Source organism: Scleropages formosus, chromosome 18, assembly GCF_900964775.1.
Source record: "Scleropages formosus chromosome 18, fSclFor1.1, whole genome shotgun sequence".
In the NCBI taxonomy this organism is placed as follows: domain Eukaryota; kingdom Metazoa; phylum Chordata; class Actinopteri; order Osteoglossiformes; family Osteoglossidae; genus Scleropages; species Scleropages formosus.
The window spans coordinates 13,648,001-13,783,272 of record NC_041823.1 but is presented as its reverse complement, the minus strand read 5'-3'; the positions used below and the strand labels follow the sequence as shown (position 1 = coordinate 13,783,272).

The 135,272-nt window shown below is 41.9% G+C and overlaps 4 protein-coding genes across 10 annotated transcripts in view; all 4 read left to right on the top strand.

Moving 5' to 3' along the window:
- Positions 1-19,179: 19,179 nt before the first annotated feature.
- On the top strand, positions 19,180-29,561 carry meox2a (mesenchyme homeobox 2a). The gene is made up of 3 exons (XM_018740612.2): positions 19,180-20,072; positions 25,275-25,447; positions 28,752-29,561. The coding sequence occupies exons 1-3, from the start codon at positions 19,562-19,564 to the stop codon at positions 28,968-28,970; spliced, it is 903 nt and encodes a 300-aa protein (XP_018596128.2). The 5' UTR covers positions 19,180-19,561; the 3' UTR covers positions 28,971-29,561.
- Positions 29,562-32,067: 2,506 nt separating this feature from the next.
- agmo (alkylglycerol monooxygenase) lies at positions 32,068-66,776 on the top strand. The gene is made up of 13 exons (XM_018740740.2): positions 32,068-32,274; positions 35,411-35,541; positions 36,488-36,639; positions 49,630-49,733; positions 50,172-50,267; positions 51,697-51,763; positions 51,894-51,959; positions 52,491-52,570; positions 55,247-55,381; positions 57,104-57,220; positions 59,186-59,268; positions 59,364-59,469; positions 66,447-66,776. Exons 1-13 carry the CDS (start codon positions 32,152-32,154, stop codon positions 66,525-66,527), a joined length of 1,341 nt encoding a protein of 446 aa, XP_018596256.1. The 5' UTR covers positions 32,068-32,151; the 3' UTR covers positions 66,528-66,776.
- Positions 66,777-71,746: 4,970 nt separating this feature from the next.
- Positions 71,747-130,861, top strand: dgkb (diacylglycerol kinase, beta). Of its 5 annotated transcripts, none has more exons than XM_018740790.2 (25): positions 71,747-72,481; positions 80,715-80,918; positions 83,386-83,462; positions 83,892-83,912; positions 84,002-84,149; positions 84,762-84,905; positions 88,052-88,101; positions 88,704-88,778; positions 88,918-89,037; positions 91,556-91,673; positions 91,942-92,030; positions 92,280-92,396; positions 93,671-93,769; positions 94,022-94,123; positions 96,001-96,074; positions 97,058-97,132; positions 99,340-99,425; positions 100,506-100,595; positions 100,952-101,112; positions 106,296-106,360; positions 118,825-118,915; positions 120,349-120,544; positions 125,478-125,598; positions 126,818-126,878; positions 130,268-130,861. In XM_018740790.2, exons 2-25 carry the CDS (start codon positions 80,849-80,851, stop codon positions 130,373-130,375), a joined length of 2,358 nt encoding a protein of 785 aa, XP_018596306.1. In that variant the 5' UTR covers positions 71,747-72,481; positions 80,715-80,848; the 3' UTR covers positions 130,376-130,861. The 5 variants fall into 5 exon arrangements, with proteins under 5 accessions (XP_018596306.1, XP_018596305.1, XP_018596309.1 ...); XM_018740789.1 differs by lacking the exon at positions 71,747-72,481 and adding an exon at positions 77,623-78,064; XM_018740793.1 differs by lacking the exons at positions 71,747-72,481; positions 100,506-100,595 and adding an exon at positions 77,623-78,064.
- Positions 130,862-132,841: 1,980 nt separating this feature from the next.
- The window catches only part of etv1 (ETS variant transcription factor 1), a 21,754-nt gene continuing 19,323 nt past the window's right edge, over positions 132,842-135,272 (top strand). The window contains exons 1-4 of one of the 3 annotated variants that reach the window (XM_018740741.2): positions 132,842-133,574; positions 134,052-134,193; positions 134,643-134,730; positions 135,042-135,089. In XM_018740741.2, coding sequence (XP_018596257.1) covers positions 133,564-133,574; positions 134,052-134,193; positions 134,643-134,730; positions 135,042-135,089 — 289 coding nt within the window. In that variant the 5' untranslated portion in view covers positions 132,842-133,563. The other 2 variants (XM_018740742.2, XM_018740744.2) reach the window with 2 other exon arrangements.

The window sequence follows — 135,272 nt, the reverse complement described above, 5'->3', positions numbered from 1 at the left end:
CTGACTTGGGGAAAGAAGAAGTGAAAAACATCACAGGTGGAAAACATATCCGATGTGCAACGCACTGAGCTTCATTAACGAAGGTACAGATATGAAAAAAATGGATAGCTATTGCATGGCATGTGGTCGTCTTGCGGCGCAGAGAGCCATTCTAAGAAAACTCCCGCAGCTGCATGGCACATTCGTTGGGAACCAGCCCAATAACACATCTTTGTTTAGAGTCATTCTGCCTTCTGAAGTGGTGGCGCAGCGGATTGACCAGGGCCTGCTCTCTGGTGGCTCTGGGATTCGAGTCTTGCTTGGCGTGCCTTGCAATGGACTGGCGTCCTGTCCGGGGTGTGTCCGCTCCCCCTCCAGCCTTGCGCCCTCTTAGGCTCCGGTTCACCACAACCCCGCCTGGGACAAGCAGTTATAGACGCTCTGTGTGTGTGCCTTGCGAAGCTTAGATGTTCTCCCGTCATTGGTCCATGTATTCCTTATTACGGATCCGAAGGTTGCAGGTTTGAATCCTGCCTACTGCTGTACTGCCTTTGAGAGAGGTACTTACACTAAATTGTTCCAGTAAAAATTACCCAGCTGTGTAACAAGGCAAGTTACTCTAGGTAGCTTCACACTGTAAGTTGCTTTGGAGAAAAGTGTCAGATAAATGTTTAATGGTTTATATAGCTAAGCATTTTTACAGGAGCTACTGAATGAAAGTACCTTAAATGAGGGGTGATACAGTACTAGGAAGGATTTGAACCTGGGATCTCTGAGTCTGGAAGCAGCAGCGTTACTTGTTACGTTACCTGCCGCACCAGGTGTGAAATGAGTAAGTAGCCTGCATGAGAGCAAACATCACCACCAATCAGAATGGATCTGATCAAGATATCAATTCGCTTTGCTGCAGAAAGATAAGAGACTGAAGAAGATAACATTTTTATGAGTGTTTGCCACTGAATATCTACAGGTGAGAAATGTGCCCAGAGAAGATCTTTAATCTCCAAGGACAATTCAAACAGATGGACCTGACAGCTGATGGCTACAAGGAGAACTGATCAGCACGTATAGGAAGAGTACACAGCATATACAGACGATGATCCAGACATGCTGATCTTGTTACTTGTATGATCACATGCTCATTGCACATTACCAGTCAGCTGTCAAGCAGGGGTGGAGAAGGTTGAAGAGCCGCTTACAATCGCTTATTGTTCATTCAAGCCATTTAGTGATTCATGGATAGAGGAGGAGTGTCAATGAATGGCCCGAGTACATGTCAGAAGGCTCTTGGCACAATGATGAAAGATGGACCTGTGATGTGGGCAACAAAAGAGATGTTTTATGCTTCACGCTGAATGATCTGCAGATAAGAACCCAACGTAAGAGGCCGCAGCACAAAAAAAAAGCCTTCTAATGGCGCGAGGATCATTATATGAGATCAGTGCTGGAAAGAGGCAGTAATTATTTTTTGTACAGTCACCTTTGAGCATGCGTTTTCAAAGAAGCCCTTTGGTTTTCGTCCACACATTTCGAATAATTAACAAGGCACGGTTTATAAAGGTGACTGCAGACCAAGTAATGCAGCTATGGTAGCGGAAGAGCTTTTAGGGCTTTTAGGGCAGGGCTTGCTGGAGGAGGAATAACAAGTTTGTGGGCCATCTGAGGGTTCGAAAGTTCTTGAAAGGATTTGCGCCCTATGGACCACTGCCCTTTCCAAATGCTCGGCTGGTTTACCAGCAAGCCACACGCGCGTCCTACGTCCTCTTCCAGCATTCTCAACGAATGGAGCGTGCTTGAAACATTCCCATACTGAACCCCCTTCCCGCTCAGCATGAGTTGTATTGTATGTCATAATAATCCTTTCCATCTTTCCCTCCCTCAAGTGGTTGCTCTTCCTCCGGCTTTTTTTTTTTTTCTGGGAATCAACGGGGAATCGGGCCTGACAGCTTCGCCAGTGCTCAGCGGGGGGGGGCAGGGAGTGGAGGAGTATGACGCCCGCTGTGACAGTTGCTCCAGCCTTCACACGTTGCCTGTGGTTCTGAGAACCGCCTAATGGCAAACTAACACCCTCATGTTTGCCAAGGCCTCTCTCTTTGGGAGTTCTGAAAACACTGGCTGCACCTCGCCAAGGTTCCAGGGTGGGCCCTGTTTGGGGGTAGGAGGTCCAATTATGTTCAGCAATTAGCTGTAATTATGTACAACGCAATGACTTCTTGGCATCGCTAGAGCTCGATTGCTTGCGTTTGGAGTTCCTCAAGCACTTGGACGTGCAATCTGTCAAAGTGTGGGGACTGGAAAGGACACTCAGCTCAAAGCGTGTACGTAAACGAAGGCATGTTGTCGCGCGCGCTTCGGTGCCTCTATTAATCAAACGCACACGTGCCTTCTTTGTACGCGATATGCCGATAATGAAAAAAGGATGTGAAGGACAGCTGCCTTGTGAGGTCTCTACACAGATCACGGTCGGTCACAGGTCGGCCGCACTTTTTTGAACTGCGCTTGTCGACTAGGAGCAGACAGCTTGCCGGACTGACCGTTTGGACCACTTGCTGCGAGAGTCAGGGGTCCACGGTGCTCCGACGTCAAAGTTCTCCATAAAAGGTGGATGGTGGGTTTCGAGCCTTGGATATCGTTCCTTCACCTCGTCTCTTTTTCTGAGATGCGATTTTGGGATAACGTTTCATTTCCCGCCTCTCGAGTCCAGAGACATCCCTCATGCGCAGTCTGACAGAGGGCCAGAGCGGACAGGCTCTGGCAACCCGTTGCAGAGTCCCCTCGCGGTGACCGTGATGCCGATTTTGGCCGACGTCCTCGGACGCGTATTTGCGGCGTCCGTCCCGCGCCTCCCCTCCGGCTCGCCGTCGCACGTCGGGAGTCGCACGGTATATTTTAAAAATCATCCCTTGTTTTGCAACTGCAGTTCTGGCGAGGACCCAGCTTCGCACGTATAGCCGTCCAAGAGCTACAGTTATTTTTGTTGGGGGGAAGCGATTCCATAACAGTAGTGAAGAAACAAAACCTGTTGCTCACTGAGAGAATCAAATGACGCTATAAACGTTGGTTAGCATCTCCGATTCCCATAAAGCTACTGCCAGATGGGCTCGCTGCCCGCCTTGTGAGTCTCGGGCTGAGCGACTCTTTAGTAGCCGAACGCTCTTGCGCTCTGGGAGACGCGGTGATTAAATGAATCCAGCAGAGTTCATAATTGGCATGGAGAGCCATGAGGTGTCCTGTGAGAGCCGCGCTTTTGGTTCAACTTGAGTAACACTCTGGCCTTGGCAGCAGCAATGATTTATGACCAAGGATCCTTCACGTTCCCCGCTTCCTGCGAGCGAAACCTCGATAGACGTCCCTCAGTACCCTTTGTGGCGTTACATGCGGTGTGTGTGTGTGTGTGTGTGTGCGCGCGAGTGAGCGTGTGCTCGCGTGTGCGTGCGGCGTTGCCCTCCCGCTCTCGCCGGCTGTCGAATACACTCTCACAGCGAGAGGGCCCACCTTTATGCATCGGGAGATATTTTTTTTGGAAAGCGCCGCTCGTTTCAGACATTCCAACACCGACGGGAAATCCGATCTCCAGCGGAGGGCCTGACATTAATTTGTTCCTCCATCTATAGTGATGCACATGTGCTCGCAAAAGACACAAAGGCCCCCGCGATGGAAAAAACAGCCTGTCTTCAAGTTACAGCTCCTGTGCATTCCTTCTGCAAACATATTATTTCATATTAGTGCTGAAGAGCAGGGTTTCTACTGCGTGTAAAGAGGTTTTTCTATTGTATTTACACTGTATTAATATCCAAGGTATGGACGGAAGCTTTATCTCTGCAGACACGAGAAAATGCAGTGCTGTTAATATTCCCGGAATGAACACGATGGTACAAGTTGTTATTTCTAAAAGGAGTAATTATAAATTATTTTCAAAAGCCAAATGCCGAAATGCCCCCACTTAACCTTAACATAACTAAATATCTCCATCGTTAGCGTAATCGATCAGAAAAAGCACTTGGCTGAGGTCCCTAAGAGGCACGGTGTAGGGATTATTTTTAGTCATTTGGTGAACGGTGTAGGTATCGCCCGTCTTGGACGTTCGCTGTCAAGATCTTGATGTGGACTTGCTGGTGAGAGACCACATCGTGTACATCGGGGCTTCGGAGCCCTGCTCCCCACCGCTGACTCGGAGGTAGGGATTCCGCTCCAGCGCAGCTCTTGGGCTTTTCACTGGACGTAGTATCTCGTGACTCAAATCGCACAAACCGCACAAACTTGCGACCATTTCCAGGGGTATGAAACCAAACTGAATGTGCCAAAACTGTTACAGATGCATTTGCACGAAGAAAATTTTCCCTTCAGCTTCTCGTGCGCAAAGCTTCAGTTTGTCAAAGCTTTAGGCCTCAAACATGATGAGATGCTCTCTGTAATATTGCATTTGGTGTTTATATTCTTTCTAGGAGTCAAAAATGAAAGCATTTAGAGAAATCCTTACTCTTGAACACTGCACCTGTTCATTCTTAATGTGAATTCGGTCCAGCACATATGGAAAACTGTGATTTATTCATATAGTTCGCAAGGTTTAAATATGACCGTATTCACCATATTCAAGGAAAATCCTATCGAGGCAGAATGAAAACCGCTGTAAACAGCAGACGATTGTGGCCCAGGTCGAAATCCGTGGATGTTTGCTGTGCTCTTGTTTTGAGCCCTGGTGTTAGTGTGCAGTTTTCCTCATCGAAACACTGCAGTCAGCGAGGAGGCTGCAACTCTGGGGCTGCGACTCGACTCTTTGACTGGGAGGAAACTACAATAACCGCTACGGCTGGCTAGCTGGTGGGAAAGAAAATGAGCTTCTTTCGCTGTCATCGTACTGCTGTGTCCTTACTTACATGTATCTGATGCTTTTCTGCAAAGCAATTTAAGCATTGTTCATCTACCTACAGCTATTTACCCATTTACACAGCTGGGTAATTTTACTGGAGCAATTTAGGGTAAGCTCCTTGCTCAAGGGTTCTACAGCTGGAGCTCTGAGGTTTAAACCTGTGACCTTTGGGTCCAGTGGCAGCAACACCGTCCACTACTGTAGCAGCTACCCTTACTTAATTACTTAATTTAGGTCCTCATGGCATCACAGCCGCATTTTTTCATTTAGCTGGCACTTTTCCGTAAAGTGACTTAGGGTTTGTGATCTGCCCATCTATTTAGCTTTGTAATTTTTTTATGGGAGCAATTTAGTTTAAGTACCTCGTTCAAGGATATTACGACAGGAGGTTGATTGGAACCTGCAACATCCGAGTAGCGAGGCAGCCGCTCCAACCGCTGCGCAGCCTGCTGCCCAAGGACACAGGTTGTTTTTCTTTCGCAATGATACCACTCCCTCTTTCGCATGTTGCTTTTTTGGCTACCGCTTCGGGATCTCCCAGCTAAATCGAGCGGTCTGGTTTTGCGAACGCTCTCCAAGACGTCTAACGTCAAACAAAAGATTTTGTTTCGCTTGCGCGCCTTGTACGGCCCGCCAGCGAAAACAGGAGATTCCGCGTCGTCTTGCAGTCCGCCGCGGCCAGAGCCTCGCGATGCCGTGGACGTGCGGCAGACTCACGTCATGCATTGCGCGCCTGGCAGTCCATTCGTCGAAGAGAAAGAGAAAGTTCCCTGAAGAGGGAAGAGACCGCCTCGCTTCCTTGTCACACGGCAACCCTCGTGCGGTGTCTGGAGCACAGCTCTCAAACAAATCACCGGGTAACGCAGGCAGACATCCGGCAGGGCTTTAGCTGTTGGATGCGTGACATACGAACCCGGGCCGGTGAGGATCCGGCCAGCGGGACATCCTACGCGTCACTGGGGCCGCTCCTCACGGAAAGCAGGCGTACGCAGGTTACTCGACAGTGCGCGGAAGAATATTGGGGAACGGTGCTCAGGACAGGGGTCACCGCTCATAGGCGCCAAATGTAAGTGCTGCAGCCGTTAGGGTTTGCGGGTGTTTCGGGCTGCGAGGAAAACCCCAGTGCCGCGGGTGTGCAGGATCGCATCTCGTCGCCGCCGGGCTTTATGCGGGGCAATTACCGGTGACTGGGTATCCCGCAAGCGCCAGTCCCCAGGACCGAAATGAGTTACAGTTTCGGTGAACGCGGCCCCAGCAGCGTGCAGCGCTTAAGAAAACTGTATCGATCTTCAGCGGTCCTCAGCTTCTAATTGGCTGCCGCGGAACGAACCCAGGGCCGATGGGTCTATCAGCTGCGGCAGAAATCCGCTCGCCTCGCCGCAAACCCGCGTAATTTTGGTCGCGTGAGCACTTTTTCATACGGTCGTGCCATAAATGCTAGACCCCTGCTATATCTAAGTCCACATTATATAAATGATTTTGTCAGCAGACTATTGGGTGTAACAGAATACTTTCTAACCAATGTTTATGTCATTTCCTCCTATAAGGACCAATATTACAGTGCTGTGAAGGCAGGGATGCCAGAGTGGAGCTCAAGCAGACTGGGACCAAACGAATCTAATTAAAGACGCAGGAAAGAGGCCCGAGGGCCGGGATCCCGGGAAGCGCGAGAGCGCTTCCCCAAATGCCGCACCGCAAAATATGATGTGGTAACGTCTCAGCGCATAATTCTTCCGGAGGGGGAAAAACATGACCCTCTTTCCCTGCCGATTCCGACAGGCCTTGTCCAGAGCTCTGACATCAGAAGGGCCCAGCAGACGCGGGAGAGGGAGAGGCCGACAGTGATTTATACCCTGCTGCACAGACACAGAAATAAATCCTGCATCTCCCCAGAAGGAAACATAAGCCATTGTGGATGGAATCGGTGGAAGCATGTTCTTTTTTAAATCCCACTTTTACTTCTCCTTAATGCCAGACGTAATGCAGTATCGCTGTTACTCGTTACAGCGCAATACTAATGTTTCTGGCTCCGGATGTAGTTTGAACCATATTTTTTTCAGATTATATAAAGTGCGATACGCCACTGGGAGGATGGCTGGGTTTATATCGCTGGTTTATCGGGGATGAAGCTCTAAGTGTACCGGTTTGTTTTTGGAAAAGAACTGTCCGGGAGCGTCCGGCACTCGAATCTCAACATTCTCCAGCTTCCTTTAACATCCGCCTGTTTTTATCACACGTTCGAATGGGGGACGGCGTTACCAACAGAGCTCTGCCATGCGGGTTTGAAACCGCGGCGAGTGAGAACGCGTGAGCCGGATGGATCTGTTGCCCTGCGAATTCCACCCCTTCCCACGGTGGGCCCACCGCGAACAGAAATCAGTGTTAGAAACACCGTGCACCTACTGCAGGTGTGCTTTTGCGAAACAATTAGCACAACCCGCGCCGTGTGCAGCTGTGGAGCCGAATAATGAACTAGACCCGGGATCCGTGCGGCTCGCCGAAAAGTCGCGACAAAAGCAAACGGCGGAATCGGAGCTGATCTTTGCGTCCCAGCATCTGAGTTAGTCAGACCTGATAAAAGAGCGAAGTTTGCAGCCGCTGCTTAAACGGTGCACTCGGAATGTGTGAAGTGACTGAAAATATGATGGGAAACATGCGGCGATGCTTACAGTAGCTACAGATATGTTCTCTTTGAGTTTTCAAGTGCGTTTCCAAGCGTGACGCACCGGGCATTAGACTCACGCATTCGGAGCGTCTCGCACTCACAACCCCGGCAGAGAAATCTCACACCCGGCACCGAATTCCCAGCGGTAGCGCTCAACAGTCCTAAACGCGCAACATCCCCCCGTCCCCCCCACAGGCAGCGGTGTGCAGACGCGCGTCTCGCACCTGAAATCTGACGCTCCGGCCCGACTCTCTCGCGTTAAGATTCGCAGGGCCCGAGAGCTCCGTGTTTACATGACACCGCTTCTTTCTCGTCCCTCCGTTTGCGCTTTGGTAGGACTTTGCCGAACTGTCGAGCCGCCTAACGTTTCTTCAGTAATTGCGTCGAGCCTTAGGTTTAAATTCGTATTTGGTTTTCATAATGAGGCCTTCTCGGTCCACAGCGAACAGAACCGTTGTACGTGAAGGCTGCGATTAAGTCGAGTTATAATTCTCTTTGCAGGAAGCGGGTTTGTCAAGAAGACTTAACCGCGGGCACGGACGGTCGGCGTCTCCTGTTCTGGCTAGAGCTTCCGGAGCAGCTGCACGTGGGAGGCGACGCGAGAGGGAGTCATACGTCTTCCCAGCACCGTTTCGCCGAGAGCGCGTCCGGCGGGATCGGACTCGGTTCGGGGTTAGGGGGAACCCTCAACCGGCGGGACCCGCCGGCACGGTGTCACAGCGTGGATCGGCGGCACGACCGCGTCTTGGACCGGCCACTTAGCGGGAGCGGAACGGCAGCTGCGGCATCTCATCGGAGCGCTCTCGGCGTCTTTCCGGGCTGTCTCCTTCACGCAAGACGCGTCACGGAAAAAAGCGAAGTCAGCCTAGTTCATCCAGTTCGGCGTCCTTAACGTCCATCCGACTTCGGTTTCTCACCAAACCCTGCACTGTGACTGATGACGGAGAGCCACATTTGTACTGCGGAAACCTAAATATTTAGCTCTTCATCCGCACACTCTGTTGGAGCCAGCAGGAGAGCTATAGCAAAACGGCCTACAGCGCTAATAAGGCGATAACTTATGGTGCTGCGAGTCCTTCTCAGACGCTGATACGTGAAGGTGAAGGAATACGGCGGCTTTTGACACTGTATGCTCATCCCTGAAACTTGTTCAAATGGGGAAAATGTTCTGCACTATAATGCCCCAGATGGTGGGGAAAAAAACAATTCTTGTAAACTCTTTTGAGCCTTTCATGTGGAGGGTTTTCCGTATCCGAGGCCCCCGCGAGAAACGTTGTATGCCGCCCCTGATTTGAACTAGATTTATTGCCTATTTACTTTTAAGCTCCGTTTGTGATTCGGTCCAAATTCTGATATCGTATGAGCGGTGCAGCTCTTACCGCCCCGCTGACCCCACTTGTAAACATGCCGCATAGTTGATAGAAAGCGATCGGCGCTAAGGTTATCGTTCCCTTATTTTGTAATTAGCACGTTTTCAGCTAATCAGCCCCCACAGAAGGTCAATCTAATTCAAGGTAAACATGGAATGGATCTTTGACACAGCTCATTTGCAAAGAAAATGGGCCTTTCTCCTCCGTTTGATCAACAGCCTTATTTACGCCATACGCCGCAGGCGCGCCGGTCCGTCAGGGCCGCACACCGTGTTCTCAACTCATCTCTCGATAACGTTTATTTACGGTGGGAGAAAGGAGACGGTGTCTTCATTACACAACAGCCAAGACTCCCACGTCTGGCTCAGAATGGTGGACAAGAGCGATACGAAAGGCCAAATATTTGGGTATGTTCATTTCTGTGTGAGGAAAAGCTGCTGCTCTCTTTACACGGGGGGAATATTAGCCTTTCTGAAGGGTTGTGCTGTCCGGCTTTTGTTTTTTTCGGGCATAACCCTCACCGATAAAATTTAATTTACGTGTCTTTAATGTCTTCGCTCCCCTGCCGTAAGTTCTGGCTTTGATGCCGTTGATACGACCCGAAATAAACACACATGAACAATTACCGACTTGTCCCGGTGCAAAATAATTGCATTACTCATTACACTTTATTTTGTTGTTTGTTTTTTAAGACGGCGCTTTATTTCAGAACGGCGGAAAGTGCAGACAGACAAAGTTGCTCCGAGTTTACGCTGCTGTGGTTGTGATGCTACTCGACAGCACCGAGTGGCTCAATCCTTTTAGCACTAAGTCTTAAGAACGGAGATGGGTGAGTCTGCTTTTATAATAAGGCTTGTGTGGGACGGAGCGCTTGCGTAAATCTGTATATATCCGTACGCTGTATAGATGCATATATATGAGAACATCATCTGGAAAAAAAATCTCACTCGGCTGAAGGGGAAATCGCCAAGGAGCAGAAAGTCCATCTGAACAAGAGTCCCATGAACAGTGCACTCTGAAAGCATTTTTACTGTAGTAAACTGTCTTGGAATTTCTTGTCTTTAAGAATTGCCTTAAAATTTTGACTAAATTAAACATATGAGAAAAGTGGAGAAGAAAAAAATGCAGCATTGTAATGTTGTAGTATTGTTTTTACATATATTTAAATTCTTTCATTTAGCAGATATTTTTCTCCAGAGCAACAATACATAATGTGCATTATGTCAATGTATTTTTATCACACACACACACACTGGCTGAAGCCACTTGTCCCAAGCGGGGTCGCGGCGAACCGGAGCCTAGTCCGGCAGCACAGGGCGTGGGGCTGGAGGAGACACACCCGGGATGGGACACCAGTCCATCACAAGGCAACCCAAGCAGGACTCGAACCCTAGACCCACCGGAGAGCAGGACCCAGCCAAACCCGCTGCGCCACCGCATCCCCCCCATATATTTTTATATATGCTTTTATTAAAACATTGACTATGTGTGTGTGTGTGTGTCGCTGACGGCATACTGTCACAATGACATTTGCATGCACGTGCAAGGGGACGAGGTACAAATGGTCTGTCCTCTGACTGGTGTCAGTCTAAGCGGGCCAGAACCATTAGGGGTGCGGTGCAGCAGATCTTGGGTCCATTCCACACACGGGGCTTCCTGAGTGAGGCAGCTGAGCTCCCTTCACTACTCTCACAACATCCCTATTGTTTCCTATTGTGTCATTAATACTGTCTCAGTTAGCACAACGCTGCAGGGCCTCTCTCGTGCGTCCCGGGCCTCGAACCTCCTCACCCCTTCCTCTGGCCGCCCGTTTTTCTTCCATTCCGCCCACTTGCAACCTCCCCCCCTTTCTGTCTTTCCCTCCGTTTGGTCACCCGCCCCCCACCACTGGGCCTCAGACAGTCCTTCCGGGTGGTTCCGCGGCGCTGCCACGGCGGCGGGCTCTCGTTCCCGCTGTTTCCAGCAGGCCGTGCAGATGGTGGCCCCGGCAGGAAGTCCCTCCTCCCTCCCTCCTTCCTTAATGAAGCTCCTGGGACCGAGGAGGATCCTGGCACCGATGCTGTCCTTCCCTTCCAAGCCTCCTCCTCTGGATCCCATGGAGGCCAAGCGAACTCCTGCCTCTGTGCAGCTCCCACCCTGCCGAGGAGGCGGCGGCACTCGCCCGTCCTCGAGTTTCCCTTCCCCGTCCCACCTCCGTTCCAGCTCGATCGCGCCGCAGCACAGCCAGTTTACTGTTTCACGTCTCACCGTGGATGCGCCGGTCACGCGTTCCCCACCGCACGTGCGTCTGTCTACACGCGACTATTAAACGAATTAATGTCATTCAAATCGATTAATTTCGCATAATGACAAAGAAGGTGCCGAGTGATGCAGCGCAGCGCTCTCTGTCACGGAAGAAAGTTCCAGAACTATCAATGAAGTGATGAATTGCTGGCGCAGGGAACTGAAAACTTAGCGGCCTTAACGGGGAGATCGATCTCTCTGTAGACAGCAGGCAGCAGATGCTGACCGACCCCTCCAAAGACACGGGACTGCGTACAAACGGTACATGGAGAGGCGCATGTAGCTTCGCTTGACGTTTACTGTGCCTCCCCATGGATCTTTGGGTCACCGTGTTCCGTCCAACGGCTCCTTTCGCGCTCGGCTTAGTCCGTCAACCAACTCGCCGGGCACCAAAAACCGGGAATCGCGAGAGGAATGTCAGTTATGCTAGTCGAAGAACCGAAATGACTGTTGGAGGAACGAGAGGGACCGCTAGCGAGAAAGCCTTAGGAAACTGGTCGATGTGCGTAAGCTGAGATTATTTCTACAGGATAAAGGTTCTAAAAGTGGTTCATTTGAAGTGTTATTATTTTTTGCGGTAAGTTGCCATGGGATTAGTGGTATTAGTCAAGCGAAGCGTGAGCCTCCTGGAATATATTAAAATCTTGTGCGGTGGTTTACTGAGGGCCAAATCACCACCAGTCCTTGTGGTTTCCATCTTGCACACACATTAGTGTTCTGTGTGCACAGGCTGCAGGACGCAAAGTAATACACTTATTAGGCACATCTTACAGACACGAAATGAAATGCTGCGGGTAGTCCGCCGGCAGAGATCGGGATGACAGACAAATAGCCTTACGAGCGCATTCTCTGGTTTGAAACAATTAAAAAATAAAGCGTACTGATATGCGGAATATCAAGGACGGTTTACGCAGAACCACTTTGTTAAACTCGACTAAGCGGAATAACATTTTTCGAAAATGGAAAATATGTCGGTAGACTCTAAGCTGGAAATAAAAGGGTCACGGATGATTGTATCCAAATGCGTTCGTAAAAAAAGTTTTGCGGGTACGGGCAGGGAGATGGGGACACTGCGTGTAATTTGTTCCGTTTTCCCAGTCGACGGGTCTCACGGGTTCCTGGTTCCACCGGATGCTTCAAGGGACACCACTGTGTGGATGATGCACGCACTGAAAATACTGACTGGGCACCGAAGACTGACTGAAGATACGGATGAGTTCATTACTATCAGATCTCTCTCTGTCTGTTAACAGATACTGCAGTGCAGATCGATGGAGAAGACGGGAGATCAAGCAAGGTGGGTCCAAAGGAAATGAGCTTCGAGACCCTTCTGGAATATCGAAAGGGATTCGGGGATTCGTCCGAGGGACGGAAGGAGCTCGTTCGTCCACACTGGAGCCAAAACCGAGAACCTTCACGCCTTTGGTTTTCGACCTCTTGTGTGCGGAACCATCAAGGGTCCAGAGGTGAAGGAGCGTAGTAGAGCGGTTGGGGTGGAGCGAGCGATCTGGTCCTGTAGAGATCGTACAGCAGGGCCCCGATGGTCTCATAGGCTGTAACCAGTCTTGGACTTGATACTAGTGAATACCGAGTGTATACTAGAGTCTTTAGTGATGCAGATGTCTGTGATGTGTATTTAATGCTTTGGGTTAATTCCCGTACGCTGCTCGAGAGGATAACAGCCGTTTCCCTTTCACCTGAACGCTTCTTGTTAAATCCAGAACTTGAGTCACTGCTTCCTTCCTCCTTCTGCACAACTGCATTCTATAGGTAGACTGGAGGTAAGATACAGTCCAGAAACCGACCGTGAGAATTACCACGGTGAGCTCCTTCAGAACAGAAGATGTTTTCCACAAAAACACGTATTAATAAAAACAAATAAAAATTATTTTCCCCGAACAAACATGCGGTCATTTGACATAGGGATATGAAACGCGAGCGAAATGAAATGTTTGTCAGGAGCAGAAGAGACATGATTACAGGTATGTGTGTGTTTGAGCGCGTGGGTTCGAGAACAGGGCCCATCCAGTTTTAGGCACGAAGAACTATTAAAAACCCTGTCAAGTTAGCGCTCGCCCTGTCAGAGCTTGATGGCTTTCTCATTCAGATACTTGCCAGTCTCGATATCCTCCCATTGTCCGGGCCATGCGTCATCAGCTAGTCATCTGGACAGACGGTGGGAGCGGCTGGGGCTTGTTTGGGAGAGGATGGGATTGTTCTGGAACAGGGGAGGGGGGAAATGCTTGGGAACTCCACTTCCCAGCGTGAGAGGAGAATGAGAGGAAAATTGCTCCCAAGAGCTGAGTCAATGACCTCAGCGAGTGAAAAATATGCAGAGGTCAATGGGTTATATTAGGCCACAGTTATTTCGGATGGACCCTCAGAAGCTACGATCCCGGTGTTGAGGTATGATCTTGAGATACATCTACTGTGAAACGTGAGTGTTTCTTGATGGTGAACCACGTAAGCAGGTGTCACTTACTTTTAACAAAAATATATAATATGCATTCTATACACGAAACAGTGTAATACATAACATAATCCTAGCAATTACTATTCGTGAAGTTTTAAAAACGGTGTGTCATCAGCACAAATGTTCCACTTAAAAAAAATCACCGTCGCAGCTTTTATTATTTATTTATTTTCTATGAACATTAAATAATCACGATCACGGATATCATGGTGCTGTGGCGCACAGTGGCCCAGCAAGTAGCGCCGGTGCCTCACGGCTCCTGAACCATGGTTTTGGACGTGGGCTCTAATCCCGTTCATTCTGCGTTGAGTTTGCGTGTTCCCTGTGGTCACATGAGCTTCCTCCCACAGGTCAACCGGTGACTCTAAATGGCCTCTAGATGAGCGTGTGTACATGTGAGTGTGCGTGCAATGCATTGTTCTGCTGCATAAATAAGGGGATTACTGTAGGCTGTTAATTATCCAGCATTTTAAGTCATGTTGAACAAAAGGTGTCAGCTGAACACTAGTGAAGAGTAGTGATGCGCACAGCAGCCAGCAGAGGGCAGTGTGCGCACACTCACCAGCTACCTGGGCCACATGCCCTGCGAGTGGATGTGTGAAGAAAGAGCTGGGACATCAGTTGAGATTTTGTTCCAGGCTGACCTGAGAATCTCATGAATGAGACTTCGAGGAAAATATGTGCCAACAGATCAATATACAGAAAAAAAGAAAAAACAGTCGGTATTCATATAGGCAACATTAAGAACAAAGCAGAGACATTTTCCTTTTTTTTTTGGAAATGACAGACAAGCAGAGTGTTGCTCTTGCTGAAGAGTGAGCAACGCTGTTTAATTATAAAACATGAGTTTTCAACATGCAGATTCTTGGTACTTCAATGAATATGTGCTGCATTGACGGACTGGACAGGCGGTGCGACGGCGTTGATTGCTGTTGCTGAGATTAGTGTAAAAGCGTGGTATTTTTCGGTAGTGGCCTTCTCTTAGGTGCAGCTCAGATGGAATAAGAAGGGTGAGCGGTACTCCGAGCGTAACTGCGCTCAACCGTCTCTAACTTTGCAACGCTCAAGTGAGAAAAAAAAAAATCGGAACACACCAGCGTTGCGAAAAGGAACTGCGAGGTTACGGAGTTTCGTCTGCACCGGACACACACTGCTGTCGGGGCAGATATAGCGCCTTGCTCTGATCAAACCCAGACATTCAGGGCGGTGGAGAAAAAGAAGAAAACACGTAAACCAGAAGTATAGTTTCTAGGGAAACATATTTAATGTAATTGTGCAGACTTTGTACAGCCTGCTTTAGGTCCCTTGGAAGGAGAAGAGAATGAGACGGAGAAGGCTTGTATGGGATTTGAAATTCCCATTGTCTTCATTTTCCATTAGTGCTCCAGCTGTCCTGGCAATGACCGTACGAACGCACTGGCACAGCGGCGATGACCGTACGAACGCACTGGCACGCTGTGACACCACGATCATGACCCTGAAACTGCTATAAAGTGAGCTTCTATGGCTCAGGCCACACGATGCCCCACAGAGCCCACCCAGACACGCATGACAGTCCCCCCGTCTGCGACCGAGAGGACACGATTGAACGTGTCCCACACGGAGACCCTGCTCCAGCCCGGAGACACGAGGGAAATGATGCCCGTTCAGAGCTACGCTTGCAAAAGATGGCACTGTTCATGGTCCACTTGTACGTTTCATGTGCACTTTCAGTGTAAGAGTCAGCAGTATTTTCTTCAAATTATTTATGGCTCTATATTATCTAAAGGTAAATAATTTATGCAATTTTTTTTTTTTGATGTGCTTCATTCAGTATTCAGTGTTTTACACTACAGTAAATAGTTACACATACCTCAACGCGTACGGCAGTCACATGATTTTTCTTATTCTGCAATATTTTCGTTATATTACCATTATGTGTATTTCTGGAAATAATTTAACAGCCATGCTGGCTTCTTTATGAAAATCTTCTTTATGATATTTTTCATATCCTGGCGTTATTCCACATACATTTTACTATATACAAACTTTTTTCAGCAAAAAGGACAAGGAAAGAAAATTAATATTAAGCCTCACAAAAGAAACTGTCAGTTTAAATTTCTCTGAATCACTCAAGTTCTAGGAAAGTTTCTATCTTGGGGATATTTTGTGTTTCGCTGCCAAACAAATCCCACGGCGCTGTGAAATACATAACGGCAGATCGAGTGTAACAACTATCCGAAAGTCAGCTTCCATTTTATCGATAGCGCCCTGTTTCTCATAAATGGCCTTCAGCGTTATTTTTGTTCTGGACAAAATGTATAAAGTCCCAGACGTTTGCAGAAATAATCTGACATTTTCAAATGTATAAGGCATTATGAAGAGCTTTGCGGTATTCCTTGAACGTTTAATTTCCTAAAAATCTGGATGATATCCAGAAATTCGAAATGTTTCCGACACTTAGATTATTTGTGCATATTAGTTACTAATATATCTTTAAACATTTATATAATTCTGTCTTCAAATCATAAACATCTCTTTTTCATAATTAATTATCGTAAAAATACCCAAGAGGTATGGTAAATCATTAAAGTATGCTAAGATAAATAAGTTTATACATATAAAACTAGGGGAAGACTGGTGACTTACTTTGTGGACACTGTGAATAATTTTCAGTCAATATTTAAAAAGCAGAGGTGTGAATATGATTACAGTTTATTATGTCTGCTGTGAGTAACCCTTATATTACGTACAGCTGGAGATTTAAACAGGAAAAATATTACAAACAATGTAGTTTACATGTTTGAAGAAAAAAAAAGAAGTGTATAAAGGAGCACTTTAGATAATAACACCACATTTCCTAGAAAAGAACTGATTTTCTTCATTTACCACAGTAATGTTTTCAGACCATGTTCAGCCTGTATGACCTTAGACCTACACGCAATTTGACTTCGCCTCTTTGATATCGCCAGCGTAAATTTAATTGAAAATAAAATTGCTGTGCAATAATCACTACAGCAAATCAGAACGCATTTATTATCGGATCAAATTGCGTGTTAGTCATCCGACGCGTTAATAACGTTCGGTGTAATATTTAATTTAATCTCTATATAAATGCAAAGCTATCTCGAAAAGCCTTGCGTTGTAGCTGGAAATCGCGTCCTAAAGCAGTAAATCCAGCATGTTTAAAAAGACGCAGCAGCTTGGTGGTCCTCACTTTAAGCTCAGACTATTCCTTTTCGCATGTTTTGTCTCTCATGCTGTTTTTTCCTTTTCTGCTTCTGATCTCAAAAGCTATTCTTTGATGCTCGGTGTAAAAATTCCCCGCAAGAAAACCCACTCGGGCCCATTTACGCTTAATCATGTTTCTCCTCGGCTGTTCTTTACTTAAAAGTTTGAAACGACGGGCGACTGCTGCATTCATTGATAGCGGCATCGTTAAAATGAAGGCAAAGATTCGGTGTTATGACAGTGCTCTGGAGAACCTTGCAAAGCGCAAAACGAATTTTATCGACGTTACTGACATGCTCGAATTATTTTTAAAAGAAGCGACTTCTGAGAAAGAAATAAACTGCGAACGTGTACGTTCGTCACACTCCGGTTACTTGATAAACCTTGGCTGCTGCGTCCTGGAGCCCAGAGCCGGTGCGCCATTTCCGCCCGCCGCCGGCCCACCTCATTGCCTATGGACACGGACGGGTCGGTAGGCGGAGGTCCCGCTCGCCGTCCGATGCCCCGGGGGCCTCTCCTCCGGTCCGTCGTGCCGGAAAGTTCCGTCCCCCACGGACGCGGACAAAACGCACACCCGGCCGCGACCCGGCGAGGCTCTCGTTGGGAAAACACTCACCAGAAAACCAGGAAATCGGGAGGCCGCTTCCCCGCCTTCCGGCGTCCGCGGAACGGGCCGAATCAACGGGTCCGGGCGTTACCGGGGATTAGGGCTCCGGGTTCGGGGCACGCGGGCTCACAAGAGCCGGATTCATGGAGGCGTCCGGAGCCACGGGGCCTCGCCGTGGAGAGATCGCTGAAAGAATGGAACCACATGTGCATTAATAGGGACTGAAGGGCTAAATAAACACATAACTCGACTTTGCTACTAATTGCCATAATTTGTAAGGTAAACAGAGGAGTTTGGGACTCGCCGCACACATGTCTGATGTGGCGCTCTCCGCGCAGGATGTAGCAGGACTGGAAGAGCAATAACACCCAAGTCCACTTCTCATGTATCTGCTAAAGCAATTTCCTTCAAAATGTATTTAATTTCCTTTCTCGGGGTGGCTCCATCCATGTGCTGAAACCTCACAGCGCGCCCGCAGCGCCATAATAAGAGCGAGAGCGGCGGCGATGGGCGGACGAGCGCAGGCCGAGAGCCCCGCGCCGGGCACGTATAATGAGAAAAGAGCGCACGAACGCCCAGTTGCTGTTGTCGCCCACTTTCCGTCATTATCGGAAAGTGGATTTATCGACAGGTCAGAAGTGAGCGCTCACAGATGCGCCGGCGTCATAAAATGACAGCGCAAATATTTCAGAAAACATACAGAAGACGTAAAGAAACAGAATTCGTTTCCGTCGTATCGGACTTAATGATAAGAGACATTTTAAGCGTTGTGTCATGTGAGCATGATTTGTATTTCTTGTTTTGCGGTGAGCCAGAGGTTTTTTAAAATTTATTTTAAGCGCTCCGCTATATAGCTAAATCTAAGGGACAGAATTGTCATAACAAATGCAACAAATATGAGGGGGCTGCAGAAATGCGCGCTTGTTGTTGTTTTATCCGTCACATTTGATTTAGATCACAAAGCGATCCTCGTTTCTGCTCCATATGTTACTTATATGCCCTTTCCAAGGGAGCTTTATATGCGGAAAAAATGGCCAAGCCAGTGACGAACGCTTTTAATATCGCTTGTCAGATCATACATAAACACACGTCTTCATAACATTCCATAATATGTTCTCAAAAACATTTAGTACAATTAAGTAATATGTATATGTGTTTTTTTTTTTTAAATCATAAGCAAGAGGGGAGTATGAGCAGCGTACACTACTAACATTTCAACATTTTCTTTCTTTGCAATAATATTCTTTGGCTGTGTCTGGTGTCACTGAGTGAAATTCAGTGATTTACGAGAAGCGGACGTTCGTCTGCCCTCGACTCGTACAGAAAAAGTTCTTTCGAAAGGCACGCGGCGGGGACGGCAGATGAAGGAAGGGGCCCTAATTGCACGAGGCGAGAAAAGCGACGTAAAACATGGAGACAGAAAGCAAGTGAACTGCACGGGGCTGCAGGGGTCCTTCTCCAAGCCCCGGTACGAGAGCGGCGCTCTGGGGCTCCGCCGCACTCACCTCGGTCCCCCGAACTGACGCAACCGTTTTCTTAGAAAAAGTGCCACCAGAGGTCAGAGATCTCAAGTCCAGAGGACTTGGCATGCCGTCCCTGAGCCACAGCCATTTTTAATAGTCGAGATTTATTGTGCTCCGCTTTTTGGAGGGGCATGTATGCATGTGGTCAGTGAGCAGCGCGGAGTCTGTGACCCAGCCTTCCTCTCACGTTACACCCTATTTATAACATCCCCTCGGCCGGCTCCCCCCTCAGTGCAGTTTCCTTGGAACCACCTTCCCTTCCACTGGCTCCGGTCTCCTCGCCCGTCATCTGAGAAGCTCCTCGGCGGCTTATCTTGGGCTCACTGTTTACCCTGTGCAGCCTGGCAACTGTCCGCATGCCTGGAATTATCTCACGAGCTCCCTTTCAACACGTCACGAGAAGTTTTGCTGTCGTTTAGCCTGCTTCTGCAGGAGAAAAAAAGTGAGAGGAGTCTGGGGGTACAAGGTGAAGCCCGAGAAGGAGCGCTGGAACTCAGTCGCTGCTTTTGTCTGACTTTTCCGTCCTCGCTTCGTACGGCCCGCTTCGGGCGCTCGGTCGGGGAGCCGCTGCCTTGCATGCGATGGATCACACGCTCTTCGGCTGCCTGCGCAGCCCCCACGCCTCCTCGCAGGCCCTGCACCCCGCCTTCGCGCAGTCCCCGCTGGCCCTGCACGGGCGCTCGGACCACGTCTCCTACCCGGAGCTGGCGGGCGCCTCGCCCCCCTGCGTGGGCTACCCGGGTGAGGAGGCGCTGTTCGTCGGAGGGCCCCACCACCGGGCGCATCCCGGGCCGCAGCATCACCCGCAGCCTCAGCCGCAGCCGCACCAGCACCAGCACCAGTCCAGCTGGCACATTCCGCAGATGCCCTCCTCCGCCCCCGCCAACCCCCGGCACAGCCTCTGCCTGCCTCCGCACAGCGCCGCCTCCCCGGACCTGGGCCCCGGCGGCCCCAGCTTGTGCGCCAGCACCCCCAGCCTGGGCGGCGGCGCCCCCACGGGGGCCTCCTGCGTACCCGGGGACTTTGGGCGCCAGACCCTGTCCCCCGCGGAGGCGGAGAAGCGCAACGGCAAGAGGAAGAGCGACAGCTCAGGTAGGACGAGGACGCGGCGCCCTCCGCGCTGCCGCTCCGCGCTCTGTTTGTAAACACAGAGGGCGACCGTGTCCCGCGGTGAACCGCCCGTGAGCTGGTCGCCAGACAACGACTGACTTGTACTCTTCCCCGCAGCTTCACGCAACCGAAGAGCTTTAACATAGACTTCATTTGTGAAATCCCGCAGACGTTTTCTCGTGGAGGAAACACGCAACATTTATACACTTTTCATACAGGTGCAGTTTTCTGGAACATACATTTGGGTTTTGTGTGTGTGTGTGTGTGTGTGTGTGTGTGTGGAGCTTAGTGCTGTCGCCTTGCAGCTCAGGGTTCTTGGTTTGCATCCTGCTCCCGCTGTAGGTACAAACCCACAACTGATGCGGTAAGAATACCCTGCTGTATAAAAGGGTAAATCAGTGTAATTGTTTCACAATTTGAGTCACATTAGACAAAAGCACCAAGTCAATAAAGGTGAACGGTGAAGATTTGTGTCCTGATTTGGATTCTCAGGCCAAAGGCTACTGGTAGCAGCACTAGTAATCGAGCCTGGGCTTCGGACCTCCTGACGCAGTACTGGACGTACGGACTTTTTAGAAAAAGATAAGACACATGATGAAAAACGTGCCGCGAAGGAACTGAAGTGATTGAGAAGAGAAAAAAGAGTCACGTTGTCTTTTTAGTCATTTTACTTGCTTGTTACAACTCGTACGCTAATGGAGTATCCATTGTCCTAAAATTTTGGCTTTTGTCCCTTAACAAAAATCGAGCAAAGAGTAAAACTAAGCGCATCTTAACTAATTAGCATTTATAGATTAGATGTAGAAAAGTTCAAATTTGTGCAACGCAGAGAAAAAAAACATGAGTTGTGTAAGAGTCCGACTTGTGAACGTGAAACTTCAATGGCTACGTATGAAGATTGATGAAAAAGGTGACAATCGGCACAATATTTTGACACGCCGGCGGGCCAGCGGCCGTTTCCTTATTCACAGATCATTGCGGAGCGCTTGTTGATGTTCCCTTCGGCATCGCTTTGTGACCCCCCGCCAGGGTGAAATCCGAATGATCAGTAGAGTCACGCACACCTGGCACCGAGCCGCACGGGCGCTGTATCGCACCAAAACTGTAGGCCATTTTCCACATTTTAGGTGAAAAAACAACAAAGTGATTTTTGAAAATATCTTGCAAGGTTTAAGTATATTGCGACAATTTTTGATTTTGTGTTCCTGCAAAAGTTTTAGCAGCTCGTTGTTCGGCGTCCCCAAGGAGACCCCGAACGGGAGACGGGCTGAAGATGCCGTCACGGTGTGTTGAGAGGGAGCGTGTTTCTCCGCTCAGACCCTGTCCATCTGAATGGCCACTTCCTACGTGACTGTGTTACATACATGTGAAAAGCACTGAACACTGACTGATATTTCCGACTGCAATTAACAGCAACCCTCTGTTTCACTCATGGGCTCTACTTGGCCATTTTATTAGTTTCCTATTGCAATCTGAGGTTTATGTTTCAACTTCTATTTTTCTTAATTCTCATAAATCCTTTTTTTAATCTTTGACAAGAAAGTAATACATTTTTTATTATGTTATTCAGTTATAGGTACTCTTAATTGATTTTTTTGCAGATGTGAACTATTCTTTTAATATTGTATTAGATCATTTTAGCGACATAAAATCAACTCTTGAATTTTGAAAGTATTTAATTTTAGATAATGGACATTATATTCCTATATTTTCAATAAATCTGAATTTTACGTTATGAAATACAGTACACTTACATGCTATGCAATGCTAAAGTACAAAGCTTTGTTACATCACTGAATATAGAACAAAATGTAGACCGAAGTGAAAAAAATGCAATGGTATTTGAATTCTTGGTATAAATGAATTCTTGAAAATGCCAAAAAAACCAACAAAGCTTACAAATTTATATTGCAGCTTCTCAGAAATCATTCAAGTTGTACCTTCCTCAACGAGACAGTAACCAGTTTCCTACAGTGGGAAACTGAAAACTCACACATTCTTTCCATTTGTGCAGGACTTTGAGAAATAGCGAATATGAACATAAATATTTTACTCTCATTTTTTACATTAAATTGCATTCTACCGCTAGTCTTATTTTTTAACTCTGTGTAAATAATTGCACGGCGCACAGCTTTAATGAAAGATCCCTCTGTTATTTGCTCCATTCGGCTATGCCATAACTGCTGAGTTCAGTGTAATACACAGAGAAAAATGTGCACGCCACTTGTTAAAATAGAAAGGAAATTCTTCGAAGTGATGGATTGCACTTTAGCCTGCAATAAAACAGCAATGCTATCAGCACATTTTGATTAGTTTGAATTACCATTTCAGCTCCACTTAATCCTTCCTACAACTTACACGGATTCATTTAAAAAAGGTGCATTTGGCGCATCGCTTAAAAAAAGAGTATCGAAAGCGAGTCAACGCTTAAGGCTGGATATAACTTAAACTACTACTGTCCATACAAGCTATATTGTTGAAGGTATTTTTCGCGTTGCTGCGGACGCAAGGAATGCGTAATATAACACCTGAACTCCTGACTTTTGCTCCCTGGTTATGACTGCAAATGTGCACTCATTATGATTACATTATATTCTCTTCACGCTCTCACTGATCATTCTTAATACTGAATATGGATTCTTTGTGGGTGTAATCAGTTATACAAATATTATGAGAAAATAAGAGTCACTCCTTTTGTTGTCCCTGTACAGTTGAAAACTTAAGTATCATTTCATGTTTTTTTTTTTTAATTATTATTTTGAATGGCTGATTCCTCACTGAAACCAAGAAAGTTCAACTGCGGTATAAAAGAGGACTATTTAAAGATTGAGAAAACCGGTTTATTATTACAGTCTGCAAATAAAGTGTTCAAACCAGGAGAGTGAAAGGTGTCATTAGCTACACCTGGGCCACTTTTCCTGTGGTGGGAAAGGCGTAGACGGCTGATGTCTTTAACAGCCTCTACTTTACGCTTGAATACAGGCAACCCCTTGCATCTAACAAGCTTGATCGATTTTGTAGAGGAACACCGTGAAAAGTATCGAACTCATATCTTCTCAGGCATTCTTTACAATAAACATTACCGGGGCACTTCTCTTGACTGGTATTCTCCAAATTCTTCAGAAGTTCCGTCAAAATCGTGACAGCGCTCCACTCCCATTGGATCCGTTTACGCAAGAATGCTGTCAGGCCTAACGTCTTCCAAATTTAAACCAGATACACTGGCGCATCGCAATTATTTCATCGATAATGAGCATTTCCCTTTCCGCCTAAACTGGACCTTAACCTTAATCATCTCGATTTTCACAAAAGTAAGAGGAGACCTTTTTGACGCAACGTAAGGTTTGGACTGTTCCAGTACTGTTCTCTAGCGGTCCCCTTGAAACGCTGTGAGCCGTTACATAGAATTTCACACTCATTAGAATATATGAATTCTGAAAATTAAACTGGCATGGACGAGAAGCCTTTTCAGCCATTTACTAACTTTATCCACGCAAGTGTTCATGCATGAGACTGAGTGACCTTGTGGAAGTGCACTGTTTTTCCTGCGTTCCTCCCTTTCTGCGGAGGGATGAAAGTCACACCAGAGACCTAATTGCTGTGGTCTCGCGGCTGCATCATAAAACTGTGGACTGTTTTATCTTCCGAGTTGCTTTGGCTTCAAGCACCCGGGTATGTTATTCTTTATTCTTAAACAATGCCAATGTTTACCAGAGAGTAAATACAATTATTGGCTCATTTTAATCATGTCGAAGCTAAGCCAGATTGCACTTGGCTTCCTTTCTTTAAAGTGTAGAAAGACGAAAGAAGGTCAATAACCAAGGGGCACTGGCAATGGGCTGTGAATTAGAAACAGCTTCTCAAAATATACTTCAGAATGATACCTTTATGCGCAACACACGCCGCTTTGTGTTTTTCCCTGATACTCTGGTAAAGCATAATTCTAGTGTGCCAGATCTCTAAGAAGTGTTGTAGTTTGTGCTGGAACACTGATGCCTTGGATCAGTCCTAATTCTGCGCTTTTACGCCGGAGTGTTTCCAGTGCTCAGGAAAACAATTTGATCGAGAACTCAAAAACAAAAAATAAAACTTTTTAAATTGCAGCTTTGCACATATGCATCCATTTTATTTCAGTTTCTATGATATGTCGGTAATACTGGACGGCCAATAACGCAAAGCTATAACTGACTGAACAGCGTATAACTGTTTATAACTGACCGAATATTTATTTTCACTTGCAGAACTTTTGAAAACGTTCAATTTTTCATGGTACTTTGGGAAAATGTGTTTTTTATACATGCAGTGTACCTGCTTTTTCAGCTGTAAACAACATAAAAAACAAAATAACCCTTTTCTACTATAAAACAGACTGTGTCTGTTCCTAACTGGCCAAGAACCGTCATCACAAAGAGGCTAAACTTTGCATTCTGGTTAGAAATGGCAAAGGCATTACTTATGGGGATATAATATATAATATTATATATGATAAATCAATATTATTGTTATTATGTATTATTATAGAACATTATTCTGCATTTGCTATACATTCATAATGCAACTTTTTCTATCAGTTGGGAGGGCGTTAACTTGCTGCTTGGCAAGGCCTACACTTCTCGCTTACTGGAACCAGGGCCAATTCATTTACACATTATTCCAAAAATTAAAGGGTGGGGTATTTGGGGTTGGGGGAGTGAAAAGCAGGCTACTCTATAAAAACCGTGCAGCAGATTGTGAACTGGCAGCTCGGCCTCATAAAAAGGAGACACGCTATAAAATTCCGAGGTAAATAAACAAAGGAAACATATTTTTATACATCCTGCAAAGCTGTTTTCTTCCACATTAAAATTATAAGAGTAGCCGATTCCATTAAGAGAAAGACAAATTAGCTCCGCGTTGGAAAGTGCTGAAGCCAGCCTATTGTGTGAACGCAGCTGCCAGATCCAGGCATAAGAACAGACACTTGCAGGCCCCTTTCAGCCACTTAAAAAGCGCATAAACAATATGAGTATAATAAAAGGTGATTGACAACCCTAATTGTTTTACTTACCTGATTCCTTTCCTGCACTCGTTTTATTTGTGTCTCCGCTGTGCACCTGTTGTTTATCATCCAACTTTTTTCCTGCACTTTTTCCCCCTTCCCGTTTAATTTGCGGTGGCTGGAAAATGTTCTGTTTCTCATTTCAGATTCCCAGGATGGGAATTATAAGTCAGATGTAAGCAGCAAGCCCAGGAAGGAGAGGACTGCGTTCACCAAGGAGCAGATTCGAGAACTCGAGGCCGAGTTTGCGCATCACAACTACCTGACGAGGCTGAGGCGCTACGAAATCGCCGTGAACCTTGACCTCACGGAAAGACAAGTACGCCTCCTACTGTAATTTAGCAAAAATGACTATAAAAGAATTGCTAATATGATTGAGAGCAGCAGAACCACAATAAAGGTAACATCTGGACCGCTGGATGTGCGCTAAGAACACATGCACAGGCAAGACAGAGCGCAGCTGAAACAGAACAGCTTCTACAGTAACACTATAGTAACACACTTTTTTTTTTTTTTTTTCTTCTTCCCAGCAGCACTTTTCAACCATGTGTGTTTGGAGGGGTAATGTCATATTCCAGATGTTCATAATATTCATTGAGTAAGGTAACAGGCAAGTAATGGAGACAGGCACAGGAAGTGCAGTCTAGCAAGCCACTTCCTCCCTTCTCCCCGCATTTAAAAATTAGCTCCTCCGCATGTAGCATATTATATGCTGTCACACGGCGAATGTATCTCAGGACACTACATTTTATGCTGAAACATATGCCTTTAAATTCAGAGCATATTTTACAATGAACATTCTTTTAGTGTTGCTGAAAATCACGTGGGAAAATTACTGTTAAAAAGGCAGTATAGTTACATGTGACGGTTGTTAGGGAAGGAAAAAACGTGTTTTATATGAGTTTTCCAAAGAATTTTCTTTATTTCTATACTCTCAAAAATTGATTCTATGTATCAAATCTAAAGAGATTTAAGAGAAATTTCCATAAGCAGACGTACCTTTCAGATGTATATAAACACTATGTTTACAATTCAAAGTTCACAAAATAAATTAGCTAATTTGAATTGTGAATCAGATGTGGCATGCAATTAATAAGAGCATGATTTATCGAAAGAGATGCTTTGCCAATATATTCAGACTTCGTCAGTTGGGAATGTATTTCAACATTTCCATAAACAAGAGAAATATTAACAGCCTAAACTTATACATTTTTATAGCCAACACGGGTTTTACACAGTAAAATCAAGTTAGATAAACCCTTAGAGATTTTAGATGATTTACATTGTAACTTTTATAGTATCGATTTAATACTCCTGATTTTACGGTACATTGATACTAAGTCGTGAGGGGAGTGCGGTGGCGCAGTGGGTTGGACCACAGTCCTGCTCTCCGGTGGGTCTGGGGTTCGAGTCCCACTTGGGGTGCCTTGTGACGGACTGGCGTCCCGTCCTGGGTGTGTCCCCTTCCCCCTCTGGCCTTACGCCCTGTGTTGCCGGGTAGGCTCCGGTTCCCCGTGACCCCGTAAGGGACAAGCGGTTCTGAAAATGTGTGTGTGTGTGTGATACTAAGTCCCCCAACAGCGCAAGAGAGAAGAGTGCCTCAATCTTCCCTCTCCGTGAAATTCACTAAACTGCGGATCTGCAGCATTTCACCTGGAAGAAATTAAATCCAGTCACGATTCCCTTTATTTCAAGTTCAAAAAAATATTCCTTCCAAATTATAGGAACATCTCCTTAAAACTGTCATTTACAGTAAAGACTAATTTGTGACATGGGAGGACTAATTCCACAAGCCGTAACAACCGAGTCCCTCATGCAGACAAAGCTCAGATCACTAATGGCAAGCTTCCTGGTCACTGGCCACTACCATGGTAACGGGTCCAAAGCACTGAAAGAGTGTGGCATACTTGGCTGAAGTCCTGGCAAGGTTCTGCTCATCTCTCATCTCTAATGTATTTTAAACAAGGAAGAAAAATTACATCTCTGACAGTCTACGATGCTTACGTTCTCAAGGGCCCTTTTGAGAACCTGAACTCCCTGTTTTTCCTTAAGACCTCTACTAACTGACTTTCTGTTAATTACTCTTTTCATACCAACTTGGCTAAATGTACTTCTACTCTGCTTTCTACATTTAATGCGTAAAGCGGCTATGTCTTTTGCAAGTGATATTGTTGAATGTTTATCATTTGTCCAGTACAGTAAGTAAGAAAGGATAGCTCAGTCAAAAACAATAAGTTTCAAATAAAAACAAGCTGTAACAAAGTATAACAATATGTATACAGACCACAAAGACACTAAGCATTTATCCAGTGTTGTAGTAGAACTCCGAAGTTCCTCCTAGTACTTTACATTACACAGGGTCATGACATCTTATTGTATTCTTTACGTCCATGTGCCATGTGCAATACACGTCGCGGTACAGTAATCATTTTCACAGCACAACTCAAAAACTCAGTATCTCCATCCCTTTGCTGAAGCAGAGGCTGCATAACATGGCATAGTTATAAAATAATTTTTTACTCAAACCTTAACCCAAGTGTAGCATCATCCTTTTCTATGAATTTAACCATTATATTGATTGAAGAGTGTAGGTATCAGTGCTTTGGCAAATGGGATCTTGTACCTGTAAGCTTCAGCAAGCATGAAGTCTTTTTTGGTCATGTATTTGCAGTTATTGGTACAGGACGTTGCGACAACAAGTGTAAGAAGACCTGAGCAATAACTCAAAAAAGTTTTTCCATTCAATACAGCATTGTTTTTTTTTTTTGTAACTGATGAAACATCTTGACTTCCAATCCGTCACAGAAGAATCCGATGCAGTCTCCTGTGCAACCAGCGTTGCCAAAACCCAACACAAACGTTTGTGCTGTAAACTGTCTCCCCCTGTCTCCGATCATGTGAGTGCTGGCCTCTGCATGATGACCCCCAAAATAAAACCCAACTGGCAAGCAGTGCCCCCGCTCGGAGCCTGCCTTGCTCCCACGGACAGAGGAGCTGGGCCTGCCGGCCTGGCCGTTTTAGGCAACAGCTTAATCATCACTCTGAGAGACACAAATACTGGCCAACTTGTTGAGTAAGGGAAACCAGAAAGAGATTGATGTCTAGGAGCAGATGTGACCGATGCATCAGCACATTATTGCTAATATAGAAATAGCCACTTAAGGCAAACATTACAATCAGTAAGGCCTTATAGTGCTCTACTGCCATGAGGAAAAAGGCCAGGTTTACCATTTTCAGATCATGACTATTTTCCTTTCAGATGTCTTGAGATAGTGAATTGCAGCTCTCTAGTGGTGATACGTTTTAATTCTGGAAGCGCTGAGTAAGAGTGTTGAAAGCTTCACATATCAACTATCACAGATCAGATTCCGAAATGTTTTTATCTCTGCTGCTAGTACTTTAGCTAAACAAAAATTGTGTCCATCCCGTGTTTTTGGCTACTCTATGTAAGAAATGCCACAATATAGTTCAAACAGAAATGTATTCACATACTTGCTTTCATAAATTGTAACAGTGACTAGTAACTGAGAGTTGACCTTTGTAATTCCAGATTAAACATGTTAAGATCATCTACTTGTATTTTTTCCCTGTATCATCAAGTGATAGTTCGGTCTCTTTTTCAGGTGAAAGTTTGGTTTCAGAACAGACGGATGAAGTGGAAGCGTGTGAAAGGAGGACAGCAGGGGGCTGTAGCTCGGGAAAAAGAACTGGTCAATGTAAAAAAGGGCACACTGTTGCCTTCAGAGTTCTCGGGCATCGCAGGACTCCGTCATTCAGCAGACTCCCTTGTCAACGAGGACAGCCATGACAGCGATCAGAGCTCTGATCATGCTCACTTATGATAAACTGAAGATCACGCCCAACCGCCGCTGGCCCTGCCTCCACACTCAGGAAACTCATGTCTTCTGTAGGACAGCATTTCTAAGAAAACAATAATAAAGCAAAAATTACATGGAGATATATTTAGAAATGCACAAAGGAATGAGATCTGTGGGGATGTAAAAGTTGTTTTGTTTCACCAAAAGTTTTACACAAACTTTCAGAAAACTACAATCAAGACAAAATTATTTCAAGCATCATCAGAAGTTTAATAGACTGCACCGATAAAATGTGATCCAGTGTCCAAAGAAGGATTTTGAATATTGTTTTTACAGAGTTAAAAAGTTCCGATTCGGCCTTTGTATTGTGAACATTCCATACTGTATGTCCTTTAATGAAAATGGGAAAGGTGTGTATTAACTTTTTGCACTGTTGATTACTTGCCTGTATTGGTTTCTACTGTATGTTCTGAAAGATACGATGAAATCGAATTATGATCAAATCAAATTTGCAGGAGAATCAAATAATTATTTTGTTCAGCATATATTTGTATATATACAAATTGTGTAAATAGCTGTACCTTCATTCATTCTAACAATTTCCTATCTACAGTATACTGCTCACAATAATAAACTTTGCTTATACATTGCTTAGTTGACAACTGTGTTTTTACTGCTTGGATAACACTAGTTTTGAAATATGTTAATATGAAACTGAAGAAAAATATACATATAAGTTTATTATTCAATGCAGATCAAATAAACATATATATCACCTTGTTTACAAAGCATTTGCTTGCATGCATGTATTCTGTTGGACAACTATACAGATTTTAGGTTCATATGTACTCAGGCTCTAAATGAAAATTACATGGATTAATCATTATGTGAATAGGAGATTCTTGTATGCAAAAAATGTATTTTCTTTCTAAAGGCATAGTTATGAAATCTGTCAAAACAAAGAGTGACCAGCTTCAGATGGATTGTGCTTTATCGGAAAAAGGTTTTAAACAATATTAAGGCTGGCGCATTGTCTTATTATTACAGTGTGAGTGTGCATTCTAATTCAGGTGATTGAATTTTGACAATCTAAAAAAAAAAAAACTTTAATAACGTTAAAGCTGAAGACTGGATTCACCCTTCATATTTCTGTACCTGTTACGAACAGGTTTTGAATTTGTGGTTTTCCAGGCCAACCTAAATAGAGAGCAGAATCAGCAAAGTGGATTAACTGTTGTCAGAATCCCTCTTTTTATGGAATAAGACAAAATTGTATCACTTTGTGGGTAGTGAATCTGGGGTACCAAATTTAAAAGATCTGTTTTATATACTTATAGATTTATAGAGCTTTGTTTCAGTTGACTTTTCCAAAATGTGTGGGTTACCTTACCATAAAGTAATGTTTACTAATAAAACTGAGCATTCAAATATACCACTAAGATTGTGATTTCAAAGTAGCTGCAAGCTCAAAGTAAGTACAGTAATTACACAGGCATAAAAACTAATCTCCAGATAATACACATCACCAGAAATACAAGGAAGGTTACTGGTTGCAATGAGTCTGTTGTATCTAAGTTTGTGCATGCATTTATGATTGTATGGTTACGACTGATTGTAAGGTTTTAAGCATTAGGGTCTTGTTTCTGTTTTATGAAAAACATTTCATAACTCAAAGCAAAATCTGCTTCTGATTTATAATCATAAGTTCCAAAAACTCTGACCCATTCTACTGACTGACCCTTGAAGGAATATATTTTGTAAATGTAAATACAAAATTGTACTCAGGGGCTTGGTGTTTTGAATAATTCTGAACAATGTTTTCAGCTGAATCTTTTGATCTTTAATATGGCTGCACCTTCTACCATTAAAGAGTTGCTTTTCCTTTTGCAGGAAAGGTAATATTGCTGTAATGAGGCCAGGCCAAAAACAACACAGCAAACTAAATGCTTTTCCACACTTGGCCTTGAAAAAACAGAAGGAAAAGATTTTGTGTGATCTTGAACAGTTGCCTAGGCACTGATAGGTAATGTACACCAAATGACAACACCCAGAGACCAGTTGACCCGTCACAGCTGGTGGAGACCTGCAATTTCTATAATGTATAAATACTATTTATGCAGTGATGTTAAAGAGGCTATCTTCTAAATGTTAGTTTATTAAATTATTAAATTATAGTGTGTGAGTGACAGAGAGAGTGTGTTTCACTGATGTATGGATGAGTGACCCCTTGTAAGTAGTGTATCTAGCAGTGTAAGTCACCACGGTGAATAAGTTGTGTGGGCTAATAACACTACATAGAGTTCGTTGGAAGTCGCTTTGGAGAAAAGTGTCTGCTAAGTGAATAAATGTAAATGTAAATATTAGCCTATTAAATATCTAGGACTAATTTGAAACGTTGTAACATCTTAACAAGAGAAAAGTAAATGTTCACAATAAATATGCCTTTACTCTAGTAAATTTCTTAGTTTTGTAGATGTTGGGCAGTGTCCAAAACACAGCTCTTCTGTATTACCAAAAAAAAAAAATCCCAAAACATCTATAAATAAGATTCTTTGAGAATAGGATGTACTATGAAAGTACTTACTCTGTGTTGTTCAGACAGTTTAAAAGAAAAGTGATTAAAAAATAACTGTACTTAATATCATGCCACTGAAAGTAATCCTTAATGGTCACTACTGTACTTGTAATTTTTTCCAGAAATAGAAAGTGACAGGAGGACAGAGGCTCGCTTTAGGTCAATGGCTCCATCCATGTGTCAATCTCAGCAATTTTTCAAGACCTGCATTGCAAAACCACAATGTTAAACGTTTATATTTCTGTTAAAATCAAAATACTTCATACCCAACATGTAGAAATAGTTTAGAAAAGACAACAGACGGTAATTCAAGTTACACACGCTAACTGTTAACTTCTGAAAGCTCCACACGAGGTGGTTTCAAAAAGCTCACACTGAGTCACAGTTCAAAAATATTTTTAAATAACAGAAATACGCTTAATTTAATGTTGTCTTTCGAAATAAATAAGTATATGAGTCGTGTTTGGTGAAGTTCAGAGTGCGCTCTCAGTTATCTTGGGATGTTTGACCTCACGTCGAGTAATATGTGCTAATGGGGATAAAGTCCGCTCGTGCAGCCAGGTGGCCATATTGGTGGAGTTCGTGCTCAACTTGTCCGCAGGCTCGCAGTAGCTCGTGTCGCCCGCGGCGATGGCGCGTGCCGACGCTCACGCTCTGTCCCTGGACCAGGGCTTTCGGATGATGCTCTACCTCCTCGGTCCCAACGAGACGTCGTTCGCGCGCGACGAGGACGTGCCCGAGTACGTGGAGAAGGTGAGGTGTCGGATTGGGGGCCGGGTCTTTTTCTCCTCAAGAGAGAACGGTTCAGCTTTCGGAGTCTCACGTAAACGTATGAATATGATAAGCACTGACAGCGAACGCAGCTCTGCACTCTGTTTAGCTTTATAAACATATAATAAATGTTTGCTCTTCTCGAGTCCCGGGGACAGGTCACGGCGACAGTTCCAATTTCATTACCGGCGCAGATACTACAGCCGCGCACTGACAAAGACGTGAAGCATGCTATAAATATAGTTTAATCTGTCCGTAAACTCTCGTCGAATGAAGATTTATCAGACCAGCTGCTGAGTCGCCATTGTAAAAACTCACATAGTGTTTCGTGGGCTCGTGACACGCCCGTTACAACAATGCCGTGGCGCGCGGCCACGGTTGGAGCTTCGAGGCGCGTCCTTGGAAAGGTTCCAGAATGTCAATCAGCTCGTGACGAGTCCGCTGGAACACGCTCCTCGCGCGCCCGCCCGCGCGGACCCGACGGGAAGGAGAAGGGGCGGGGGGGGGAGGGGCTCCCACCTGCGTGTGTTAACAGCGATAGTGGAGTGAAAGCGGCCTTTTTCCTCGGCGAAAATGAAACACCGCGTGTGCAGTTTTATTAATGGAGCCCAATTGGGGCCTGTCGTCGCCACCTGAACGGAGGACTCCCACTTCATTGCCCTGACACGTTGCCTCGTGTTTCCCTTTCGAATATGTAAGATAAGTCCAGAGACTTAACGTTATTGGAACAGGGTGCAGAAATGATCCGAAGTCTTGAAGATTTATTCTCGTAAAGGAAACATCCAAGTGAGCTCATTTAGCTGTTGAAAAGAAGGGGGGAAACAATCACAATTTGGCATTCATTTCCGAGCTCTGTGGGTTTTCAGCTGCGTCACGCTTACAGATGAGTGTGGCTCCCCTGAACCATGGATGTGAATGCAGAATGTATCCTGTGCTTAAATGCTGAGTTCACTTTCAAACACCGATACTTCACTTATTGCTCCTACTTCAGAATTTGGCCTCAACTACTACATTTCAACACATGTTTGTTATTTAAAGTAAACAGCTCACATTTTAACGGGCTGCTATAAACACGTGAGAAAGAAACATTAAATGAAGTGCGGCACTGTTTAGTGTCTTCCTTTTATTGTAGCTCTAATTCAACCCATGCAGGATTTTCAGCAACTGCTCCAGTTTTAATTAAACAGCTTCGTTTAATGTTGTATTGTACATATCTGTCTGTATTTTGTCAACTAATCTTTTTCTGATTCTTTTTTAACCCAGCAAATAATAGTCTGCGGATTATATAATAAATTCTGGAAGTTTGTACCTTGTTTTTTCATTAATGTTTATGTAGTTGCATCATAGGATGGTGTCTGAGTTATTAATAAAAAGTTTTTGTGTATGTTTGTTTCTATCTTGTCATTCTGAGCATGCCTGTGTCATTTGTACATAGACACTTTCAAATGATTAATCTCCCGTTTTCTTATTACCATAGTTCACCTAAGAAGGCAGCTCGAAGTAAAGTGACAGTGTCTCTGTGAAAAGTAATCTGTGCTTTTGCTGACTGTAAAAGTCATCGCAAGTTCCCTCAACCTGTTAAAAATCCACTACAGAAGAAAACAAAAACATCTGCTGTACAAATGTTGTCATTTGCCCGGCAAGATCACGGTCCAAAAAACAGAGCTTTATATAAAGTCATTTAAGAGCCTGCTGACAATTTCCACCAGCCAAAGTATGTTACTGTTTCAGTAATACTTGTTTTCCTTTGTTTTTTGTTTGGAGGAAAAAATTGTGCTGCTTAAACAAATGCTGGGAAAAGTTCAGTTTAATTATAAATGGTGAGGAATTATCCGCAATAACTTTTTAAAAGCTGTAAAAAAGAAAATGGTTCATTCCTTTCATGTGAAAAGGGATATGTGTTTATTGAATAGCCAGTTTGTAGTTTCACAGAATAATAAGTACTGAAAAATCATAGCGGTGGATGGTATAATGTAACGTTCAAACACAAGCGAGAGCAAGCATTTAATATTAAATGTATCCTGACATTTTTGCTTGACCATGATTTTTCCCAAGATTGGTTATGGTTAGTGGTACTGTGAAAGAATATGACAGTTCATTTTTGGGGGAAAAAAAGGTGAAATAAAGAAAATCAGAATTTTTAAAGTAACTTCTCTATTTCTCTAGTCTAAAAACATAATCCGGAATGTATTTTTATGTGATGCTTCCAAACACAAGCCTTTGTTGTTGTAGAGCTGTTGTTACCAGTATCAACCTTCAAGTAGCTTTTTCCGTAATTGCTCTGGCAGTCTTCATACACTATATGTGACAGTAATTACTTCAAGTTCTTCTTGCCCCAGTTGGAGGAACTACCTGCTCTGCTTGTGCATTTTCTTTTCAGGTTCATATTCTGCTTACAGCTACAGTATATTCCATCACGATCTTGAAGTGAGGTTAAGGTTTCAGAATATAGTTTGAATCAGTGATAGGTTTATTCCATAGTATATACATGGATTTGGTGTAAAAATTAAAAAATTTTCATTGCCTGTGAACTGGTGTCCTGTCCAGGGTGTAAGCTGCCTTATCCCCTGTGTTTCTGGGATAGGCTCAGGATCACCACGATTCTTCATTGGGAAAGTTCTTATTGACACTGAAGAAATGATTGGATAAATGAAATATGCCTGTAAAGCATTTAAATGAGGAAGAGTGCAAACCTGCAAACAAGCAAAATGAGTTCAGATATCTGTAGTTGGAATCCAACCAGGGCACACAGGTAGGTGAAAAATAAAACTAATGTCATACACTGCTAGTTTAAATTCAGTGTTTTATTTCCAGTTCTGAAGCTTGACCACAGCAGTTGTTTTCTTTGCCAGAAGCAGAAGTGAATCCTGTGGGAGAAATGATATGTAACATTCTGTGTTTCTTCCCATTTAGAACGTCAAGGGCACCTCCATACATCACAGGACCTGAAAGCACCCATTTATATTTAATCTCGCGTTTATTCCAAGTCAAACAGTTGTGGCTACCCTGTATTTTATAGTAACTGTAAGACTTGCCTTGAAAAATGGCAGTGGGAAGCGTTCCCGTTCCTCCTGGTTGATGAGTTTTTAATTTGCTTTGTGTTGCCTGCTTTGAATAGGCCACTCCATTTTTCATGATGCTGATGCTGTCGGAGCTGCTGATTGGCTGGGCCAAGACCGGAAGCTTAGTAATCCGGATCAATGATGGAATTACTTCTCTGTCCGCTGGCGTAATGTCCCGACTCTCAAAGTAAGTGAGCTCAGCTGAAGAGCTGGAGCAGTTAGTAAGGGAATCATAACACAAAGAACTCACACATTGTGGACCATGTACTGAGCAGTGCGACAGTGTGAACTCAGGTTAACAGTAGCAGCTGCAACGTGTCACTGGACCATCTGTTGCACCCATAAACGACGCTCTCTGAATTATTGTAGGCTGTAGAATGTGGGTAGGCCACTGATAACAGCAGTCAGGGATGAGTAATCGCAGTCCAGTGTGGAGGATGTCCGGCTAGTTGACAGCCCTGTTTAAGTTTGCCAGTGATTTAAAACACGGAGCACCAGCAGAGAGTCTGCGACAAATATGGACTGCATTTGCTCATCATTCTACTGCTGCGCAAGGAAATATTTCAAGGGAAAAAAATCAAGATATTAAAACCCAGTGCTGCATCTGTGTTTTCTAGATAGGTGAGCCTATGGTACATTTTTTTTAGGTTGTTTCTGAAAAGCTATTTTTTAAAATCAGCTGCATCTATCAGTTCTGTATCATACATTCACAGTCTTTGTGTCTGTTTCAGCAATTCATTTCGTCCCTCTACTGGGACCTGGAACGGTACTTTTTCATAGACTGGTTCCATTTCAGACACCTTCACTCGTGTATTTAAGAAACGTTTTTAAAGAAACTGCGGTTATTCAGTTCACATCTGGCACAAGATGTCTCTTCTTAGTAAGAGTCACTTTTTGACTATCAGTATTTTCGACTGCTTATAAACTGCTTTCTAGCTTACAAACTTAAGATGTGTTTAGCAGAGTACAAGTCCCATCCTAGCATTCCAAACAATATCATTCCTATTGCTTGTTTCACTTCTTTGTTTGAAAGATACAGTTTGAGGATGTAACACTGTCATACTTTTAAAGCCATAGAAATAAATCACAAGGTTCATGGTCAGTGAAACTAAAATTTTTTAAATATTTTTCAGTCTCTTTGCACGGGGCTTAGAACTGTCCTGCTATGTGTATGTCTGGAACAACTACCGACTAGTGGAGCTTCCATGGGATTCTCCCTGGACCTGGTGGCTGACCTTCCTGGGTGTGGACCTGGGATACTACTGGCTCCATCGTCTTTCCCATGGTATGTAATTTTGTGCGGCACTTCATTGAAACCCCATAAAGTTCTAAACTTTATTTCAGAAGATGACTCGGACTACTCAACTTCAGAGACACGGTGCACGATTAAACAGAACCATTGGAACTAATCCAGATATTAGCAGATTTGGGACAGGCTGAAGTGAAAACTCAAACAAAGTGGTATGTACGGAAGCCCAACCAACTCTTTTTGTAGGCTGTTCTCTCAGACATCATGACTTGTTAAAGAGTAGCAGCTTTATCGTTCCATTAAAAATATTCATCCGTAATTCAGACTATACAGAAAAATCTCACCTGATTGTTAACGTTCTGTGATTGACCCTACCTGCAGCATTATAATTGGACTGGTTGCAGTATTTTTAGTTACAATTTTGAATGATTTCTGATAAAATCGTTCAGGAAAAAAAGAATTTATAAAATATTGTCACGTTAAATGCCCTTAGGACTGTTCTCTTTATTGCTAACCGCTAAATTGGAAGTGATTTACAAAATCTAAAGCTGCATTAATAATTTAACCCAAATTATGAAAACAAAATATCATTTACAATTGTCAGTACATAAATAAATTGGCTTGAATCTTTTAATGTAATGTCTTATCTTATAATAGCATAAGTAATATCTTGGTATAAATATTTGTATGTGTGTATGTACTCACACCAGAATATTACTGTACTAAACCTCATACATTCCATTTTCAAATAAGGCCACGTAATGTATTTAGAGACAAAAATTTCATATCAGGTTTTGAGTTCTTTTCAGATTTTAAAATAAATCCCTTTAATGCATAACCTGCATGTTTTTTTGTTTTGACTCCTCTGAATCATAGTCACTGTAAGAGATTCTTTCATGACTTCTATATGCAGAATATCTGTCAAGATGCTGTATGAAGGCATTTTTTTGAACTTCCAAAGGAAACAATAAGTTACGATCTTGTTGGAGATGTTTCTAAGAAGACCAGATGTTTGGGTGTCCTGTTTTATAAAGCAGGTTCTCCTACCTGGCCCTTTCTATGAGGAAGCTGTAAATAGCGTAAATGGTAATGATACTGTAGCAGTGGGGTGTTGTATGTCCGCAGCCTCAGAGTGTTCTCCCTCTGGTCTCTGTTACTGCTATCCTGAGAGCTAAGAGACCAGTCAGCGCTGAAGTCCAGATAGTGGGAATTTATGTTCTGAAATAAAAGTGTTGTTGGGAATTCAAAGGATTCATCTGCAGTTGCAGGTTTTTGCTTGATGTGTCATGCAGTGTGCTGTATGACATCTGCATCTGAGCCTATTCTCATGTGGATTTTTTTTTCCTTTTCTCCAGGCAGAGCTTGGCAGTCTTAGGTAGCCATATTTTTCTTTCTGAAATATTTCAGGATTAAAGGTTTCAGGATTAAAGTTCGTTGTATTCATTTGTAATGTTAGATCACAACAACCTTACCACCAGCACCACCACAACAAGTTCCAGAGCAAGGTAATTTCTGTGCTGCAGCATTTGGCAATAAAATGCTGAATACAGATTACTCAATATGTATACTTTCTCAGCATGAAGTCTGTCATTGCTGTAGCACTCAATGGGATGGGCCAAAACACCCTTATCTGAAGTCATCATATCAGATTCTAGGGGTTAAGGATGGTGTTTATTGAGGCCTAAGTGTACTTCGTGTTGTTTCTGCCTCATACATAACAGCATTTGTTATATAAAGTGCAAAGGCAAATCTGTGCAGTAGCATTTTACTTTTGCAAAGTCAGAATTTATCAAAGTCCCATGGACAGCCCAGTGTTTAGATAATCATAATTTCCACTCTTAAGTTTCTCATTTGATGTTTAATGTGATATAATTTAAAGCTTTCCAGTTGCTTTCATTTGAAACTCTGTCCAGAGCTTGTTTTATTGAAAACTGGGTCATATGTGATTCTGCGGTCCTCCTGCCAGTGGACTTTTCCCTCTGAAGGCAGTCCACGTAACTCAGTAGTGGTCACTTCAGTCCTCAGTTCATTTCAGTTTTTCATTTTAATTTCTGAAATATAGCACATTTAGTCAAAAATATTGTCACAAAGTGTTTACCAGAGGTTGTCCAGAAAGAACTGAAAAACAGAAAAATACCAAGCCAGTGTTTGACAATTTAAACATTTTTTCCTTGCCCTTTGGGGGAAGGTTACAGAGTAACAGGACACATAGCTCTATAAAGAATATAATAGTTTTAATCTCAGAATCAATAAAACAGTACTAAAATATCATTTGTAAAGACTGTTTTTCCGAATCAGATGCAGAAATGTAAAGATGGTGAAATAATGCTAGTATTTGGTGTTGAGTGTACAGCATGTCAGACTGAGTTAGGCTGTAAGAATATTGTTACAGCCTAATCCAGTTTATGCAGGAATATTGTCAAGTCACCTGGTAGTTACCATTGTGTTCTTTCTAAGTATTTCAAGGGCATGATTCATGATATGATACGGGATAAATAATCTGGAAGCATTCAGTTAAAGATTTTACTGCTCTTGTTTTATCTGCATGCAGTAATTTAAAAAGGCAATACTGTCAGCGTCAAGGTAAATATAGTAACAACATGACACTTTTAAAACCCCAATATCCTTTAAAATACATTTGGGAACTTTGTTGCCTGGGAACTGCAACAGTATAGCTATGATAATCTATGCGTTGTAGCACTGGAGGGAGCCGGGTGCCAAATAAATTGACTCAATTAAGTAGAAGTGGTCATTGTACAGATCAGTACTGTAGTTGTACAAATATTTTGACTTATGGTTGGTACAAATTTCAAATGTGAGGAAATTACGCGAAGTGAAACCTGGATCTGATTTCCATAACTCCTTGAAGGAAAGATCTTGCAATCCAGTTCAAGCGAGGTCATGTAAATGTAGATATAATTTCAAGAACTGAAAGCACAAATGCTAAAAACAAACAGGCATTCTCTTTTATAAGACCAAATGTTTGATCTCTAATTAGCACCACTATGATATGAAAGCTGTTTCACTATATTTTTTGCTTCTCACCGCTGTTCCATATTTTCCTCCCTTAAGTCATATACTTGAAAGAAAGTACTGATCATTAAAAAATGGAAACTACGAAGCATTATGTAAGCAGAGCGCTTTAAAAAGTGAAAAGTCTGCCTTTCCTTTATTGAGGCCATCTTTATTGGAGAGAAATGGGCTTTAGCCCTTAGCTGAGGCGAGGGAACTCAGGAAGCGACACACATAGAAGATTCATCATAAGCTCATAGCCTTCAGCCTTTCATTTCCCAGTCGGAGAGCTTTGTGTAGTGGGAGAAATGTCATGGTCTTGCGTAATGTGCTATTGTGCAATTGGACGTTGTATAATGGTGCTGCATACAAGGTGCAACATGAGCCCTTTTTATGTTTGTAAAAACCATTATATGTGAGAGAAATGAAAAAGCATGGGCTTCCACACTTGCACAGCTTAAGGTTTAATGCTTTATGTAAGTGGTTAAAAATATACATGAATCAAATGTTTGTAAAACTGTGCGTGCGCTTTGCTCAGTTAGGTTTATTTGTACCAACTATCAACTGTAGGATTCTTAAGTTCAAGCTTGTTTTACTATCTGTCTCTGCCTGTCCATCCATCTCTCAGACTGTCCCTTAGTCCTTCTGTTTCAGTCACGTGTGTGTGTATGTCGCAGTAGCAGGTCTGCCTATTTGAGGGCTTAGAAGAAAATAAAGTCTTGCTTTTCCAGTGTCAGTGACTGTTATGTCAAGCACTGCATTTTTTCCAAATCCGTTGTCATTTTCCAGCAATTTCTGGGATCTCTGGGCTTTTGCCTGATCCATCAGCATTTCAAATCCCTACTGTGTGCCGCCTGCAGACTACCTTCTGCATTCTGCATAGATTCTCAGCTGGGCAAAGCTTTGGCAGAATTTGAAGAGATGCTAATGACTCTTTACGAGAGGGAAGTGACCCCTTCCTTTGTTCCTTTTAACAGGGTTGCCTGCTTTTTCCACTGCACATTTCACAAAGAGCTGTGGGAAGAGCAAAGTATAAAATATGAAATGTAGAAACCACAAAACATTCATACATCCATCCAATTCTTTTAACGTATATAGAAGTTTTACACACACACACACACACACACACACAGATTTGTTTAATTTATACCCTAACAGTACCATGTGTGATCAGCAATTGGTGATCTGTCAATATAGCGACAGTGTATGGTTTTAGTTGTTACTCATTTATTGTTGAACTCCAACCTTTTGATCTGACATTATTGTCTTTAATACTAAACTATGTCTTTTCTTAAGTTAAAACCGCTATTGAACTGTAGCCTTGCAGCAGAGATGCAGGTAGAAGAAGGTCAGTTCCTTTTGGTTGTATATGGCAGGAATTGGAGAGTTGTGGAATTTTTTTGGAACAGCAGTGTTCTATTTGATGTCCTGTTTGATGGAACGGCAATTTTCAACTTAATTTTCAAAACCTCAGGTCCATTTTCAGTACTCATAACAAATTGTCCCTCTGGCGATGGACTTAGGAAGGTTTCTTTTAGGGTGCACCCTCTTGTTCTGTGTTTTTAGCATTAAAGTAAATCTGATCCTTGGTCCTGTTTGTGATAAAGATTTACAAGGTTGCAAACACTGGTGTTTCTGTTTAATTGGACTAATTAAGAAAGCCCCAAGGTTAAAGAACTGTGTAGCCACCACCAGTTTATTGTGTAATTCAAAGGGATGATGTCCAGTTAAAGTGCCAAAACACAAAGATGTTTCAATGAATATCACTCTGTGCTATGCTGGCCTAACATTTTAAGTCAGTGTGGGGATAGCCACATTTCTGAACGCTTTCGTCTTATATGGGCAATTGAGGAAGGAATTCTCCCGAAGGATTGTAGGTGCCTTGGTGGCATGCTTTGCCACAGGATTTTTAAACAGCATGGTAGATTGATGTGAAGTGGGGTGAAGAGCTGAAAGGTGTAACATGCAGGCAAAAGGTCTGCAGAATGGAGTGGGTTAGAAGGGTTGAGAATGTCCCTCAAGAATATTGTGTGAACTCCAGTGCAGCCTTAATGTGACTTGTCCTTTTGTAATGTTACTGTTAGTGTGTTACTGTTCTTTGGCTTTATTCTGGGGGCTCAGGGACAGGCAGAATTTGAAACTTTAAGAGCTTGTAAATACCACACAGCAACAATTCCATTGTTACCTGTAATCTGATTTAGAAGTCCTATTTAATCTGGATTGTCCAAGAGGGGTGGGCAGCCATTGGCATTTGGACCTTCAGCGGTTTTTTCTCCCTTGACTTTCAGTTGGGAGTTTTTTGTTCCTTTTCTCTATGGCCAGTAGACATACTTATAGCTTTATAAAAGCATTAATATATATGCTAGTGTTACGATACTTTACGTTGCATTACATATTAATGTATATGCTAATGTTACGATACGTTATGATAATGTATTACGCTAGTTCTGTACTTTATTTTGCTTTCTTGTCTAATGTATTTGTTCCTTTACTCTGTACCTGTGTTCAAGTACTCTGTGTCAAAAGAGCGATCTATAAAAATTAATTGAATTGAATTGAAATATGCAGAGACCAGTACACTGGTAGGTTAGATGTATGAGTCCATTTCGTTCCCCTCCTGTTAGGGTGGTATCAAGATGTGGAGTAACATACAGCTGAGAGGAACGGTATTTGCACTTTCTTGGTGCTTTGCATTTGGCTTTCAGTTATTATCAGAGACAATCTGAATCCATAATAAATAATTTAAATCAGAGTTATACAGATTGTACTCGCCTCATTAAATTGTTTGATCTTCTTTTGAAACCTTTTTGTGAGCAGAGAAGATCTGGTTTTGCATTTTCTTATTACCTCCTACTGCTGTTAAATGTTACAAACGCTAAAACGTAAAGGGCACTGAAGGCAGAATCCATCTTCTGAGTTGTACACTTTCCCTATTGTTAATTTATCACCTAATTAACAAATTAGCTTCAGATTTGGAGTATATCTATGAAGCTCCACTGTCATCAAGCCAGCATGTTTCTTGTACTGACCTCTGACCGAGAACAATCAAGGCTACAGAGATTGTTAGTGTTCTCTGTAGGCCACTAGCCTTATTGGAAGCTAAAGCTGTTCCTCCAGTATGCCACAGCATGAGGTCATCACCTTTACCATTTCTCTGGATTGCCTGGCCAAAGCTGTGTTGGGGAGCGGTTGAACTGTACCTTTGTGAAGAGGACCTAGTTATCCAGACTGACTGAGCTGAGAGGATTTGCATACATTGCAGGGGCAGACCTTGTTGACTGGCGGTCCTGTGGATAGCTGTGGTTGAGACAAACATATCACGTCAGTCCTGCTCTGAAGCGGTCCCCGCGGACACGCGGCTGGGATGTTATTGTTTTAAGAAGAAATCCTCTGCCGACGTGCCGGCGTTAACCCCCGACCGCGGGGGCTTCATAAATCTTTGCCCTGACTGGAAGTTCCTGGCCGTGCAGGTTGGAGGGCGTACAAAAGAATCAGACCGGTCAGGATGTGGAGGCTCAGCACTGCTCAGCGGAGGCGTGCCGCTGGGACCCTGCAATAATATCAACAATGGCCAACTGTCCGCCTCGGCTCCATCAGACCAAGCGGGGCCCGTGTGATCTGGCGGCGCCAGGAGTGCAGTGATCTCACCCCCATGCCAGTGCTCCCACAGGCTGGGATTCTACTGCCCTCGTGTGCTCTGTTTAGCGTAGATGAGCTCTGTCCTGGTCCCCCGTCCCGTTTAGTGCACTCTGAGGTGGGAGTTGAGACTCATGAGTCTTGTGGAACTTGAGATCCACTGTTTGGTTTCTGCTTTCAGTCCCAGTGCCAGTAGCTGTTTCTCAGGCTCCTGCTTATTTGATGCATGAGTATACCCATAGGATTAGGGTGGAAGTACTGCTTTGCGCCTTTTCTAATCAGTATCTTAAAGCTTTTGCAGGTGCAGTTGTCACCATTTTGTTTATTGGTAACAGGAAATTAATACATGTAATTAACAAAATATAGTACTACATGCAGCCTCATTTTTTTGCTTTCCTCAAACCCCATAATCACTTTGGTAGAGTAATATTACCAAGGTTCCAGAGTCATTGTAGTTTCAGAAAAAAAGCAGTTGTAGAAAAGTTATCCTGAATACATTTTAAAAAAATGAAACAAAGAGTAAACACAATAGGAAAGAAAATCGGCAATGTGTTCTTGTGTACTGCAAAAAACAGAGAGCAACGCACGGCATTTCCAGCAATGAAAGGTATACACTGAAAATATATGGAGAAACGTTCTTCTGTTTTAGTGGTAGAAAGATGTTAGACACACTGGACGGTCATAGAGTCATAGATTGTCTTGAACGATGTACAAGTATAGAGTACAATTTCTCTAATTCTGCAATTAAAAATGATCAAAACGGTAACTTTCTTTTTACTTCAGTCTTTTACATTTTGCTTTAATTTTCCAGTTTCTGGGGTGTATGAAATCTTATTGTTTAGAAATTTTGGGTAAATTCAGTGTTAAATTAGTAGAAATATTGTATTTTGTAAAAATGATTATTGAAACTTTTTTACAAGCAGTCATTCAAACAACGTTGCTATAGACCAGCCCTGTTGAGTACATGCCATGCATTCGTTTCCATTCACCAGCATCCAGGCATCAAAGGCTTTACCACATTAGAAATGTCATCGTTTAAATCTGTGTTTTAAAGTAATGTATTTCAAATACTGTGTCAGAATGTGTTGATCTTAAAGTTCTGCTTATCATATAATTGTGGTAAATTCATAATATACCATATTGCAGAAAATCTGGCTCTGTACATTTACTGTAGTGGGGAAAAAATAAACATTCTCACATGAATACATGTGTTAAACTTAGGATTTTAAGATATTTAACATGTACCAAATGCTCACTTTCCAATGTAATTTGTCAAATGTAAACGAGTCTGTGAGGTTACTTTTAATACTGAATATATAAGATCCTTACTATGTCTTAACCTAATTCTTTGGATACTGTGACAGTTCTTTCTGTCAGAGACCCACAAGATGCTGCGCTGTGGATGCAGACAGCGAAAGTCCCGTTATATCGACGAGGTGCTTGGTGCTCGTGCAAAGTCACTCTCTGTGGCAGTGTCTGAGGGACACCGCTGGGTTTATTACAATGACACTGAATGGCCTGTCCAGGGTTGTGAGGTGCAGCTGCTGTTTTTCTTGGCCTCACGTGTGACGACCAATCCAAATATCAAGTGTGTCAACACCCAGCTGATAATACGAGTAACAAAGTGTCTGATCCCTCAGCGGTTTGCTGGTCCTTGACTCGACGGAGGGCTCCATGAATGAACTTCAGCATGGTTAGGCCTGGTTTTAGTTTGGCTGCTTTGGTGTATTCTGACTTGTGCTATACCTCTTTCCAGTTGAGCCTAGATTAGATTTCACTTAGAGTAGAGCTGTTGATTTCTATACCAAACATCTTTTCGTATAATTTTTTTTCAGTACCTTTTTGTATGAAGATGTATTATGTTTCAAGGACAAGATACCTGTAATGCATGCAGCAGGTTTACATTTTTCATCGGTTAGAACGGCTTATTTGACTGGTGGTTTTAATTTTGCCTATGCCTCCCAATTTCAAAATGAATCAATCAGTTTAACTGCCTCTGTTGGTCTGGAAAAGCCTACGGTATCTGCTGGCCCACATTCAGTTCCATGTGTAAATGCACATTTTTAATAAGTGGTGCCAGAAAAGAGCCATTGGGTTCCAATGTTTTTTCACTGCTCTATTTGTGTTGCCCTTATGTTACTAATGATTGCATGTCACTGGTGCCATCAGTGCCCCTAAAAAAAATTTAGAATTTCCGAAGTAAAAGTACTTTTACCAAAAGTGAGGAAACCCCATGAATTTTCACACACACACATTGACTGAAGCTGCTTGTCCCAAGCGGGGTTGCGGCAAGCCGGAGCCTAACCCAGCGGCATAGGGCGTGGGGCTGGAGGGGACACACCCAGGATGGGATGCCAGTCTGTCACAAGGCACTCCAAGTGGGACTTGAACCCCAAACCCACCAGGGAGCAGGCACAGGCCAAACCCGCTGTGCCACTGTCTGCCCCCCGCTTTCATTTTTCTTGTTGAGATTCAGGTGGTGCACTTTGTTTTCAGTGCAATTTATAATTCTAACCATTATATGCCCTTTGATGTACACATTACACATTAATTTGACCCTTTTGCTTTCACACTGTTAAAACTGAGCATTTGGTAAAAATTAGGTGGTAATTTTTTTTTTTTTAGTGTACATTTTTTTTTAACTGTAATCTTATTCATAGCGTATAGTGTTTCAACACACCATCTCTTTCCGTTATCAGCATTTTAGTCATCAATATCAGGATTTCGAGACACAAAGAATATGAAATGGTAAAAGCGAGTGCCTTTACGGTTGTGCAGGGCGGCGGGAGATGCACTGTGATACTCTTTACGGAAAGCAGCGCGAACCTGAGCACTCCTCCTTTGTGGGAACGGGTTTCAGTGGCGGGGGTTCTCACCATTAAGGAGCTTCCCATCTGAGCGCCGGCTGCCAAACTATGCGGCGTCCTGCCGGGCTGGAGGAGGAGGACACGGCACGCAGCAAGGCCTAGCAGCTCAAGCTTCCTACCACTGACACCCTGCATCAATCTTGTGCCTTGCTGTCCAGAAAAAGGAAAGAGGAATTATAGAAATGAACAATGGTTGAATTATCTGACTGAAGTGCCTTTTTTTTTTTTTTTTTTTTTACAGGGCAGTTATTTCATTCATGCATGACATTTGACGGAAGTATAAAAGTACACATAAACATCTTTGAGATTAAATATAGTCTTTTCAGACTTTTTAAACTTTATATCAAATCTTTGACCTCAAAGGCATACCAGATGACAAAGATGGCTTTCTCCCATTTTTAAAATTCCTGATTGAAGGTTCAGACCTTTTAGAGATTTTTTTTTTTTTTCTTTTTGAGTTTTATTTTGAATGACATAGTGCTTCAGGAATTCTTTCAGTCAACAGTTGATGGAAAAAAATTATGTTGATTATTTATTTAATTGTATTTTTAGATAGTCTCGTTTTGCATTAACAAAGAGACCTCTGCAGATATATCTGTAGTGTCTCATTTCAAGTGAAAACCTGGCTTAAATTTATTTTCAAAATTAACCCAACATGAACCCTTTGGAGTTTTCAGAATCAAGTGTCAGTTTGCAAAACTTGATATGTAGCTTTCGAGAAGATCTGTCCTGGCCTGGTCTGACGGTTTTCTCTTAGCCGAGTGTAATCATGGGTCAAACCACCAGCATTCAAAGATGCCATTCCAGTCTCCATCTAATCAAAAGAGAACCACCAAATAACACAGAAGGAAATAGAGTACTGGACATATCCTGCACGCTCAGAAATCATTCATGTCATACCCTGTCCTAAAGCGAAGTAATGCACCGAGTTATTTCCGTTTGATTAAAGAGCATATATAGAACAAGCAGAACTGCCCTTCAACTGTAAATATAAACTCAGTGTATGGTTTCTGTTCCAGATTGCGTTCAAAAAAATAAATCCAGCTAGTTTCATAAGGCAGTAAATCCCCAGTGCTCAGACTATGCAAATAATCTGGGCTTTTGAGTAATATGTGAGTAATATCTATTTAGCATGCAGACTTTGAAGGAAGATTGATATTTTGAATGCATTTTGAATAGACTGTGGGCATTTATGAATAATTTACATGGAACTACTCTGAGAATAGGTCACTAGGAAATTATCCAGGAGTAGCTGGTAACTGTAGGGCGCGTGGTCCAAACCATTACCTTGATTTAATGTTCAGGACCATTTAGAATGACTGTTTAAAACCTGGATGAATGGAGGTAGTGCAGTGCGGTGGAGGCGAATTTTAAGTTCTTTTCACTGGCTAAATGGCAGTGTTCTCGCTTGCAGACACACCGGCCCCTGGATGCAGTACGTGGGGTAATAAGACACCGAGGCGCAGTTGTGACTGTTTCGGCGGAGATGAGGGAGAGATAAAAGAAGATCGGTATTGCTCTTAAATAAGACGCCGGCCTCAAAACGCACAGAAGGGATGAATAGTAGTTGTATTTGCAATGCGTCTGAAGACAAATTGGCAAGACTGCTTTCCACCCATTCTGATTCTTTCGTTTACGAGTTTTCCGAGAAATCGTTAGGACCACTGTCTTATGTCGCATGTGTAGCATGCTTTAAGCGTCGCTGCCCGCTGACTCATCCTCTTTGATCGTTTCATTAACAAAACATTTAACGCAACACAAAAAAAAAATACCCTGCTGCTGTTTGGGCTGAATAAAAAGACCTTCCAGAATTACTGGAAAGGACTGGTCGTAAAATATTAAGACCCTTTATTTTTCGAATGGGAGGTTGCTTCATATGACACCCGCTGTTGGATGTCAATGTATTTTCAGGGTTTCTACATTTACATTTTTTATTTTATTTATATTATTGTATATATAATAAATACACACACAATGTCTGAAACCGCTTGTCCCGAGCGGGGTTGGGGCAATAATAATTGATTACTGAATTATTATACAATGGTTTTATATCTGTGCGAGAGGGAGTATGTTACATATATCTCACAAAGACATTTTCAAGGTAAATGAGTGTATTTCCCTTTTTTTTTATGAGTGGAGCCCCACAGCTCGATGTTACGGCTGTTTGGATGGAAGCATTCTTGTTTGAGGAGGGGGTGCGGTGGCGCAGTGGGTTGGACCACGGTCCTGCTGTCCGGTGGGTCTGGGGTTCGAGTCCCGCTTGGGGTGCCTTGCGACGGACTGGCGTCCCGTCCTGGGTGTGTCCCTTACGCCCTGTGTTACCGGGTAGGCTCCGGTTCCCCGTGACCCCGTATGGGACAAGCGGTTCTGAAAATGTGTGTGTGTGTGTGTGTGTGTGTGTGTGTGTGTGTGTGTGTGCATTCTTGTTTGTTCAGGTGTGTCGTGTTGAGCTCGCTCCGTTTCTTTTGCTGCGTTTTGATAGAACTCCCGCGCTTGCCAAGCTCTGGAACTGGACTGCCTTTCACCTGCACCTTTAGAAGTGCACATACGATGGCAGAGGGCTCCCAGCACCCGCCAGCCAGTTTCCAGACTTATAAACATTATTGTAAGGGAAAAAGATAATGACAATGGAGTTCCGTTTTGATGGGAAAGATAATTGCTTGTTTCCACTAGCAGTTTTCCACTGCTACATTTTAAAAATAACCTCCGTGTTGTGTTTGGCCTTCGTCGAAATAATTCCGTTTTGAAGGAGAAACATTGGGACAAAATTGACATAATGCGTGTTAGAGTTGATTTTGTTTTTTTTTTTTTTTTTTTCGTTTCTTGGACCAATTTTCGAATGATTAACTTTAGGGGGAAAAAAAAAAAGCATTTCATGTGAGATAACCTACATGGATTTTGTGGTTTGGTCTGAGCTGAAGGTTAATTCTCCTTTCAGGCAGCCAAGGGGCTCACTTTGCCAAAGCACACAGAGTTGGTGGTCCGGAAACAGCATGGAGAGTGCAGTGAAACTTAACAAGCCTCGCCCTTCAGATACTAATATGGAGACCAGCTTAGAGATTAATGTTGCAAATATCACAACGCAGTGGAGGGATATAAATTTCAGGGCTATTCATGTATGCTTGCCAGCTATAGGTAAATACATGCTTTTAAATTATCCTCTCATTGCCTGCTATGTATTTATATCTTAGAAGTTATACTAAAAGCTGTCTCAAAGGCAAGCCTCTTAAAACAGTTTATATGCAACTGAAATATTTCTTCATCCCATCCCAACCATTTCATTAATATTATTTTCATAGAAAATAATATTTCTACTTGTTTAAACACTGCTTTTTACCAATTATTGCTGATAATGGCGAGTTTATATGGTTCAGTGACAAATTCTGAATATATTTGGGGAAAAAAACAGTTCACGTGAATGCAGGGAACCTGATTGAAATGTGAACTGGGGTCAATAAGTGCTTCATGTTCGCGAATGTTCAGTTCCTCTTATCTCCATACCCCGACACAGAGGTGAACATCCTTTGGGCTGCCCACCAGGTGCATCACAGCTCTGAAGACTACAACCTCTCAACTGCACTGAGGCAGTCTGTGACACAGCAGCTGTCATCATGGGTGAGGGCACTGGTCACTCACGGCTCTGTCGTAATATAGCAAGGGGAGTGTTGGCGAAAAAGGCACCCACTACTCACCATGCACTTCATTTCCCAGAATGCCATTTGACTGAGTAGCCTCCCCAGATATACAGTACTCTGATTTGTCAAGTGAAAGTGTATATTCCAGGAAGACAAGCACTTTTTAAGAGACAGAAGGATGATCGCACAAAATCAGATGTGTGTGTGTGTGTGTGTGTGTGAGAGAGAGAGAGAGAGAGAGGACTACAGGTTGTGGTTGAAAATGGGTACAGCTGGAAGGAATAGTGGATATTAAAAACTTTAAAAATACTATATGTTCCTAAAAATGTGTAAGGTTCGATTTTATAAATGCTGTCGGCATACCATAAACCTGTCTCTTACGTTTGCTTAAACCCTTTTTTTTTGGTTGTTTTTCCAGCTTTTCTACCTTCCGATGGCCTTGGCGGTGCCTCCATCAGTGTTTGCAGTTCACATTCAGTTCAACCTCCTGTACCAATTCTGGATTCACACCGAGGTAAACAGAGGTGCACCGAGAGGTGCTCCACCTGTAAATAGAGCTGTTTTTAACGAATGTGTTCGCCACACGTTTCGCATCCACCCGGACAGCGTTCACTTCGACGTCGGCTTCCGCTGTCTATACGGAGTCTCGTTTCACCGAGAATCGTGTCACACCAACGTTCCAGGGTGAGGGCGGTGTTGCTGGAGAGAGGGCGTTGGGCCCGCAAATTTCTTGGATGGCAAAGTTGCAGCCACAGAAATGCAGTGCATGTGAAAGAGTTTAATGTCCTTGTGCCGGGTACTTAAAATATTTACAGGTCCAAACTGTAAGCAACGTAACGGGAAACACAGAAGGGCCATACAACTGCTCGCCTTCGACATCGAGACTTTATACACCTCGGCTCTCTCTTAGTCGTACTAAGGGCCTCTTGATTTACTACGTGCCACACCGGGACAGCCTGCTCTGTCACAGATTCTTTGTTCAAAGTGACAGCATATTGTGCAGGCTGAATACAGCAGGCGGTAATTAACAGTTCATAATGTGTTTTTTTTTTCCAAACAGGCTTCCCCAAACAAACTAAGCAGGTGTTGCCAGGAAAAGAAATGCTGAAGCCAGGATAATGGTCCTTTAATGCAGTATTTTTGTATTGTAATGTCACTATGTAATGACAAGATGACAAACAAATTTGAATAATCTCGTTCATTTCTTTCCTTTCAGTTGTATGCAGAAGAATTTAGTCATAAAAACTAATGAAACAGTAATTACTATAATAATAACCATATTCTTCTCAATCACATGTTTACAAAATGTGTTGGCTGTTTTAGTCGTGGATGGTTGCGAGAATGAATGTGAAATTGCAGTTTTTCGAGTATAACTTATGAAATATGGTTTAGTAATGGATGTAATTTAGGCAACTGTTAAATGTGGTTTTGTAATGGATGTAAAATCTAGTTGTTAAATGTCAAATGAGTTTCTACAGTGATTCATGCAAGAAAAAAAACTTGTTCTTTCATAAAAGTGGGGGGAAAAAAAAATCTCAGAATATCATAGCCTAGCCCAGAAGATATCTTTGTGTTTCCTTCACCTCTGCGTTGGTCTTCCTCCTAGTTAACAAATACTGTTCCTGCCATTTACATAATGGATTTGTTTAGCATACACAAAGCAACATTTTATAACTCGACATTTATTGAAACTGTTCAGTTTATGTACCTTTGTCCAAGACTGTATAATAGAAATTCCCCTTCTGGGATCTGAACCAGTAACTGTCAGCATGTCCATTTCTGGGACCTGCGTACCAAGATGCCCCATTTTACTATCTTGGGCACAGTTGTCTTTTTTTTTTTTTACTTTGTTGTGTTTTTAAATGTTTGAAAATGAATAAGGGTTATGTCGCACAGTAGTAACCGTTTTTTTATTTATAAAACTACTACTTTTCCCTCATCAGCTGGTAGGAAATCTTGGTCCACTGGAGTGGATCATAAACACCCCCAGCCACCACAGAGTTCACCATGGTAAGAACATCCTTCTTTCTTTGTGTCTACAGAAGTATCTGGAAAGAAGAGGAAAGTGATTAATGCCTCCCATTTACAGTGAAGGGAATGTAAATGATTGAACGTCCCCTGTAACTCTTTTTCACTGCAGGAAGGAATCCTTACTGTATTGATAAGAATTATGGAGGAACTCTAATTATTTGGGATCGAATCTTTGGTGAGTATTATTCTATAAATAAAACTATCATATATATTCACAAAGCAAAAGAGCAGGACAATATTTTCTTTTTTGTCTTTTTTCTTTCTTATGGATGTGCTTGTAATGTGACATGAACACATTTAAATGTTTATGAATTTGTGTATCTTATTCAGTGGCATAGTACTATGTTTACATAGATTTACTTTTATTGACTTAGATGACATTTGTCTCCAAAACAATGTACAATTATTACTATTCATATTAGTGTATAGTTTGTGATTTGTGCTGTATTTCCATCATTTTACTAAACTGTTCATCCAACCTCACTCCAGACCTTCCCAAGCTATGTGAAACATAAATGTGGCTGTAAAATAAAGTTTTTGACCCTGAAATCTGTAATGTCCTGGGCTTTACAAAAAAAAAAAAATGGCAGTTTCAGCCTTCACGGCAAGTTCTGTTAATTTATGGTGTCATTACACAACAGAGTCCTTCTCTTGAATGACAAAAAACTTGAGATTTCCTGAATTTGACTGACATTTCCTTTTTAAGGTACATTTTCCCCAGAGAGTGATAAGGTCATCTATGGGCTCACACACCCAATCAACACATTTGAAATCCTCTCGGTCCAGGTTGGTTCTTAGTGTGTGTGTGTGTGTGTGTGTGTGTTACAAATATTTTTTGAACATTCTCTTTCTGTCTTCAGAATGTTTCTAAGGGATCTAAGGGATTAAAACTAAATGAAGTCATTTTAAAATTAAATGAACAGGAAAGGTTGAATGGCGGGACTGAGTACACGTTTCTTTTCTGTATATTTTATCAATCCATCAAATAAGTCTAACTTCACTTGAAATTGTTCATTTTCAGAACAGCTTCCAAATATTTTTCAGATGGAATCAAAGAACAGCAAATCCGAACATGCTGAAATCTCTTTTAATTAGACTTTTGATTAGGTAACTTCTTGGTAGCGGTTAAAAAGCTTAAAAACTATGGAAAAAATGTACAAATACACAAGAAGAGACACTGAATTAACCAGGACTAAATAGGCTTTATTCCTAGCATTAAAGTAAAATGGATTCGAATGTAGTTTAAATTGCAGTAACTGTTTTTTTCATTGCTTTTTTTGTAATGTTTCATAATGGCAGGCTTCATACAGCTTTTCTTTTTTTTTTTTTTTTTAATGAGATGGCTTTTATATGTTGTATCTGGATTTACCAGCAAATGAACAATAGTATAAGTATCTGTCTGCTCCATTGTGTATTCTGCCAACTATCCATGCAGTAAAGCAGTCTTTACAGACTCCATTTGAGACCGAGTCACTTTCCCATTTGCAGTGTCCAGCCAGGGCCCGTGGCCAGGGACGGGATAGCTCCTGCCAGGCGTGAATTTTGTCTCCTGTAGATGTGCTATTTTTCGTTTTATCGACTTTCCACATCAGTTATTTGAACATTTTGGCCCACAGAAACGCTGTGAGAATTGCTTGTTTGATTAATGCTCCTTCATATTTATGTTCAGAGAACTATTTTAAAACTGGTAACTGATATGTTGCTTTCTTGCCGAGTTAGAATTTACAAGGGGAAAATAAGAATTTCAAGAGTTGATGACAGAAATGTTGGTAAAAAATAAAATGACAGCTGACAAATGCTCAACATTGGCTTTTCAAATCCCCATCGCATTGCTCTCATAAATTACATTAATTTTTCACGCAATTTCTGCGTGTACATACACTTTCAGTCGTTCGGAAGAGACTACGATGTGAGAATATGGTTGGAGCCAATTGCAATTCTCCCATTAATCCATGCATATGCTTTGCTGCAGAGATTGCTATAGGACACCTTGTTGTCTAAAACCTTTTCTAACCCTTAAAATATTTTCTGTAACCTGTCTTTACTCTGCTGGAAACTATTCGAAAGCTAGCAGTACAGAATTAGCTATCATGAGAAAAATAACAACCAAGATTAATTTCAGCTGAAAGACTGTTCAGACGTCTGATTTGTGACGTGTGTGATTGAGTGGAAGGTGAAATCCGTGTTGAAATAAGACATGAAACAGAATAGTCACACAAGAATATTAACCTCAAATCCCAGACAGGGGAAATTGGGTTTAGATGTAATATAAACATGTTCTTATAGCCTACAGAAAAAACAACCTTCGAAAAGTGTTCAACTCTTGTCCAGAAGCAAGGGGAAATCTTACACAGTCTTAGACTTGCGTATGGAAGACCATCCGATAGCATTTCCTGGACGCCCAGTGACATTTCGTGTAACTGAAGTGCCGCTCCTTTATCTTTTCACACCTACGAAGGGTAGCAGAAACACTTTCTCCCACAAAACCATTTTCTTGTCCGCTGAAAATACTGGAACGCGGTATCAGATAGTATTTTCTATATTCCGCCAACGTTTAACGTGATATTTCTAAACACCGGTTTGCTACCATTTCAGTACTCCGTCTTTTATTAGTGCTGTACCTGATTGTGTGCATTTTGCGCTTGCCATTTCCAGTCCAACATTTCTGGATGTCAGTCACAACAAAAATAATTTCTTTGCACTCACTATTTGTCTTCTGTTCTGTCACCCAGCCCTCTTCCTTCCTTTTTACTTCTTCAATTTCCATCTTGACAGTCTACATTTTACCGAAACTCCTCCTTCAAGGTACCCGGTTTCTTGACAATTTTCAGCATGTCATCGGCACTGCGGCAACACGGTATTCTCTACTAAGTACCTAATTTAACTGACCCCTCACGTAGGATTCTATTGTATTAAAATGTCACACCGTGTAGTGCAATATCTATTCGTTTTGGGGTCACGCAGTCACACAAACATGTTGTGGTGCTGATAGAAAGCGGCTCAAGTCCAATCTCAGATCCATCCCCCCCCCACAGCGACCTGGGCCCACCCCGCAAACAGAGGGCCGCTGCTGTAACCATAACATTGTTACGCTACTTTAAACAAATCGCCGCACCGAGGTCAAAGAGTCCAGTTAAACGAAACTGGAAACGCTGCAGTCCCCTGCACGACTGCCGAAATATGCGCTTGGAAGCGTCTTCTGCCCAGAGTGCAGGGCAGGCCTATCACAGCGCAAGGCATGACTAATCTCTCATTCCTGGAGAACGCAAAGGCCAGAGCTGCACTTTGTCAGAAGACCATGACATATGCAAATTATACATACTAACATATACTGTATGTGCGTATAATTTCTATGTGTCATGCTTCTTGTATGCATGTGTATATATAGACATACTGTATGTCAGTGGAAAAGAACTGGAATGCTTCTCAATGTCTTGACTGTTTTCTTTCTCTTTTTTGTAGTTCTCTTACTATGTTTACTTGTGGGAAAGGTTTTGGAGCAGCCCGAGCACCACAGACAAACTGTCCGTCATCTTCAAAGGACCGGGTTGGGAACCAGGAAAACCCAGGCTGGGTTGTCATTCGGACTTACCAGAGGTCGGAAAGGAGCACATGCTTTACATGCGCAGAAAGTCATTTTGATTGATAATCCAAGAGCTTTAGACAAAACTGACTGAGACGGTGGATAATAGAGAATAATAGAGAATAAGGGAGGACACAAAAGGCTTTCTTGCACTTAAATGAAAGGAATGAAATACATGAAATACATTTATTCCTTTAAAGCAATGTAACACTACTTACAATTATTTACCCATTTATACAGCTGGGTAATTTTACTGGAGCAATTGAGGGTAAGTACCTTGTTCAGGGGTACCACAGCGCTAGGTGAGATTCAAACGGGCAACTTTCGGATCCAAAGGCAGCGGCGCTATTCGCTACGCTATCGGCCGTAACGCGGCGAGTCGTTCGAGTGAACGCAAGCCTTTCTTTCGTGAGCAAATTTCCAGAGAAGAGGGCAAATTTCTTTTCCAGAGCAAAAGTGTCCGATCTGCTGCCTCAGATGACTTCTGGCTACTTTCGCACTTTTAAAGTTAATTAAGTGGAATTTTCAAGCAAAGACATTTATTTGGAATGGCCTACAGTATTTCTACATGAAAGAATGAGGCAGATTTTGGAAAGGAAAGAAAACATAATAGAGGTTTATGAGGGAGGGTAATGCCACATGAAGCCTGGAGTCTTTGCAGAGTGGACACAATGAGCTAATTTTCTCTTGTCTTTAAATAACAGGCTTGTGGGCTCTCTGCGTGGGATCAAACTCCACTCTCATTTGGGGAGTTTAAAGTGGCCCCAACAGGAGCCCCAGTGGTTCGCTTTGAAATCGCGCTGACTGTGGCACATACTTCGCCGCTCCTGCCTCGCCGCGCGCGGGGAAAAAAAAAAGGCGCACGCTTTGCCATCGCAATTAAATTGGCACTAAACTCCGCTTGGTGATTCTGAACATGTGGAGAGCGCGGGACTTTTGACAGAAATATCTTAAAAGGCCTCCTCGAGAGACGCACTCGGAGCGCTGATATTTCTGAGGGAGGAACCTGGGGAGGAGGGGTGGTTGTACAAAAAAAAAAATCTCGGCCGTACGTCGATTTCTGAGGCAAAGCAGAACTCTGTACTAAAATACCTACGTGGTTTTGAAGGAGCGCCATGCTTGGCTGAACTCAGAAGTCGAGCTTAGAATGGGCCCCTTAAAGACAGCCTTTAGAGACATGCTATAATTAATATGACAGCTGTATGGTAACTATGAAAAGGCAAAACAATGCCATGAGGGGAAAAAATGATATACTTTGGTTGTTTTAATTATTAATGGTGGCACTCTGGATTACGTAACATTTTTTATGGTAATACGTATGAAGAATAAAATATGCCTGCAGTTGAACTCAACCCATAGTGCAGTTTACAGAATATCTTATTGTTGTTTTTTCATTTGCTGACGTTTTCTCCAAATCAACTTAGTACGTCAGGTTGGTGCAATGACCGCTTTACATTTATTTACCCATTTTATAGCTGGGTAGTATTTACCGTGTCAGTTCAAGGTAAGCTCCTTGATCGAGGTGACTTAAACTGGGGCCATTGCTCTGAACACTACGCTACCTATGAGGAATCAGACTTATATTCAGAATATTTATGAAGTTGTTTTGCTAGAGCAGTACGTTGTGGGAGTATCGGAATGTGAATGTTTTTGAATGTGTGTATTTCAGATTTTCAATGTATTTCCGTAGCCATGAAATACAGAAATATGCAATATGTTTCTTTCCTGTTCTCCAGGTCACTGGAGAGGAGGCACCACACAACCCAGAGTGGCCGCTCGCTCTACAAGTGTACGTCACTCTGCACTTCTTCCTGCTGTTGGGCGTCTACGATGACATCTTCGCTATGAAGGCAGTATGTGTCTTTTTTCTCATTATATCCCCTGTAATAATCACCCACTCCTTAAGCAAACAGGAACCGAATGGCATTACAGTATTAAACATTATAAAAAACATACAATATGGAGATTTTTTTTTTTTTTTCCCCCATGACTTTCATCTCTACTCTTATTTATTTTTCTGTTTTGGAAACAAGATGAGCAGGTTTAAAATGAATGAAAATAAATAAGTTCAGGTTTTTTCAGCAGTTATCTTTGGAACCAGGACACCTCAGACATGGTTTTGGTTAGCTGAAATGCGGTGGCCCTGCCTTCCCCTCCCTCGGGCCCAGATTCCCCCGACTCCCTACCTCAGAGGCGTTCCCTCAGTTGTGGCTCCTGCGGAGGCTGGTTTCCCATGGAGCTGTATTCCCCTGCGGATGCCAGCTCGGTGGTCTCACAGTAAATACAAAACGTCTTAATTGGTGAGCCGCCCATGTCCTAGCCAAACCACCTTCAAGGTCCATCCATCAAGGTATCCGGGAGAAATAACACAACGTGGCCCCTGGGCGCCTTCTAAATAATACCTGCACACGTATGTATAATCAGAGCGCAGTTCTCATTCCTGCTAAATGTTGGTCCATTTTGTCGCTCTCTTTGACTTCGCTATGCAAACTTTGAGGATTAAGCAGAGCCGAGTTAGCTTAATTTTGGTTAATTTTGAACATTTTAACCGAAGTAAATTAAAGAGTGTCTTGGTTCCAGACTCAGCAAAGCACACCAAGTTTCTCATCTGCTTTGTCACTATAAAAATGATGGTGGTAATGATGATAATAACAACAATGTAATCTCTGGATCTCAGGAGATACTGTAACAATAACAATATGTGAAATGTGTAACACGTCTTAAGGGTTCGCAGATGTTCCATTTTTGTTTTGTTTTTTTTTTTTTTTTTTACTCAGTTTTGTTGCAGAAATGTGATCTGGGAACAAATTAACAGTTAGCGCACCAAAGGGGTACGAAAATCAAAACACATTTCACAGATATTTCTCCCACCCCCGCGTTTCTGAGCGTGCGCCAAGTTGCAGCCAGCGTTGTTTTACAAAGCCCTCCCCCGGAGGGGTGGAGCGAGTTTGGGATCTGCTCCTCTGAGCCGGCTTAAGAGAGAATACAGTAGTCATATCGGTGACACGAGTGGCACCAGCTGACGACCTCCCGCCGCGGTACTGCGGCGCGGTTTTATTTCAGACGCCGAGTTTGCGTGGGGTCTGCCAGTGCCTCTCAGCACACAGAGACAACATCTCACCCAGAAGTCCTTTTTCAACATCTTTTGCCACGCCATGGAGAATTATTAACAGTGTAGAAATATGTGGGGGCAACGAGGAGCCATTGAGATCCCCGTTTTATATTTCTTTTGGAAATTTGATCACTGCGATGTATATATGTAAACTTTCCCACTGTGCCTTTAGGCCCATGAGGTAGAAATTCTATATCCATCTTTCTCAGTTAAGATAGCGACTGGAGTTTTTTCTTCTCTTTATTTCTTATAAGCTTTGCAAGATCTCACAATCTAATATTACTTTTAATACGTATTAATAATAACAATGCGACTTGAATATTTTCCGTTACATACAGAACACAGCAAAATTTGGACCGAAAGGTTGCATCTGAGGAGACCCGTTCAGCAGTATCCACACAGCTGTGAATGTTAAAGATGATTTTTAAAAGCTGCTACTCTACCCTCAATAATACTTTTTATGCTTTGCCTTTATAGTTCCAGTAAGTAACGCTGACGCATATATAACATTACCGTGCTAAACAAATCACTCAGCCTCTGACTACATATAGTCTGCCGGAATATTCCCCATTTGACACTTTACCCATTAGGATTTTCTTCTGCTTATAATACTAAACAAAACTACTAGTTTTTTACCTTCCTTCGAGGTTAATGCAAAGAGTTTAAGTTTCTACGTTTAGTAACAGCTTTTTATGTTTTGCTTCAGATGCTGTCCCCGGCGTTTCTGCTCTTAATGACAGGATATATTATGTCCACTTTGACTGCCCTTGGGTTCATCATAGAGAAAAGGTGTGTCTGTCTCTACGAAGACCGAATTCTAAATTTAATTTAAGAAAGCACCGCTTCAAAAAAGAAATGAATAGAATATATTTTTAATCTTGCAGGCCAGGCGCAGCCGTGCTGGAGATGCTGCGCTGTGTTTTGTTCCTGCTGTTCCATAAGTCCGGATATGTGAGGCATCTAATACCCATGTTGTCAGTGCCAACCGAGGTAGGTGAACGCTTGCAGGTATGATAAGTTGCACCGAGGTCTCCTTCTACTGCAGTGCGGAGATAAAGAGGAGCAATTAAGAATATAACTTGTTCCGAATCTTTGCATGCGCATCCTTCTCAGCGAGTGCATCTGTCAATGCATCAGAAAAATAAAATTTTTGAACTGCAGCAATGATTCGGGCTTCAGATTTCACCACTGAGAGCGATGTACGGCGAGAGCTCGCAGATGTCCGCAGCGCGAAAGAGCAGAAAGCACCCCGAACGCAGACATTACTGAAAGGCGGCCTTTGTGGCCGGTAGCTGCCAACAGCTCGTCTCCGACCCCACAGCGCTGTTGCGTGCCTCAGGATGCTCCGTGCTGAGGGTGCTGTCCCAGGGGTCCCCACATGTCCCTCTGTGTATGCGTGCCTGCGTGCTGCGCGTCGCCGTCGGACCCAGCTGCTGGCTCCGTGATGTATGGCTCCAGATGCGTGGCCCAATTGACCATAAAATTGCCGTGCGTTTCTGGCTGCGTGGCGAAGCTCCGAGTCGCGTCTGACCTCTCATTACTTCCCCACCCTGCCCGCCATCCCCCCGTACAGCGGGAGCAGCACTGCTGGATCCAATTAGAAATGTCTGCTGCTAACTAGAGACGGCTGATGAGATTTACACATGAGTGTTGAATTCGTTCTTTTTCTGTCGTGTTACTAAACATCTGCTTGCTCAGGTGCTAACTTTTTTATTTATAATAAAGGAAACATTGATTTGACACACTGTTTATTTTTTGTATTCGGATCTGATAAATTTGCGAATTTTTGGATGCATAAAACCTTGTGATTTCCCTAGTCATCTGCATTTATGAAGACATTTTATACTACTTTTAAAACATTTTGCCCTTTATACATCCCCTGTGCGTAGGGCTGTATACATTGTTTGTGTCGCTGATCGTAGACCGTGTGTAATTTGCTGTTTGTATGTTTTTATGTCTTTTTTTCTGACAAATATTTTGGGTTCCCATAGAAGCCAAATGATCTTAATGGCGTAGGCCGAGAACTCGAACGCGTCGTTGTTCCTTTTCCCCATTGCATTGTTCCAGTGCTTGATGTGAACGCACAAATTTTTTATTTCAAGAAAGGTGTTTTGAAGTTGTTCCAACAGATTAGTGGTGGGAAATGAGCACAGGAAAAAAAAGAAAACTGTGTTCATACACACTCAAAAGGAGAGCTCAAACGGAGAAGGGGTGTGCTGGTACACTTTAACCATGTCTGTGTGATATATGGCCTCCTTCGAGTTTGCGCTGGTATTTATTATTGTGCTGGAGAGTTCCCTTGTAAAGCAATGGGTTGGACCAGTAAAACCATGTGGCTGCGCTCGGCCTCCCATTGTCTGAGTGGCACATATGGAGCCCATGCCTGCGTTGGGGGGCCGTGATTGGACTCTAATGATGTAACACATGGCTCCGGACGCACCGTTTGAAGGCGGCGGGAGCACGGCGGCTGGTGGGTAGACTCTGGACCTCGCATGTCCCGCTGTAATTACCCCACGTCTCTCCAGGCTGGCGGCAACCCACCGGTGAAGTCATCGCCATTTAAGGGCGGTGGGTGGGGGGGGGGGGGGGTGTTGGTGGTGGTGGGGCTAATAAAAATACACCTGTCTTGGGGTGTAAAACGAGTCTTTAATGGTGGGTCTTTGAACTGTTATTCACAGCCCTGCCGTGTTAACGGAACGCGGCCGTGATTTATTGCACTCCGGGTGTCTGACAATGGATTGTTATATTTTCACTAGATGTTGGAGTACATTAAAGTGTTATCCATGTCATTTGCCGTAAAGTCACGAGTGCCTTTTTCTTCGGGCATCTGCAGCAGGGTGATCACGCCTGGATAAGCGTTCCTTGGACCGACAGCCTGGATTAAAAGATCAACTCATTATTATATTGTTCATAAATTATGATTGTTGTGAAAGTTACCGAGATAGAATTAATAATATTTTCAGACACAAGCTTTGCATGTGCGATACATTTTTTCAGCTTATCCGTCTGGGCTTAATGGGGAAAGAAAAATATCATGCTGAAAAAAAAACACAGTTCTGCTCTGCAGTTTTCCAAGTGGAGGTTAAAATAATATTATGAAGTTCACCCATTCACAGCTTAGCAAAAAATGTAAGTTGAACTTTGTGTCCTGTCTGCCCGAAACGCTCGAGGACTGTAGGAACATTGTTTTGGGGAGAAACTCCGCTCGTTTAGTTGCTTTTTCCGGTGAAAATGAGTGTTGATGCACCTTGAGTGTTATCTCCGGTGGTCCTCCGTCCCTCGAGTAACGAACTACAGGACCCCGCTAATTTGAAGACAGGGCAGATGACACTTTGACATCGCTTGAGACGTCGCAGAATAATTTGAGGATCTGGAAACTTTCACAAAAAAGCAAATGACATCATCAGAAAGCTCAGAGGGACGGAAAGGAAATATCTCCTTTCCCAAAATCTGACAAACGTGAAAAAGAAAAGCAAGGCGTAATTTGAGTTTTCCTCCAGCTCCCGCCTGCGCGCCCGGCGTGGAGCGGCGTGACAAGATCCGCTCGGGAGCCCACGCCTTGTTTTACATCAAGGAGAGGTTTGTGCTGCAGCGGTATGTCTTACCATACATTGATCTCCAGCATGTCAGCATTTAGTATTAGCCATTCTTGGTCTGCGCTGTCGGATGCCGTTGAGTATTCGGCCCGGCGTGCACTCGGTCGGTCTCCGGCTCGTTTCTCCCACCTATTGTGAGGTCTTGTCCCTCTTCTTTCCTGTAATGACCATGCCTGGGACCTCCTGGGACTCTACCTGCAGCATATTCTACATCATTACTTTGTCACAAGTTCTCTGAAGTATTTCTGCATTAACCGCTCGAACTGATGTGTTCCTTTTAACAGTATTGGCTACACCTCTGCGCCAGTTGCATCGTGGTGGTTTTCGAAGTAATGACACAGACCAGCTGCGATGTACCTGGCGATCACTCTTGCGTGTAGGAAAAGATGACGGTCGGGATTGCCCGTCACAGGAGATATGTTACCAGATAATGCAAATCTTCAACAAACTGAGACGCTTTTGGGATCCCATTTGCTAACTTCTCCATTATGAGGTATTGGGCAGACAATTCTCGGTTGTAGTTACATATGACAAAAAATGATCATGATTTTACAGTTTCTGAATAGTATCCAGATCATACAGATGTTACCCAGGTTATCGATCGTGATCGGTGAGCGTCAACCAAACCTGGAACGAGGGAAACGAAACCCGCGCAACTGGATAGCTGCCGGAAAGGTAGGAGCCCAGCCCAGGGGGACTGAGGAGGAGAGGGACGACCGGGAGGTGATATTGAAGCATGGAGGCTTCAGGTTGCCTAGGAGCTGAACGGTGGGATGGGGGAGGGAGGGAGTTGGGGGTAAAGACAGGTCGCTTACAGGTCCCCGGAGGACTATCCATCTCTGCTGTGCTCTCTGGAATCCCATTGAACTGATTTACAGAAACACTGGGTGGACAGAGGTCCCCCTCCCCGGATCACGCCATCAAAGAGCAAAGGGTGGGGTCTTCGGCAGATGTCCCCCCTGCAGGGGTTTATCTCCAAGACGCGATTCTTTGAACAGAACCCCCCCCCCCATGGCTGCCACTTTCCCGAGCCCCCGCACTTTGGATTGAGCTGCTTGAGGAGTCGCACTTTTGGTTGCCTAGATGTGCCCTGCACTGTCGCTCCTTTCTTGGAGTTGCGCCCTTTGGGGAATCGAGAGGGCGTGGAATGCGAGAGCTCAAGAGCCGCCGTTGCTTCGTCTCTCGCTCGGATGCCATTCGAAAGAGTAGAGACGCATAGGCAACGCGGGTACATTTGTACACGCTCACAAAAATACGGGATTTGCACACGTACCGTGTGTCCAGTCTAAACTAGTTGTGGCAGTATTTTGTCATATGGATTGCTTTGTGAACTCCTTGTTTATTGGCACATTTTTGAAATGGACACGGGGTAGAATTATTAACGGCAATGACGGTCACTGTCACATTAAAAATTCAGTGCGAGAATGATTTATGTGACTTTAAACTATTTTATAGGAGAAGTAAAACGTAACGTTGATGACATAACGTGATTTTCCATGACATAAGCACTGGAGAAGTGGCTCAACATCATACTGCGTTGCGCCGGCCTCTCGTTGTCGCCATGGGCCGTCTCCTTGTGTGTGACATCTGTTGCATTTTCACGAATCAAAAATTCAAGCCCGAAAAGATATCACGGACTAACTTAAATCCTTCATTTTAAATAATCCGTGACCGTGTCCGTACGTGATGGACTGTGAGGTAGTGTACCGTCCAGAGTTTACCCTGCCTCGCACCCTGGGGTTCTGGGACAGGCTACTGACCACCATGAGCCTGTATAAGGACAAGCCATTATTGGTAATCAAGAGATGGATGGAGGTCTGCATGTTTTTTTACCTTTTTCAAGTAATATCTTGTTGAAATTTTTCCTAATGAAATTATTTTGAAATTGTTTTTTTTTTTAAAAAGCAAAACAGAAAAAATAATTTCAGTATAGAATTTTTTTTTTTTACTGACAACAAATCTGAGTTCAGAACTTCTACATTCTGTTTTTTAGACACAAAATCATGTTGGATGCACAAACCCCCTTGTACTTGTGCGCGTGTGTATTTAGGAGCCTTTTTATTCGCGGTCCACAAACTGCTGCCATAGTTCCCAGCGAAGAAGGAGCCACACGCAGGGTGGCAGCGACAGGATCGCGCAGCCACGGCTCTTTGAGCTCCCGTTTAAAAAGAAACACACTGTTATATAAGGTAAAAACAGAGTACGTAGGAGTCTTGCAGGTCCTGCTCTGAGTAGAGGCAGCGAAAGCGAAGAGGGAACTTCGCGTGGGCGTCCGCTCTCATGAAGAGAACAAAGAGTGGGCTCTGCCGGGTTCCTGCAAGGGCCCCGCAGCGGCAACCGGCCGAGGGAGCTGGGATCTGGGATCTGGGAGCTGGGAGCTGGGCGGAGGAATCGGCCGGCTTCTGGGCTGCAGATGTTGGGCTGCAAACCCCCCGGCGCAGCTGCGCGTTGCCTAATGTGCGGCCGCCATGAGGACGCAGCGCTTTGGAAACATCCCATTACAAGTCGTACATCACCGCGCCTGACAGCGCCGACGCGGCCCTGTTTTGATTTCAATCATGAGTGCAACCTCCTCGGAGGAGTCGGATCCGAGCTGCATTAATCCGCCTTTACCCGGGATGTCCTCGGGGTTCGGCTTTGCTCCTCTCGTACTCGGGCTAACCGCTCCGCGTTCTGTTTCTCACTCGTGTTTTTGTTCCCTCGGATGAGTTTATACGTTAACTTCCAGACAGGCTGCAAGCGCCGACCGTCTAAATGTCATCTGCTTTAACGTCACTTCCATACCGCGGATTCATTTTGTGCTCCGTATGTATTCGACGCATCGGCGCGGCGTACGCATACGGATGTCAGATGCCAAAAGGCACTGGGACGCCAGCGTGCGACCGGTTGTGTTTCTGACTTTGCCGCGGCGTCCAGGGAAGTGATAGATGGAGGCGTAAATGGAGTGCGTGCGGCGCGAAAGGCGCGACGGGGGATGTCTGGTAAACAGCTGTTCCTCGCACATCGAGAGCGGGAGTGGCCCTCGGACCGCTTTCCAGGCCCCCGCGGGCTCGCCGTCCGCTCGGAACGGACGTGCTAAATCTGCTCGCGGTGCCTCTCCGAGCTCCGAGTCCAAGGAACACGCCTGGAGAAAATTTGCAGACAAATGATTGCTGTTTAACGGCGGCGCCTTTTTTTAGCTTGCCTGACGCCATTTTTTCCCCCCGGTCTTATTCAGTCAAACATAAACACCAATCACCGACCGTCCTCGTCCTTGTTCATTACCGGCTTCCTTTCGGTTGCGCCGCTCTCAGTTAAATACAATAGCCGAAGAGGGCCTGTTTGTTTCGTAACTCTTTTCCACTACGTCAGCTTTCCGATGAACGCGAAGCCTCACAAGGGCCCGGGTCCTTCGCAGGTGGACGCGCAGGAGGGTTCGTTACATAAACAGCAGGTAGCGTGGCGTTTGGAGCCGTTGCTCTCCGTTGGGAGGCGCTGGGTTCGAATCCCTGCTCCCGCTGCGGCGCTCTTGAGCACGGTACTCGCCTCGAATCGCTGCGCTAAAAACTGCGAATGCTGAGCACCCGATTAGACCATCTGAACGCTGTCGTTCGCTGGACTGACGAGTCGCCCGTCAGTCCTTGCTCTGGAGACGGCCGTCCGTAAGAAGGACCTTCTCAGAAAAGGTTAAAAGTAAGCGGCAAGGCCTGCTCTGGATTCCCCCCCCGCCCCCCCCAGCAGGGAACCTGTTGCTGGGACAGGTAGCGAGGGGCGGAAGAGCACGGACATTCCAGGCCTCGCGCGCTCACTCTCTGAGGAAAACAGCTGCGCCTTCCAGAGGAAACGCTCATTTTTTCCCATCAGGCCGCGGCTGTGATGGACAGGGGCGGCTTTGGCACGCAGCGCGGGGTAGGATGCAGTTTATGGCCTAGAACACAGAGGAGGAGCGGGCTCGCCAGAGCAGCTCTTGGCAGAACCTCCCAGCCTATTCCCCTGGTGTCAGATACCGCTGACCCCTCACCCCCCGACCAGTGCATCATGGGAAATTGACGGGCCTCTTTCAGACCAGTATTTCTGTGGTTTTTTTTTTTTTTTTTTTTTTTTTTTTTTGTCTGCGTTTTGTTTTTCTTTTAATTATTTATAGACTCTATATTCGCGTTATAAATGAACAACAGGTTTTTATCATTATTTTCAAGAAAGTACATTTATACCGAGAAAACCAATCATGTTCTTTCTCTGCTTAGTTTTAAATTTGTACTTTTTCACGCTCTCCTTCCTAGGTCTTGTCCTCCTATACACAGTTTTAATTTTTTTTTTCTTTTCGTCCAGCTCAGCGTGAGAACTGGTAAAGGAGCAAAGACACATCCTCAAGCAGTGTCCCTGTTTGCGTAGGTGTTCATCGCGCTCTCTGCGCTCTACTGGGCCGCGCGTTCCTTCGCTCGACGCGGGAAAGGCAAGAGGAAACAGCGCTGAGGGCAGCAGTGGCGCGGAACGGCGCCCCCTAGAGGCCGTCAGGAGAACATCCGATCGTCCGTCCGTCCGTCCGTCCGTCCGTCCGTCCACACACTGAAGCCCCTTGAGTTTGTCAGTACGTGTAATATTGCCAGTGATCTAATCCGAATCCAGGTGATGCCTTCAGATAAACTGGTGAGGGGCGAAGGATCTTACAGGGAAACTGAGCATACGGAATACGAAGTTACTTCATAATCCGTAGTGTACTATTCAGTGGCTAATTGTTTTAATAAATGTTCATTTATTATTACCCGTGTCGGCTATTTATTTTCGCTATTTCTTATTGACCTATTGACCCAATGAAATCACAGACACTAGTCTTATTATTTCTTAATATGTATTACTTCAATGTGTGTCATACATTATTCAATGATGTCATTTTAATTAGTTTGTCCAATTAAATACTTTTTTGTTGAATAATTTAAGTGCTATGCAATTATGAACTATGTAGCCTGTTTCGATTATATAAAATAATTGACTGTATAGTCAACCGAATCTCATTAAATTTGTATGGACCAAATATAACGCGCGTTTCAAATATTTCCCTTTATATTTCACCAAGTCGATGAGAAAATAGCGCTGGAATATTTACTTTACCTTAAAGAGCTTTCCGTTTTCACCACCAGATGGCGCCATTGTAACTCCACAGGCCTGGTATAAATACTACTCAAGTATTACATTTGAATTTTGGATTTCATACTCCAGAAAGGAACGCAACGCAGTCAATTGTACAAACCCGAAATGTGACTGTTTTTTAAATGCAATTCATTCTTTGTCTGTTTTTCTGCGAATATTTCAGGCTGGTGTCTATTTCGTTTATCACTGCTGTGTTCTGCAAACAGCTGCGCAAAGGAAGGATAACAGAGACACTTGGGTTTCCGTGTTAAAATTTTTAATGTCTTTTTTATGAAGTGAAGCCCCAGATGGCAAACCTTACACTTGGTTATGCATTTGAGTCCATTGATGCGTAGTGCAAGAAAGGCTGGAGGCCCTCATGTGAAGGAAGCAGGAGAACCTGCATGCTGCCTGATGAGTCCTGCGCTCTCCAAGGCCCTGGCTGAAGGAACATCCTCCTACGGAAAACGCCTGCGTTCATCACACAGCGCTTATGTTACATTGCGGGTCGGCGCTGTCAGCTGCCCCTTGCTTTCCCTCTAGTTCTGAGGTCATTTTCTCAAAATACGCCAGCCTGATATTCCAGTCATCTGGCACGCGGTAATTTTAAAAATGCATTTCTACTTTATTATCATATGTTCTCTGTAATTTAGATCTGGAAAGCATTACTCCAAAAATAAAGTGAGGAACAACAGGGAGAAAACAAGGGACTGCTTTTTAGTCCTATTCTAGCTGGATTAAGTAAACCGTAGCGGACTGGAATTAAGAAATGTGGGTTTACCATAATTAACACGATTCACTGTGATGCACTAATGCTTGCGGGTCTTTCGAAGCTCTCCACCGCGTTCTGGAGTCGCTCTGCAATTACATCAAAGCGGCGAGTCGATGTTCCACTGACCATCGTTAATATACAGCACCGTACTTCACATTGCTGCAGTTCAGATACCCGGGATGGTAACTGGCACGATCGGCTTTGAAAAGTCGGCATTCATAACAATGCTAAACACAACGATGTACCTCCTTCTTCTGCTGGCAGTAACGGTCGTTCGCTTTTCAAGAATAAGGTGACAGTTAGTAGCCCTATCGCTATGCAATATCAGTTGTTTGAATGATCCATTATTAGTTGTTGAAGGTTCTGAAATGCCCAGTAATGTGGAGGTTTAGGGGCAACGTACTGTAGGTCAGCGAGGCCCAAATGGCCCCTGTTCTCTCTCAAGAAATTGGATGCAAATGAGGTTTACATTTCTCTACTGGGAAAATTAAAATGTGTTCATTAGTGGAGAAATAGACCTGCGGAGACGCTTAAAGAAATAATGATGTCGCTCGATGGTTTGACTGAAGTGCAGCGTGCGACTAAGATTGTCAGTTATCAAGGTTCAGTACTGACATGCGCTCCTCTAATTATGAGCTTGCTCTGCAACCAATTATTACTGCATACATAAAATTTATCATCAACGTAGGTTAGCTGCTTGTATTTTTTTGTAATAGGCCTGAACAGGGATTTAAAAAGCTATAAAATCAATTAAAACTGTTTCACCTGATGTCATTTGTGCAACAATGGAGATTTACTGTATTTTGCCCCCAGTAGGAAACACACACACACACATTGAAAGAAACCGCTTGTCCCGAGCGGGGTTGCAGCGAACCAGAGCCTAACACGGCAACTCAGGGCACAAGGCTGGAGGGGGAGGGGGCACACCCAGCATGGGATGCCAGTCTGTCTCAAGGCACCCCAAGTGGGACTCGAACCCCAGCCAAACCCACTGCACCATCACACCTCCCTCCGGTAGGAAACAGTTCGCTGACGGTTTGAAACGTACCATGATATTACCATTTGAAAATACCATAAAACTACCTTCAAAAAGTGTAATGAATTTGCCAGAGTTGCCGGTATAACCGTGATTTTGCCGTGAAAATGTCACGGAAATAAAAAACAGGTAAAGAGTGCTGTCATTCATTGCTGTCCCATAAAGCAGCGTTAATTCATATTCATTCACTACTGGCTTTGCTTCCATATTATGAGGTTTGCATGCGACGGAACAGCAAATTTCTTTGCAGAAATCAATGCCATGAGTCTAACTGCGTCTAGAAGACATTTATTTCTTGGGCGAAAGTTGCTGTGTGAGTTCGTAGGCACCGTCTTTTCACGAACATGTTTCAGGGCCCCATCTGTCAGCCACAGCAGGGCCGACAACGGAAAGAGGTCAGGATCAGAAAACAAACTGAAAGCAGCTCGCTGCCTTGTACTGCATGTTCGGTGGCGTTTCCTCAATCCGCATCGTGCCGTCAGTTGGCTGAAGTTGATTGATCGCACCGATTAATGACACAAGAAGAGAAACTTTGCATAAAAGGCAAGCGATATATTTCACGTGGACCTGTGGCTTTAACTCAGTCTGCTGTTACAGTATGGGATCGAATTTATTCCACAGCCTTACGGCACGCTGACGTTCATGCTGTGTGATGCTGTGTTTCTGCTCGTGGATTACGCTGATTTATTGAAATCTCTGTAAAAAAAAAAAAAAAAAAACACTGAAATCTCTCTTTGCGGAATGATTAACAGCTTGTTCCCGTGTCTGTCTGAAGGCAGCGGCCGAACACTTTTTTCCCCGCACGCGGTCTCGTGAAAAGTTTCCAGAACTTGGCTTCTGACTCACGCAGGAACGCAGCCAAGTCGATTGATCACAGAACACTCCATATTTCGCACGACTCGAACAGCGAGAAGTTTTACAGCAGATGCCTGCAATCCGGCAACGGACGACTTCGTTCGTCTCTGACTCATCTTGGCCAGCAACATGACAATTAATATGTGGACAGTGTAGCCTTACATGCGAACTGGTTCAGTTTTACATAAAGGGCAGTTTGGGAGGCAAAACATTCAAGCACGCTGTCTGTGGGTACCCGCTTTACCCACTTTATCCTTAATTCCATGTACGCTTCTACATCCAGTGTGTTCTGTTTATTCTCTGTATGGTTTTATGACTGGGGTTCGATGGGGGGGGGACTCATAATATAGGCAATCAGCATTCACCCCCCCGCACGCATCTTGATGTACACTGAAAAAGGCAGTCGGTCACATTCGTTTAAAGGAGAAGGGCATCCTGTGGCCGATCAGCTTTCATCCTGAAAATAGCTGCGCAAGGACCGGCGATCAGGAGAGCTTCAAGTCCAGTTCGCTGTCGCCTCCCGACGTTCACTTAGTCCGCCGCACTCCTTCGGCTCGAGCCCTGAGCTATTTCCTCGATGGAAAACAAATGTCTCGCAACTCAGAAGCGATGGACTTCGGCAGACTTTTTCGAGGCAAACGTGTATTTTAAAACCGTGGCGCAGCTCAGCGCGGCCGTGTGACTTGTTGTTATGATTTTGTGGAACATCATGAGGCTAATAATAACCACCACGGTGTTATCAGTAGATTTATAGCGTGTTAAAATTTGTAGTGCGGATGTGGCCCGTTGTATATGTGGTCTGCCCGATTTTCTGCAGTGTGTATCTTCATGTGGCCGGTTACATTGACACAACCGCACACACACACATTTTCAGAACCGCTTGTCCCTGACAGGGTCACGGGGAACCGGAGCCTACCCGGCAACACAGGGCGTAAGGCCGGAGGGGGAAGGGGACACACCCAGGACGGGACGCCAGTCCATCACAAGGCACCCCAAGCAGGACTCGAACCCCAGACCCACCAGAGAGTAGGACTGCGGTCCAACCCACTGCGCCACCGCACCCCCCATTGACACAACCACACACACACACACATTTTCAGAACCGCTTGTCCCTTACGGGGTCACGGGGAACCGGAGCCTACCCGGCAACACAGGGCGTAAGGCCAGAGGGGGAAGGGGACACACCCAGGACGGGACGCCAGTCCATCACAAGGCACCCCAAGCAGGACTCGAACCCCAGACCCACCAGAGAGTAGGACTGCGGTCCAACCTACTGCGCCACCGCACCCCCCATTGACACAACCAATAAAGTATAAATTAAATTAATCTACACCCAGCTATCTATTTTTTTTTCTTTTTTAATAGCCATGCAATAAAGTTATCCATATTATCGATTTCATTTTTGTTAATTTATGGAATTAAATATCACAGATTAATGTACCATTTATAACCACACTAAAACTTTTCGAGCCCCTAAATATAAATTTTCAGGTTTATTATGTGTAACGGTTGCACAGCATTTGGAATATAAATTTGGTAAGTAAATGTGCAGATTCGTCTTACTCCGCTCGGTCTGAGAACAACAGTCTGGAATCTCTTAGAATGAATAATGTAAAAGACTGTATTTGCAGTTATAGCAGACTAAATTATTTAAATTTAAAACAGCCTCTGAATTCAAATGCTGTACCAGAAAGTCATCATATGAGTTCCTGAAATATTCAGAAATGTGTTTTGACATATTTCTAAAACAATCGAATATCTACAGTGTAATTTCACATTCTGTCTGTGCCATCTGGTGGCATTTTCCATGGGCCGTGCTCCATTAGCCGCGCAAAGCGGACTGCATATACGCAGTATATATATATATATTTTGAAACTTTTTTATACCGTCTTCCTTTAGGAGCTAAAGATAGAAGCGCAGGTTCCAAAATAAGAAGTCTGTCGAAAGAAGCGGGGGGTTGCAATGAAGCAAAGGCTAATTTTCCTCATGGCGATGAGCGACTCTCCTTGTATTTACGCTGCTTTCATTCTACGTAACGGCAATCGTTCGCCTCCGCTGCTCTGATCCGATGTGACAGTTGTTCTCCCGGGAGATGAGCGGCCGATGAGGGGGGGGCTTGTGAGATATTGCATCTCACCGAAGCGCAAACGCAATCGGCGGTGACCGGGGATGCGACGCCTCCCTCCTCGGCAGCACCTCGTTTGACACCTCGTACCTCACCTCAAATTCAGGATTACGCAATGCGGATAATCTGCTTCCGTAATCTCTTTCCGAGGCGGACGCCTACCTCCAAGTCCGGTTACAGAAATCCAGCTGCAAATCTGCACCTGCTTTCTCCATGATCACGGAGCGAGAAGCTGCGCATGGCATGAATATCTCATGTAATTCTCCCTTCATTTCCGCAATGCTTACAAAAATCGTTTTCGCCGTGTTTTTCAAAGGGAGCAGATGGCCCTGGCCTGGGACATAGCGTCATTTTCCACCTCCCCAGTGCAGTATGTCTAAGTGAGTCATTCTTCTCGTCTGTCTGCGCAGTTCGCCAACTGTCATCATGGCACAGGGCGGGTCGTGCTTTGACACAACATCGCGGTGTACTTTTCGTTTAAGGTAGGGAAGGCGAAGACCCCACAGATAAGGTGAGACGCCCCCTGTTCCCGCCTCGAATTCCCGCGTGTCCACTTTGCCGCCATATTCCGTCACTCGATCGCGATTTCCCTGCTGCCGGAGCAAATAGGTAGGTACACAAGAACAAGGTCAAACGAGGTCGGACCCGGTTAAGCAGAGGTCCGGTACGGGGCTGTACAAAACTGTCGATCGGCACACACCTCATGCTCCTGCGCTCTCCTCCGGGGATGTACGCGAACCGCTGGGCCCGAGCGCAACCCACACGATGCATAACGCATTGAAGAAGCCAACCTGGCTGCAGGTTCCACACCCTCAAAAAAAATGTACTTATTCAGTGATCCGGGCCTCGTATGTATACCCACTTTAAATGAATATATCTCTATATGGTGTATCTGTTTGACCTTGTTGTCTCATGGTTCCATGGTGAATGTTTTTGGGCAGGAAGCGCTCTGAACTGTGACAGAACAAAACAGAACAACAGAATAAATAAAATGAAAAATGTATTACAGAAGAACACTCAGTGGAATGGCTTGGGAATTAACGACGGCACTTTGTTCACTCCAGCGTAAAGTCATGCTTGGGCTTCTTGTCTCATACTGTGTCTTCGGTGCAACTTATATTTTATGCAGGTGGAAACCACGGTTTATTACATAATGTATTACCTGCGGTAGGGCACCATGGAAAATGAGGTTGTTCACAGCTGCGCGGGAGGCTGAGAGGGGTGCAGTGTGAGCTGGACGCGTCCGCATCAGCCACAGGCACAAGGCCAAGTTCGAAGAGGATGTAAAAAATGAAGGAAACAGTCAGAGCTTATTTGAAATTGACTGATGATGCACGATGTCAGCTGGAAGCGCAGCTATTGGAAAACTGATATTAAACCGATGGAGGGATTCGTGTCGTTTGTTTTGATCTTTACGTAACGTGATTAGTTTGCGCGTCGTTGAAATAAATGAAAAAGTTATGTAAGGCACAAAAGCGTGATGCTTAGACACTTTTTTCTCATTTAATTCAAAGTTAAGGACAAATGTCACGGCAACTCCCCGGCATTAGGGCCTTAATAACATGCAACAAGTGTTCCGGCCTTGGGCTCTCTTTGAGTATCATGGCAGATAAATTATTGTAGCTGCAGATATTAACTGTGTGAATATTCATCTGACAGATCTATTGCAAAATATCAATAAAAACTGCTCTCTTATTTAGTGTTACATGGATAAAATATGACGTCCTTCAGAATTTTCAGCGCGGCACTTTGAGAACAACTTAATTGGCAAAAATCACAGTGATGTTATGCATTTTTGTGAGTGTTAATATCAGGACTTCAGAAAAGCATGTGCTTACAGCGCTGGGGTGTGAAGATCTTTTACTGTTTGAGATAAATTACTTCAAAAATGTTAAAGTAGTGCTTCATGGTCCTGCTCTACCCCTCTATGTGGTGTTTTTTTGTTCAAGCTGAGCTTGCACTTCGTTGGCCAGGGTTGCCAACGTACGAACTGAATGAATTGGATGATTCAGATCATGTTAGCTGAGAAATAACTCTCGTCTTTTACTCATGATAAAGTAAATTCGTCTGCAGAAGTATCCATTTGAAAACTGACGCATTTTCACAAATAAAAATGTGTTCCTTTTTGCTTGTTAAACATAGAACAGAATAAATTAGCATTATAATTACAATAAATTAACAGAAGGATAATTAATGAAATATTGTTTAATGGTTTTAACAGGGAAACAGACAATTTGAAATTAAGGCATTAAGGCAGGTGGTATGTTTTCTATGCGGTGTCTCAAGGGATGCTACGGCGTTGTTCCAAAAATATGTATTTGAGTTCTGTTTGTGAAACTTTGTTTTCTTTTTGCCAGTTCTTGCAAATGGATAACACAATCGGGTACACGCTCCTACTAGATGTACTATATAAATACTTTTTACTGTAGCAAAATTTATGTGCTCTTTGAATACCAAGTAGGATTCCAAATGCCTGTCTCTGTTTTTCTGAAAGCAACCAGCTTCCACTGTAGTTTGCACTAAATATCAGTGTGAAATATGTGGCTTTTAAAACTCGTTGTCACAGAAGGCTTTTTAAGGTACCGTGTCTCTTTACTCTTGTACCAGAGTTGAGAACCTTGTAAATCCACAGCCAGCTCCGTGACCAATGCGACTGTCTTGCTGCTATTATTTATGACATTCTGCTGGATTTCCACACATTAGTCTTCTAAAAATAGAGCCCTCGTAGAGCATGCTGAGCAATTACACCTTGGCTGCACATCAGCCCAACTGGGTCCCTTCAACGGCGAGCACATTTACAGGAGAGATGAAAGATCGCAGAACATCACTGCTGAAAAAGCCTCTATTGATTATTTTCCAGCAGTGACCTGTCTGAGTTTTACCAAGGGGACAGTCTTATAGATTCGGATGCATTTTTTTTTTTTTTCCTTTTTGCATGTAGTATCAGTTATTCATACTTGCTGAAGAAAAAGCAACCGGTGCCTGCTGATTCATCTTCCGAACTGACATGGCCCGTGCATGGAGTGCCTGTTTCTTTGGGCTTGCAGAGGTTGTCTAATGACAGTGACTGTCATTCATCAGGGTGTCCATTTTCTGGAATGGAGCAGTCGACAGGAAGGAGGATGAGAATCAGATGCTCCGTCGCTTCCTCTCAGTGTCAAACTAGCAGGCAGGGAAGTCCGATCTGCACCATTCTGTCTCGAACCATATGTGTACAAACCTCTTGCTTAACATGTTATTATTCTGAATTGAAACCATAATGCTGCATCTACTTTTTCTCCTTATGGTTAGAAAATTATTTTGGCACAGGTGGTAGAGTTTACATTTCGATATGTTTCTGAGATTCCTGCTTAGTTTTCACATGGACAGTGGTTTATGACTTGTGTTGGGAACATGTGCCCAAGGCCACAGACACAAGTTGCCGCTGAATGACTAACAGCTGTTTACACTCTGACACAGATCCTAAGGCCACATGGGGGAAAATTCAGTACTGAGACGTGATTCTCTGATTGAAGCATACTATTTCAGATCTATTAGTCTTGGCAAGACTAAATTACAAAAGCAGCTGTAAACAGCATTAACATATTCAGTTGTTTCCCCCTTCCAACTTCCTATCAAATCTTTCTGTAGTTGCAAACCACATATTATTATTCTTTTACATATTCATATAGTTTATTGGTGATTCAGTAAAATGAATTATTGGTGAGGTGCAGTGGCGCAGTGGGTTGGACCACAGTTCTGCTCTCTGGTGGGTCTGGGGTTCGAGTCCCGCTTGGGGTGCCTTGCGATGGACTGGTGTCCCGTCCTGGCTGTGTCCCCTCCCCCTCTGGCCTTACGCCCTGTGTTACCGGGTAGGCTCCGGTTCCCTGCGACCCTGTATGGGACAAGTGGTTCTGAAAATGTGTGTGTGTGAATTATTGGTGATTCAGTACTTTTCTAAGGCACTCATTATGAAAAAAGTCATATGTGTGACTCTCTGTGTACTTCGCACACATAAACACATAACCACATAAACTGAATCATGTTCTCTTGTAGCATTTCCATGTATTTTGCTTCAAACATTCTTCCTTATGCCTTATCAACTACCAGTGCCTGCTGATTAAAAGCAACCCCACAGCATTATGCTGCCACCACCATAATTACATTTATTCATTTTGCTTTTAACACTTTTTCCAAAGCAACTTACAACGTTAAGGTACTAACTATTATTTATCCATTTATACAGCTGGGTAATTTTACTGGAGCAATTTATGTTAAGTTTCATTGCTCAAGGGTAATACAGCCACGGGTTGGAAAAGAACATGTAACCTTTCTGTCCTAAGGCAGTAGCACTAACCACTATGCTACCAGTTGTCCCCACTTTGCTGGAGGGATGTTGTTTCTTGAGGTATGGGCAGTGCTAGGTTTGCAGAAAGAAGATTGGTGCAAAGAAGCCATTTCTCAAAAACAGCCATCTCAAAGTAAATCTGGAGATTGCCAGCAAGCATGAGTGTGACCCAGTTGTAATGTGGGAAAGGTTTTGTGGTCAGATTAGACCAAGACTGTGCTTTTCAACCAAGTCAAAGCACTATGTGTAGTGCATGTACAATACAGGGAAATACTGCAGGAGAGCCTGCTTCATTCTGCTGAAAAACTAAAACTTGGAGGAAAGTTCACCATTCAGCAAGACAATGATTCAAAGCCAAAACAACACTATAATAGCTTTGTCCTGATCTCAGTCCAGTTGAGAATCTGTGGCACTATTTCATAGCTGTGTCAAAATCAGTCTCAAACTGCACAAAATTCTTAATGCTGTAATTGCAGTAAAAGCTGGTTCTATCAAATATTAATGTGTGGAGTTTGAACACTTATGCACAGAATATTTTTTTATTTTTCTTTAATTTTTTTTTTTTGCATGAAAACAACATATAATTCAGTTTGAGTGTTTTGTAGCAAATGCAATTAAAGGTGAATGAAGTTTACCACTTGATCCATACAAGTTGTTTTAAATGTATTACAGAGCTTGTAGTAAATGCCATGTTGTTTTTGTTTGTTGAATATGAATATTTTAGATGTTTTCTTCATTCCATGTTTGAAATGGTGTGTGCCTTTGTCATTTAAAGTGTGACAGCTATTGTCTGCTGGTGCCAGCAGCTTGCTCATGTGACAAGATCATCCCGTCTTCAGAGTCTGATGAAGTCACACGTACATCTCTATTCAGCATCTGAAGACTGTGATGATAACTGTTGAATAGTTCTGTCACACCAGTATTCTTTGTACTGTACTTACATTTGCAGTGCAAACAACACCGGGGCTGTTTTTTAGGGATTCGTTTTTACGTCCAACATTTTTAAAACATTTTGTAACATTTTCCAACCAGGGCTGTTGCAGAAATTTGTGTGATTTACGCTTTGTTAATTTCAGGTTAATACGAAGATATATTATTTACTTGAGACCTAGTTTATAATTTACTGTAAGTGTTGTCAACAGGAACAAAATGTGTTATGCGGGAATGACAGCTACTGGAATCTGTCCTGCAATCCCTTTTTTGGGGTGGCATAGACTGGGGCTTTCTAACCACAGCTCTGTTGCTGATTCACTTACGATCAAAACAGATCTGAGAATATTAATCCTGATTTATGTTTAATCTAGAGTAATGTCTAAACAGCCTGATGTGTTGCTGGCCATTACCAGCTGTGCAGTGTGTTAATGGAAATGTGCTAGGAACTGGAAGTACAGAGGCTGATGAGAGAAGAGGGCCCTGAGCATGTGTGGAGGAGGGGTGTGGGGGGGTTGTGACATCAGCAGGAGAGTGGGAAACGATCATTTCAGGAGAGCAGAGGAGACGGATGCTGCTCTGTTCACTGACACACACGCGCTCGCAGGAAGCACGTAGGAAAGGGGAGGCTCTGCCGTTGCTTCTCTTTGGTGCCACACAGCACTCTGATACACACGCTCGGTCTCACATTCACATACACGCGACACGGCAGCTCACCGCCCGGGTGTCCTGGAGACCAGCGCAGAGCGCAGCGTTGGTGGTGCTGGTCTGCAACATCTGTAAACATCTCAATGGGAACATAGCCACCTCGTCTCGCTGGCTGGACTGAGCCTGCAGGTGAGTGGAATGCTAATGTCTCTAATATTGTGGCACGGGTGAGGATGAGGACTTTCTTCTTTCCAGAGACAGTGGTGTTGCTGCTTGAGCTGGTATTTCATTAGTTGTGTAACTAGTGGGATTGCAGCAGGCTCCCCTGCTGGTATAAATACTGCAGTTATATCCACTGAAAGAGACCACCGTACCAGCTGCTGTTACTTCTCTCCATTGCTCACAGTGCATTTAGGGTTCGTTTCTCCATCAAAAAGTCATTCTTTGTATCTCGCCATATTGGCCGTGCTTGAGGATTTCACGTAATATATTTTGCATTCAGTTTGCCTGAAAAATAGGTGTGATCTCTAAAGATTGCGTCATGGAGCAGACCAGAGCATATGCTTTATGTATGCATAAAAACTGATTTTTTTTTTTATTTATTTATTTATTAAATGTCACCACTGAAACCAAAGAATGGTGGATGCGGTATTATCCTTACTTGTAAAAGTAGGCTTGAGTTAATGCCAAGTAATATGCAAAGAGTGGATGCATAAAGGCAGGGTATATTCCCCATGTTCCACTGCACATGGTGCCAATGGGCTGAAATAGTCAAATATATATGAGAACAGTTGTGGTCCCCCCAGGACAGACCCTGAAACAAAGAAGAGTCACTGCTCTCTTCACTTATGTCCACCTTCATTCTAACTACAGGCTGCCAACTATAGGCCTCTGTTGTAGTCTTCAACTCTACAGACTGCTGCGTCACATATTAAGTACAAGTGGAACTATTAAAACTTCATAGTTACGTAAACATACGGTACATAGATACCGTACACACAAAATTAAATAGTTATCCTAGTGACCTTCTCAGGCACAGTAAAACATGTAAAATTTGAAGAAATATGTGTAAGGTAGCTTCGCTGCAACACAGTAACTGGTTTAGAAAATGCGGTATAGAAAACATAAGATTAAATATTTCCTTGTGCACTGAATTTCTTCGAGGTTAATATGGGCACAGCAACATCAGGGCCAGGATGAACTGAGCAGATACGTCACGGAGGGATCTGTTTCCCGTACAACTAGTATGCTGCTCCACGGAGGTCAGTTCAAGCTGAGCATTTCGGCAGGAGGATCAGAAGAGCTGCCGGGACTGACTTGTAAAAAAGCTGACTGAAAGTTTATAGTTATTCGCACAAGACAGCAGTTACCAATATTACAAACAAGGGGGTAACTACAGAGAAGCACAGCTTATGAAAAACAGAATCGTGACGATGCCTTCCGGCACAATCAAAGACTCCAAGGATCTTAAAAGTAATTTTAAAAAATCATTATTGCAGAAGTCCTTGGAGAGAACTAAATTATTATATTTAATAATACGGTACAGTTCTGGGTTTAAACATGAAACAGGTTCTCCAAACAGCCCCGAACGAATGTTGACTAAACGTGTTTGCAGGAAACATATGTTACCACTAAGGAGTGACAGTTACTGAGAGTTACTCCAGCAAAGCGGTCATAGTAAAGTCAGGAGCCACCCTCGTCCAGGGTAAATTCCTGCACGGAATGCTGTTTTACGGTATGCTATTGAGGTGATGCGACGCTTACTAGCTCGAAGGATGTACTGTGGCTCGCCGAAGGCTGCAGCGAGGCCCGAGCAAGGCCAGTTCCTTAGCTGCTGTGTCAACACACGCTTGCGCATGTTTTCTATCCTGGTTCTCCGAGTGGACTCGTTGCGTATCCTTGTCTTTTAAAGGACAGCGAGGTCTGGTGGAGCGTGTGGGGAGCCTCATGTGAACAGCCCCGCCAGTGTACGATCTTTGTATGAAATAGCGTAGGTGAGGCCCATCGGGCGGCATCACTGTGCCAGGGGAGCAGAAGAAAGGATGGGTCCATTATATGACTCGCTCAAACAATCGCTGCATAAGCTGGTCCGTACGTTATTTCCCACCTGGAAAAAGCAAGGGCACAAACGTGCACAGGAGCGTGGACGAGAGAGAGATTGCTAGGAGATGGAGACACTAACGTGAAGGTAACAGTAAGCTTGCTATGGAAATACGGTACACGATGACCTCTGGCTTAACTCACAGCATGTTATCGCCACACAGAAACATCAGCCAGCTTCACCTCCGCTTTCGGACTAAAACGCCAATTAGCTTAACAGCCAGAAAAGCAGCGCTGGTGTATAAACACAGCCCTTCCGAGACACTTGCCGTAACACGTCGCAGATGCCCAAGCGGAGCTTGTGACTGCATCCATCCCTCTATTCGAAATATTTAACACATCGCACTCTTAATGTGCTTGTTTACATCGCAGAATAAGGAAGCTGTCACATCACTAATATTTTCAAGAAATTTTCATCATAAACATCAGCATATACTATGGTTCGGTGTTTTTGATGTTGATTATTCACAACGACGTCTAAGTAAATCTGATATGCGGAGACGCCACATACCAACTTGTGAAAATATTAGCTTCTTAGCAATGCGGCGTCGATTGGAGGCGCCGAAGTTTTCTCCCAGAATGTGTCTCTTTTCATATTTTCAATAGCCTGTTGTCGTGTCTATAAGCGTGCGGAGTTTGCGAACATGGTTCGTTGTGTGGACGTGGGGCCCTTCGTGCGTGAACATCTCCGACAGGAGGAGCAACTGCACTGCTACATGTGGCTTCTGTTTCTTCTCAGAAACGTAGCAGGTCTGAGTGAAGAGCAGGAGCCCGGAGGGTGGAGAGAAGGAGCGCTTTGTCACCTCTTCGGGTCAAAGGTCCAGCCCGATGACATTTTGGGGGACCTAGCTGTGAATCTTTTCACTCACCGCCATGACAAACCAGGAGAAGTGGGTCACCCTGAGCCCGTCGGAGTTTGCCCAGCTACAGGAGTACACACAGTGTAAGTGAGTGAGTGTGTGTGTGTGTGTGCGCGCGCGCGCGAGTGGGTTGGAGAGTTTGCATAATGTAGGTGGCTGCGTGTGAGTCTTTGCTTGTTGCAGGCTTTCCTCCCTCTCCTAATTCACCAGGATCTGTAAACACAATCTTACTGGCCTCTTCATACCAGGCTTTTTTTCTAATTAACTAATATACACACACACTGTCTGAACCACTTGTTCCATTTGGGGGTCACAGGGAGCCAGAGCCTAACCTGGCAACACAGGGCACAAGGCTGGAGGGGGAGGGGACACACCCAGGACAGGGTGCCAGTCCATCACAAGGCACCCCAAGCGGGACTCGAACCCCAGACCCACTGGAAAGCAGGACCCGGCACAACCCACTGTTCCACCGCACCCCCATTAACTAATATTTTAATCTTAATTTCCTAAATAACTTCACACTGAGAAACATTCTCAGGATGAATGGTGTGCAATAATTTATGCAGAAGCACTTTCAGAAAACAAGCAGTTTTATTTGTCACATACACAACCATACTTAGTACGACGTGCAGTGAAATGCTTTCCCGGCCCTCCGTAGTACAGATAAATAAGGCAATACAAATAAAGTAGAAATCAGAAACATACTACAGAAATATGAGGAATATATAATGATGTAAATAGAATAGAATAAATAATCAAATAAATAAGTAAGATAAAAAAATATGTGGAGTCCAATATTAAAGGTAAAATAAAAAGGTGAAATAAGAAATGCAATGTTTTGCAGAGAAAGAAGTTCCCACCCAGGGGCAGTCCATTTAGTTGGGTTCATTCGGGGCTCCAGCTCCAGCCAATTACAGTTATGATTCCCACCCCCGGTACTTTAATAGATTCCCTTCATTTGAGACTTTGGACTTCAGCTCAGCAAACTGTGTCTAGAGATCCTGAAATTTACACTTGATGTCTCTCCCTTGCAGTCTCAATAGAATGCATTATTCTTTTATGCATAACTCCCTTACTGGATTTTATTCAATGCCTCGCAAGCAGCCAGAGATGCAGTGACAGTAATGCATGGAGAGTAATAATGAAGATCATAACTGAAACACTATGAGGAAGCCATCAAATCTACAACACCCGGGTGTTTCTTTTAACGGAATCAAAATGCAGGGAGCCCTTTTCAATAATTAATAACCCTCCCCGCCTTCTGCAGGGGAAATGTTGAACTTGGTCGTGACATTCCTCACGCTAATTGCTTTGTGCTTTGTGACAGCATTGCGTGGCTGTCTGTGAACGGCTCTCCAGCTGCACTTCACCGACTCCGTGTTGGAGCGTAAGCGAGACGGCACCCCCCCCCCCCCCCCCAACCTCTGTAATTGTGTAAAGCGTTAGAATGAGCTTGGTTCTGATAATGTGGCGGGTTATGAAACTCACAGTTCCCAAGACAGCAACCTGGAGCTCCCCTAGTCCCAAAGGCCCCCTCCCCTTCCCACCTCTCTCACTTTCCATCTATCTATCTATCTATCCATCCAAAAGAGACCAGAAACATATAGTGTACAATGGAAACACATTCATTCACATCCATACAGCTGTGTTCCTGGAAGTGTTTTTTGTGTTAAAAGCAAACTCAAACACTCACATGGTTATGTTTTTACATGCATGGTGCTGCACTGGAGCTGGGGAGGTGATGTGTAGACCGTGCTGACAGTAAACATGCAGTTTACATGCCAGGGATTTGGTGATAATTTCTCCTGCTGGTCACAGGCTGGGGCAACCTGGTGATTTTAAGGTTATTATCAGCCATGAGGCGATGGTAAAAACATCTAAATATGTTCTGCTATTGGCTTTTCTCCTTTTATCCTCAAACAACCCTGCCCAAAGTCCTCTTGCAAGCCAAGATTTCTCCTTCCAGCTTTCCTGTGCTCCATTATTCTCTCAGTCACTCACGTCAGCAGACCCTTTAATTCCTCATAATTATTTTTTCGTGCGAAAATAGCACGGCGTGTTCTCTTTGCTTCCATAAAATACCTGCTTCTTGTGGTGTGCTGTCAAAGAAAAACTTTCCTCACCAGCCCAGTCACACTTATGAAAGACAGAACTGTAACTTTCAAACATTCCCATCTGTTTTAGTCTACGTTTACATTTACATTTATTCATTTAGCACTTTTCTCCAAAATAACACTGTGTAGTAGTATCATACATTATTCTCACGCTTTATTCACCAAGGTGACTTACATTGCTAGATATACCACTTACAATGAGTCACTCATCCATACATCAGTGAAACACACTCTGTCTGTCTCACACTCACACTCTATGATGGCTCATTTTAGAGTCACCAATCCACCTGAACACTCTGTCTTTCGACTTTTTCTACTGTCATAGTTTGAACATTAGCTTTAAATTTAGAGCCCTTCATGTTTACTGCATTCAACTGTTTGGCAACTAGAGACTACAGTAAATTAGTTAATTTAATGTGCTAAAATCTCATTTTAGATTCAACCAAGAAGCTGAAGGATGTGCTGCAGGAGTTTTATGGAGATGGGGTGCTGGCCAAATATAACTCCGAAGAGGTAATTTTTCAGCTGCAGTTTTGACTGACTCTCAGTAAATTACTTTTAGACCTTATAATTTTAAAACACGTATGATAAACTTTAGTTTACAGTAAGACATTTGTGTAATCTTTACTTATTAATTGTTTTCATACCTTTGATTGCATAAATTTGTCAGTGTTACAGGTTATGCCATTCGGCTTTATGCTGTCAGGCTACATTACTTATCACTTAAATGTCTTCACTGCATGACCATCGAGTTAGAATTCTAAAAAAAATTGAATGAATCTATACACTAAGTAATTTGTAGACAGTTACAGCTAAAATCACATTACATTTTCATAAAAGATTCTTATAAATAACCATAGGTAAATAAAATACTTTCTTCCTTCATGAGTTCTGTAAACACTAAAAGACTATGCATAATTTTCCCCAACAAATGCTGCATAGAAGCAGGAAATACTGAAGCAGGTAATGGACTTTCAGGAAACAAATAAATTTCTTACAAAATTATGGGTCTGGCAAGCATCTGACTGGTGGTCCTCCAATATTTGCTCCAGGAGATCGATTTTGAAGGCTTCAAGCTCTTCATGACTACGTTTCTGGAGAGCGAGCTGTCGGATGACTTCTGCCAGCATCTGTTCCTGTCATTCAGTAACAAGGGCCACGAGCCCAGTCCTTCGGCCTCAGAAAAGTCCAAAGTCCCCGGTAAATAGAGGCGAACGCAGCTCCAAACTTCCAGAACTCCTCTAACTCCCAAATTATTCATTATGTAATGCAAACAAAAGAGACAAATGTGTAAAATACAAATGCATGCTCGCATCCTCCATTGCATGCAATCAATGCAAAGACTCTTCTGATTTTTTTTCACTTGATCTGAAACACTATAAGACTGTGTTTTGGCCTACACACAGCAGAAACAGAACATGTCAAAAGAGTGTTCAGTAGAAGTGGATATATTCACTAATGAGGTACAGTGCTGGACACAGACTGTGGCACAGGGAGATTTATATACCAAGCATAAACCTTTGATAGTAAAACACTTCCTAAATCCTTTACGGTTAGACACTTCACACTGAAATAAGAAAGTGCTTTTTAAATTATCGTATTTTAAGCTATACCAGCACGGCTCATTGGCAGTTTTCCGAGGGGCCGGTGATGACCATGATGTCTTTGGCGAACTCCAGTAAATCTACATTTTAGAAAATTACGCATATTCCACTGTGTTGCCACTGCAAGACAACATTGGTGCTTTGTGCTACAGAGGCTATTTATTCAGAACAAATTTATATTCTTTCTTTTGTTCTCATCATCTTCCAGGTCTCAAACTTATTAAAGGTAACTCAACACCACTGAGGGTCCCGCACCTGCCGAAGGTGGACCCACTGGACACTGTTCAGCTGAAGGACATTGTGTGTTATCTGTCCCTGTTGGAGGGGGGACGTCCAGAGGACAAGCTTGAATGTAGGTATACTCAATATTCTTCTTTCTCTCCATTTATTTAATTGAGATGGGAAGCATTTTCAGTATTTTAAATCAAGAGACCTTTGGGACTTTTTCTACCTAATTTCTTGTACTGCTCATTGCTTTCCTTACAAAAATATAGTATGGTCAGTTTTAAAAAACTTAGTATATACACTGGATACATTGGTTAGTACTTTGTAATTTTTCCTGGTTTTCCCACCACACATCTGCTTACATTTTACTGTCCCCTGTTAATTTAATGAACAGTGTTGTTCAGCTAGCTGTGGATAATAAAATATTGGGGGAACCATACAGCGCAATCATAAAATAAGTGAAATTGTACATACAATATTACTTGTTCAAGTTTTAGGAAAGGCCCTGATATGTGAAATTTGGCAGCACCAAATTTAAACTTCACATTCAGCAATCAAGTCAATCCTGTAATGTGTGTAACATCATATAAAAATTCTACATAATATTCTTTACGGATCCCTGTGCTAACTCATGACAACTCTGTGTTCCCAACACATTTAACTGCTTCTTTATTATCATTGTAAGCAAGTTATTTTATTTGATTTAATTTACTCTGCTAATTCAACTTGGGATCAAAGGAGCAGCACTAAGATGGTTTGAGTCCTACATATCTGGCAGATCCTATCAAGTGGTCTGGCGGAGCTCCCGTTCTTCTTCTCTTCTTCTCTCAACCAGTGTTCCACAGGGCTTGGTATTCAGTCCTCTTCTCTTATCGATCTACACCTCCTTCCTCGGCCCAGTCATAGCCTCCCATGGATTCAAATACCACTGCTATGCTGATGATACCCAGCTCTTCCTCTCCTTTCCACTTGGAGCATTAGACATTTCTGCACGCATTGCTGCCTGCTGCTCAGACATCTCTGCATGGATGTCTGATCACCACCTCTAACTCAACCTCTCCAAAACAGAGATTCTTCACATCCCAGCTGGCCTGTCCTCCTGTCATGATCTATCGATCAAACCGGACAACTCACTCATTTTGTCTACCTCCACAGCTAAGAGTCTAGGAGTGATGATTGATTCAAGTCTTTCTCTCGGCACATCGAAGCCACAACCCGGACCTGCAGATACATCCTACACAACATCCACAGAATCCGTCCTTATCTCACAATTGACTCTACCCAACTACTTATACAGGCCATGGTGACTTCCCATCTGGACTACTGCAACTCTCTCTTGTGTGGCCTTCCTGCTACTGCCATCAAACCTCTACAATTGATAAAGAATGCTGGTGCACGAGTTGTGTTTGATTTGCCAAAGCGTTCCCATCTATCTCCTCTACTCATTTCTCTGCACTGGCTTCCTACAGCTGCCCGAATCAAATTCAAGACCTTGGTTATTGTCTACAAATGCATCAATAGAACTGCTCCCAGCTATTTACAGGTCTTGATCAACCACTACACCCCAACCAGATCCCTTCGCTCGTCTACTTCTGCTCGCTTGGTGGTCCCGCGCACGAAAGGTGAAGCATGGAGGTTCTCGGTTCTGGCTGAGGTGCAGCTGTGGTGAAATGACCTCCCCCTCTCACTCAGAACTGCTGAAACTCTGTCTACATTCAAGAACGGTCTGAAAACTCAACTTTTCTGGACTCACTTCGCCCATGATCTCTCAAGCTCATGTATGGTGCAAATGTTCATGCACCATAACTTTATGCTCATGCCCAGATAAGCCTTTACACAGTCGCTACTCCTGTGTTGCATGTAAATGTTTGTGTACCTTTAAAAAAAATGTGTAGGAAGGAGATCAGGATTAGTATATCTTGAGTTTTGTGCAGGGGGTGCGGTGGCGCAGTGGGTTGGACCACAGTCCTGCTGTCCGGTGGGTCTGGGGTTCAAGTCCCGCTTGGGATGCCTTGCGACGGACTGGCGTCCCGTCCTAGGTGTGTTCCCTCCCCCTCTGGCCTTACGCCCCTGTGTTCCCGGGTAGGCTCCGGTTCCCCGTGACCCCGTATGGGACAAGCGGTTCTGAAAATGTGTGTGTGTGTGTGTGTGTGTGTGTGTGTGTGTGTGTGTGTGTGTGTGTGTGTGTGTGTGTGTGTGTGTGTGTGTGTGTGAGTGAGTTTTGTGCAACTACTCGTGGGATCAACACTGGTGCGGAAAGAAACAAACTAGGTTTACTTAAGAATCACATGTCTGCAACTATGTCTCTCTTTCTACTAATGTAATGCACAAATTGTATTCTTTGAGATGTATGTTGCTTTGAAGAAAAGCGTCTGCTAAATGGATAAATGTAAATGTAAATGTAATTTATTGTCCAAACACTTTGTCCTCATGGGACAGTCTGACAAGCCTGACAGCTAATGAAGGTTCACACAGAGTCCTTATCTTAATAACCTATTGTTTTTAGCCTGTCATACAGTTTATCTGGACTTTTTTAATATGTCATTTTCATTTTTAATATGTAATTTTCCATGTATCCAATCGCTGTGCTAGTTTCTGAGCTGCCTGTTTCCATGGCGATGCAGCAGATTCACAAGGCGGTGGGATTCAGTGCATGCTGTGGGCCTGTTCAAATTGCCATGATCTGAAATATCAGACATTGTGTGTCCTTTTTGAAGGGATCTGTGTTCTTCTGCTCTTTCTGATATAATCTGAATTCTGTCCCCCTTTAAAATTCAATTTTTCTTTCTGCCTATCTGCAGAGCGTGACCAAATTCAAAAGGACCCGTTCAGGGCTCATCATGTAACAACACCATTACCGTAAAAGTATACCTCATATCATTTAGAGGAAAAATCTAACACAAAGGACAACCTTTGGCACATTTTAGAAGCAGTGTCCTTCATGATATGTGCACCAATGGTCCAGAGAAGGCAAACCTCAAGATATATTGTTCCAAAGCAGCTTTAACTCGCCTATTCTGAGAATTTGTTTGTATTTAAACCAGAAAATACTTTAAACCCCAACAATTTTTCTTTATTAAAAAAGGAAATCTTTGACAATCTATCAGTTAAAAGTACAAACTTTACTATTGTTCTTTTTGTGTGTGTGCTGAATTTCTGCCTTGCGTTTATCATAAATGTGCATCAGACAAGATGATTCATTTAAAAGGTGCATATTGTTACGTATGACTAATTTTCTATCCAATCTGTAATAACTTCTGCTTTCCTCTGCAGTTATGTTTCGCCTGTATGACACTGATGGAAATGGTTTTCTGGACAGCTCGGTAAGCACTTTCCAGCATGTTCTGTGATTCATCTCAATATGGATCTAAGTTAATCAGGTGCATTAGTGATAGTAACTCAAATATGTAAGTTATAGCATATGCACTATGCAGATTATGATTTGCTGGAGTCCTGTTTTTCCACTAGGTTATTACTTAAGTGTATCGTTATATAATATGCAGTACTTGTTTTACTGAGTCAGTGACAATCATGACATAGTAAAAGTAGGCAGCAAAGACAGAATAGATTCAAGCAGCACATGCTTGAAATCTATTCTGTCTTCAACGTCATGCACATGTTTTATATCACTTTCTGCAGGTCGATCTCTTTTTAACAGAGAATATCGGCCACCCACTGTTCACCTATTCCAAATAAAAAGTGGGAGAGATAAACATGGAGCTTATTTTTCCCGCTTGGAGTGTTGCATGTCTGTCAAGAGTCTGGCTGCCGCTAATTGAACTCCCGCAGTGAAGGAGATGCAATTAAATCGTCAAATATGCATCTTTAGTATATTTCTTTTTTTGTTTAAAAAAAAAAAGTTAAAAGAATACACAAGATAAACTGTAATTTCTGAACTGTAATCGGCCACTTTTTTTCCTTTTAGGAGTTGGAACATATAATCTCTCAAATGATGCATGTTGCAGAATATCTTGAATGGGATGTCACAGAACTAAAGCCGGTAAATTACTACAGTACATAAGAGAGACACAGGCACTGTGTCTTTATTGGGCTTTGTGCTGATTGATAATGTCTGTTATGAGGTGATGCGGGAAGGGCAGAGCGCTGTGCCACATGTTCCTCTGTGACTCTGTGTGTAGATTCTGCAGGACATGATGAGGGAAATCGACTACGACCGGGACGGCACCGTGTCTCTGGAGGAGTGGATCCAGGGCGGCATGACCACCATCCCACTGCTCGTGCTGCTCGGCCTGGAGACCGTACGCGCTCCTTATGCTCATTGTACAAGCTTAACATTGTCAGAAGGTGTCAGCTAAATAAGCAATCAAATAAATGCATCAATCAATGATGTATTTCAGCACTTTTGACACTTTAGCACACTTTATTATAGTTCTTTGCGTGGCAGACTTAACATTTACATTTATTTACATAGAAGACGCTTTTCTCCAAAGCAGAGGGGGGTGCGGTGGCACAGTGGGTTTGGCCTGTGCCTGCTCTGGTGGGTCTGGGGTTCGAGTCCCGCTTGGGGTGCCTTGCGATGGACTGGCGTCCCGTCCTGGGTGTGTCCCCTCCCCCTCCAGCCCTGCGCGCCCTGCGTTGCCGGGTTAAGCTCCGGTTCACCGTGACCCCCCGCTCAGGACAAGTGGTTTCAAACTTTTTTTTTCTTTTACTCTACGGATCAGAATGGATCACCAACCCAATGAATGACTGTGGTTTCAGAAAGCGTGTGTGTTTTCTCAAGCGACTTCCAATGAACTCTATATGTATGTAGTGTACCAGCCCACACACCTCATTCACCAAGGTGACACACTGGATTAAGATTAGTTTTACTCCAGTTAATAGATTAGTAAGTAAAGCATACTTTTGCTATCAACATTGATTTCGGCGTTAGCTTTTTTTTTTTTTTTACTTTTGATATTATTCGTTCATTCACACCGAAGTGCGGGCGCGCACGTGACGTCACCTCGGCGCGTGCGGCACTGGCCCGCTCGGTGAGGCGGCCGTTCGTAGTTTGCCGCGGAGGAGCCGCTGTAACGTGTCACGTTGGGCTCCCCACAGAGCTGGGGTTCAACCCTCATGTCGCCCGAGGTCGTGAGCTGCGAGGGCCAGGTCAGTTCGCGCGCGGGCTGTGTGACACTGAGCGGTGCAGCAGAGCACAGACAGAGTGTCGTGTGTGTCAGTCAGTGCGGGCGGCTCAGCTGAGAGACACTAGACTAGTACTTGTCTAGTGTGTATCACTGCACTGGTGTGAGTGAATTGTCCTTTCCTGACGCTATCCTGTGCAAAGAAAGGGTGAAAATGAGGTAATGTCGCCGCTAAGGGCATACTTGCTGAAGTTTAGGTTCAAGTCCCACAGCCAGGCCCTCTGCTTTTTTTTTTTTCAGTCTGTCAGGTTATTTCATTCTAAAATCCCAGACTTTGAAGCACGAAAATAAAGGGACAAGAAAATATATTTCAAATGTCAGTATTTGCCTCTTTTAGTTTTAGTAAAACGTAGTGAATTAGAAATCGAAAGAAACTCCAAGTTAGACGTTATTTATGGACAGTGCGCCGCCCGCGCTCCTCGAGGGCGCGAACAGCGCGAGGACGGGAACTCACTTCTCTGACGACTCGACTGTCGCGGATAAAATGATAGAATAAACACGATTCTGTGTACGTGAGTACGAGCCTTCATGACAAAAGAAGGACAGAAGAAGAACAAAAACTGCCAATTTCGCCTTAGAAAAGCTGAGGGGCGCCCACCCTACTCTTTTAGTACTATAGTCTAGTTGTTATTATAATAATAATAATGCGCTTCCGACTGCTGCGCCGTAAGCAAATCATGTTAGTAACATGATAATCATGTTACATGTCATGATGAACAATCATGATGATTGTTTTGTAATACATCATTTTCTTCTGATTAACGCGAAATCCCATCTTACAGTAAACGGTAATTGCTATTTAGGTCTCTTGTCAACTTTGACAGATTGTTTAATAACTATTACCCTATGACATTAAAATTTGAGTGACTGCCCTTTCCTAAACTTTAAGCGCTGTTTTACCTGCAAAAGTATGGTTGTTGACAGGTAAACAAAACTTTTGTAACAGAAATTGCATCACATTCCTTCCATAATTAATAACCGAATACAGGTACTATGTTAAAATTACAATTACAATTGCAATTACAGTATATTATAGCCATTTCAAGTGCTATTTGGCCATTTCACCACAAGGGGGCGATGGCAACTTGTGTAAATAGTCGTGGCAACAATTTTCAGCTCAGGAGTATTTAGGTTTTCCTGTGAGCTAACTACAGCAGTAGTTACTACTGTACATTTACAGTAAAAGTAAATTTAGGCGCGTTTGTATTTCTGCTTGTTACAATAAATGCATTAAATACTACTTTTACAGGATTCTGTGTCACAATCAGGGTAGAGGGTAATTTAATAAGTGTCCACAAGAGGGAGTCTGTGTTCTGCTTTGTTTTTTTCCAAGTTCCACTGTTTTTTTTGCCATACTCTTTAGTTTGCCTCATTTCTATGCTTGTCTTAGATTACATATTGTGTATCAGTCTAATAGCACAACAAATAAGAACAGACAGCTACTGGAGACTGATTACAATGTCATTTGTTTTTATCCATCTTTCTCAATTAACCGTGATGATGGAGTATACTGATGGAGTATGTTCTATATGAATGATAAATATTAATGTCCCCTGTCTTCAGCTTTTTTTCCTTCTGTCATTAAACTAGCTACAGTGAGTCAAACCTTTTTTTTTTTTTGCCTGATCTTCAGAATGTGAAAGATGATGGACAGCATGTGTGGCGACTGAAGCACTTCAACAAGCCGGCGTACTGCAACCTTTGCCTCAACATGCTGATTGGGCTTGGCAAGCAGGGACTCTGCTGCTCCTGTGAATATCCCAGATTTTAGTCAATTTATGAGCATTTTCACTCTTGGCTCACAGTAGGGCTTTGTAAATTATGCCTTATTGTGAGAACAGTACTGGTAATTAATTATTGGCCACAGAAATGGTATAAGTGGTTGTTTCACTAACTTTGGGGATCTCCAACCCCCAACCAACCATACACACAACCACCTACCTTCAGACTTGCTTTAAAATGTTTTGTGCTTCAAATAAACCATTGCATTAATTTTTGCTTCCTGCTGTCTCTTTCCAGTCTGCAAATATACTGTCCACGAACGCTGTGTGGCCCGAGCTCCTGCATCTTGTATCAAAACATACGTCAAGTCCAAGAAGAACACAGAGGTATGTCCGATTGAAACGTTCCGCTATGTGCACGTGCGGAACAATCGTGTTCCACAGAGCTTAGACCAAGGGCTCCTTTTCAGCTAATGGAATTATCAGCAAATGTTTCTATTTAGCATAGCGAATTACCACATTACCAAGGTTTAATTAATAAGCAGGTACTCTTGTCTGTAAAACAGCATTTATAAACCCTCTTTTACTTTTTTGTTTCTCTGTTCTGCTTTATTTTCCTGTGGTTGATATATGAAGGTGATGCACCACTTCTGGGTGGAAGGAAACTGCCCGACCAAATGTGACAAGTGTCACAAAAACATCAAGTGTTACCAGGGTTTGACTGGACTTCACTGTGTGTGGTGCCAAGTCACTGTGAGTCAACAAAGGAGAAGTTGTTACTTGATTGTCTGATTGGTAAAGTGCTTAAAGCTTTTCATTTGCATTTTGCATTATACAGCACTGCTCTTGTATCATCTTATACCTTTAGCATGTATATGGGACATTTAGCATATAAATAAGCCTGATTACACTACAGTATAAAAATACATTCTAGTTAGATATGCAGAAAATTATTGTCATAGTCAAGCTTTTAAAAAACTGGTGCAGCAAGCCTGTGCAGTTTCCTTCAGTAGGTTCTGAACACAATGACACTATCTAATGATTGTTTTCAAAATTATTAAAAATACTTTGCATCTAATTGTCTTCAAGGTGAATATGCTTCCAAACATGTATAATACATCACTGCTAAATCTGTCTGCTAGCAGTTACACTGTCTTGTCATTAAAAACATGGTGAACCCACTATTCCCTCTCATTTCCTTCTGCTCTCCAAGAACCAACAACTTATAAGCAATCAGTTTGCAAGGGAATAATTTTCAAAAAGTCAGGTATTTATAAAGATACTGCTTCTGTAATACTTTGTGGATGTGGAAGGCATGCATTCCCAAAACAATGGCTATGCTGTGATAGGTGGGCTTCAGGCGAGCCAACATTTGGGTCAGCTCTTGGGTCCTTGAATCGGGAATTGTCCATTGGGGGTCTTGAAATTGTAGTAGGGGGGTCCCAAACAGGCGTGCCTAATGTTTTTTTTTTTTTTTTTTTTTTTTTTTCTCCCCCCCCCCCTTACTGGCAGAGACTCTGAAAGGCACAACTAGATGACGGAATAAATATTTCTCAGTTGAACTGCATTTCTTTCACCCCTCTTGCAAGCTCCTTATTGCCAGCACAGATGGCCTCAGTATCCTCAAAGCAGATCAGTTGTTTAATTACTGTGAGAATAATTAGAGCACAAGAGAGAAAAAATTACTCCTGTGTACAACTTCAGCACCACTATGCTCTTTTTGCGTGTATGTCACTAATAGTGCCTGTATGATCGTACGGTAAAATTAAATGGTTTGATTTTGCCTCTGAATAGCATATAAAGAATTTCCTTTCTTTATGGAAAAAACTAGTGCAAGCATTCAATGGTAGTACGTTGTTTATTGTTCTTTGAGAACTACTTCACCTTCTGTTGTAATTACAACAGGAATAGTCATAGTCACTTGCAATAAATAATTCTTATAAGCAAGATCTAGAAAAGATTTAAAGAAATGATTTAGTCAATGTTAAAGTGGCTTTAAATTTCATGGTTGGTTGTTGTCTTGACAGCTTCATAATAAGTGTGCTTCCCACGTGAAACCAGAGTGTGACTGTGGGCCACTGAAAGACCATATACTGCCCCCAACTACAATTTGTCCCGTTGTTCTGGTGAGTTGGAGAAAAACCAAAAATGAGTAATTTCAAAACACTCCTTAAATATGTTGCACATCATTTGATAAATTTATCAACCACCATGTCGTTGTATAAGTCTGTGGAGGGACAGTATGTGCAGTCAGACACATTGAGCTTCAGAATTCTTTCAGTGCATCTTTGCTGTTGTTCTTGTTGGCACTTGTTTGATTTTTCTTGGTGTGTCACATTGTTCACTTGTCCTGACAGTGGTTGTCATTGAATCCACAGGAAAGGCAGGCCACACTGAAGAAGGATTCTAGAACCAATCAGTCAGGCAGAGGAAAGATGCAAAGAGCCAACTCTGTCACTGTGGATGGACAAGGACTGCAGGTGTGCTTTCATCTTTTTTCTGTATTACAGCTGCTTTTTTTTTTAATTTATGCTGTGTTTAAAGGTATAGCTAAAACTATTGAATGTTTTTAGTTGTTCCAGCTAAATATTTGGTTTGTTTACTTTTGCAGCAGAGCTCTCAAAAAACCCTAAAGGCAATTACCTCTGACTTTTAAGATTGGTGGTCAGCTTGCAGGGATAGTTTCATGTCAGTTTAAACAGATTAAAATTACAATGTTTTTACTTTTATGAAAGAAATTTTAAAGTAGTAATATTAAAGAGAATGTACAAGATAGAGGCAAGATGACAGCAAGCTGATCAATGCTCATGTGTGTAATTAATGTCATATGCTGTATTAAGAGAGACCATAATGCTGATTGTTGTTTTCATTTTGGAGTTCTTTTTTTCCTGTTCAAAGAACATAATATCCATTAATGGTCAAAAATGGGATGGCAAGTTTTGTGAATTTTTTGTCTGTCATTGTTTATAGATGTTGGATTGGTAGCTTGTGACTTGCTGGAAAGAGGGGTGGGAGAGAGTGAAGATGCAGTTTGGAAAGTTGTGTAAAAAGTATAAAAATGAAAGAAACCTATGGTCTTAGCAGAAATGAACAGTGGCACTGTTAAACATTCAAGCAGCAAGAATGTGTTAAATTTCATTAACCTTCTGTAAGGGCAGAATAATACTTTCTGAGGGAACTGAGAAACAGGAAGTGACAAACAGCTGACAGCAGTCAAACCTCAGAACATGCTTTATGAGCAAGAGGCAAAGCTACATTAATACCTTACTTAATTACTTAATGCATTTTTATAAAGACTAAGACTAATAGATGATTCACAAAGTAGGGATGTTTTGTAACTGTGGGAGGAGACTCTGCGTTCAGTATTACATTTGCTGTCATGGTAAGAAACAGTTTACTCTAAATGAAACAGTCACAAGGGCTGTAAGCTAAAAAGAAACCAAATGTAGTCTCCATTTGTCAGTAATAGTCACTTAATGTGAATTCAGTCCTACATATGGTAACCATTCAGCAATATTTTTGGAAAGGCTCACAGTTCTCTTTTTTTAATTGTGTACTTATTTCAGTGATATTACTTGCCCTGTTGTGTAAGGTAACATTCAGTTGTTTTCCGTGAACTTTGAAGAGCATCATTGCATAATCAATCATAAATAACTATGTTAAAGGAATGTAATGATGATGCAGAGAATTGAAATTCAGCCCAATGTGAGTACACGTTCCTGGTGACGGTCCATCTGTGTGCAGCTTGTAGAAGACGATGAATCATGTCCAAGAACATCCATCTTTAATAATCAGGGTTATTATTTATAATTAGAGGAAGTAATGGATCACTCATAACCTCTGGATAGGACTCATTAATTCACCTGGCTCTGCTGGGATATCAAATGGAGAGAGTCCAGCGTTTCATCTGTGTCACGGAAAAGATTGTCACTGACTCCACATGGCTTCTAGGGAGACCATGGGTCAGCTCAGATTAGCCTTCTTTATGCCTCATGATCCCACATCCCACCCTCCAGAATGATATTTACTGGAAAGTGTTTGGTTTGCTTTAAAAGTTTGGTTTTAATTGGTAGTCTGTCATGAAAGATAAATTACATTTTTTATTGGGAGAGTAATGTAATATTGAATTACTCCTCCTAACTTATATAATCAATTGTTTGAAATATGCAATGTATCATATTTCTTTTTTTGTAGAGGGAAAAATACATCACAATAATGATGATGGTGCAAGATTCACAGCAGGAATGAATAGAACAAGAAGTGTGTGTTAAAGTGTGCTCCTGGAAGTTTAATATTCTTGGTGGATTCAATCATTTTGACTGAAATTAAAGTGTTAATTTTTTAACCCTCCCCTCAGATCACATCTATAGATGGCACCCATCCTCTTCTAGTTTTTGTGAATCCCAAAAGTGGAGGGAAGCAGGGAGAAAGGTAAGGTGGTGCTTTCATGACTTACAGCAGGTGACCTTTTCACACAATGTTTGTTGCTGTGTTCTACTTAAGCTGTATTGCACAGGAGCTTGATATTTGCAGAATCCTCTGCTGAGCAGGGGTGGTATAGCATACGACTTGCTGCATGTCTTGCTCCCTTGAATGAACACAGTTACTGACCAGTAGGGCTTACCTGTTCCATCTTCATACTTTTGGGCACGCTTTGGCACTGCCCTGCTGTCACCACCCTTTGTCACTTTAGACCCAGAACCTCTTGTCCCTGGAACTAATTGGCTTATTACTGAGCATATTCATTCTGCTCTTTATGACTTTATCTTTATGACTTTATTACTCATTTGTTTAAATTATGGGATCAAAATATGACTTGGCCCAGTTGTTATAATGAAATAGAAATTAGAAAGAATTAGTCTTTCTAATGACTTTTCCCTTAAGGGGGATTGAGAGGATGACCTTCTTCATCGTCCAGAACACAGCTGCGGGTGGTGCCAGCGGCCCTCTGCAATGTGCTGCATTTCATTATGGTGGAAGCCGGGAATGGCCGATGCATTGTGTCACTCTGTAATACACCTTTATTCAGTGAATGAAAAGTTTAAATTCCCATATCAGTGTATTCAGTTTTCATTGAGTATATGCAGGAACAATTTTGCAGGTGTACAGATAAAATAGGCTTGTAGAGGAGATCATCACAGAAAGCGAAATGTTAACTAAACAAAATAATTTGCAATAAATTAAAATTATGTGCAAAAAATTTTTTTTTCTAAGCAATTGCAAAAACGTTCCGGATATCATTTGATAAAATGCTTTTTGGCTTAGTAATTGATCATAACCAAAGCTATAATGATGAAGTAGTTTATGTTGGCAGCACTGGTGCCCCATTCATTTGTGTTTTCTGAGAAGTTAACATGGTGGGGGGGGCGGCATATGACTGAAATTTCAACATCTCCATTCTCTTTGCGGTGTAGGATATATAGGAAATTCCAATACCTGTTAAACCCCCGCCAGGTATACAACCTTGCCAAGAATGGTCCCATGCCAGGGTAAGTTCCACATAAACCCATGATTGCAAATCTTGCCTTATATGTATATGTGTCTTTCACTAAAATCTACATATCCTAAAGGTGCATGTCCTCATAGGTTTTTAGTGTAGTTTACAGCAAATGTCTAGTGTGTTTACCAGGTTTCATGTAAATGTATTCCTCAGCTGTCAAGCATCTATATTGGGCATTTTGCACTGAGGAAGTACATTTAAATTGCATATTCCACCAAATCAAGACCTAATACATTCGTTATTAAAGGGTGAGGGTGGATATCACAAACTGCGGAAGAACCATATCAGACCATAGCAGTCAGTGGGCTGTTGGGCCTTGATGGATGAATTGACAGGTGTGGGATGGAATTGGGGAGGAACCTGAACCAGACACACGTGTCCATGCATACCAACACCAACGTCAAAGCCCTGTTGCCACACAACACAGACACCTACTGCCAGTCTCTCACATCTGTGATTGGGAAGACAATCAGATCATTAATGAGCTGTGGTGACATCTATTTTGTTGTGGAGAACATTACTCATGCTCAGAAATGTACATATGTGTTTACTGCTGTTTGAAAACATTTGTCTTAAAAGATGATCTGATTAGAATTCCAGCGGCAAATTACAAAGCAGTACTCACTGCCTTCTTAAAAGTAATATTCCTTATGATGCTGTAGACTGGTGTAGATGCCTCTTTTGTTTAGCTTTTTAGTCTGAAAACAACTGTAGCTTTAATTACCCTGTATGTGTTCTTAATGATCTTTCCACTGCATGATCTTGTTTCTTCTTTGACAAGTGTATGTAGCACTGCTTGTCTGTGTAGGGTGTGACTGGTCACAGTAGCAGTAAAAGTAAAAACAGCCACGCTCTCCACTGTCAATTAGCAGCCATTGTAACACAATTTACTGCAAATTAAGTGTTTGTTTTTTCATATTCAAATGTCTTCAAAGTTGCCTTTCATGTCTGTAGCCATCTGTTTTTTGTCTAATGCGGTTTACAATAGTTACAAATCCCAGTCGGAGAGTAATTGAACTGCTCATTTATCCACAATGCGATGATCCAAGGCTTCCTCATCCAGTTACGGGTTTATTATTGTGAAGGAACGGAAGACGTTGGACTGAGCATGGCCTGTCATGATCCGATTAGACTCTGAACAGACCAGTTCTATGAATGAATAATTGTTACAGTAATTTGTGCCTAATTTTGTGAAATTAGAGGCATTTGCACATCCTTTCTATTGCAGTCAAAGGACATTTTTAGCTAACATGCTAGAGGTCTGTATGTTCCAAAGCACATTTTAGAACATATATTACTTAAACATTAAACAAAAAAACTATCAACCAGCGGGTGGGGAATTCAAAATTTTCTGTAAAGTCTTGGTGCAAGTCACCTACACAGTACTTTTGAAACAGGATGCAGCAGGATGGTTATGCAAAGTGTTAGAATTTAGTGTAAATTTTCCACTGTTTCACATGTATGAAACAGTATATGTAATTAATATATGATGTGGCATATAAAGTATGCGTTATCTACAGATCAATAGTATTATACATCTCATTAATAATTTATTGGAAAATATTTCTCAGTTATAGGTATTTAAAATTAATTTTTTTGTGATCTGTATAACATATCTAAAACATTTTTGTGCATCTGACCTGGCAGAGAAGTTGTGAATTGGGTTTTGGATTTTATTATATCATTTTTCTGTAAAATTAAATAGAATATTGCCTTGTTTGTCTTAAGTACAGCAGTTGCTTACACAGGAGTGTATTACAGCTGTGGCAATTCTTATAAAGGTGTAACTAAGCATTGCATGGTTTTGATAGCATTTGCAGTTACTATGGTTATAGTGTGTTTGTATGCACGATATAGGTGTTTTGTCTTCCATCCATTATTAACTATTTGTCGGTTGGCTTACTGTATGTTCCTTTTGGTTTCTTGTTTATAAGCGATAACCTGTCACCAGTTCACCCCAGACATGTCAGTTTGACACGCACCTTCATGCAATGCATCAAAATACAGTCAAAGGGTCCCTTTCAAAAGCAGGACTGTTCCCGTGACCAAAAAGCAGCTGGGGCCTCTGCTCAGTAAGCACTTTGTTAATTGAAAATAGATAAAAAAAAAAAATAGACTTGCTGACAGTTTTATTCTTGGGCTTGGAAAATGTATTGATCAAGTAAAACAATAGCTAATGCTTTATCTTAATTGCAGGTTGAACTTCTTCAGAGATGTTCCTGATTTCAGGGTGCTTGCCTGTGGTGGGGACGGTACTGTCGGATGGATTCTAGATTGCATTGGTAAGAGAAAGTATAATATTTATTGCCATCAAATGATTTCATATGTAGACAGGGAATGAATTCTGAGCTGAATTAATCAGTTATCTTGGTGAAGATTATACAACAGCATATTACTTTGACATTATTTGTAAAACTAATTTTAGAATTATTTCATAAACAAAATTTTCTACATTGTTTTCCTGTGTTTTGCATTCTGAAAGTTTCCTTTCTTACTGTAATTTTAAAAAGAAACCATAATGTGTACTGTAAGTACTTTTACATTTTGAATTCATGTCTTGTCACTAACCACTGAACAAGAAGAGAGTAAAGTTTGAAGTAAACAAAAGTAGAGCAGTTTCTTAAATTATCCCTTTGTCTAAATTGCATCTATTTATTTCATCCTTATTTGTACTGTAAAACAAAGTTTTTCCCGTATTTTATCCAAATGGTCAAGTATGCTTGAGAAAATCATTTCTATTAAATTCAAGGTAGCAGTTTTGGGGAAGAAAAATGGAATGATTACATTTTTATAATAAATGCTGCTTCTAATGAGAAAAATAGAGAAAGAAATAGGTTACTCTGAATTTATATAGATATTTTTCTCTTTTCTAAGAAATTTATTCTTATTTTGTCTTTCTGGAAATTGCTTCAATTTTATAAAAACTAACCAAAATAACTGTGTAAATGGAGAGCTGCATCCAAGGTCAAGGAGTGGGAATGTACAGCAGTGTGGAATAGTTGTCTAGCAAATGAGTGGGGTTTTAGACTACAGATTGGAGTGCAGAGCTTCAGGGGCCTGCATTCTGCCATTTCTCTTTTACGGTTCTGTTGGGTGGCTTCTTACAAAGCAGCTAAATTACAAAGATGCTAATTACAACACATCTGAATTATTTTAAGACATAATGAATGTAATGCCAACCTTCTTTAGCCAGCCAGATTGTTATCCCTTGGAATAATACAAGGCAACTGATATATATAGCAGTACGCTTATGGGACTGACAATGACGGTCAGCATCTGCAAGTTACTTCTCTGAAGTTTTCAGTCATAAGCTCAGTGATGAAACTTTGGCAGTAGTCTGACCTCCTTTCACTGATTGACAGACAAAGCCAACCTGGAGAAAAACCCCCCGGTGTGTATACTTCCCCTCGGCACAGGAAATGACCTGGCAAGGTGCTTGCGATGGGGTGGAGGTATTATATACTGCATAATTTTGTGATTTTTTTTTCCCCCCCCCCCAACATTAAGAATTTTTAGTAGTGATAATAATGCACCTGCTATATTCAGCAGGATCTTTGAATAATCACTTCAAGCAATTAAGCTGTATGTAGTATTTTCAGTTGCAGATTGCTAACAAATCTGTAGCTTTAGTTTAAAAGGAATTGTAACTCAACTGGAAAATCTACAGCGTTAATTATTGTGTTTAAGGTACTGCTTGGTCCTGTTGAATGTGTTGGATAGCAGACTATCTGGGTTATGAATCTGACTGCTCTGCATGCCTGCCTTTGTTATGTGCAGAACTCTAACCTGTATGTGCTGTTTGCCTGAGGTTATGAGGGTGAGAGCCTGCTGAAGATCCTGAGGGACATCGAGGGCAGCTTGGAGGTGCTGCTTGACCGCTGGAAAATAGACGTTTGTCCCAGTGAGAAGGAAGAAAAGGGGGACCCAGTGCCTTACACCATCATCAATAACTATTTCTCCATTGGGGTGGTGAGTTGTCAACATTCCCAATGCACTGATTTGGTTACTTTTTATCAGATTTTACTGCAGTAAACAGAGTAAACCGAGACATTATTGGGTTGCTAACCACAAAACCTTAGAAGAACAGGGTGTTTTAGAAATTTTTTACATTTAGTAATGTCAGAGTTCTTCAGTTTTCTGCAATGCATTCAGGAAACATATTGTTAAACATTAAGGTGTTAGGATGTTAAAATATTACAAATTGGCAGATGGTTACGTCTAGGTGTTGTGGATTAGTATTAATCAGATCTAGACGTAACAGTCTTATCTGCATGGGGATATACGTGGGTACATTAGTATTTATGTAAAAAAAATCTGTATAATACCTCACTGTCAAAACTGGTGTTGTGAAGTGTCTTCATTGATGTCTATCCTTTCTGCACATTTTTCATTGAACAGAAATTACTCTTTAAACATTTGGTGCCTTGCCTGCTAATCACCAACGCTCAGCATCCCAATGATGATCTCAGTGAATCAGGTGTCTAATGACAGAGATTACACCTTTCACATGTTGGCCATTACAAGCAAATGTCAGTGGAAATACGGTAATTGACATTTGCTGTTTTGGGCCCGGCACTGTTGTTGTGCTGCGACATTCTGTCATGATGGCAAAATTAGTGATGCATGCCTTTACAAATGTTAGCTAAATGATCCCCACTTCATTTAAGGGCCACTTAGGATGCAAAACTATCAGTTCTTATACCTGATGTGGTGGCTGCTGGCATGAATTACTCTCATAATTCACAATTCGGAATGATACTGTCCAAGTATAAGTACATTATATGGAAATTTGTACATTTGATATTTTGTATATGCATTATAATTTCAGTGTGTTGCAGATGAGCAGCATTACCTTCACAATCACAACTTGTTTCAACAAGCCTGATAGAATGAATCTGTATTAACCTGATAGAAAATAGTCAGTTTAACCCCAGATTGTAAGTCAATTGCAAAACATGAAGGTCTAGCTCTGTTCACAATGTCTCATTGGAGTCAAGTTGCTGATGCAGACGCTGGACTAAAAACTTGAAAAGCTTGTGAAGGGTGGAGAGCATCCATCAGTGTCTCGTACATGTCAGATCTGCAGCTGTGGGAATCCAGTACCCAGAAGGATTGTTTTTATTTTTACCTTTTTTGTTAAACTCTCGCGTGGACATTTTAAATACTGTGGTTTGATTTATGCAATTTAAAACAGTTACCTTTCTTATATATTGATAAAATTTGTGTTGGTGGTCTTTAAGGGTAGTTTCCGCTGATGATTTCATATTGTGTTTAAAAAATATAAGTATTTATAAAGAAAGTTGCTTCTTGCACATTGCTTTCCCAGTCTTCGGGCCTCAATCCTACAGTGTATTTGTGAGATTGAAGAGGTCCTCAAAAATTTGCTTCCTCTCCTGTTTAAACAAGAGCCTTGTGGAAGAGTGGTGTCAGACTACTACAATAGAATACAAACCCTGTAGACGCAGTGCCACATCTCCTATGTGCAAGAGGTTTACATTGTGTCATGCAAACAATTTGTAGCATTGTAGTGCTTCCATTTTATGGCCCACTGCAAGTATTGAATTTGCTTGAAAATGTCTGACCTGGTTTTGTACACATTGTCTGCTTAAGATGTGCTGTAAATTCAGCTGCATGGGAGTACTGACAAATGAAGTTGTATATCTGAAGATTAAGGAGATTTTAAACCCTCAGTGGAATCAAGTGTGATATTTTGTGTCATGTTTCAAATCAAATTTCATGTTACATGGGGGGAAAAAATCTAATATAAAGAAGATTATAACACAAGTCAACCTAATGATTCCTTCAGAGATTATGCAGATATAAAAAGATTAACGCCATGATGAAATGACTACTGAAGATTACATGGAAGTTAAAGATGAAAGCATGCAAAGTATTGACAGAAGTAGCCAATACTAGATTATGGTAGATAATATTAGAAGGACCCAATTTGTAAGGCTTTACTTCCCCATTAACAGTAAGACTAACACTTGTATGTTAAGCTGCATCAGATGGGGAATATGCACCACAACATAATTGTTAAAGAGCCTATTCTATGATTAAAGGCATATTTAAACATAGCAAGGCTTTTAGTTGATGATTACCACCAATGTGTGACTGCTACTCTGACTACACCTTGAATGTATGATATGTATAATATGGAGTGAGATATTCTCACCCTGTGTCATTATACCCTGGCCGCCCACCCTTTCTGAGCTGTGTATTCCTCCCTGCTCTCAAAGGGAGTTGTTAGCATGGCAACAACAGCACTCTCATTAACCCGGCCAGCCCAGCCTTCTGATGTACGGTTGTGATTGTGTCGACAGCACCCTGCAGATTGCTGAGACTAACCAGTATGTATGGTGGGATGATAAACATGTTGTTCTCCTGTCTAAGGAAGAACAGTCAACCCTCCACCCCACAAGGTTCTGTAAGACCGAACTTAAAAAAATATGGTGGATTTAATTTGTTAGTCTGTGTAGTACCATTTTGCTACTTAAGGTTTATTAGCAGACAACATCAAGTGAGCATAGGAAATTCTCCTCTCTTCAAATAAACTTTCTGAAAAGATTTTCTGATTTTTTTTCCTAATCATGTACCATTTAAATACTAATCCAGTTTTATCCTATTTAATTTAACTAGTTGAATAATCCCCCATTAAGAACAGTAATGATCCAAATCACGATAGGGGAGAGAGGCTGCAAACTAATCACACAGGAGGTCCTAAGATAATGTAGTCAGTCTCATAATGACCCTGCACTCATGTCAAAGTCATTATTCTCATGGTGAAGGAACATCATCTCCCTGCGAAACTCATAATTGGACTAAATGTTGAGCTATGAGGGGACATTACACATGTCCTTTATTAATTTGGGCACTGAAGTTAGGCAATAGTAATTATTGGTGCTGGGCTGAGAATTAATGATTGGTCAGATTACCCCCATCTACCTCCTTTTAGAGACAGACAAGACCACTTTGCTTTTGCAGTCAAGTGAACAATTACCTCTGGATTTTAAAAACTTTGTCCATTGCACCTTTTAAGGATCGAATCCATCAGTTGCGTCTTTCCTTTGCAGGTGCTTTTATATAACGCATTTTGAAATATTACACATTAATACAACTGGATATTTCTATGGAGCAACAGAAGTTGCTTGGTCTAGGGTATTAAGAACTTGTCCTGTCCATATGCTGTCTGCTGTTATCATAATCAGATGAGATGTTATGGACATATTTGGTGCAGGATACATTTCGTAGTAAGTGTGCAGTCAAAGAGTTCTGAGTGTACAGTAATGGCTCAAGAGGAATGACCCCTTGTATAGAATCACATGGGATCTCATGGTCACTTCCATACAGGGATAGGCTCCTTTTTCAGATGTACCGCCTACCAGCCAAAGCAGGTGTCAGAATTTGAACCAAAGGGAGAATAATCCACCTCTCATCCTTGGCTTTCTTGTTTTTATTTATTGTACTGTTTGTAAGAAATCAAGCAACATTCTTTCAGATGTATCCATCACTCTAGATATTTTTTGTCTAAGGCGAAGAAAGGGAGGCCATCCGGGAATTAGGGGGAACTTTTCAAAGTGCATCTTGAAAAGACATCAAGAGAGAGGCAATTGATTTTTCTTGGCTTATCCTAAATTTTTGTACTCTGAGTTAGCAGGGGGTCCTCCCCGTGGCTACAAATTCAATAGTGACATTCGAGAAGCTAGTGCTCATAACAGATTGCTTTTGTGGACCGAAAGAGTAAACCACTGAAAAGTTTCTGTAACTTTTTTAAAACAACAAAAAAAAAACCCTTTTGGGACATGCACATGTATAACTTTTTATTATATGACTTGATATCACTGTCTGAACTGTTCTGAGTTAAAGGCTGCAAAATTTTGCATATCCTATGACGTGAACCTCCCGTATATTTTGTGACTCACAATGTGTTGGCTGTACAGGAAGTTTAATTCCATGAGCTTTCCTCTTTATGTGCGCTCTTACTGCTTGCATGATTTGCATACGTCATGTCTGTGCATGGTCCGTTTTCTCTGAATAAAAAAGATATCACCGATAACAAAATGGATGCCCCCAAACATAGGCAAATTACCTGGGACATATTCTACATTAATGTTTATTTTCAACTCAGTCAAGCTGACATATTTGCATTGAAATATACCACATTATTTCAGCTTTCATGTCTGTGTGTTCCCTTCACTTGTTGCAGCCTGTAACATAATCCCATCCAAATGAATAAAGTGGATGGTCTTCCACTTGTCAACACTTGGATGTACTGATAGGCCTGTCTTTGAAATTGCCAGCGAAGCATGCGTGATGGGTTTGGAGCCTGGCTGCTTTTCCTGCCCAGGGTCAGCGAGAGAAAACAACACACTGTTGCCATGGGAGTCAGCAGGATGCAGTACGGCTGGAGCTGTGATTATTCGCAATGTGTGTTTAATTAATTAAACTGTGTGGAGGAGCCATGCTGTTCAGCCTTTTTGTTGGTGTGGTTGCTTCTGGCTTATACTGCAACCATGAGTCCTGTGCTCATCCATATGAATCCATATAAACACACAGTGAACTTGTGTAATTTTAAACAAATTCTATGATGCAAGATCTATTATAAACTGTGTTCTGAATCACAGTTTCGAGATTGCCATTATTTTATTCTTAACCTGACAAAACTGCAGTTTCATCTGTTAATTCAGCTTTATGTTTTTTATTTTTTTTTCTAGAAAAATACTGGTTTGCTGCTTAATGGTACTATAGCAGAATCCCTATGGAACCACCAGGTTTAAACTTTTAGCTAAACTGATGAAACTGGAAGTTGTTTCTGATTAATTCACCTGAGCAACAAAATAAGGATTCAGTCGTTAGGAGTACTGCAATGCAATAGTAGACATAAGGGAGTAATTAGTGTACTTCCGTTTTAGTATATAGGATGTGATATGGTGGTGCTGCAGTACTATCAACAGTATAAAGAAAAAACAAAGTTTTGTAAGGCTGATAATACTTTATGATGGACAGATTTTTGCTTAATGATTGAGAAATGCCCAATACTTTTCTCCCAAACTCCCGTTTAAAAGTTAACTGCTGAAGGACGTTCTGTATTGTACTAGCTCTTTAAGACACTGTCACAGAAAGGCAGCTTAAGTAATGTCTCTTTTTTTCAGGATGCCTCCATTGCTCACAGATTTCACGTCATGAGGGAGAAGCATCCCGAAAGGTTCAGCAGCAGGTGACTTTTTCCATGTTAACACTCTTCCAGTACTTAACTGCTTTTTGTCAGCTGTCAGTTGAATTGCTGAGCTATGTGATGCTTTTTCTAATTCATATATTAAAGCAGGAAAAGATGCTTTAAAATGTGCATTTGTGCATTGTTGAGTTTTCTTCTGGAAATGAGGTGAAAACTTCCAGGGGAGAGGCAGTTCACACAGTGTGTGTAGTACTTCTAATTTAGCAAAAAAACCTAAATGGCACAGGAATCATATAACATATGCAACATCAGGATCTAGTATGAAAACAAATTTTGAAGATGGACAAATCTGTATATGTTACTGCCTGATGTGGTTGTAGTGTTCTTGAAAGAGGAGATATGCTGATGACTGAGGAAGCAGTGCTTCTTGTCTCTTGCTCACTGGGGAAGTGCAGTGTCATTTACTCTGCTTTGTAAGAGGGATGATTTTACTTTTAAAAACAGACTAGTGCTTAATATAGTTCATTTCTGCTCTAACAAGAAACATTCAGGCATCACTGTGTCTGAATCATAGTTGAAGTTTGAAAATATGCACGTGGCATTTTTACGTAATGTCAAGTAGTACCTGACCAGTTGTTATAGAATTGTGCTCAGGCTAATTTCTTCAAAAAGAACCTGAAACAGCTGATCTTTTAGTTCCTCTGAAGGGTATTTTATAATTTTTATCAACCTGTACACGTCTCAGGAACTCAAAAGTGTTCACCTTCTAGTAACGAAAAGCTTGGCATCTATGTCTCCATCAATAATTAACATCCCAATAAGTCATTCCCAACAATAGGGAGTAATTGGTTTGGTAATTGGATTTGCTTGGGTAGCTCAGCATCATATATCTGTCAGAATGATGACACAGGACCTTTAGCAGAGACTCCTGATAATCATATTCATACCCATAATCATATTTTACATTACCAGGTTTAGAGTTCAGCAATTTGCCCGGTGAAATCCAAATGTATTTTTCCTACAATCTAATGAAATTAATTTTTAAGATCGTCTGTACTGGACTGCCTGCTCTTCTGACAAGTGAGATTCTGGTATATAGGAAGTTGATGGGAAAACAATCAAGAATGAAATGCCTTGCTATGAGTAATTTGTAGTTATTTTTGTAAATGTGCAATGTAAAAGAAGCACTCGTTGCTAAAAATCTTGATTAATTTGGCTCATGTATTTCAAATGAGTGTTTTGTATCTCTTCATGCTTATAACTGGCGTGCTTTGCAGAGATGGCTTTGTTTTCCTTGAGGCTGTGGTGGTTGAGTACTGAATAATTGGTAAAAATTAGCCGGTGAATTGGCAAAGTGGATGCCAACATGGTACATAACTGTATATAGATATTGTTTTATCCCTTTTTGAAAAATGATTGAGATATTTTAAGAAAATTATACCATCTGTTATTTGAGTTCTATGAATAATTTACTGAAAGGAATGGGTTTAGGATCTTTCTATTACACACTATCCTTTCCCTCTGAATAATGTATGATTATAGTTTTTCAAGGTATTGTGGCTTTTGCGAGATTTGTCCAAGGAGTCCCAAGTCCTTTGTTACCGCAACTTACACCAGACTTGGAGTTTCTTAGCATGATGTCTCTTAGTCTTGAGGTCTGAGCGTTCACTTTGGATGTGTGTCCATAAGGTCTCTGGTTGATAAGTTGTTCTGCCTTGTGTAAAAATGGCTTCAAACTAGCTGAATAATGTTGTGATAGTTCTGCATTATCTGGGTGAAACATTATCACCCTTTGGCCTGTCAAGAAAGTTGGAGGCAATAAGGTGTTCCACTGGCCCACTGCTAATACACAGAGTTACAATTCATATTTTTGTAAACAGAATGTCATACCCAGTGTTGCATTTTTTGACCCATCTGTTTTGTAGAGATGTTAGTTCTATTTGTCATAGGCTTGACCTTAAACAAGACATAAATATTTTATCAGCCTTAATTAACAACTAAATAATGACATTCTTGTTTTTAATTACAAAAAAAGATTTTGTTTATGCATACACTGGCCTGGTTCGCCCTCTTTATTTGCACCTTGGGTGATTAGGAGGAGAGAGGTGAGAAGATTTGACACTTTGCAGATAGATTAATTTACTGGTGTAGCTGGACCAAGAGGTGATAATGAGGTCGAGGATTAGAACCAGACAATCAGGCCGCTGACGACTGCTGCCTCGTTAAAATATACTGTTCTTCTTGTCACTGATCTCCCATGTAATTACACACTAATCTCTGCCTGGGAGAGAAGTCCAAGGATGCCTTTGTTTTAACCCGTGCCAGAGTTTTTGTACTTTGTCATTGCTGTGAACCAGTAAGCATAATGGCACCAGTGCTTGACAGTAATAGTTTGATTAATGTCCATAGCTATATGTTTCCAGCGTTCGAAAACAGATGTCAGTATTTATGTTTTGCATCCATTTGGCAACATAATGTCGGTTTTGTATTTCCTCCTTTGACATACCACAGCAGCTTTGTTCAGGTACAAAAGCTTTCGTGAGCCCTTAATTTCCCCAAAGCTATATACATTTTCTTAGTTTATTAAAACAAAATAGTTTTTCTAAAGCTTCAAGTGCTGTCACATAAACCCAAACCTGTTATTTTTTGCCATTATTGTTGTATCTTGTGGGGTTCAAGAATGATCGTAAAAGGCACCCATTAGGTTTCCATTGTTCTCCTCACCCCAGGTATTCTACAAACCCCCAAAATACTTCTGCTCCTCTTAAAAGCACCTTACTCTGCCCCTTATCTGTTTAGCCACTTCATGAAATATTCCAGAGCTAACCTTTGCTGAAGTCAGGAGGAGGTTGAAACGTGGAGCGCCATTTAGCATAATGAGGGTCCCCGTCAAAGGGAGCGTGGCGAGGCGGGCCCCGCTGACCCACCAGTGCTGGCACACACAGTCCTGCAGGAGTTCCAGGCCCAGCCAGCATATTCCTCGCACCTCATTTGAGATGAAATAATTTGTCTAAGCAGGCTGTCATCTATAATTAATGGCCACTTATGAGAGTAATTTATTGGGATCTCACCTGTGGCCCTGTCCGTCTCGCGACAGGGGCCCCCTCATTTACACCCACTCCACCAGCTCAACAGCCGTGCCTCTTCGCTCGGAACCATAATTACGAGGAGAAATACTGTAAAATAATGGGGGGTACAAATGTGTCGAAGTGCCAGTACTAGAGCTTGGGACGCAGAGAGGTGTTGGTCAGACAGCAGGTTGAGAAGGAGTGGAAATATAACCCCACTGCATACACTCAGCAGCTTTTTCTCTTGACTTTTCTGCAGTGTGTATGTATGTGTGTCAGTGCGTGCATGTGTCCATGCCTCTATCTGTGAGTGAAGGTACTGTGTTTGAGTGTTAATTCTAAATGCTTCAGAAACGTATATGAATGTGGACACATTCTGCAAAAGTATTTCTAAACCTACCTTGTGTATCTGTTTGTATATAGATGTGGACTAAATCCATATCAGTATATTTATGAACACACTCACGTATGTATGTGGCTGTGGATGAATGGTTCACGTGAGGAATACCTGAATGTATGAATTCTACATTTCTATGTCAGTCTGTATTGGGGTTTGTGAGGACTGTTTGTATGTATGTATATGGAAGTGAGAATGTTTTTTGTGTGTGTGAGGGCTCATCTGTAAGCAAGCATGAGGGGTAGAGGAGCACCTGAGGTTGGGCCTATTCTGCTGACCACTTGTGTCTATGCCAGGGCCCTCCTCCACTAGCCCGGACTTCCCCGCATCCATATGCTCCGCTGCCTATGCTGGGCTTGCTGGAGCTACACCGGCTCCAGAGTCCCACTCCCCACCCTAGCCAACTCCCGCAGAGCCACCAGCTGTCAGCTACACACCTCGCCATCATCATTATCGTTTTACATTGTGGGAGCGACAGCAAAGCGCCACATTCACTTACTGCAACCGCTTCTCGGCTGTAGTTTGTTTTGTGATTCGATTAGCTTGGTTGTTACTCATGTCACATAACCTTGTAGAGGTTTTTCTTTTACTGCTTCTATACTATTTTAATTCTTTACATTGACTTAACATGAAAATAATCTTAATCTCTTAATCATGGCACTAAACCCCTCTGAATATTTCTGTTTCAAATTATTTAGCCATTTTGTGGTCTGAATTTTAATGTGATTGTATGTTTTTCATATTTTATTCTTCTCTGTAATGCGGTAGCTGACATTATTCTTTATCAAAACAAAATGTTTTTGAAAAATGACCATCAGCTCAGTGTTTGCATGTTTTTTGCTATGTTCTTGTTGTTTAGGAATTGAGGGCTTGTACCCACCACTAGGTGTCACTGTCACTGTTCCTCACTGTGAAGCGCTCTACATTCATAATGGCAAATTAGTTCTAAACTTTGAAAATGTTCCAGTGAACAGTGGTCTCTTGAGCCACTTTTCTGTTATGGGATTGTAAGTAGCTGTGTATTGTCTAAATTTAAAGATACTTAATGAGGAATTTTTAAATTAATTATGGAAAATATATTTTCTTAATGGCTCCCAGTGCAATACATATTTGTCACAGTTTATTTGTTTTAAAATCTGTTCCAAACCCAGATCTTTTCTGATGTCCCCTGCCAGTTTCCTGGCTCAGTTTACACAGTACCAGTTGTAGCATTGCATTGCACCTGATAGCTAAAGTGTAAATGGAAGTCGTAATGCAGATCTCACAACTAACAACCGGTGACCAGAAGGCACATGATAGGCCTGTGGGAGGCACTTATACCATAGTGAGGCGAAGAGAGGCTCAGCAGTTCACACACCCGCGCCTCCTGCCTCCCACCAGCAGGGTACCGATTGTGTGCCACTGTGACACAGTGCTCTGGGTTACAGTGGGCAGGTGATATATCTCAGACTGCAAGCTAATATCGTGGTGTTAATACTAATCTACCCTCTTTATTCCAGATGAGAGATGTAATTTTTTTGGCATTTCCCAGATCTTTAACTGATTTAAAAGTTGAACAAACATGTATACCTGCAACAAGACGACAAGTATTCATTATTTGCCCGAAAAGCACAGATAAGCCTGTTGGCCTCTTCACCCATCCCATTTTATCCAGTCTTTAATCATGCCCCAGGCAAGAGCTGAAGATGAAAGAGGACAGAATCTGGCAGTTGAAGAGTGTAAAGGCAATGTAGGTCTATGTCTTACACCAGCCAGTTGCTGTAATGCTCGAGGCAGTGTCATGTTACATAGAATGGCACATTGATGCAATGCACAAAAAGCTAGTTATGTCAATGCGATATTTATCACCTATGATCAAGAAGAAATTAGTGGGAAAATAAGGTCGTAGATCATCTTGGGTTAGATTAAGTGTCAAAGGGAAAATCAATGCCACGTTGCCTTTTTCCCCCTCCCCTGGCTTGCAGAGAGCAAAAGAGCCTCATCGCCTGGGGACAGCAGTACTTCCTTCACAGAACCTGTGCCTCTTAACGCATTATTATATGGTGAAGCGCCACCGTTTGTAGAGGCAGTGTGCTGACTGATGAAGAGCTTGCTGTGCCATGAATCTTTTCTCCAGACAGCAGGCAGTATGCCTGCATAGAGACAAATTTGAGATTGTGCATGAAAAAAATTAAGGTTAAAATAAAATTTATGTTCCCATGATTAGCCTGCATATGAGTAGTTTTCCCTCAGAGCTGTATTGTTAAAGTATTGCTTGAGGTTTTTTTTTTTTTTTTTTCTTTTTTTTTAAAATTTTGTTTGTTTTCAGAATTTAGATCTAGTGCTTTCACTCTATCTTGTTTTCTTCAGTTAATTTTTTTTTTAAAGCATTTATCCAGTGTGACTTAGTTTTGCTCATTTATAAAGCTGGATATTTTACAGAATGAATTAAGGTTAAGTCCATTGTTTAAGGGTGCTAATACAGGGTCTCTCTTAGGACTCCAGGACCTGACACACTGGTTACAAGTTCCTGTCTTTACTATGTTACCTGTCGCTTCCCTTTAATAAAATGCAATAAGCTGTATATCACTGGGGGGTGCGGTGGCGCAGTGGGTTGGACCGCAGTCCTTCTCTCCGGTGGGTCTGGGGTTCGAGTCCCGCTTGGGGTGCCTTGTGACGGACTGGCGTCCCGTCCTGGGTGCATCCCCTTCCCCCTCCGGCCTTACGCCCTGTGTTGCCGGGTAGGCTCCGGTTCCCCGTGACCCCGTGTGGGACAGGCGGTTCTGAAAATGTGTGTGTGTGTGTGTGTATATCACTGGCTTTAATTTCATTTTAGCTGAAGCAGTGAAACATGAAGTTGAACATTGTTTCAAAGCCTGTGGCTGAAGTGGAATCCCCCATGTTCTCGAGGTCACTGGGGTCCATTTCTGTCTTTGCGCTATTCGAGCTGTCTTCTTGTGCAGTACAGTCTGTCAGCACCACTCAAGGGAGATGATGGCTGCAGTGTCCGCCTGGCTGCAAGAAAGGAACGGAAATCAAATTAGACGAATGGGACACTCCTAATTACCTAATGAGAAATGAGAGTGGGCCGTGATTTGTCGAAGGGACGCTCTTGTTAGGTTAAGTGGAGGGAATCGACTGAAGAGCCAGAGGACGATCTTTATCTGTCCCAGTCTTCTTTAACATGTACAGCATGCATAGCATATTGTTGCATACTTTAAATTAGTGCACTGCAGGCAATATTGTTTAGCCTGCTATTGCATAGGGTACTGGTTATTTATTCCTGTGATAGGCCATGTGCTGTACTGTCCTACGATGTAGTGTAACACTAGGCTGTATCTAATCACCAGTGACAGTGGAGGTTCTGTTCTTTTCCTTATTGTCTTGTGTTCATTTTCTTGAAAATTACATTGGCTAATAGATGACACACCAGTCTGTGCCGGCACCTGCCCCAACGAGGGTTAGTATGAACTAGGCCACCCCAGCGAGAAAGAATCTCCCTCAGAGCTTATATCTCATTAATGCAGTATGAACATTGCCAGCGAAACCTGGCTGGACTGTTGACATCATCATTGCTGTTTAAACACGGTCTCTGCGGGAAGAGTTTCCACTTAGTGACCTGTTGCCAACCATGTCCTGATAACATGGGATCAAAGTGGAGGGGAAAGTTCCAGTCCACCAGGGGGTGGAGGATGGGTATGGGCGTTTCTTCAACATGAACCAATTACAATGCCATGAAAAGAACTGCAAATGAACAAGACTGCATTTGAAAGGCATATGGTTTTATTATTTGTTAATAAATAGCAGACTGTTTTTATCCAAAGCAGCTTACAGTGTTGCCGGGTTAGGCTCCGGCTCCCTGCAACCCCGTATGGGACAAGCGGTTTCAGATGATGTGATGTGAGCTTACAATGTTAGGTGTATATACTAAGCTATTTCCATAATCATTAATCATTTTATACAACTGGATAATTTTACTGTATTTATTCAAGGTGAGTACCTCACATAAGGAGCATAGTGTCTTAATACTCTGAGAAATAATGTCTTTTGGAGGGTATCTTCTGTTTCTATATTTACATTTATTCACTTAGCTGATGCTTTTCTCCAAAGCAACTTACAATAATTTACTAATTTATAAAGCAGGGTAAATTTTTTGCTGGAGCAATTTAGGGTAAGTACTTAACTCAAGGATACTGCAGTTGGAAGTGAGGCTCGAACCTCCTTTGGGTCCAACGGCAGCAGCTCTAAACACTACGCTACCAGCTGCCTCGTAAACATATAACCATGAATAGTTTCTGATATTGATTTTTATTTTGATTAGTAAAAAAAAAAAAAATGAGCTTTCCACTAAAGAACAAGAAATAAGATCGTTTTCTCAAGCAATCTTCATACATCCTTAATTGAAAGAGATGGTGCAATACGTTACAAAATGTCAGTTAGCTTTGTTTTGTGTAGAACTCATTGGTGTTTTATGTAACTTTTGTAAAAGGGGCGATGCTTGTTTTTTTAAATATTTTTTGGGTGAGAAACATCAGAAAAAACCTTTTGTTATATGGAGTACGTTACCAAACTACAAGTAGAGTCTTGAGTTTGCTACAGGACAAGTGTCAATATCACGTCAAAACTTAGAGAAGCTGATATCCTATTTACAAAGTCAGCACACCTGTTGCTCCACATGTAGAATGCATAAAATTATAATTTTGTACCGGTAGACACTCACCATGCATATTCAGTACAGCGGATAAATTAAACTGTGAAAATGATTGTTTCACAAAGAGAGTATTGCAAGAGAAACTGTTAGTTGTGTACAGATTACAGTATGTGTTGGCAATTTCATGTGCAATTTGTAGATGCATTAGTTGCAAACTGCAGTTGTTTAATGTCGCAAAGAGAACAATGTCAGAAATCAAACCATAAGTCAAACAAGGGACAATTTCATCAGAAAAAAAGTAGTGGTTACAAACCAAACTTTAACTACAGGGTAAGATATATACGATAACATGTTATCCAATAAATGCTAAAAATCACAAAATAACAGTCTTGAAAAGACATACATTGTGACTTTCTGAACCTAACCTGAAGTAAAAAGCACAAAACAGACTCCTGGAATTCTGCTTCCACTCCCTTATTATCATATTCACAGAGTTTACATTATTCACTCGCTTGGTGTAGTGGATGCATTGAGTGGTAATGAGAGTAGAATTCTGTACATTACCAAAAAACTGGCTTCATTTGTTTCCATTGCCTTCTGTCACCTCAGCTTCTCAAACAAACAAAAACCAGCAACCACGTAATATACACAGTGGACTGGTACTGATGTAAAAAATATAGTCATAAAGGCCTTAATTTCAAGTAAACATTTTAGTTTTAATTGCTGCAGTATTTAATTGAGGATATGCTGTTATTGTTGCATACTTATATGCTAAAAGATGTATGATCAGTTGCACAGAATAAGCATTATAACGTGACCAGATATTTAACCAGAAGAGATCCGTATGTACGTTGCACTTCAGATTGTTTTGTTCCTGTGTTGTCTGTATTTAAATTCAGTAAAGTTTTACAGACAAGCAAGTAAAAGTAAGAAGTCAATTCGAAATATCAGTGTGATGTGAATACACTAGGAGCCCTGTATCCACAGTTTCTTACCACGGTTTCACTTAACCATGGTTGACCACGGTCCAAAAAAATTAAATAGAAATACAGTAAACATTCATAATTTAAATTGCACGCCGTTCTGAATAATGTGATGAAATCTCATGCAGTCCTGCCCGGGATGTTAATCATCCCTTTGTCCAGAATATACGTTACCCAGCCGTTAGTCACTTAGTAGCCATCTCAGTTATCAGATCAACTCTCACAGTATTGCAGTGCTTGTGTTCAAGTAACCCTTATTTTGCGTATGATAATGTCTTACTGTGCTTAATTTCTAAATTTAAACTTGATTGTAGGTATGTACAGTATATACTATTACACAGCCACTACTACTGTATTGTACGTAAATGTTTGTGTACCTTTAAAAAAAAAAAAATTGTAGGAAGGTGATCAGAAATCGTCTGTTCTGAGTTTTATGTACCTGCTCATGCGATGAACATCGGTGCATAAAGTGGAAAGAAACTAAGTTTACTTAAGAATCACATCTGCAACTATGTTTCTCTTTCTCCTAATGTAAAGCACAAATTTCTTTGAGATGTACGTTGCTTTGGAGGAAAGTGTCTGCCAAATGAATAAATGTAAATGCATAGTGTTTGCTACTCTCCAGTTTTAGGCATCTCCTAGGGGGCTTGGAACCTATCCCCCATGGATATGGAGGTCCTACTGTATATTATTCAATTTCGGTCAGCAATGCTTAGACCTGAAAAGCAAAAAGAGTAATCGGGGCAGTTGTGTGCCCATGTTCATCCCAAGTGCAATTGTAATCGGCTCTGTCCTAAGAAAAAGCAGACAGTCTCGCTAAGACCAGCGATCCTCCCCTCTGCACTACTCCTGTGTCTATTGACTGTGTTACACATTATTTATCAAAGTCAGCTGTGTTTCTCCTGGAACTGCTTAATGAATGCTCATTTTTAAAGCCTCTAAATGGTTCTGACAAAAAACATAATGGGGAAATCAATAATTTAGTGATTGTTGCTGTGCTTATACTAATGCGTTCTGTTTGTATGGTTTTGATTCCAACACATAAATTGCTGTTATTTTGTAGCATTTATTTTTGCTTTGGTTGTATTTTAGGTCAGTGTTTATTGTTTTTGTGAAATACAAGATTCTCTTTAGTCCTTACTCTGTTTTTATTTACAGAATAGAGGGGCCTTTTTTTCCAAATCTCTGGACACAGATGTATGGGGTGCTGGGCTGTGGTTACTAGGGTGCTGCACCTTATTCTTAAACAGATGGACTGTGCAAGGACATTATGGCAGCTGTTTGTTTTACAGATAAAGATTGCAGTAGTGATTTGATAATGATTGGTTTTTGTGTTAGTCTGTGTGGTTCATGATTTATTCTATGATGAACACTCTCGAAATATCATAAAAGGAATCCATTGTGCTAACATTAATAAATATCAAAGGATTTTGCTAGTAATCACACATTGGGAGAAAGAACTGAACCAAGGAGTGGTCGTTTTGTTTGATTTTGACCATCTGAATTTGGCTGTTTGACATTTTTCCTTGGTATGATTCACTGTCTCTCTTTACCCAGAGCAGACAAACCAGTCCATGACCTAATATTTTTATTAATTACTATTGTTAATCATCTTTATTAGGCTAAGTTCAGAAAATTCTGCTGTACCTAAACTATTGGCGGTTATAAGCCTGAAGCAGTAAAGCAGTTCATATCACCTGGAGCCTTTTTCATGTCTCATAAAAATAACTCTGTAAATTATTAAATAAATATGAAATTCAATGGACTGCTAAAATGACAGTCTGGTGTTGTAAATCTGCTGTGCAGTTAAAGATGAGAATTCAGAACTATCCCACAAAACCTGTCCAAGGATGTATTTTTTTTTTTAATTTATATGACAGAGACATGTACTTCTACATTATTCAGATATAATATGCTGTAATACATATGGTCTATATGACAAATTTTACCTATTTGTACGAAATCTACCCTAGAAGGAGTCAAGCAGTAAAAGTTATTATGACTCCTTCAAGGCTCACTAACTCCCAGCAGAGTGCATTAAGTCAAGACAAGTCATCTTCACTAGATAAACAGTGGCTACCAGGCCGTCTGAAAATATTGATTTACCTTATAGGCCATTTAGACACTAAGGGCCTGGGTGTACAAGAAATCCTCTTCTGTAGTTGTTTTTTTTATTTTTATTTATTTATAACAGGCATTTTTTACTTATGTGTATTTCCAAAAGTATTTACCCCTGTTCTCTGCAAAGAGCAATTGTTCTCTGTAAATTGACATTATTTAGGGCCATTTATGTATTTCTGCTCTATTTTATGGCTAGTATTAAAATATACAATTTTGAGTTATTTATGTGTAAGATTGCATTAGAGATTTGGTGAAATAACTGAGTTATGAGTAATTGCTTATACAGGCCTCACTTTAAAATGGTTGTGTTGTACAGTGCTTACTGCTCAAAACGGTCCCGTGTATATAAATCATGGACATTACACAGATCACATATTTGTTTGTGTTCAGTAAAAATACACATTATACTAAATGAAAGTCTAAGTGCTTAAACCCATTCACAGTTTTTTTTTTTTTTAAAGATATATCCCCTTCAAGAGGTTATAGCATCCTTTGAGTCCTCAGGTGTGGACACAAAGAAGAGGGTGCATTGAAGCACATAATATACCAACCATTGTTCTTAACTTAACTGGATATACTGAAATATCACTGTGCAGTTTTTTAGCATTTAAACTGCCTTCTATTCAAACCAATGCTGTTTTCATCATTTTCATCCGTTTTTCAGTTTAAGAAAGAACTTTTTCAAAAAAACCTAATTTTATTGTGTCAATCTGTTTATTCTCCTACTATTAGTGACCCAATTAGGTACCTGTTTGATGCGTAATCAGATAGTTTTAGTAATAATTGTATTTCAGAAATTGCCTAACTATTTACCCTGACCCTCAGTTAATTGAGGGATTGATGAGGTAAAATCCCACGTTTCTTGCTGCGCAAAATAGTACTCAGAGCATGTGCTTCAGTTAATCCTATTCATCTTCCACTTGTAGATTTTGCCAAAACTTGTCCCATTTTCATTATAATTAAAAATGTTCAATGTTTTGACGTTCACTTAATGTTTTACACATTTAAATGATGATATTTCAAGGTGAAATTTGAAATATGGAAGGATTTCTTTAAAAAATTTTATACACAAGAACTTTTATCAAAAGAATTATGCAGTTTTACTGATTTATGCAGCTGCATGTTTTCAGTGGAGCATTTGAGATTTCTCAAGGATACACCTGCAGGTCTCTGATTTGAACCAGCAGTGTATAGATCTGCGAACTGTACTTTTTGCTACCCTTTATACACTTTGTTCATTATAGCCCATAACTGACTCATTTATATTCTTTTCAGATTTCCATAACACTCTTTTTTTCTGTCTTCAGGACCAAGAATAAGCTGTGGTACTTTGAGTTCGGAACATCTGAGACCTTCTCTGCCACCTGTAAGAAGCTCCATGAGTTTCTGGAGGTGGAGGTAATACACATAGCTTACCTCGACTTAGAGAGCCCTCTTTAGAGCGCTAATACATTATGCATTTTAGGTTGGATTTGACTGTGATGCTGTGATGAATAATTGAATAATGTCATTACTGCCACTTTGATGCATCAGTATTCACGCTGCCTTCAACTGACTTTGACTACAACATATATATTAAATACATTTATTTTGGCACCAGTATGTCTCTGAGGTGTGTTCACATTATTGGACAGTTTATTATAAGTGAAACAGTGTCCAGTTTTCTCAAATTCCGGTCATTATTGTAATGGCATCGCAGTGTATTTTGTAGTTCCGTATTTGCTGTCCTTTTAATAGTTAGTTCTCAGCCCACTTGCTTGTCTCTAAGTCTCGTGTGGAAGTTAGGGAGTGAAAGAGGTGCCAAAAGGGGCAGCTCTCACCTCCTGCTCCATGTCTTCAGATGAACACACAGGTAATTATCTCCCAACTACATGCTGTGCATGATACTGAGCGATAATGAAGGTGGGGCTGGACCGATCCATCTCCGCTTGTATCCCCTTGCCTGAGCAGCCTGGATTCCTGGGGGCTCATTAGTCAGCCATGGGAGGAAAATCAAGATAGAGACTAAAGTGCACAAAACTCCCCCAAACAGCAGTTCATTTTCATTGAGGTTAAAGTGGCAGTGGGCATCAGCAAGGTAGATCTGGACTACTGAGGGTCACGCCTGCCACAGGACCTCCCTCCTGGCTGACATTTCCAGCCTGTCAGAGATAAAATTGCTTTCATTTAGACTGTACTTAAAATGGGCTAAATGCTTTCTGCTGTGAATCCCTAGAGGCAACCCTGTTTAAGCTCTGGTCCATTTTGGCAGGTAGTATATTTATATATGCAAGTCTTGGAATATGTAAAACAACACACTGATCCTGGGGTTAGGTTTAACATTCACTTAAGGGTGGATTTGATCTAAACTTCTCCATTTTTATTTATTCTGCTTTATACACACACACATATATATGTTTGTATATATATATATAGTGTTCAAACTTGAAACATTACTGCTACATTTTAAATGTAGAAAGAAGTGTGAGACTTCAGAAGCGAACTGGCAGACTGGTAACCATGTTTAGTCAGGTTTGTGTCATGGTGTACATTCCCCACAGACCCATTTTAATGGTACAAATATACGCTTTATGGTTGAATTTAGAGGAAAAAAATTGGAAAGCCACACTTCCAAAATTAAAAAGCAGTTACTGCAGGTGAGTGAGTAAGAACTAAACTGAGGATTGTACCAAGGTAGAGACTGGCCTGAAGTAATTTTTATTTCAGTTCACTTTTAGTTTATTTGAATTTTAGTTTGATCCTCTCTTTTAGAATGGACTTTGATAGCATGATAAGAAAAGCTTGTTTTCTTCAAGACATGTATTTCTTTTTTGTATTGTGTCATCATACAGTGTGATGGCATCAGCCTCGACTTCAGCAACATCTCCCTTGAGGGCATTGCCATTCTAAACATTCCCAGCATGCACGGTGGCTCCAATCTCTGGGGGGAAACAAGGAAGAGGCGGAACTACCGGAAAGCAGGAAAGAAGGTCCCTGACAAGCGGACTACTCTGACTGACCCCAAAGACCTCATGTTTGCTGTTCAAGGTAATGCTGGAATGCACGATAATTCAAAATACACTGCATAATAAGCCTGGAATAGTTGGCATCTCATAGCATTTCATATAATGTCTGCTCCATAATGGCAGCAGATAGAGCAGTCACCTTGTAATCTGAAAGTCGAAGGTTCAAACAGAACTGATGTACTCTTGATCAAGGTACTTACTGATAGAAAAATAATACTCTGCTATTTAAATTTGTAAATCATTGTAAAGTTGCTTATACAGGCTTCAAGAATGTATGTTGGTTACAGTATGTGAAAATGTAATTAGCAGTGGTAATGACTAGAAATTTGTTCAAAAGCTGAAAAATAAATGTTTCAGTAAACTGTTGATTTTAGTGTGTGTAGTTGGCATATGATACTGTTTGTGTGAATCAAGCATACATACACAAAAACTAACTATGAATATCTGCAAAAACTAAACGTATTTTTCATAATATTTTACAATATTAAGCTTGATTTATTTCAAATGTTACATCATTTCTGCTCTGCCATCTGTGTGGTTGAAAGGACAGAGGATAAACTTCATGACTATTGCCAGCCTACTCAAGAGCAATGTACACAATAGAACATGCTGCACAGGGACAAAAGAATGTGGTATCTTTCTGCAGCTTTGTATTTACCCATTTTTTGTATCTGAAGAGAAAAGTGTTTGAGGTGTTACATCACTAAAACAGAGATGATGTGTTTTTGTGCCTTATCAGTGGAGCCTAACATTCAGCTAGGCCTGACATATGCTGTGGACACAGTCCAAGTCACAATAGTGTCGCAGTTTAAAGTTTAAAACAAGCTCATATTTACACAGTTGAAAGAGTCGGGATCCATCCAAGAGATATATATTGTGGTTTCATCACTAAAAACATCAGGTACACATACAAAAAAATATACACTATGGCCACTCTTGTGACTTGGACTGTAAGTTAGACCCTGACAACAGTGGCAAGGGCAATGATAAGCTTCTTTCTGCGAAGTAGTAAAAACCAAAAAAAATTATAAATAGTGCTGTACTTCCATGTGTTTCTCTGTGGTGGGCAAAATATCTGATTTTAAAGTAATGCTGTAACTCATTTTGATGCGTATTAGATGATAAAAACTAGATCTAATCTTTTGGGGAATATTTGTTCCTGTACAGACAGAATACTGTATTTCATGTAACGATGTCTGTAAATATCCTAGCAAATCTGTAGAAAAAAACTATGACAAATGTTTTCATCCATCATTTTTACTCACAAGTAAGATTTGTACACTAATTCATGGAAAAAAGATGTGCACATCCCTGTTCACATCTCATGTATCAAATGGAAATTCGGGGAAAAGAGTCGTGTCTTTTGCTATGAATATTTCACCAACGACAAGTTGAATAACTCATTTGAGGTTTCGTTTGGGGTGAAGAGGCGTAGTTTGATGTCAGTGTTTCACATTGTCTCCTCTTTGGTAATAGCCCTAGTAAGCATCAGTGAACTGGCATGGCTAATAGGACCAGACCGCTGGACCCCCTTTACCATTGTACAGTGCATACTTCTGCATAAATTTACATCGGAAAGAGCTCATCGGTGGTATTAATGATAGACAAATTTTTAAAGCGATTTTAGTACCTTAATGGTCAAACCCAGTAGACATTTTTCTAAAGGCTTTAACACTTTAATGATTTGTCCCTGTAGGAATAATTTTAAGGAAGCTTAAACACTTGATAAAAAAACTGACTTTATTTTCAAGTGTAAGCGTATTTGGCCTGAATGCAATTTTGTGTAACACGTATGTACAGAAAGACTTTGTTACTCTACATTAAAGTTTAGCTTTTAACTATACACAGAAGTGTGCTGTGAAATGTAACAAATGTATGTTTATCAGATATCTTTCCTTGGAGTGCCATAGTAACTTAACAGAGTAATCCAGTTATTAAGGTATTTTGTGTCCTGTTCTGGTTAAAATCAGCGTGTTAAATCCATTACATGTACGTGGGTTCTTGTGCTGTGGACAGTGAAGGAGGTTCCAGTAAACTCAGTCAATATGAGTTGAACACTGATGAATGCACCAATTTGTATTGCATTTGAAGTTCTTATATTTTAAAGCTCCATCCATTTAAGGATTTCATCTGCTCATGGGCTCAACCAGGCAGTATGGGATGGGTTTGGTGGGGGGGATGAAACGCTGGAATTGATTTAAAAATTGTTTACTGTAAAAAGAATAAATAAAAGCTGGGCCAGGTGATCAATTAGTATGTGGCTGTAGGAGCAATTCTCCTCCATTAATCTCTCAAAAATCCAATTTTTGTCTGTAAAAATTCCTCTGGCTGAACCCAAGAAGGCACTTAGCAGTTGCTGTCCTTGTCCAAGGTGTGCTCAAGGTTAGAGCCTAACTTGTCATATCAGAGAATGGGATATTACAGGGTCCGTAAACACAGAGTGCATTAGCCCAAGGGCTGCCAGCAGAGCACGGATCAAACTCTGAAAACTGACCTTTCGGGAGCTGTTAAGTCGCCCGCTGGTGACGCCAGGAGACAGGCCCCTCAGGTGGAAAGGACTGGCTGGAGGTGAATTATTCAGCATGGGTGCAGAGCGCAGATGACTAATGTCCTGTGACACGCACCACGAAAGCCGCTTTGAGGGGAGGAGCACACGTGAACTCCCCCCCCCCCCCCCCCTTCTTTTTTTTTTTTTTTTTTTTTTAAACACCCCAGGCCTCTGTCGTTCCCAGTTGGTCCCAGAAGCCATGCAGTTGGTCACCCTGTGGCTGTTGTGTCCAGCCAGGAGACAGGGAAAACACGATCACTGGGACCATCTTAAAAAAAACGTATCCAGGCCTTTTAGCTGTATTGCTGCAAAGCACTTTGCTCATTCCACCACTTCTGGTGTCTGTATCAAGCTCCTCAGTTTAGTCTAAGATTTCAGCTGTGTTCTTGAACAACATGTAGTAGAGCTGCGAATTCTGACATGTTTTGGTTTCCTCATGCAAGATCCGTGTTTATCATCAAGACACTGAGCTGTTTATCCCCTCTGAATGCCACAGCTGCAGAGGTCCTGATCATCCCATTTTGTTCTTTTGCCTGCTTACAGAAAGGCATCCTTATATGGGCATTGGTGTCAGGGGCCTCTTTCTGTGTGTAAGCGCAAGCAGCCAGTCAGCAAAAGAAAAAAAGAGGGAGACATGCTTCGAATGCACCGAGAAAGGAAATGAAAAGGACTAAATTTGAAGTTGGGTTTCCTCAACACTCCTAGAGAGAATTCTCCCTGCTTGAAGTGCTTTTTCACCGTCATCAGTGGTGCTTTTTTAGCCGGCACTCTGCTCGCATTTGAGCATCACATACAATTCTGCTGCCTTTCTTCATTGACACCTGCAACCCCCTCAAACCTTGGCAGGAGAAGATTTTGGCCCCAGATGCCGATCCTCATTCTCTTTCACTCTGCCATGCTAATAATGATTGAATGGCCCCAGCCTCGCTGTTGAGTTTTGGAGATGAATTAATTGTCAAATGGGCTATTTTATGGCAGATGACTGTAAGCAGCCACTCTTGCTTTTTCGATATTATATCTTTCTCAACTATATTTAGTAGACTATTCGCAAAGAGAAATGCCACTGAAGCAGCTGGGCTATTGAGTTGAGTTTACAGTTTTGTCTCATTAATGCAAAACATTTACAATCATTGAAATATCGAGGGAAAACCACATGCAAAACGTTGTGAATAATTGAAAATGATTTGCATTCAGCAAAAAAATGTCTCTAGATGTGACGCATGTGTGCATTCATCTATTTACCTGTAATTATCAAGGGATCACAGATTTTCACTTGTACTAGTCTGTTTTATTGATTAACAACATACTGTGTTATGTTGTTAGCTGCAACTGCTCAGTTTAATTATACATATAAATACAATTTCTTTCACAAGCTGATTGAATGCATCGGCTAGGCAACCCCAGCATTAGAAGGGAATGTTGCCATTGTTCATTTTAATCACTGATTAAAGATTCTGCGTAAAATAAAATTGCTCATTTTAATTGTTCCGCTGTAAGCAAGTTTTCCTTCCTTTCATCCTCTCACTTACCATGGTCATCCATGTGGAAATGGCAGAGGAACTCCTTGACCAAAGGCTGTGGGCCAACTGCCCATCAGGTTGTCAGGCCAGCGGCGTGCAAAACCTCAGCACTAATGTGAAGCGACAAGTTGGGCAGACTAGTTTACAGAGGAGGGTCACTGGAGTCAGGATGCTGTGTATACATTCCCACATGACCCGGGCATCCCTGCTCTTTCACAAAGGACTACATGGGGACAGGCCTGGCTTATCACCATGGCAATGGCTAAACACTTAACCAGTAGCTGCATGTCAGAGGCTGAGATGCTGTGATGCCTATTACAGTGTTTCACTTTATTTTTCATTTTGATAACTGGACTCATAACTAAGATAACTAAGAGTTTGCGGAATTATTTGAAGAGAGGATAGAATTGAATTGTTTGTGAGGAAAAGTGAATGCTGAAAAGAGGCTCGCTGAAACTCTGCCGAACAGATGGTCCCAGCGCGACACAGGTATCCAACAGGGAAAAAATCAATGCTCATATCTTCAAAAAAGGAAATTAATAATTATATATGAAGGTAGCACAAGATTAGGTAGCAACAGTGCCTCAATATAATTAATAGAGGTTTTGCTTTGTATCCAGTAGTGAAGGTGTTTTTAAGGTGCTTTGCAGAACGGAACTCATGCTCTCTCAACTTCAAAATACTTAGTAGACATTTCATCTGTTCAGGTGCCCCTACAACTTCTCATATTCTGCCTTTGCATTGTTACTTATTATAACTGAATAACTACTGTCTAAATAGATGTTTTCCATTTCCTGTTTGCTACTTGGCCATTAAGTCACTGAGGTCCTGGACAGATCCTAGATGTGCTAGAGGTAAAATGCAGTCCTTTGCTCTTATGGCTCCAGACCCATCGGACCAGCTCCTCGAAGTAGTTGGCCTTGAAGGAGCCATGGAAATGGGCCAGATCTACACAGGGCTGAAGAGTGCGGGGAGACGCCTCGCCCAGTGTTCATCAGTTGTAATCAGGTGACCTGTCCCACACCCAACATTACCTCAGTTAATCAGAAGTCATGTATATCACTGAAAAACATTAGGAAATGTAACCAGTGTGGAAGGTGAACTCAGCACATCCATTTAGCATAATTGACATATTCCCTGCCACCTAGCCCAAAAAAAAAACATTGCGATTTATTTGTTATTTATGAGAAGTTCTTCAGGACCTTCACTCAAACATTGTCATTTAAAAGCATAGGATGGTTCTTATAAGGTCCGTTTCAGCATCTTCAGTGTGGCTGATATGGGGCAGCATGATGGCACAGTGAGTAGCACTGCTGTCTCACAGTGCCTGGGTGGTGCGAGAGGACGTTGGTTTGATCCCTGCTTAGTCTGTGTGGAGTTTGCATGTTCTCCCCGTGTCTGCATGGCTTTCCTCCAGGTGCTCCGGTTTTCTCCCATAGTCCAAAGACATGCTGTTCAGGTTCCCCCATAGTGTGTGAGTGACACAGAGAGAGTGTGTTTCACTGATGTGTGGATGAGTGACCCATTGTAAGTAGTGTATCTAGCAGTGTAAGTCACTGTGGTGAATAAGGTGTGTGGGCTGATAACACTACATAGAGTTCATTGGAAGTTGCTTTGGAGAAAACCATCTGCTAAATAAATAAATGTAAATATGTTTAAAAACATGTGTCCTCCAGAATGGACAAAAATAAATGGATAAATATTTCTGTAGTGATGGTAAAGTTCTGACTGCTCCGGAAGTCTGAGGAGTAAAATTCTTAGAAAAGGGATAACCCTATTTGCAATACCATACACTTAAATTACACTTATATTTCCAGTCTTGATGATAACTTACTTATATACTTGTATTATGTATGTGTTTGTGTATGTCTATATATATGTGTGCACGTTTTCAATGAATATAAAATAACTGTGTTAATATGAGTGATTTGTAGAGTGATTTGTCGGGACCTATATTTTCATAATGAAATTTATTCTTTTTATATACATAATTTTTTGCATACATCTGCCTACCTTTGCCTTTTATACATTTTTTGTTGCATTCTAATACAAAATTTATTACTTAATCATAACAATAAGTTCTTGCAACTTTGTAAATAAGAAAACAAAACCATGCATCTGGAATTCCTCAAACAGCTGCGCATACAATGAGAGGAAAAAAGACTTTTTGTGATATCAGACTGTCTGATACCTTTAATGTGTGTTTATGTGCTATTGTTTGTGGCAGGACCAGAAAATCCCTCCCTATGCAGATCGATGGAGAGCCTTGGATGCAGACTCCCTGCACTGTAAGTCTGAAAATAATTTCTAATTCATTTTAAAAATTTTTGGTTTGGATTCTATGTATCTGTTTTAGAATTTATGCAGGAACTGCCTGTGGTATGTGATATGTCTCTGAATATGTGTATAGAATGTAATGTAACATTCCTCTGTAATTTTTCATTTATTCGTAACTTTTAATTAAGTTATCGTTTACTGAAGTTGGGAGTTAAAATAACTTTTATTTAAATACTCAGTAGCCAACCATCCCTTTTTTATGTTTTGTTTCATTCTCTTTAGAAAGATTGCACTTAATTTGCAATAATTTAAAATTGTGTTTAATTCTAATTAAAATGAACATTCCCTGAGAGCATCTCTTTTGAAGAGCAGCACGCATTTACATACGGCTTATTCAACAGCTGTCTGACAATCCGAAGCATGACAGCTATATTAATTTAAGGTGCACTTGTACCTGTTAGCAAAAACTTAACAACACAATTTAGTTTGACAGTATGTAACTACTTTTTTCATTTCCATGGTGACTTAAAAATTACAGCTAAAACTGAAATAATCGACCTCTTAAACACTTACACAAACACCACAATTAAAATGGGTTGCTATCAAACTAATTATTAGCAACAACGGTTATGCAAATTGTGCTCAATTTCAGGCATGCAGAAGAGTTTTAATGTCATTCAGCTCATTTACACATGTAGGGTTTTCGTTAAAGGTATTGTTTGTTAAAGTGAAATTTGAGTGTGAACAGAAGGCTGAAGACCACAAAAAAAGCAACATTTTTTCATCAAAGTAAAAAAGGTCATTTGAAAGAAGACTTCTGCAATTTATGACAAACTACTCATTCCTTCATTGAGTTCCTTTATAAACTCTGAGGAAAAACAGGTTTATTTAATCTTACAATACTGGAAATTATCAGACACAACATGTAACATACTGTCAATCAGAAGTTGTTCATGCATTATTCTATAGGGCATTATGTAGTGAGTGTGAGGTATGATTCAAGCAAAGAGTTTCGTGAACATCATAATTACCAAATGATTTTGATTATTCACAATCTCCCACCACATACTGCACATCTGTTATTTCTACATCTGTTATTTTTAAGTAAACATGTATCAATAACATCTTGTTCCACTTGGAGTAGCTGGTAACTATGCAAGTACTTATATCCAATGTTTTCATGTCTTAAAAGGCTCTTATGGCAAATCACGTATAGTAAGTCATTCTGAAAAAAGACATTGACATTGTTGGTATGTTCAAACCTAAAACTCTTAAGTAGGGTTAAAAACTGATTGACAGGTGAAATGCCCTATGCAAATATTCTGAAAAGGTGCCATGTCTTTACCATGGAAGAGGCTGCCATGCGGCTGGTCTCAGTCTCTTGTTTTATCTAAGCGCAGAGGTCTTTCTTCACTGTTGTGTGATATATCTGGATTCACTACAGCGAAATCTTATACCAGATCTCCAGTTTCATTTTTGCTGACCAGATAAAAACTTGATTTATTATGTGGTAAAAATAAGATATCTCTTCATAAAATAAAATGTATTGGTTTTTCATAAGACATTTCAAAACATTTAAATTTCAGCTTGCGTTTGTGTGTACGTATTAACCTACTTGAATTTCTTATCCTATGTAAATGCAATGCGTTTGAAATCAGAGTATGAACGTGGTGCAAGAACTTTGTACAGACAAACCTCTACTTACGTAAATTCGATTTTCAGAAAAAATTCCTAGCATACACATTATTTACGGGTAGCACTTTTATTTTACACAAAACATTTGAAATGTTACGCGCAAGTCAGCGTAGCCAGACAAGGCAGGAAGCTGCATCTTCCCAGTTCTGCTCTGAGCCGTGAACACGCGTCTTCTCTTTAGTGTAGTGCTTTTTTCACATATTTTCTACCCTTTTCATTATTTACTGTTCCTGGTGGTAAACATGGGCTTGAAGAAAAATGAGAACCATCTCGCAAGTGTACAAGAATTAATTTGGAGATGAAATTAAACATAATAAGGAAGTATGAAGGTGGATAAAGATTATTGTCTATAGAACCGGAACAAGATTTTAGCCGTATCGGCTGTGAATACGACAGTGAAGGATCCTGCACATATAAAGGAGCACATGAATAGAACAGCTACCATGAAAACAACAACAATAATAAAGAAACATCAAGGTGCAATAACTGAGATGGAAAAATGACAAATTACGGAACAACAGCACCCTCTTGTGTGCCAGCATACTAATAGATATAAGGTAGCCATGCACAGAACAATACTGTATGTGTACCATATGCAGTGGTCTGTTTTTTAAATTAAATTTCTCCTTTTTAGACATGTAAAAAAATTTTTCATTGACTAGGCCTATATCTTATTACAGTATTTAATATGTCTGACATTTACTAGAGAATTATTTTCTGTAATTTTTTTATTGCCGTTTTTGCAACAAATGTGAAGGAAATGAGAAGGCTTGGCTCTGTAACGGGGGGGAGGGGGAATCCAACGTACGTAAATTCGACTTACGTAAGGGGTTGAAGAACGATTTACTTGCTTAAGTTGAGGAATGTCTGTATTATGATTTTTTTATATGTGTGCAGCAGTGAGTTCTGTCTTACTTGTCTGTTATTAAAAGACCTTACTAGAAATGATTTGCTTTGTGTTACCTTACAGTGTAATCTGTTTCACATAAACATAGTTGACAGTATTACTTTGTGCATTTCTGTTGGCCCATAGGGCAATGGATCCTGAAGACTGCATGTCATTTCCCTCCGAGCGTTTATTTCAGAAGTACTTAAGACCATTAACTTTGACTATCATATACATGAGATGAGAATGCTTTTATGAACTAAGCACCTGGTGCAATGTGAAAACACTTAACAATGGATATTTAGCATATGATTGATCTTTCTTCAGATTTGCCATAATTAGTGATGATGTCTCAAGCCGCAGTTTACTAAATGATAAGCTGTTTTATACCCAGGGCAATCTTTATTCTTTATAGTACATTTAATAACTCTTATTAAATAAATTTCCATCTTAGTATCACCATGCAATCTTATATTCTTCGATTACCCAAAGCTCTTAATAGGAGTTTTTCAGACTATCACAGATATTTTGTTTTTCAGTCCTGTTTGGTTTTGCAATTACTTTCTAATGATGCAGATATTCTTTAAATTTATTTTCCAGTGAAACAAAATATTTCCAATAGTAGTATTTTCCTGTGAAAGAGGAGTTTCAATGCTCAGTTCCTTGAGCATGCCATGTATTTGTATACAATACTAATCTGTAATAAGCTACTGCTATCACAAGAATATTTTGTAAGGTTTTACCAGTAAATAAGGGACAGGGACATTTGTTCCCTTGTACGAATGACGCTGTTTTTTTCAATCTCATTCCTCCTTGCAGATTGAAATAACACACAAGAATCAGGCTTCTATGTTGATGGGACCACCACAAAGGACTGGCTTCTTCTCCTCTGTCTTTCGGAAAGCCTGGGGTGAGGGAAAAGACTAAAGGCCCAGTGTCTTTCTGTCTCCCACTCCTGCCCCCTCCATCAGTCAGGGGGAAAGCCCGCATTACCTTGTGCTTCTGCAGAGCAGGAGAAGTGCCAGCACTCGTGTGGCCACTGTGAGTGTTGCCATGGGCCACTCTTGCATCATTGTGCAACTGTGCAGTCCTTTAGCCCAATGACTGTACAGGGTGAGTAAACTGCACCTTGCTCAGTCACAGTGTTATATGGACTTGTGACTTGTTCACTATTAAGGCGTAATGCTTTAATTTTTATGAGTGATGGACAGAGAGGTCAGTTTATAGGCTTGAATATTCCGAAGGTGAGAGAGAGGAGTGCTGGTGTTCGGCCAGCACAACAGTCATTCTGGGTAAATGAAGCTCTGTTGTTCCCAGTGCCTCTATCTGCTGACGTTGAAGAGGAACACAACCTGAACAGAATGTTTGACATAAATATATTTTTAAACTGAAATTTTCTTCTGAAACAAAGACTTTTACTGTTATAGCATAATGGTTGTTTTTTTTTTTTTTTTTTTTGCAACACACTGAAATTACAGAATGTTTTCGGTGTTCTTTCAGCAGAGAACTCTGGATTGCTTGCGAACGTTAAATGTGCTTGTCATTTTACAGGTCTATAAAGTGATGTACAGAAAATTCTGAAATGCAGAAAAAATCCATTATAGCTTTGTAATTCTAAACTTTTTCATAATAAAAATATGATTGTTCCACTGTTTCTATGGATGAAATGCATTCAGAAGGCCATCTAAATAGTCTTGTTAATGTAGGCTTTATTAAGCTTATAGCATATATTTACTGCTGTTTTTTTTTTTTTTTTTGTCTGGAATGAAGAGAACACCTGGTACTTTGTATTGAAATCAGCAATGCTGTTATCTGATGAGCTTGAAAATGACTTTTCCACACCTATGGAGAGCATTTATCAAAGATTACAATTTAACTGCAATCATGTAATGGGAAGTAATATTACATTTGATTAAATACTCCTTTTTCATGAGGTGAAAAGATGTATATTTATTACTGATTTGTTTAATGAAATGTGACCATTCAGAAAATGTCTTCAAAAACATTTATTCTAGTCTTACTTTTTAGATGATCTGCCACTTCCTCTTACATTAGTATTCCATACCTTAGTTTGAACAATGAAATGTGCATGAAAGAACGTATTTCATAAGGTTTTTAAGACTGACAGCAGCCCTGCAGTGATCATAAGACTGACTTCTGCATGTATTACACTACTGTTTGCATGTTTGTGCAATTAAAATTTTAATTCTTTATTAACATACTTACTGTCAACCTACAATGCTCTTCTGTTCAGCTGCTGAACTGAATGACCAGTCCTGTTAGTTAAATTCAGGTGTAAAGACTGGGTTTTGTGTGGTCCTGAGAAGCTTTTTACTCATCTTCCAGCCTCCACTCACTATGGTTTCTGCACTGCCATCCCTGCAAGCATTTCTTTCTGTGATGTTCACTTGTAAACTGTCATTTACAAGTACTAGAAAAACAAAAGAGCAACTGTATCTTGTGCTGTTTGTGATTACTTTCCCTTTTGATTTCCCTTTGGTCATACATAGTGGGCACAAAGTATTTATATATACAGACGCTTGACTGCTTTTTGCATGAACACAGTTACTATGTCAATTTAAGATTAAATGCTTGAGCTTAAGGAAAGCAGTAGTGAGGCCTACATATCGGTCATATTTCATGTCTGTTATGCAACTTCTGTTTATATGTGCATGGATATTTTACAGATGCTCAAATTAAAAACAAAGTGTTGGTTGATGTTTGAGGAATGGTGACAGCTGCAAATCTGGCTTTTTTTCTCCAAAGTTAGTTTGTTGGTTTTGTAGTTTCTTAAGCTTTATCTTAAGTTTTCTAATCAGCTGGAATTCAAACTGTTGAAGTATTTATTTATTATTAATATTTTTGTTGCTGTGTTAATAAATTATTTTGTTTTAATTACCACTGAGAAGCATGGTTGTTTAATAGTTTAAGTGAAGCTTATAATACTAACATGCAATGTGTCACTTTTCTGCACAATAAAATGCATATTTTCGAATTACCTAGAGTAACAGTATTTTGCTTTTTCCTTCTTTTTCAAAAACTTCTTAGAGTCATTCTGTATATTGAATAAGATTCCACATATTGCGTTTACAAGCGCACAAGATCAGAATCAGCCTTAGAGGCTTACAGCTACAGAGGAGCCTGATCTTTGCTACATGTAACAGTTCAAAAGGAGGAACTAGATCAACCTTTGTCCTGCCATTTGAACTGGGTTTGTATGAAAATCAGAGCAATTTTCCAGAGCATCCAATTAATTTCACACCTTTAAATTTCTTCTTTATTATATATGATTGATTAAACTAAAAATGATGATGCCCCACCTAACATCCTAATGTGAATCAGTTTTAGCAACACATTGCATGTGGAGACAGTGCTTGAGCTGATAATCCTTTATTGAGCTGAAACCTTTGACCCAACTTACAGGGACAGGTTTTGAAACAAGGGGAAAAGAGCTAACAGGTTGCAAGGTTAAACAGCGTAGGATGACCTCCCTTTTTGTAACTAACAAAAATTCAAGGTACCAAAGGAATAACGTACAGTACATCTAACAAGCCAGGGCGATTCAGGACATGCAAAGAAAGGTAAGTCAGTTACAAACAAGATGGAATACCGTCCGATGCTGCTACGTATAACATTATTGATATAGACTGGTGTGTTACACTCTCATGAAAATATTTCTTCACACAAAAAACCATACTAAAATCTATGGCATGACTGATCTCAACTGATTAGTGCATTGCGCCGTGGCAATGAACCTTGTTAGCGTCCGACCACAAGAAAGCCACCAAAACCCATTCACGTCTTGAACATTTCGCTACTTATTAAGGGGCTGTCAACCTGCGCGCGACAGCGATTATTCCGAAATAGCTACTTCTGAGGGCGCGTTTGTTTAACCTCGCGCGCGCGCCGCGCGTGATTGACGCGCAGAAATCCGATCCGCTCGAGGAGACAGGCGACCAATAGGAAGCGGGGCGCATTCAGTTCGGATTGGAGGCCCCCGCGAGGAGAAGCGCGGCCAACGGCGGAGGCACCCAGCGCCGGGCGCGCGCAACGCGGTGAGCAGGGCAGTGAGCTTCGGCGCGACCGCGCAGCACTCCTCAGCGTGGACGCGCTTCATGTTATTGAGGTGAGTGTCCAATACGCTCTTAACAACATATCCTCTCGAGTTTATAACCAGGAGAAAACAGCACGTTACCGGGTCGTGGTCTCGCTGGCTGCTGCTGCTGGTCAGATTCAGAATTCGTTTCGTGCGGGACGTGTTGATCGCCATCATTGCAGCCTTGCCTGTCCTGTTGTTGATGTTGTTGTTGTACCTTGTGCAGTAGTGAATACACACACACACCACGCGGCTTTTCTGCATCCACACAGAGGAAAAACAACATTATTACTGTGCTGTAACCTGCCACTTAAGTGCGTTTCCGTCGCCTTTCCTCCCAGTCACAACAGAGACCTGTATTTGCACTTTGTGAACGGAGAAGCGCTTCTCTTCACGCTGTTGTTAATTATTCACGCTTTTCCTTTCCTGTTATTTCTGAAAACTCTCGTTAGAACTATGAAAATGGGGAGGGAAAAAAAAAAAAAAACGTTATTTCTTCTTGTTCAGGCGGCGAGCGGACGGCGCACTCACTGAGCTGGGATCTAACGGGAGGTGCGATCCGAAAAGAAGGAGGAGAGCAGAGAGAGAGGCGCGAAGTTGCGGGATGGATGGATTTCTGGACCAACAAGTGCCTTACATGACTCCGCATGTGAGTGTGAGACAAGTAAACTAACTCCCCAGGAACTTCTTCAGGCAGGGATCCGTATCAACTCGTGCACGTGCCCCCAAACCCCCTCCCCCCCCCCCCCCCAACCTGTCACATCCGATGTGTTTGTAGATGAGTCTAAATTTGGGAGGCGTAATGTTGTTTTTTGATTCCCGTTGTTTTCAGCGCTTGCTCAGAGTCGTGATGCAAACAAGTTTAAAAGAAAGAGTCCCAAACCCTTTGTAAGTCTGGCAATTAAATGTGTGTGTTTGACTGCTGTTGACAGGTTGCGAGATGAAACGCGCGTGCCGGGTTTAAGCCACAGAGACTGATGATTGAACCCCTACTTTTTCTTCCTCCACGATTTTCTCCCAGCAAATGCACTACATGACAAAGAGTGATTCCATTGAGACAAATTGATTTGTGTTCCTTTTTCCCCCCCTCCTTTCCAGAAACCACAAGGGAAGAAATGTAATGAGAGAACTGCAAATGACAGAAGAAGGAAATTCATTAACTCTGACCTGGCTCTGGATACTGAAGGTGAGCTGGGAGGGCGGCTGGGTGGGCGCCAAGACGGACAAGTTCATTTCACGGCTTCTTAACATTTAGCAAAATGCAATTTTGTTTGTGGCCACCTGCACCCTGCCAGAGATTTGCTTGGAAATCTCAATTAGAAGACAGAAGCGCAAAGGTGTTTCAAAGCAGCTTCTCCAAGGGTACAGAATCGCACAGATTCACAGCGGTGACGCAATGAGTTTTGTTTCTTGGTCTGAGTGTTCTGTTGGTGCGTGCGGCGCACTGTTTGGTAACGATGCCTTTTTTTTGTGTGTTCCTGTGTGTTTCTTGCGCAGAACTCTTCCAGGATCTCAGTCAGCTCCAGGAGACGTGGCTTGCTGAAGGTACGTGCCTCCACAATAGGTGTGAGGGTGGCTCGCCGCGTGGCCGCTGGTGCCTCGCTGGAAGGAGCAGCGAGGCCGAAAGACAGACGGCGAGAGCGAGAAAACGCACGCCCAAAGTTAGTGTTCACGTGCAGCCCAATTAATGCAGCTGTGGTTGCGGCGCCAAGTGTGTGTGTGTGTGTG

Excerpts from the sequence above, each read along its gene's own strand:
- meox2a (XM_018740612.2), top strand. The coding sequence starts at position 19,562 with ATGGATCACACGCTCTTCGGCTGCCTGCGCAGCCCCCACGCCTCCTCG. Across the intron at positions 20,073-25,274 it reads GAGGAAGAGCGACAGCTCAG|ATTCCCAGGATGGGAATTAT; the intron begins GTAGGACGAGGA and ends TTCTCATTTCAG. Across the intron at positions 25,448-28,751 it reads TTGACCTCACGGAAAGACAA|GTGAAAGTTTGGTTTCAGAA; the intron begins GTACGCCTCCTA and ends TCTCTTTTTCAG.
- agmo (XM_018740740.2), top strand. The coding sequence starts at position 32,152 with ATGGCGCGTGCCGACGCTCACGCTCTGTCCCTGGACCAGGGCTTTCGG. Across the intron at positions 35,542-36,487 it reads GTAATGTCCCGACTCTCAAA|TCTCTTTGCACGGGGCTTAG; the intron begins GTAAGTGAGCTC and ends AATATTTTTCAG. Across the intron at positions 55,382-57,103 it reads GTCATTCGGACTTACCAGAG|GTCACTGGAGAGGAGGCACC; the intron begins GTCGGAAAGGAG and ends CCTGTTCTCCAG.
- dgkb (XM_018740790.2), top strand. The coding sequence starts at position 80,849 with ATGACAAACCAGGAGAAGTGGGTCACCCTGAGCCCGTCGGAGTTTGCC. Across the intron at positions 89,038-91,555 it reads TGCTGCTCGGCCTGGAGACC|AATGTGAAAGATGATGGACA; the intron begins GTACGCGCTCCT and ends CCTGATCTTCAG. Across the intron at positions 125,599-126,817 it reads TGTTCATCAGTTGTAATCAG|GACCAGAAAATCCCTCCCTA; the intron begins GTGACCTGTCCC and ends TGTTTGTGGCAG.